The sequence below is a fragment of the Onychomys torridus genome, chromosome 2, assembly GCF_903995425.1.
Source record: "Onychomys torridus chromosome 2, mOncTor1.1, whole genome shotgun sequence".
NCBI classification, from domain to species: domain Eukaryota; kingdom Metazoa; phylum Chordata; class Mammalia; order Rodentia; family Cricetidae; genus Onychomys; species Onychomys torridus.
The window spans coordinates 99228329-99372507 of NC_050444.1; the positions used below are offsets into that span (position 1 = coordinate 99228329).

General features: G+C 38.8%; 1 long non-coding RNA gene across 1 annotated transcript; it reads left to right on the forward strand.

The window, feature by feature from the left end:
* Nucleotides 1–21043: 21043 nt before the first annotated feature.
* On the forward strand, nt 21044–96894 carry LOC118577262. The gene is made up of 3 exons (XR_004944185.1): nt 21044–21411; nt 23370–23440; nt 96401–96894. It is a non-coding gene; the product is annotated as an uncharacterized LOC118577262 (long non-coding RNA).
* The last annotated feature ends 47285 nt before the right edge of the window (nt 96895–144179 follow it).

The following is a 144179-nucleotide window of genomic DNA, read 5'->3' on the forward strand; positions in this document are numbered from 1 at the left end:
ACTGGAAAAAATAAAAGGCCATTCTTTAGTTCTCAAATTGGGATTAAAGAATGTTTAGTTAAAGAAGAACATCAGATTAGAAGAGAGTGGAAAATTGTAGATGCAGATTCTGGGAGGATGGTGTTCAGCATTGCAAAGCTATTGCTCATTACATCAGTCACTCAAGGTAAAACCAAAGGAAGGCAAAGGGAGGAAGTGGCAGAGCTATGTGGTGCTGTCATCAAACATTGGAACTCTGATCTACTTTCTTCTGTTGTTCAGTGAAATCTAAGTTTCCAGAGCCAAGAGAAGAATGGGATGGTTAATCTGGTGACCAAGCACACACTGCAAATATTTGCACCATCAAATGCAGAGCCTCACATTCAGCTATGATGCTGACACTCCTGTATGGCACTCTCAACAGTCTTTCACATTGAGTGGAGACCAAGGACAACATAGAAAAACATTTGAAGAAAACAGATATGACTGTAATGAGTTAAATGCTTCCCCACACCGACATCAAGTGACCTTTTAATTCACAGTATGAACATATCTGGGCAGCTAAGAATCCCACATTTCCGTGGAGAGGCACTTACTACTTGGGAGGTATAGTGGTACAGTGGAAAGAACATGATTTAACTCATAAGCCTGGGTTCCCATCCAGCTCATACACTTAATAGCTCATAAAGTTAGACCAGTTACTCTCTTTGTCACTGTTTCCTTGTTTTAAAAGTACCTACTTTGTGGTGCCTTGTGAGGACATGATTAAAGCAAACATTTGTAGAATGTGTGCTTTGGAAGCCAGAGTGACTACACTAACATGGATGCTTTGACTTCATTAAAGTTGGACAAATGGCTGGGCGGTGGTGGCACATGCCTGTAATCCCAGTACTCGTGAGGCAGAGCCAGGCGGATCTCTGTGAGTTCAAGGCCAGCCTGGGCTACCAAGTGAGTTCCAGGAAAGGCACAAAGCTACACAGAGAAACCCTGCCTCAATAAAACCAAAAAAAAAAAAAAAAGTTGGACAAATGATTTTACCTCATTGATCGAGCTGGCCTCATTTGGCAATGGTAGAAACACACAAGTACTTGTAAGTGACTGTCTCAGTGAACATTATTCAGCCGGTAGTAAAAACATGAGTCTTTTCATTAATAGTCCCTTAACAAATTTTTTTAGATTTATTGTTGTTGGTTATTTTTTGCTCTTTACTCTTTTTTTTTTGGGGGGGGGGGCGCCAGGGGGCTGCCATCCAGCTCCCACGTATATCACATACAGAGACTTATTCTTTTCTTTTCTTTTCTTTTTTCTTTTTTTTTTTTTTTTTTACCAGAGCTGAGGCCCAAACCCAGGGCCTTGAGCTTGTTAGGCAAGCACTCTACCACTGAGCTAAATCCCCAACCCCAAGACTTATTCTTAATTATAAATGTTTGGCTTAGCTTGGCTTATTTCTTGCCAGCTCTTCTTACCTTTTAATTATCCCATATACCTTTTGCTTTTGGGCTTTTCCCATTCTCTTAATTCTGTAAATTTTACTCTTAATCCATGGCTTGCTGTGTAGCTGGGTGGCTGGCCCCTGGAGTCCTCCTTCCCTGGCTACTTCTTTTTTTTCCAAGATTTCTCCTTCTATTTAATCTCTCTGCTTATCAGCCCTGCCTGTCCTTTCTCCTGCCTTGCTATTGCTATTCAGTTCTGTATTAGACCATTAGGTGTTTTAGACAGGCACAGTAGCACAGCTTCACAGAGTTAAACAAATGTAACATAAACAAAAGTAACACACCTTAAAATAATATTCCCCGAAATTTCCTCTTTTTTTCTAAACAAAAATGACAGGTTTTAACTTTAACATAGTAAGAGTAAGACTGTATACAATAAGAAAATTATTAAGTAAAGATTACATTCACAATGTACTGAATTCCAATTCATCTCTTTCTGGTACATTTAAAGAAAATACTCCATAATCTATCCTATATTAGGAAATCCAAAAATTTATACCTAATTTAGCTTCTATCATATCTAAGGAAAACTGCAAGTATAAATATCTAGTCTTCAACTTCATCAGAGGCCCCAGAAGGGTATAATATTATTTGAGTAAAAAAAAAAAAAGTATGTTACATACAACTTCCAAAAGCTCTAGAAATGACAGAGACATCTGACTGCCTGGACAGTCACCCAAAATGCCTCTGCAACTTTGTGGCATCCACCTTCAGCCTAATGGTCCATAGTATCTAGTAGACTTTTCAGTAAAGCATGAAATTTGATTTTGGCAAAGTTCGTCAGGCACTTTCCTCTGTGTCTTGAGGAGTATCTAGCAGTTTCTTCTGTGAATCAGGAACTTGAAGGACGATCCATCCTTGTTTTGGCAAAGTTAAGTGATCAATTTCCTGTGGGTTCTGCATGTCCAGTACATAAAACATACTGTCAAGCAGTCCAGGAAAGAGCAACTTCTTGTCCAAATGACTAGCTTTGCCACATTGAAAGCAAATGCCAAAAGGAATTTCTTTGATGCCCATCATCTCTGAAGTAAATTGGTGCTGCCAGGAGCAGGTGTGTTTCATTGTCAGGAAAAGCTCTAAGTTAACAAAACATTTTAAATGCCATATTCTATAGGTTTTTGCAAGGTTTGAAGACCATCTATCTATCTAAAATATATCTCTATATGATCTGGGAAGCATACCTAACATATCTACAATTTTGGATTGTTATACATGACTAACCACTAATCTATGTTTCCTGATTATCCTATATAGCTTATAATAATAGCTTTCAAAAACTAGAACTTCACCCCTAATTTCCAAATGAACTGCATAGGCACAATACCTCAAACAAAAATAGAAACATACTTACCTACTCAGGGTGATCAGATAGCTGAACACCCTAACTGTTGTGATAGAACTCTCATCTAATAACTGATGGAAGCAGATGCAGAGATCCATGGCCAGGCCCAAGGTGGAGCTCAAGGAGTCCAATCGGAGAGAGAGAGGAGGGATTATATGAGCAAGACATATTGAGATCATGTGTAGAAAAAGCACAGGGACAAATAGCCAAACTAGAGGAAACACATGAATTATGAACCAATAGCTGAGGAGCCCCCATGGAACTGGATCAGGCCCTCTGGATAAGTGAGACAGTTGATTAGCTTGAACTATTTAGGAGGTCCCCAGGCAGTAGAACCAGGACCAGTCCTTAGTGCATGAGCTGGCTTTTTGGAACCTAGGGCTTATGCTGGGACACTTTGCTCAGCCTAGGTGAAGGGAAGAGGGGACTGGACCATCCTCAACTGAATCTACCAAGCTGAGCTGAATCCTCAAGGGGAGACCTTGCCTTGGAGGAGGTGGGAATGTGGGGTGGATTAGGGGGGAGTGCAAGGAGGGCAGTGGGAGGAGGTAGGACAGGGGAATCCATGGCTGATATGTAAAATTAAATTAGTTAAAAAAAAGAAACATACATAAAATATGCTGTAATAAAATTAACCTTAAATTTTTATCAATATACAAAAATCCTTTAAATAAAAGTAGAAACATATATATATATATATATATATATATATATACATATATATGTGTGTATGTATGTATATATTCTAACAAAATAACTTTAAATTTGTATCAATACTCTGTATTTCCTTAAATGAGAACAAACATCCATAATCCACCAAATAACCAAAACCACCCACACCCCCAACTCTTGGGAATGTGGGTGTAGTTTTCTATAAACTGCTTCCTGCTGGCTGTGTGCAAAGGCAACTTTAGGGGTCCCTGAGAAAATTTTGAGATGATGACCAAGTCCTAGTAAGACCAGCAGTAACATTTGCTAATAGATATCACCTGTCAAGATTCAGGAGGTCTCCCCGATCAAACCTGATCCACATTATTCCTGAAGGAATCCACAACATCTTGTCTCCTGTGGGAAGAAAACTCTAAAATGTTTTTGACTTCCATTTGACAAACACATGTTTTACTTCTTTTTTAAAGTTAAAGCATTTCTAAGGTATCTGGAATGGTTTAATTTAGCAGTCCAGTTCACAATCCCATGTCTCCTAACAGTTGTCCTTTACTTCTCAACAATCAAAAAATTCAAAATCAACACAATAACATACAGGATGCAGACTCCCTGTGTATTTCCCATCTTATGTGGCTTTTTTATTTTACTTTCTCTTTAAAGACTTTGAAGACTTTATTTTTATAAAGTATTCATTTTTTTCCCATGACTATACCCTTTTTCTTTCTTTCTTAAGCCTATATTCATTGTACAACACACTGGAACCTCTTTAGAGGTTTTTTTGGTTTTGTTTTTGTTTTTTGTTTTTTGTTTTTTGGCATCTGAACCTCTTTTACTGCATATCTTTTAGCCTTTTTGATCATATGAACAAACCTTTAAATTGGTAACCTATACTTGGATCCTCCACAGGATTCTCTTGGCTGGCTCTGTCTGCTTCTCTGGTCATGAAAACCAGGCCTAAAGCTCATGGCCTAGATGGAGGTTCATGACTGATAACTGCATTCAACCTTTCTAGAGTTCTAGAATGCTGATGCTTATGCTGTGGCAGGTGTTTATTCTTAGTTTTTTGATCCTACTTAACATACTAGCTGCCTAAGGGCTCACTGTCTGGCAGAAACTATCCTGCAGAAACTCTTAAAGGATATATATATTTAAAGCTTTCTCAGGCACTATGGAAATTCAATCCCCATGTTGGGCACCAAAACATTATGGGTTATTTCTTGCTCTTTACTCTTTTAAGGGGACTTCCATCCAGCTCCCAAATATATCACACACAGAGACTTATTCTTAATTATAAATGTTCAGCCTTATTTTGGCTTGTTTCATGCCAGCTTTTTTATCTTTAAATTATCCCATCTACCTTTTGCTTTGGGGCTTTTCCCATTCTCTTACTTCTGTAAATTTTACTCTTTTTTTTTCTTTTTTCTTTTCTTTCCTTTTTTTTGGTTTTTTGTTTGTTTGTTTGTTTTTTTTGTTTTTTGTTTTTTTGAGACAGGGTTACTCTGTAGCTTTGGACCAGGCTGGCCTCGAACTCACAGAGATCCACCTACCTCTGCCTCCTGAGTGCTGGGATTACAGGCGTGCGCAACCACTGCCTGGCCAAATTTTACCCTTAATCCATGGCTTTCTGTGTAGCTGGGTGGCTGGCCCCTAGAGTCCTCCTACTTCTCTGGCTACTTCTTTTCTTCTCCAAAATTTCTCCTTCTATTTATTCTCTCTGCTGGCCAGCCCTGCTTATCTTTTCTCCTGCCTCATTATTGACCATTCAGCTCTTTATTAGATTATCAGATGTTTTAGACAGGCACAATTGTGGTGGTATTTTGTTCCCCAAAATATTGTGCACCCTAATAAATTTATCTGGGGTCAGAAAACAGAACAGCCACTAGATACAGAGGCTAGAAAATGGTGGCACTCACACCTTTAATCCTAGCATTCCAGAGGCAGAAATCCCTCTGGATCTCTGTGAGTTAAAGGCTACATTGAAAACAGCCAGGCATGGTGACACACACCTTTAATCCCAAGAAGTGAGCCTTTAGTACCAGGGAGTGATGACAGAAAACAGAAAGATATATACAGCATGAAAACCAGGAATCAGAGCTAGTTAAGCATTTGGCTGGTTAAGCCTTTAGGGCTTTGGAGCAACAGTTCAGTTGAGATTCATTCTGTATGAGGACTCAGAGGCTTCCAGTCTGAGGAAACAGGATCAGCTGAGGAACTGCCGAGGTGAGGGAGCTGTGGCTTGTTCTGCCTCTCTGATCTTCCAGCATTCACACCAATAACTGGCCTCAGGTTTGATTTTATTAATAAGACCTGTTAAGATTCCTGCTATACACAGTAACACAGCTTCACAGAGTTAAACAAATGTAACATAAACGAAAGTAACACACCTTAAAATAATATTCCCAAACAATTTATTTTTTATATTATTTTATGTGTGTGAGTGTTTTGCCTACACGTATGTATGTATACTAAGTGTGCATATATACCTGGTACTCAGATTTTTAAAGGTGGATAGAATTCCCTGGAGTTAATGATGGCTGTAAGTCACCATGTGGGTGGTGGGAATCAAGAGCAGCAAGTCTCTTAACCTATGTGTACACTCTCCTGCTCCTATTCAATAATGTCTTTAGTAGCTGTCTGTACTGCCTTAATTTGTTGTCCCACTCCACAGTGTTATCCTCTTACCTCAGCAGATAATTTGAAAAGCTAGTGATCACTGACTTTCCTTGATGATCTTTACAAAATCAGAAAATGTGGTGAAACAGTTTTGTCTAGAAATGGCTTCATAAAGAAGACTGAAATTATGGTGATTTCAATGGACTTGTAAATGTGGAAGATGAAGAATTTCATGGGGTTTCATCCCTAGATGAAGAACTATAGACAACTAATGACTATTGGGGGGAGGAAAAGTTAACCTCTCCCAGGGATGAGCCCCTTATTGGTCGTCTAACTCAGTGTTCAGCTCTGAAAGCATATACACAAAACAACAAAGGTACACTCATTAGGTTGTATGTATATATCTGTGCATATATATAAATGTATATATAATAATATCAATAATCAAAGAAAAAGAGTTTATCAACTTGAGATTTGTGGGGAAGGACCTGGGAAGGGTTGGAAGGAGGTACTTGGGAAAAGCTGGAGGGAGGAAATGGAAAGAGGTAGTCATATAAGTCTACTACAATTAATATATTTAAATAAATAAATAAAATAAATGTTATTATATTTAAGTATGAATAAAAGGAGGGGGATTTATATAAAGAGCCTCCAAGTGCCCATGCTCTCACTTCTTCCTACACAGGTAGTCCACTCACACTTGAAAACAAAACATGCAAAAATTCTGAGGTGGTGACGGTCACAGCGAAGGGTAAAAAGTCATACTTTTAAACTATGAGACACATAATAACCCAAATTAATTTGAGTATGACAGTTACAAACAAATCAGATTCAGATGTCAAGAATTTCAGTCAATATATGTTCCTTTTAAAACATTACAATGAAACAGTTAGAATTATCTAAGCTATAAATTGGGAGAATGACAAAAACTCATTGCTAGAAGAGAATAAGCCATTCTAAGATGCAGAGTAAGATGGGAAAAGTGGGCAATGGCTTTAAAGAAAGAGCCTGTGAGCAGTATAAGGACAATGACAGAAGTTTAAAGAATTAATGAAAAACAAGATTTCTTATATTTCAGAAGCATTGCTAATTATATAATGGAAATTAATTCACATCTATTATCCATATTTAAATTTTTCTAAACATAAATAACAAGATTCTAAATATGAGCAGAAAGATAATTTAAGGGAATAGAAATTACAAGAGAAAAACCAAAACAAACAAAAACAAAAATCCCAACAAAACAAAACAGATTTCTCAACTTTAACACTAGAAGTCAGATAACAATGGAATCTTTTGGGGAGTGGAGAAGGAAAGAGAGATGAATTGTCTACATGGGATGCCAACCTGAACCTGTAGCTTGAGAGAGAGAGAGAGAGAGAGAGAGAGAGAGAGAGAGAGAGAGAGAGAGAGATGTATTTCATGTAGTCTTGGAGAAATATCCTTCAATACTTTTTTGGGGAAAAAATCAGAATGAAGTTCAAACACAGAATGGGGTGTGTCCCAAGAAGCAATAGGAGAAACCCACATATGCAATGACATTATAAAGTAATTCTGATGACAAATTCTGGAATTTAATGTCAAAGTGAAACTAAAATTAGGACCAATAAACAAGAGACAGGAAGTGGGGAACTTGCTTTGATCAGTTAAACTGTGCTAAGAAGCAGTGCTAGGGAATCAATCTTTTGTTGGTCTCACTTGGTAAAATCTCTTCTTCCCTAGCCACCTTCTGTCCTAGAAGGCTGACCTGAGTGTAATAAATCATTATGATTCCCAGCTTCTTTTTGGAAACTGGGCTGGCTAGTTTTATGTCAGCTTCACACAAGCTACAGTCATCTGAGAAGAGAGAATATCAATTGAGAAAATGTTCACACCCAATTGATCCTCTAGCTAGAACATGGGACATTGTCTTAATTAGTAATTGATATGGGAGGACCCAGCCCATTGTGGGTATTGTCATCCCTGGACAGGTAGTCCTAAGGTACATAAAAAGACAGGCTGAGCAAGTCATAGGGAGCAGGCCAGTAAGCAGCACTCCTCCACTGCTTCTGCATGGGCTCCTGCCTCCAGATTCTGGCCCTGTTCGAATTCCTGCCTTGGCTTCCTTCAGTGAACTGTGACTCAGGTTATGTAAGCCAAATAAACCCTTTCTTCCACTAGTTGCTTTTGGTCATGGTGTTTTATTTCAGCAAGACAATCCATAATTAAGACAGAATCCCTGATTGATGAAAGGGAGGAAGGAAAGAAAGGTCAAGAGAATTTATTCTCCTCTCTGTATTCCCAGTGTTCACCTAAGACAGTCTATGCCTGTCAGTATGTGGTTACAGCTAAACCAGGCAAAGGGAATGAAAGAAAACAAGAGAGGCCTGGCTTTTCTAGATCTGTACCTTCTTTTCTTGGAAGCTAGAGTTGGTGACATTCCCAGTGGTGATTTACTCAGGGTCTTTCACATCTCTGTATGATTTGTCATCTTCAAAAATTAGCTTTGGGATAAATAAACTCTGTCCACATGATCTTCATTTGAAACAATCATTTCATTTTTGCCCTTGACTAAAACAAAAAGATAAATGTATTAAGTTTACACTTTTAAAGCTAAAAATGAAAAATTATGAGGGGTCACAAGGGGGAGTGTAAAGAAATGTATCCATTCACAAAGACAAAGGATAACAAAGAGTATTAACAATAAAATTCAATTCAATAAAACACAGCAAAGAAAAGACCTAGTAAATTCAAAGCTTAAAATATCACCATGGAAAGGAATGAAATGTATGTCCTGGTGCTGGTCATGGTAGAGCAGTTCTTATTGGACCCATCATTTGTTAACATTATAAAAGTTGGGCAAAAACAAAACAAAAACAATCCACAAAGCTCAAACAGGAAGAAACCACAACTGGAGAAAAATAAAACATTTTACCTTCTAAAGGCAAACAACAATATCTGATTCAGATACTGAATTAGATAGCACATTTTAAATTTCCTTACCACACACAACAAAAGGTAGTTACATGAAGTGACACATAGTCAGTTGATCTGGGAAATTACCCTACAATGAGTATCCATAACAAAATAATACTTTAAATACTTGTAATGAGGAAATACATATTCGGTCCTTGCTCCTGGATCCAGCCACCTAATTCCTAAAATTCTTAAACTCTTAAGTGATGTGTCATTGTCTACTAACAAGGTGACTACTATCATTTTCTGTCTGCATCCGTCTGTTGAGGCTTGGTTTTCCACCAAAGGAGCTGAGAGATAACCAGACTTTTAAGAGATAAGAGGACCATGTGGTGTTTCTGGGGAGGATGAATGTAGTTCTCATGAGAGTAGACTGTTATTAAACAAACCTTGTACTCTCTTCATTCTTTTACACACATGTTATCCATCTTCATATGCATACTGTCTTGTGTTGGTCTGTCTAGAGCAGTGTAGGAAACTATCCTTTCTTGCACTACCCACCCTTCAGAAATCAACATCAAAAACAACAACAACAAAATCCTTTTTATTTTCTATAAGTTAGCCAGGGTCAGGCAGCTTATTTTATAAACAGAAAATGAACTAAGATAATGAAGAATGAATAAAAGTTCTTTAACTTGAGTTCTTGGGGGCTAGTTCCCATGTCATCAAACTTTTGATCCTATCTCAATCTCCAGGAAAGGAAGGGGGGCTAAAAGTGGATTCAATGCCCACCAGATAATAATGTAATTAACCATAACTATGTTATCAAGACTTTTCTGTAAAAATTCTAAAAGGCCAGGTTTCAGGAAATTTCCAAATTGATGAGGTCCCTAGAGGGGAACCATTCCCAGACAGAGCAGGCTAGGCCTATGAAATTCTCCTTGTACTTTTCCACCTGGCTATTATCTACATGCATTGCAATAACTTTTGCTAAGTGAGGTATAAATATAAGTAAAAGAATGTCCCTGAATCCTATGAGCTATTCCAGAAAGTTAAATGAAACAGGAAGAATGGGGAACCTTTATAAATGAAACGAGGACATGACCTCTCCAAGGCATGGTAGAGGAGAATGGTTTTACTATAGATAGGAGGGAGAGAACAGCCAGAGGTGTCTGAAAGAGGGCCATGGGGAGGGGGGGGGGGCAAGAGAGGGAGAGGTGAGAGAGGGAGCAAAGGAGAGGGAGAGAGAGAGAGAGAGAGAGAGAGAGAGAGAGAGAGAGAGAGAGAGCGAGCTAAGAGAACCAAGAAAGTGTGCATGGTCCAAATGGCTGGGTTATATGGAGTCAGAAACTGGGGGAAGGGAAGCCTCTGGGCTGGAGAGGTTTGGGGGGCAATGAGAAGATCGAAGAGGAGCCACAAGTACAGAATGGGCCTGGCAGCCAGCATGTGCTTTGGGTATGCTATTAGGCACCACAGATAGCCATTTGTCCCGGTGTTTCTTTGGTACCTGAGACTATTTATAGCTGTTTGGGCAGAAACATAGCCCTTAACTACGTCTTACAACAGGCATCTAAACTGTGGGCGGCTACAAGAAGCTGGGCCATCCAACTATCCCCAGACAGATGATGTCAGAACTGAACTGACCAGCTGGTGTCTGAGCAAGAACTTGTGAGGAAGCAGCTGCCACACACCTCATGTCACAAGCGTTTGGGGGACTAGATATGAAGGCCGAGGAAGAAACATTTCCTCCCTTCAGAACACTTCAAATGCATCTAATTTTTATTTGCCAGTTGAACCCCAATGAAGCGGAGGGACTAATTAATACAAAATGACTTATGCCAATGATGGGCTTTTTTTTTTAAATCAAAAGAGATAAGCTATCATATTTCTCTTATGGCAACAGTAGCTGTAATTTATTCATTTAGCATTAGACTGTGTACTATCAAGTAGTCTGTTTTAAACATGTACAATTAAATTTATCTAAAATAAATTGTTTGTAATAAGCGTCACCAAATAGAAAAACAAAATAAAAATAAAACAGAGGCTATTTGGGATTTTTAATTTTCATTATTATTATTATCATTTAAAAATGTTTTATGCCACACATTTTGATTAGATTCTTTCCCTCCCAAACTTCTCCCAGTTCCTTTCCACCTCCCTACCTACCCAACTTCACGTTCTTTGTCCCTCACAAAATAAAAACTGACAAAAATCAACCAAATAAACAGAAAATAAAAACTAACCAAAAAAATAACCCTCTAAATACAAGTAACAATACCAAACTAAACCATACAAGCATATACTAAAATAAGAGTCTATTTCTTGTGGGCCAACTACTCCTGGGCATGGGGCCTGGCCTGGAGTGAGGTTGATATACCCAGCAACACTATATTGAGAGTATTGATTTTTCCCTTTCCCAGCAGGTATCACTTGCTAATAGCTTCTTATCTGGGAGTGGGATTTTGTGTTCACAACCCCTTCTCCATGCTGGGATTTTGTTTGGTTTGAATTTGTGCATGATGTCACAGTCTCTCTGAGTTCATATGTGCATCAGTCCTGTTGTCTGAGAGACACTATTTGCTTGGAGTCATCCACTACCTCCAGCTCTCAGAGTCTTTCTGGCTGCCCATGCACTTCTGAGCCTTGAGGGAAAGGGCTTGATAAAGAAATCTCATTTAAGGCTGAGCACTCCAAAGTCTCTCACTCTGAACATTGTCCAGTTATGGGTGTCTGTGTTGGTTTCCATCTATGGCATGAAGAAGCTTCTCTGATGAGGATTATAGATCTTTGATCTATAGGTATAGCAATATGTCATCAGGAGTCATTTATTGCTATGTTCATTTATCAGAATAATAGTATCAAGTATTCCCCAGGTGCTTGGCCATTTTAGCAGTGTCATGATATGGGTTCCATATCATGAGGTGAGTTTTAAGAATAACAAAACAAAAAGTTGTTGGTGACTCCCATAAAATTTGTGTCACTGTTGTGCCAGTATATCTTGCAGACAGGTTATAGTTGTAGTTCACAGGATTTGTAGATGGATGATACTCATGATAATTGTTCTCCTTGGATAGTGTCTTAGTTAGGGTTTCTATTGCTGTGAAGAGACACCATGGCTACAACAACTCTTACAAAGGAAAACATTTAATTGGGTGCCCTATAGCTCAGAGGTTTAGTCCATTATCATCATGGTGGTAGTGTGAAGGTAGATATGCTGGAGAAGGAGCTGAGAATTCCATATCTTCATCCAAAGGCAACAGGAAGTGAACTGAAACACTGGGTGGTCCCTTGAACATAGGAAACCTCAGAGCCACTCCTACAGTGACCTACTTCCTCCAATAAAGCCACACTCCCTAATAATGCCACTCCCTATGAACTTACAGAGGTCAGTTACATTCTAACTACCACAGGTATTGTGCATAGCACCTTCCAGCATCATGAAAGCTAGTCAGGAGTGGCGAACCTCTATCTAGGAACTAGCTCAGTTTCTCCATGTTCAATAGCATAATGTGTCTTCAGCAATAGGGCATTAGTGTCAGGATAACCAACAACCTTGTTTATCACCTGTGATATTTGGGGAAGCTATGAGACCTTTGTAGCCAATGATTCATCAAGATGTAGCCCTTTCCTGGCCCTGGAGGTTTTATTTGGTAGCATAATATGTCTAGCTGGGGGCATTGTCTCCTTAATTGCATAATGATTCAATTTTTTATATATGTCAATTTTTAATTTAAGCATATGTATGTATATAAACACACATACACACACACACACACACACACACACACACACACACACACGAGCTTCTATGATAGTAGGTTTCCACATAGCTTTTCAAAAGGCCTTTATTGTCAGTTGTCCCCCATATATATTCTCCTTTCCCTTTCTCACCCATGCTACTTACCATTTTCCTACTGCAGTATACACTTTATCATTTTTTTTTTTAATGTCACTATACAATATCTCCTCTTCCGTTGAAAATTCTGTCTTTTCCCCCTGGTCCTTTACTAGCTATCTAATCTCTGTTACTTATTCATACACACACACACACACACACACACACACATACATACACACACATACATACACACACACACACACACACACATACATACATACATACATACACACACACACACACACAAAATCCCCCTTCCCCACACATACACATCACCTCCATACTGATTTCTAAAATGGCTGTACCAGTTTGCATTCCTACCAGCAATGAATAAGTGCTCCCCATTTCCTGCATCTTTTATCATTTGTTTTATTAATCTTGACCATTCTGACTGAAGTAAGATGAAATCTCAAATAGTTTTAAGTTGCTTTTCTCTCATGGCTAAGAATGTTGAACATTTTTAAAAGTGTTTCTCATCCATTTGTGGTTTCATCTTTTTGAGAATTTTCTGTTTAGTTCTATACCCTCCTTTTAAATTAGGTCGTTTTCTTGATATTCAGCCTTTTGAATTATTTTTTTATATTCTAAATACTAACTCTCTGTCAGATATATAGTTGGAAATTATTGTTCCTGTTCTGTAGGCTGTGACCTTCTTGAATGATGGTGTTCTTTGTTGTACAGAGGATTTCAGCACCATTAGGTTTCATTTATTAATTGTTGGTCTTAATGTCTGTCTATCTGTGTCCTCCTGTTCAGAAAGCCTTTTCCTGTGCCTCATCTCTACTTGCTCTTCTATGAGATTCAGGGTATCTGGTCTTATTATGAGGTGTTTCATCCATTCTGAGTTGAGATTCATGCAGGGTGATAGACATGGATCTACTTTCTTTCTCCTACACACAGCTAGCCACAACATCTGCAATAGTTGTTGAAGGTATTCCTTTATTCAATGTGTAATCTTGGCTTTTGTTGTTGTTTGTTTTCTTTGAGACAGCATCTCTCCATGTATCCCAGGCTATTCTGAAACTCACTATGTAGATCCACTATATAGACTCTGTTTAGTTTTTGTCTAGTTGACCAGCCTATTTATGAGAGTGTGATATTGAAGTTACCCACTATCACTGTGTTAAGGTAAATATGTGATTTAGCTGTGGCAGTGTTTCTTTTATAAACTTGCATGCCTTTGTGTTGTGCATAAATGTTTAATTGTAATAGCAACTTTGTAGATGTTTTCCTTTAATAACTAAGTAGTCTTCTTCTTTTTCTCTTCTTATCAGTTTTGCTTTGAAGACTATTTTTGTTTTGAAGATCTATAATAGTTATGCCTGCTTGCTTTTTGGGTCTATTTGCTTGGAGTATCTTTTTCCATCCTTTTACCCTGGGTAATATCTATTCTTTATGTTAATGTTCATTTCTTGGATACAGAAGAATGATGGATCCTGTTTTCTAGTACAATTTGTTAGTCTGTGTCTTTTTACTGGGGAATTAAGACTATTTAGTATTGAGAGTTATTATTGAGCATGTTTATTAAATCCTGTGGGTTTGTTGTTGTTGTGGTGGTGGTGGTAGTGGTGTGTTTCCACCTTCTTTACATTAACTATTCTGGGATTCTTTTTTTTAATTCTTTTTGTCCTCTCAGGTGTAGTTAACCTGCTCTTCAGGATGACGTTTTTTCTTCTAGTGCCTTCTTAGGTCTGGATTGGTAGACAGAAATTTCTTAAATTAATTAATTAATTTTTATTTACTTATTTACTTATTTACTTACTTACTTGTTTGTTTGGTGTGTGTGTGTGTGTGTGTGTGTGTGTGTGTGTGTGTGTGTGTGAAATGTTTTTCTTCCTCCATCTATTGTGATTGATAGTTTTGCTGGTTATAGCAGTCTCCTCTATCATCTGGATTTCAGAGTCTCCAAATAGAAGTCAGGTGGGCCTGCCTTTATATGTGACTTGGTCTTTTTTCCTTGCATCTTTTAATATCCTCTCTTTGTTCTGTACATTCAGTGTTTTAATTATTATGTAGTATGAGGAGTTTATTTGCCAGTCCTGTCTGTTTGGTGTTCTGTATGCCCTTTGCACCTTGATAGACATCTCTTTTTTAGGTTAGGATAATTTTCTTCCCTGATTTTGTTAAAATGTTTTCTGTATCTTTGAACTGAGTTTCTTATTCTATAACTATTATTAATAGGTTTGGTTTTTCCATAGTGTACCAGATTTCCTGGATAATATCTTGTGTCTGGAATTTTAGTTAACCATTTTTTACCTTGTCTTCAAGACCATGTCTTTTAATATGATGGTAAAGCTTATCACAGAGCTGCATTTCCAGTTTTAATTCAATTTGGATTTTCTTTAGTGATTCTACTTTTTAATTATTAAATTATACTTTAATGTCTTGAGTTGTTTTTATTATTTAATGCTACTATTTGTATTTTCATGGTCTTCATTAAGGCATTTATTTATATTCTCTTTAAAGTCCTTGAACACATTGTTTTCTTTTCTTTTGGGAGGTGGAATTTGAGAAAGGGTTTCTCTGTTGTAGCCCTGGCCATCCTGGAACTCTCTCTGCAGACCAGGCTTGCCTTGATCTCAGAGATCCACTTGCCTCTGCCTCCTAAAGTCTATGATTAGAGACATGAGCCAATATCTCCCAGCCTTGAAAATATTTATAATTATTATTCCTAAGTCCTGTTCTTATGCTTTACCTTCATTGCTTATCTTGGGACCTATTACTGTAGGATTTTTGGCTTCTGGAAGAGGCATATTCTCTTGGTTATTCTTATTTATGCTTTTGTTCTAGGATCTAAGCACCTAGAGTTATAATGTTTGTGGTGTTTGTTGGTTTAGATATCTGGTCTCATCTTTTATTACTATTTCTCACTCTGGGTCCTAGCCATGTGTGGAGGCTGTGGGTTCCCTGGTAGAGAGTGGTTCTGTGGATCAACACAGAGTCACAAAGGAATGGAAGTAATAACTGAAGGGGTGTTGGGTAAGCACAAGGCCCTGTGTCCATACCATGAAGCCATGTACCAAAGGAGATGGGGTTGGCTGGGAGGAGGGCTTGTAATTTGTTTTAATTTATGTGTTAATTTGGAGTACCTGTAGAATCTAGGAACCTAGAAAGGGACCTGCTGTGGGATGTCTTTCTGTATGCTGTGAATAAATATTGCTCTCATTGGTTGATAAATAAAGCTGTTTGGCCAATGGTGAGGCAGAATAAGGTTAGGCAGGACATTGAAACTGAATACTGAGAAGAAGAAAGGCAGAGTCAGAGAGATGCTATGATCAGCTGCCAGGAGAAGCAGGATGTGAGAAAACAGAGCATGACATGAAGCCTTGTGGCAAAACATACATTAGTAGGAATGGGTTGATTTAACTTGTAAGAGCTAGCTAGCAAGAAGCCTGAGCCATAGGCCATACAGTTTGTAATTAATATAAGCCTCAGTGTGTATATTTGGGGCCAAGCGGCCACCTGACCTGGCAGGACACAGGAAAACTTCCAGAGAAAATACCTTAAGGGAAGGGGAATAGTAAAATACAGGTGACATAAAGAGGAATAATGGGGGCAGGTTTAAGTGGCGAGATGGATGGGAAGGTAAAGCAGAAGAGAAGGTAAGGAGAGAGATAACTAACACAAAGTATGTTTTGAAAATTTACATGGAAATCTGTTTTATACAGTTCTCTCTCTCTCTCCCTCTCTCCCTCTCTCCTCTCTCTCTCTCTCTCTCTCTCTCTCTCTCTCTCTCTCTCTCTCTCTCTCTCTCACACACACACACACACACACACACACACACACACATACACACACATAAAGCAGTATCCTTATCCTACACAGGGAACAAGCAAGCAAGCAAGCAAACAAACAAACAAACACAGAAACAAAAGACCTACCCACTTTTGAGTTGTTGATTAGGAGTCCTGAAGATTCCCCAAACCACACAGGCTATTGCCATGTCACTTGCTTGCCCATAAGACCACATTTAAAGCAGGTCTTAGATGAAAATATGTGGAGGTGGTTCAAGACAAAGCTCAAGATTCACCATTGTCCTGTCATATCACATGATTACCCAGTACAAAAATTATGGGGGCAATTACAGAGTAGTTTTGGGCACTCACCTTGGGACTGGAGACTTTATCTCTGGACCTCCATATTACCATCTAATAAATGAGCACACTGAATTAATTGCAGAGACGATGCCTCTGAAGTTAAATATTCTATGCTTTCAAGTGATGTTAGGCAGATAAACTAGTTTCTTTCCTGAAACTGCAGAAAGAGGCTTATAACCTTCAGAGAGGAATCAAAGTAATGGGAAGGAGAAAGGATGGAGCATAGGAGCATAGGCAGAACATAGTTACTATTTTTTATTTAATTTTGATTTTTTTTCATTTTTTTGTTATCAACCCATAATGATAGCTATGATTGTAACATGTGGACTCCCTTACTGCCACAATTTGTCTTTCTCAATCTTGATTGGAAACAGTTTAGAGAATTGCAGTTATTAGACTTCAGTTTTTTTCCTAACCACCACCCCCCACTCAGTGGGCAGGCTTTTTATTGCTCAAAATTGTTTCTCTTCCACCGTTAGAAACTCTTAAGTGTCTTTCAAATTTATTCTTGCTCAGATCATTGAAAACCACTCTGAAGGTGTTACATATAAACAAATAAGAAGTCAGACACATGACTAAGCATGCTGTTAGAATGGTGAAGAGAAAGATAAGTCTCTACAATTCTAAGCTCTTCACACTTTATACCAAGGCTCAATTTTCAAAGTGCCTTCTAAATCAATATTTGCCAGCCTCTAGGGAGCCTTCTGATATTTCATACAATTGCACTGTACATAATATTTCAGTCACTGATGGACCACATGTTCATCTGTGGTCTTCTAAGATTATAATGGAACTGAGAAAGCCTTGTATCTGTTGATGCCACAGCTGCTGTATTCACAACACAATGCATTGTTCACCTGTTTGTGGTGCTGCTGACGGAAGAAAACTCCTGTGCTGAAATTTGCATACAAGCATGATAACATATACAATTATGTGTGGTGTGTAATACTTGGCAATAACAGAAGTGACTTCTGTGCTTTATACATTTATCATACTGCATACTTTTTATTGATGTTTTCATGTGCATTCTTTACACACACACACACACACTTACTGTAAAGTAGTACACTATGCTATAGCAGAGCAGCTTCACCTTTCTGTATTAGTTACTTTTCTTTTGCTGGGATAAAATAGAAGGCTCATGGAAATCTATAGAAGAGTTTATTTGGTCTTATGGTGGTTACAGAGGAATAAGAGTCCATCATGGTAGGGAATCATGGCCACAAACAACAGTCATGGAGGTAGGAACCTCTTTCACTGACCCACAAACAAAAAAGCAGAGAGAACAAACTGGAAATAGAGCATGTTTTTGAAACCTCAATGCCTTTTCCCCAGTGACACACTTCCTCCAGTTAGCCACATCTTCTAAGCCTTGCCAAATGTGTCAACATGAGGTTGGTGGGAGGGAGAAGAGCAAGTATTCAAATGCAAGAGACTATTGAAGACATTTTCATCCAAATCACTATATTTTCTTATCTACTGCTACTTGATTGCATGGAGGCCATGAACAGTAGTTGTTCAAACCAACTGGGTTAGTGAGAGTACACTTTATGATGTTCTTACAGTGATGAATGTCTCAGAGCATATCCTCATTGGTGAAGAATGCTTGATGATACAACGTGGCATATTTACCTAAAGTCTATGTCTGAAAGCAAGGAAAATATTGTAGTAATGCTATTAACTAATCTCAGACCTGGTTTGACATTCACAAACTGTCTCCCTAATTTCTCCTTTTCTGGTCCAGGATCTAACTCACGGTCTTATGTTGCATTTACTTTTCATGTCTCCTTAATTTCCTCTAATCAAGAATATTTCTCATATTTTTTTCTCTCAACATTGACACTTTTGAAGAATACTGGCCAATTATTTTGTAAAATGTTCCTTAATTGGTATTTGTCTGATGTTTTCCCATGATTTGATTAAGGTTATGCAATTTTGGCAACAGTATCACATGAGTAATGTACTGTAGACAGTGCATCCTATCAGTAGGTATATGATGTCAACATGCCTTATTACCAGCAATGTTAACTTTGATCACTTGATTAAAGGCATGTCTGCCAGGTTTCTCCAGTGTAGATTTTATTTTTCCCTTCGTAATTAATGAGTATCATATGGGGGAATACTTTGAGACTATTCACATATCATGTTTCAGTTCATACTTTCACCTACAGATTTTAGCATCCATTGATGATTTTTTATCTGTAACAATTATTACTAGGCTGTTTGACTCACTCACTGGTGTCCTCTATTACTATTATTTCTTCTCATCCATGAATTGGAATTTTGCTAGCTAGAGCATGTATCTATCTCTCCATCTGTTTGTTGAATTGGTGATTTATATGTCACTATGAAGTCATGGATATGTGTTTTATTCCATAGCTAACATTTATCACTATCAACATTTTAGTTTCTCAAAATTTCCCATATTTGGCTAGATACTGATGTGGTTTTGGTATACTCCAATTTTTGAACATTTTCTTAATCTTTGCTATAAAAGATATTATAAATTTATGTGAATATAAGTAAATAAGTCACTCAGTTGAGAGACAATAACATTTAAAGGCAGAATCTGAAATAAATTTAAACTACTAACAAATGACTTAACAAATAACTCGGATCCCCAGGAGAAGAGGATTAAAAAATGGAGGGGGAAAAATCTGTAACTAAGTTAATAGAAATGTTGCAAAGTAGTCCAGGCTCAAACATAGTCTCAGAACATTCAAGGGGCCCTGAGCATGGAACTTAAAGTGAAAAAAATACTCTTATCAATACTATAAATATGCCTTACATATTAAATAAAAATAAAAAGCAACTAAAGAAAAAGATGCATCAGCATTAAACTAACAATGATGCTTATATAGGCCAGTGTTGTGAGAGGGACTAGAAAGGTCACCACTCAATAGAATGGGATTTTTAAGGCATTGAAAGGGAATATAAAGTTAACCGTTCTCCAACCCTGTACCTAGTTCCACTCCCTCCCCCAAAAACTCTTATGTGAAGAGCAAAACAGAAACACTGTCTTATAAACAACAGAAAGTATGGTAATAGACACAGTAAAGGAAATAGCAGTTTTGAACTAAAAGTAAATAGCCCAACATGAAAATAAAGTTTTATGAAGTAATAAAAACCAAAGTAGATGTCAAATGTGTGAGCAAATATAAAATAATATCACATGCTTAAAACAGAACTCAGAAATATTGAACAGGAATTGAAAGTAAGTAGAGATATTAGGTATATAAGAAAATGGTTTTGCAAGATTGAGTAGTTTGATAAATATTATATTTTAAATTTTAGACTACTGTAATCAGTCAAAGATACAAACTATAATTTCTGGAGTTATCTAAATGAATAATGTAGAGACACAATCAAAATACAATATAGGAGTTAAAAGGAGACAATAGAGTTTGTGGTTGTTTTCATATAAGACAGGGCATGGGGGAAAAGAAATAAAAGAAAGAAGACAAAACAAGTACAGTATTGTAGGCTACAATAGATTACATTAATCATAGTGAATGTTATACTAAGTGTTATACTTAAAATATGGAAACAAAATGATTAAGTTTTGTACTGGATAAGGAAACAATTTAAATATCAGAATACAAATATGTTAAAAGTAAAAAGATGGAAAAACATACAATATATAAACAATAACCAAAAGAGAAGTGATGCAATATTATTAAAATTTCATTATTCTGTTAAACAAGCTATCAGAGGAGAAAAGTAATCAGCAATGTTATCAAGCCAAATCTTTGTGAGCTGTACTAATGCAATAGTGGCACAAATATCATGGGAGTAACCAACCATATTTCTATTGCATTTAAGTCCCTTTCAATAAGATTAAACATATCTGGCAAATCGTAGGGTAAAGAATCCATATCTAGACAAGTCAAAGTCCCTAGGGGAGAATCTACTACTATTATACCATAATTGGGTAGAATATTAAGCTGACTCCTAATAATTTATCTTTATATCCACAGGTTAATTCATTCTTTGTACCAGAGAAGCTTTACTATTGTTGTTAATATTATTATTTTCATTGTTATTATTTTGAAATAGATGGTGATTTACAGAGACCCACAACTGGCCAAGATGCATAAGAGACCACAGAATACTCGACCTTAAATGGAACAAATACAATGTACTCTGCTTCCAAGTCTCAGGGATCATTGTAGAAGAAGGTTGGAAAGAGTATAAGAGCCTGGGTCAGAGAATGACTACAAGAAAACTGTGTCTTCTGGGCACAGCAGGGTCACCACATACGTGAACTCACAGTGTTGTGACACAGCAGCAGACGACCTGTGAAAGCTCAAGACACACTGAATTCTAGCATGATGAAGAAAAGTGAACATGGGATCACTCTCAGCGGAAAAGCTGATTGTTAGTTGCTGAGAGGGGGAGAATCAGTTGTCTCTAACAGTAAAGCCCCTGGTAAGTCAACTACACTCCAATGGAAGCACACATGTCCAAGGATATTTGGAAAGTACAAATTAGTCATGATAGGTTGGGGGAAAAAAGAACACAAAGGTTGATGAGTAGGGAAGGGGGAATGGATCTAGATGGGAAATGCTGGGGATGTGAATATTATCAAAACATGTTGCATGGTATTCTTAATGAACTAAGAAAGGTATAAAAAGAGAATCAACTATAGAGATGTAAAAGAACATATGCCTTAAAGTAATAAAGGCATATCTAAAACATTCTTGGAAATATGATGACAGCAAAATCTTAGAACCAATTTAATTATCTTCAGAATGAGAAAAAACAGTGGCAATTTCTAATTCAAAGCATCAGCTTCTAGCTATAAGATTCACTATTTGTATATGTGTGTATTTCCTAAGGCATCGCTTAGAAAGTCCTACAAACTTAGTAACTTAGAAAACACACATTTATTTTCTTATGGTTCTGGGTCTCAGAAACATGAAATGAATCTTCCCAGAGTAAAATCAAGACATTGGCAGGCATGGCTCTTTTGGAAAATGTCCTGGGGAGAGTGCACATCTGCATTCCACTTTCTAGAAGTAGTTGCATTTTTAGCATCTGACACATCTATTTGATCATGTCACTTTTCTCCCTCTGCTTCTATTGTGTCATCATCTTATTCTCTATCGTCTTGTTTTTCATTCCTTCCTTCCAGAGACAGTTGTGATTACATCAGAATACATGAACTAATCCAGGGTACTCTGTCTACCATAGGACATCTCAAGATATCATGCCTGCAAAATCTCTTTTGCTATAGAAGATAACATGGTTATCTGTGTGTGACATTATTTAGTCTACAACAGTATAATATTGTTTTACTTACTAAGTCTTTCTCCATATACATATTTTGAATATATATGAATTATATACACATATTAAGAAATTAAGTGTAATCATTTGAGAAGTTTCACAAGAAGAATGCAGACAGGATAGAAATGGTTAGTTTGGCATCTTGGAGGCCACTATGAGGTAAAATTGTGCTGTAGTAAGATGAATAGATAGCATAGTGGAATACTGGAATGATTATTTTCACATCTGGAACCATTTCAGGTGGTGCCTGTGTCCAGAATATGACCACAGAAGTAGAGGTATTTCCCATGTTGGGGTAAACTAATGCACATAAGAACACAAGGACTTGGAACTAACTAAGTCATCAGCATAGAAATGTACTTCATTCTAATGGTGTCTAGAGCATTTATGGAGAAGAGAAGTGTTGTCCAAGTATAGAAATACTCAATCGATGGTCGAATGACCAGGTGGCAACTTTAAGATGTCATTCACTGGTGTCAGGAATAGAAATCAAGCAGACAATACTGGATGGTAAAACTGCCAGTCTGTGTTTGACTTTGTGGGGTTTAAGTTGTCTGTGCAATGGCAAAGTGGTTCTGGATAGTAGGCAGATGGCCCATAAAGGTTGGAAAGTCAGGATAAAATAGAAATTAACCATTTGTAGATATTCCACTTCTATTAGAAAATGTACAGTGTAGGTTTCTCTTACTTTTGGTCCCTGAAGCTATTGCTCAATTTTTACATGAATATATGATGTTTGTTCTTCCCATTTTATATGCACTGGGGATTTAGCTTAGTGGTAGAGCACTTGCCTAGCAAGCACAAGGCCCTGGGTTCGATCCTCAGCTCAAAAAAAAAAATGGGATACATAAAAATATGCATACATACCTCATTTTCTCAACTTGATCATTAGATTTAATTTCAAGCCTTGACTGTATACCAAGCACAGTGACAGTGCATAATAGATAACATACAGAGAGCACTTGGTTTTATCTACTAGTTTTGTCAAAATTCAGTCTATGTTTTCAATTATGGCTGTTTTCTTAAATTGTTGATAACTGGTTATCACACATTTTTAATCACATTAAATCCTTTTTTCTTTGTTTACTTCATTTTAGGAGGAAGACTTCAATGTATTAATTATTTAATTCCCTTCTATACATGTCCTGTTTTCCAACCTTTAGTTAGGGTAAGTATATTCTGAAGGTGACAGACTATAACCTGGGGGAAGAATAGAGTTAAGAAGATACCACCACTGAACTAGCTATCAGGGGCTACTACTGTATGCCAACATCAATAACAACCCAGAAAAAAAAAAAAAAAAAAAAAAAACAGGTACATTCCTCAAAACATACATCCTACTAAGAGTCAGTGATGAAGATTGAAGAAACCTTGAAGGATAATGACAAAGAGCAAGAGTCAGCAACCAAACTTACCAATCAAGAAATGCCTGTCTTAAGACAGCTTCCTGATGACTGAAAGAAAAGTTACTGTTAACCCCCAAAATTTTGAAGAAAACAGAGCATTTCAGTACTGGTTTTAGAAGGCTAGCATTAACCTGATAGTGAATGAAGAAGGGGACCATGAGAAGCAAAGAAGAGATCTTAAGGGAGGAGAAAGAGAAGGTACTAGAATGTGTGATATGAAAACAGAGGGAGGATGATCTGAGAAGCAAAAACCCAGCCAGGGAGGGATGGAGCTAGGAGGAAGGCAGTGAAGGAGAGGAGTGAAACCTAAACTAATTAATTGAGTAAAAATTCATTTTAAAAAAATCAGAGAACTCTGTAAGAAAAGAACTCACCACCAAGGGCTGGAGAGATGGCTCAGAGGTTAAGAGCACTGACTGCTCTTCCAGAGGTCCTGAGTTCAATTCCCAGCAACCACATGGTGGCTCAGAACCATCTATAATGAGATTTGGTGCAGTGCCTTCTTCTGGCCTGAAGTGATACAAGCAAACAAAACACTGTATACATAATAAATAAATAAATCTTTTGCCAGGCTGTGGTGGTGCATGCCTTTAATCCCAGCACTCGGGAGGCAGAGCCAGGCGGATTTCTGTGAGTTCGAGGCCAGCCTGGTCTACCAAGTGAGTTCCCAGAAAGGCGCAAAGCTACACAGAGAAACCCTGTCTCAAAAAACCAAAAAAAAAAAAAAAAAAAAAAAAAAAAACTTACCACCGAAGATTCCTAGTGACCACAGGTCACAAATCCTCAACAAAACACTAGCAAAACAAATGAAACATTTCCTTCCAAGGGCCACACACAAGAGCCATTGAAGCAATAAATATGATGCATCTTATTAAGAGAATGAGGCTACAAGTTCTGTGTGCTTCCTAGTAGAATCACACACACACACACACACACACACACACACACACCCAAAAAAAAAAAAATCTGAGGCATTTCAACACCCTTTCATGATAAAAGACTCAACAAATTAGATACTAACAAACTTTCCCACAGCAAAATAAAGGGCACATGTGATGCCCACTGTCAACACCACACTCCATTAGAGGAAGATGGAAGTTTTCCCTCCAGATCAGGAGCGCCTACAATTGCTAATTCTGATCATTATAGCACTGAGCATTCTGGACAGATCAATTCTGTAAACAAGTGGATAATGACTTCAGACTTGAAAAGGTCTGCAGGTGCCATATACCTCTTAGAAACACTAAACATACTAAAAAAAAAAAAATTTAAACTAATAAATGCTTTCAGTAAAATTGAGGGATACAAAATCAACATATAAAATCATTGTGACTGGAAACACTACAAAATAACAACCTTCACAAAGGGATCAGGAAAATATTCCCATCTATAAAAGCTTTAAAAAAAATCAAAGAACCACTAGCCCTAGTGATAAACTAAAGAGCTGATAGATCTTTAAGTTGTAAAACATGTATGAAATTTAAAAAGAAGCAAATACAGCAAGTAATGTACAATATTTGTGGATTGTAATAATTAATATTGTTAAAGTGTAAATGCTACCTAAAGTGATTCACAGATCCCATGGAAACAAATTCTAGTGAGATTTTACACAAAAAAAAGCAGAAATCATCACATTTGTAGGGACCTAAAATAATTCAAAACCGCCAAAACCATTTTCAGCAAAAATACAAGAACTGAAGCCAACCTGGTCTACAAAGGGAGTTCCAGGACAGTTAGAGCTATACACAGAGAAATCCTGTCTTAAAAAAAAAAAAAACAAATAACAACAACAACAAAAAAAAAAAAAAAAGAAAAAAATACAAGGGCTGAAAACATATTCCCCAAGTACCAAATATAGTATAAAGCTTTAGTAACTAAAACAACATAGTGCAAGTATAAAAATACACATAGGCCTGTGGAAAAGAACAATGATCATGGAAAGAAATAAATGCAATTAAAGTCAATAGAGTTTCAGAAACTTCAAGAGCACACAATGAAGAAAGAATAGTCTTCAAAAAGTGGTATTGAGAAAACTGGATGTCCACACAGAACAATGAGACTGGAACCTTATTTTACATGTTATAAAAGCTGAATTCAAAATGGACTTCAACATAAAACCCAAGAAAATACAGTACTGGAGGAGAACACAAGGGGATAAGCTTCCCTCTGTGAGAGTGGGCAATGATTGCTGGAATATGACACCACAGAGGCAGACATCAAATGCAATGGAAACAAAGGAAGAGGAGACACCATATAATGCAAGGAAATACTATGCATCTTATGTGGTTGATATATTGTGCACCCTAATAAACTTATCTGGTGGTCAGAGAACAGAACAGCCACTAGATTAGACATAGAGACCAGACAGCGGTGGCACACACTATCACTCAGGAGGCAGAGATCCATCCGATCTCTGTGAGTTCAAGGCCACAATGGGAACAGAGCCAGGTGTGGTGGCATACACTTTTAATCCCAACACTTGAAATCCCATGTCTTTGCTTCGGAAGGACACATGCCTTTAGTCCCAGGAAGGGATGGCAGGAAGCAGAAATGTATATAAGGCAAGAGGACTAGGAACTACTGGCTTTTTTAGCAACAGTTCAGCTGAGATCCATTCCAATGAGGACTCAGAGGCTTTCAGTCTGAGCAAACAAGATCAGCTGAGGTGAAATTGGCTGTGGCTTGTTCTGTCTCTCTGTTCAGTATTTACCCCAATACCTGGATCTGAGATTTTTAAATTATTGTTAATAAGACAGTTTAGCAATTCATGTTACAATGTTATGTATCTGATTAGAGAAATTCATATTAAAAACAAGACTCAGTTGTAAGAATACAAATAACCTGGTCTAGTAATGGGCAGATGCATGAAGAGATATCTGTCAAAAGGAAACACAAGTAATAAATAAGAAGAGACAGACAGAGCAGAAAGAGAGACACAATACACATACACACACACACACACACACACACACACACACACACACACACAGAGAGAGAGAGAGAGAGAGAGAGAGAGAGAGAGAGAGAGAGAGAGATCCTGTCTGTTTTAATATCTAATCTAAAAAAGACGAAACAGCAAGTGTGGAGAATTTTATATAATTAGTAAAGCCATTATGAAAAATAAAATAGAAATTTCTGAAAAAAAAATTGCAAATGGGATTCCCATCTAATCCAGCTACTTTGTTTCTCTGTGTGCAAAGGTACTGGAATCAGTGCATGGAAAAACTATCTCTGCTTCCATAGCAGCCTGTTTCTCAGTAAGCATGACAAGGAATCAACCTAACTGTTTATCAACAGATAAGTAGCTGATAAGGGGTGTGGTAATACTACTTAGTGATAGAAGAAAGAAATCTTTTAGCTGCTAAAAGAGGAGGTCATTACGAAATGTGAAAGAAGCCAGACACTGGAAGATAAATGCTGCCCAATCCCACCTAAATGAAGACTCTAAAAGAATTGCATTTTAGCAATAGAATAAAGTGGTGCACAAATAGAGAGAGTGAATGGGAAATGGGCATATGGAGTTTAGGGATACAGAGTTTCAAACCACATGAATACATTTTGGAAACCAACCACAAAGCATGGTGAACATAATTAATATATTTTCTTGAATATTTCAGAAATAAAAAAAGGGTATGAGGGAACTAGAGAGATGGATCAGTGGTTAAGAGCACGGGTTGCTCTTCTATAGGATCAGGCTTCAAGTCCCAGTACCTACATGGTTACTCACAACTGTACATTGCTGTACGTGGCTACCTGAACTCATGTTCATGTATACATACTCATATATTTAAAAATTAATAAATCTTAAATAAATACTGAGGGCTTCGTAAATGTTATCACATACACACAAAGAAAACTAACGTGGTTAATTTTAACATCACAACAGACATTTAGCAACACATCACATTGTGCACCAGAAATACAAGCAATTTTTATTTGTCCATTATACCCTTATAATGTTGGGGGCTGGGAGTAAATGAAAAAAAGATGGAGGAAGCAGTCAGGAAGTCAGGCAATGTCAATAATATAGGGAATCAAATTGATTATGTTTCTCTTTAGGAACCTATTCTCAAAACTAATTGCTTCTTTATGTAGGATTCTAAGTCTTGACCAGAAACTGAGTAAATAAGGACAAGTTGCAATCTTTAATAAGCATGATAGGATTAAAATAATCAATTTTCACACCATATCCTAAAAGCTACAAATGTAGAAAGAGTAATGAACTTGAAATATGAAAAACCTGTGTTTAAGGTCTACTAGGTTTATGCATGTTGGCAAATCAATTTCTCTAGCCTTTTGTTGTATCATCTGAAAACTGGAAGTAATAATGTGAAAGATGTAAAAGCATCAATTCTCATTTGTTTGGTTGGATTTGTGTTTTTGAGACAGGGTTTTGCTACGTAGCTGGGTCTAGAACTCACTGTGTAGCCCTGCCTCTACCTCCCAAGCGTTGACATAATAAGCATGTGGTACCATGTTTCACTTCAGGTTATGGTGATTAGAGTCTCTCACAATAATAAAATTGCTGGTTAAACCAAAAGAAATAGAATATAATTCAGGATAACCATGGTTGCATGACAAGCTCTACCTAGTCTCTACACTTTAAAGAATGTTCTTGTTCAAGGTTATACTAGGTTAATTCTCATTAAGAATTTTCCTTTTGTTTTAAGACAAACCATTGTAAATGTAAATTAAAGTTGGACAACTCAGGTTTCCAAATGAAGTGCAATTCGGAGCTGACTTCGCAGTGTTAGTTCTTAGCTTCCATTGCTGTTTAGTTGCCAAATTCTGTGATGGTCTCATTCTCACGAGTCTTCATGAAAAACCCTAAATGTTTTACTAAGAAAGTTGAAGTGCAAGAGAAGTTTGAGCTTACTCAAGATGCCAGAGTGCGCTGAGATGGCACTGTGAACCGGTCTCTTGAACAACATCCACAACAAGCTTCACAAGACAGGTTCTCAACTGTTACGGAGAGAGGGCATTGTTGGTTGGACAGTCTTACAAGCCTGTCTCTTCCATCTATGCTAAACTCTGGCCCTCAGTTTATTTATCCACTATTTGATTAGCAATAGGTCTGTTCTTAATTTGTGGTCAGCTTCATGGGTGAGTTCAGCATTGCTAATTTGGGAATGAATTGTTTGATATGGAATCTTTGACAGGAACCGAGTATCAAAAGCTGAATTCCTAGCTAAGTTATCTGGAACGTGCTATAATAGGATTTTTTTTTCCAAATCAAGATGTTGTTATAGGTGTGTCAGAGTCCTAGGATCTGCATCAGATGAGCAAATGCTGAAATAAGGCTCTACCACACACGATTTTGCCAGTAGTGGGGACATACAAAGTCATGATGTTCATGACTACATCAATGGTGAAGGATGACTAAAACTGAACTTCATGGGATTCAGGTTTTAGACTGTGAATTTGCAATAACAATCCATGGGTTGGAATGAAGTGTTTTAGCTGATTTCCACTAGAAAATTTCAGCTTATTAGTATTTCTGTAGGAGACAGGGGTTTTCAGCTTCCTGTTTGGACACTGGGTAGCTTGTCTGGTTTTCCTCTGGTTGATCTACTGCAGAAATGGTAAGTGTTCCAGACACAGTTGTGTGTTACAGAGATAAAAAGCGGCAAGCCTAGGGAGCCCAGCCTCTTCACAGCATGGATTAATTAGGCAGCACACTGAGCAGTTTAGAGTGGCCCAAAAGTTTATTCTTTACTTTTAATTCCAGGATGTTGCAACCAAGGAGGGAGAAGGTACCCCATTTCTCTTTAAAAGGGCATGTTATTCCTTCAATCAGTGAGTGGGTGGGGAAATAGGGTGTAGACTCCTATTGATAAGTCACCAAATAAAGGTTTACTAATTTGAAGCATGGATCTGATTTAATTTAAGAAGTTATAATTGATGTTTGTTTCTCTATTACAACATGCTCTCCTCTGGGATGTGACTCGGTGGTGGAGTGCCTGTCTAGCATGTGTGAGCACAGAGAAGAATTTCAAAGGGCCAGGGTCCTAGATTGGGGCTATATGTGGAACACAGGCCAGCCATGTGACCTTGTGAGCTCTGTGAACTTTCATTTCTCCTTTCTAGCTTCAGTAGCAGGAAGGGTATGCTACTGGCCAATCAGCTGACTTATAGTTTATATTCACTACTATAAAGAAATAGTCATAATGCCCAATTTTGGAATCATATAAAGATGAAATAATCCAATATACAAAAAGGCCATCTTGGAAGAATCTGAAACTGATTCTACCACCGTGGGGGTTAGTAGCCATAAGAAAAATAATATAGTTTGAGTTTTATTCTTAAAAGGTACATGTGTTTATAGTTACTTCTGATTTATATTATAGTATTCATGGGTCACATCACAAAAATATTTACTTCAAAATGTTACTACACAACTTAAAAAATGCCATATCAAACTTCTCCTTTTCATATTAAATTATTTGAACAGAATGCAGCATTTATATCAAATGATTATGGCATCTATACCATTATTCTTTCTTGTCAGCTCATCTTTTTTGTTTATAACAAAACTAAAGACTTGCTTATTTATGCTTTTAAAGATCTATTTTGTTTTTAATTTTGTATGCATGCACAGACATGCCTGTGGGTATCCACAGAGGCTAGGAGCTCCCCTAGAGCTGTAGTTACAGAGGGCTGTGAGCTTGGTGGGCACCGAACTCTGGTCCTCTACAAGAGCAAGTGCCCTTGGCTGCTGAGCCACCTCTCTACTCCTAGAAATAAAGAAAAATTTGTAAGAAGGATTAGTTAAGTAGCTTATGGAACATCTATAGGCAGTCTTTACTTTTCTGCTTTGTATGGTAAGAGAAAATCCAGTATTAAGAGAAGATATTCACAGGGAACAGGCAGAAAATGAAGATTTCCTTGTGTTTATGTTCAATTCAGTTGACATCTCTTCCCACTCCTCAGTGGGATACATAATATTAGACCCCACCCCTGCCCACTGGCCACATATATATGCATGCATACATATGTACATACATACATACATACATACATACATACATACATACATACCACAACACTCTCATATCATATTATATGCTTTAGGGAAAGAAAGGGAAACAGACAAAATAAACATTTAATTTTACAAGTTATGTAAAATTTGTACAGAAGAATTCAATTTGTAATTGCATCTTTCAGTTATGAGTTTGAGACTCTTCCAATGTGGATTTTCCAAGTTGATACCCTGGAGTATGCAGTGAGCAGTAACTAGCTCAAAAAAGAGAGAGATTTCTTATTTTGGTTATTGAATAGCCTCTTCATATGTCTTGTCTGTAAAACAAAGCCTGCATATTGTAGAAAGGACAAATTCTGCACAGTGTGAAAAGAAACCATCTAGCACACATAGACACATATTTTTACATATTTATTTCTAAATGTACAAACAGGATCTGCTCTACAAAATGCTCCAGGATAGTATTTGTTTCAAATTTATGTAATCAGCCATGTTGCAAGATGGTATTTAAAGCAAACTTAAAGATGTGTTGTCCTTGTTCTGTACTAACAACCTCTCTTTCCCCGTAGACCAATAAATAGTAGAGCCAAAATATAACTAATGTCAAAAAATAGAGTATGAAATACCTTGATGCTTGGAGCACAACCATGACTAAGATACTAGTTCCAGCAGGAGAGAACATTTGTGTGAAGAAAGCTCAGTTACAGATTGGAGTTCTGACTATTCTGTTACTTCTTCAAGTTTCTAGGCAAATTTCCATTGTTACATTATCAGGCTATAACTGAAGTTCAGTTCATTAAAATTTAGTTGCTGATGGGAGCTCTCAAAAGAATGTTCTTCCTCTCCCTCTTCTCTCCTCCCTTCCCTCTCCTCTTCTCCTTCTCCTTTTACTTCTTCCTCTCCATTCCCCTCTCCTTGCTTAATGGTCTTTTGGCAGGCTGGGTCTTGTATGTGTAGTGTTAATGACAGGCATCACCCTTCAACACATGGTTATCTGAGTCCTGATTCAGTGCGTTCAAAGCAAGATGTGTGTTTCAGGAAGACTTGGCTTTGCCAAGAGTTGCTGGCAAAGCATCTAAGTTGAGTGCAGTCAAACCCTAGGATCTTTTAATGGAGAATCTGAAGTTTAACAAAAGAAAGGAAAGAAAAGAATATAAATACCTCAAACAACCAGATTCATACTGGACTCCAGCCCATTGGTTCATGGTGCGGGGGTTCCAGTAATGCTTACTCTAGACTTTAACTAGAGTTTTCCAAAGATAGAGATTATTCCAAAATAATAAAACTTCATGGCCTGGCAAAGGAAGACTGACTCATCTTTTATGAGGAAACTAATACTTTTCTGAGTTACTAAAGTTGTTGCATAAGGTCACAATTAGCACATTTGCTGGCTCTAATCTCAGAGAGATAAGATCAAACATCCCACAGAGCAAGATAGATGGTATGTGTTGATAGGACAACTGGTGGATTTTGAGCTAGGGTGGGAGTATAGTGCCTGCTACCTGTGCTATGATTTTTGGCAGACACAAGCATGGTTTTAATACTCTGCATGCTCAAGCTCTGAAAGCACTTCTTGTAGTTTTACTACGGGAAGGATCTGGAAAACCAAAGGCCAAGGCAATGAAGAAGAAACTGGAAAAAATCTACCAAATAAAGTTTAAGGCAATGAGAAGGATTTTTCAAGAAGACTAGTCGATAAAATAAGATGAGGAAGGACAGGTTAACAGAGTACAGTCAAATACCTTGGTCCTTTTAAAATAAATCACCACGCTATATTTGATTTTACATCTAGGTGGTGGAGAGATGCCTCAGTGATTGAGAGTACTCTTGTTCTTATAGAGGATCTGGGTTAGATTCCTAGCACCCACACAGTGACTCACAATTATCTTTAACTCCAATTACAGGACATCCATCTATCACCCTCTTATGGCTCCCTGTGGACAACAGGCATATAGGTGGTACACAGTACATGCAGGCAAAACATCTAAATATTTAAAAGTAAGTTTACATCCAACTTTGTATGCTTCTATTAGAAATAGTATAATTTTTCATATTTGGGGCTGTGTTTGCATATAAAGTATTTATAAATTAAGTTTGTGAAGGAGGAATATCAACTGTATTCTTTGTACATTTGCATGTGAGAAGTGAATAAAGAAAATTTTAATTGAATTCAAGGAGAAAAAGGTAACAATTCTGTGGGAACTGTGTAAATAAGAAGCATCATAAACCACAAGTTAATGAGCTACTAGCTCAGCCTGTTGTATTTAGTTCTTAAACTGAGCATAGTACTTACATTTTCAAATGATTGTGGCACAAAAAAAAGAAAGACTGAAAGATGAAGAGAAGCATGTGGACTAGAAAGACCTGCTGACCCAGAACACCAAAGATAGTGACTATCTATTCCTCCACAGACAATTTCAGCTCTGGTTATAAACATCGTTCATTGGCTTTTCCCTACACACACACACACACCTTTTCTTAAATTGAGAATCCACAAATCAGAGGCTGAGGATATCAACCAGTTGGTACAAGTGCTTGCCTAGCATGTATAAGGCCCTGGGTTTGATCTCCAGGACCATTTAAAATCTGTTAGGATAGTAGACTCCTTATCCCAGCACTTGGGAAGGGGAAGCAGGAGGATCAGAACTTCAAGGTCATCTCTCTGCTACAAGTAGAATCTGAAGCTATAGGACCCACCTCAAATAAACAAACTTAAATAAAACAAAGCAAGCAAGCAAACAAACAAACAAAACAAAAACACAAGTCACTACTGAATATGAAGACCCAGAAAAGGGCTAGGATGACTGGAGTTTGATAACCCGAGTTCAATGCCTGTAAAAAAGATGTCCTCTAACCTCAGTATGTGTGGCATGACATGTATGTAGCTACCCCCATCATACATTTATAAAACAGGGACCAGAAAAATTTATTTTAAAATGTTTCAGTCATATTAGTTTTGTGCATAGTATATAATCCCATTAATGCAAAGTTAAAAATCAGGTGAAATCAGATTATGGGAGACCTCTGTATTGCATGGACAAGTAGGCCAGGAGCAAATACCCTAGGGTTATGGAAAATTAGGACTATAGCTTTACTGGGGTAGTGGATAGAGGGAGGATACACAGGCATAAGACCTGATTGACCTAGCCAGTTGAAATGCACAATTTACTGACTATAGCTATATAACTAAAAGCAATAGAAATAATAAAAAGCAATCATTACTGAAGTATCTATGCACTTGCACATTATAGCATAATGTAAAGCAAGCAAGAGGAAGTATTGTTTAGAATCACCCAGAAAAAGAAACGTGAACTACTTACAAAAGGTACTCTATTTACACTGTGAAAAGGTTCCTCCTTCACAATGAACCTTTTGCATAGCGGACATTACAGCTCTTGAGCAGAGTGGGAAAGGGAGGTTAAAGTTAGGCCATTCAAAGACCTCAGAATGCCCTCCTATTTCGGTTTCATACATAATTCTTATCCTAACTTCAGGTCCTTTCCAATAGCTATCTTCTAAGGACTCAGCTAAGAGTTAGCATCCTGCCTTCAGCACAGGTTCTTGAAGCTGGCACACTGCTCAGTAGTATGTCTAATTCTCATCATCTCTAGCAGGTCAGAGAACGCAATGTGAATGAAGGTATAAATCGAAAGGCTGAAAAAGCATGAATGATTTCTGGTGAAAGTTCCCTTGTTGTTAAGAAGTTAGGAAAAACATTTTCTAAGTGTTGTTCAAAGAAATATATCTATCTGTCTGTACTGTGTATAAGAGAGAAAAACTGCCTGTCCCTGGGCATTTTTTTCCAGTTGGGAGAGTTTTAATGACTGCTTCTATTTCCTTAGGGGTTATAGATCTATTTAAATTGTTTACCTAGTCTTGATTTGACTTTGGTATGTGGTATCTCTTGAGAAAACTGTCTATTTCTTTTAGATTTTCCACGTTTGTGGAGTACAGGTTTTGACGTATGACCTAATGATTCTTCCAATTCCCTCAGTGTCTATTGTTACATCCCTGTCTGTTTCTGCTCTTGTTAATTTGGATATTCTCTCTCTGTCTTTCAGTTAGTTTGGTTTGTCTCTCTTGTTGATTTTCTCAAAGAATCAACTTTTTGTTTCATTGATTCTTTGTATGTTCTCTTTGTTTCTATTTTTATTGCTCTCAGCCCTGTTAGATTATTTCCTGCCATCTACTCCTCTTGGGTAATCTTGCCCTTTTTTTGTTCTAGAGCTTTCACGTGTGCAGTTAAATTACTAGTCTGAGATCTCTCCAATTTCTTTATACAGGCACTTAGTGCTATGAACTTTCATCTTTGCACCACTTTTATTGTGTCCCATCAGTCTGGATATGTTGTATATTCATTTTAATTGCATTCTAAGAAGTCTTTAATTTCTCTATTTCTACCTGACCAAGCAGTCATTCAGTAAAGATTTGTGCAGTTTCCATGAGTTTGTAGTCTTTTTGGTGTTTCAGTTGTTGTTGAAGACTGGGTCCTGAACCTTGCCTAGGCAGCAGAGTAGAGCTGACCTTATTACTGCGGATGTGGATGAACTGACCCTGAGAACCTAACTGTGGGAGATCTAGCCCCACCCCTCATTTGTCATATGGTGGCATGGATGGGAGAGAGATGCCCCTCCAGAACCTTATCACCTATGGCTTGTGGGAGAGCTGGCCCTGGGGTCATAGGAGCAGAAGAGCTATCCCTGACCCTCACCGCATGCAGCATTTGGGAGAATGGCCCCTGCACTTCATCTGGGCAACATAGAGTTGGCCCTGCTGGTGGAGTTATGGGAGAACCGACACTAAGGACATGAAAGCAGGAGAACCACCCGCCCCTTGCTCACTGCTACAAGGGGTGAACTAGCCAGAGCAATGCTGGAGAATGCTGTTGTTGACGACTGGGGAGAGCTGGCGGGCAGACTAACGCTACAACTGCCCAAACTAAGAACCAGGGTTATGAGTCGGCCCACTCCAAAATCCACCCCATCTGTGATCTGCTGGAGCAAGTGAAGGGACCAGGCTTGCAGATTCAAAGCCACAGGATCTCCGTGACACAGGACAACAATAGGTTATCCAAGAGGAGACCCAGTGAGGGCCTAGCATCAGTGGTGTAGCAGAAACCTAAGGCCTCAAACCAGACTAGTGACTCTTTAATGAACACGTATAAGTAAAGATGTATGGACAAAAGGGTTTACTGTGCAACTCAACGTGTCACACTATAGCTTCCATGATGAGATTGATTTTCCTATTTTCTTTTAAACTTGACTTTATTGGAGTTGGAGATTGCAAGGGCAGAGGGTAGATATGAAGGGACAGAGACATCATGTGAAAGACACAAAGAATAAATAAAAAGAAAGTTTAAAAATATTTTCTGGGTCTTTGAACTGAGATTCTTCTTCTTCTTCTTTTATGCCTATTATTTTTAGGTGGTTATTTTCCCCTACAGTTTCCCAGATCCTGGATGCTTTGAGTCTGAAAAATTTTATACTTATCATTTTCACTGACTGATGTATCAATTTCTTCTATTGTACCTTCAACCCTGAGAGTCTCTGTTCCTTCTCTTGTGGTCTGTTGGTGATGCTTACGTCTGCAGTTCCCATTTGCTTACCTACATTTTCCATCTTCAGGATTCCCTCAGTTTGTGTTTTCTTGATTGCTTATATTTCCATTTTCAGGCCTTGAACAGTTTCATTCATTTCCTTCACCTGTTTGTTGGTTTTCTTTTGGCTTTCTCTAAGGGATTTCTTCATTTTCTTTAAATTGTTTCTTTGTGTTTTCCTAGATTTCTTTAAAGGACTTATTCATTTCCTCTTTAAGAACCTCTATTATCTTCATAAAATTAGTTTTAAGGTCATTTTCTTGTGCTTCAGCTGTGTTGGAATATTCAGAGTTTACTTTAGTAGGTTAGCTGGGCTCTGGTGGTAACACATTGACCTGGCTGTTGTTGATTGTGTTCTTAGGCTGGCCTCTAGGCATCTGGGTTTGGGGTAATTATAGGTTTAGGTGCTGATTTCTGAGGTCTCTTTGTTGGATGGGTGTCATTTTCCTTGGTTTCTGTTTCCTCTCTGGTCACCTGGCCTGAGTGGCCTGTGCTTCTGGTGGCCAGTGAGCCCTCTTGTCCAGTACAGTGCCCCCACTGTGTTTCTGGTACCCTGTGTGACCTCTGGGGTTCTGGGTGTCAGTGTGGGTTCTTGGGTTGTTCTGGTGTTCTGGGAACTGAGGTGTCCTCTGTTAGAGCAGGGGCTTCTGCCAGAGTTGTGAGCACAGATGTGGGATGTGGTGATGAGGAGAATGGAAGCTGTTGGGGCTGTGCAGGCTCTGAGGAAGTGTTAGCTGTCTGCCAGTGGGGGCTTGTATGGGGTTCTAGGTACAGTGGTGTACTCTGGTAGAGCAGGGGCTTCTGCCAGAGTTGGGGCCCCAGATATGGGATATGGTGATGAGGACAGGGAGGGGCCTCTTGGGAAAAGGTTCGGCAAGCTCTGAGGAAGTGTTGGCAGTCTGTGTGCAGGGTCTTACATGGGGTTCTGGGTACTGGGGTGACCTCTGATAAAGCAGGGAGCTTACCCTGAAGTTATAGGCTGGGATAGGGTCTAGAATTAATTTCCTGACTGCCATCATTATTCTATATTCATATAGAATTCTCTAATTAAAAAATAGCAGAAATAATTGGAGGAAGTGTAAACTGCCAACTCTCAGAGACAGCATGGGAAGTTGATCCTTGCAGATACATATAACCTAATTGGAATTTCAACCTGTCCATTTATGCATCTACATAATCAAGTCTAGTACTGGATTTGGTGAATTAAAGCATTGTATGGTCCACAGAAAATGATGAAAGCTAGCAAAGCATTTGAGAAGTTATTACCATGATTTGAATGTGTTTTACAAGATTGATGTGTTAGAAACCTAGCAAAGCAGGGTTTAGAAGTTACACTATAGGAGGTGTTGAGGTCATTACATCCCACTGTCATAAAAGGACTAATGCCAGTCCTTATTAAAGGCTTTGAGGGACAAGTTTGATCTCTTCCTCTCTTTTTGCTGTGGGATGTTTCAAGATGACCCTCACAAGATGCCAGCCCTAGATCTTGGACTGCCTCCATGCCCAAGTCTCAAGAGGCATGAGCCACTAACTTCCTGCTCACTTTGAGTTTCCCAGGCTCAGGTATTCTTTCAGGGTGGAAAAAAACTGACGAAGATGAATGTCTACTAAAGACATTATTTTCTGGGTGTGTCCAGTAGGATTTTTTTTTTATTTTAGGTACAGTGATTTTTTTTCAGCAGGAATTCTGTCTGCTGAGAACATATCAGAATACTTTCGAACATTTTGATCATCAAGATTGATCTTGTAGCTAACATTGAGTTTGTAGAAGCCAGACATACTGATAAATATTATACAATACATAAGACAGCATTCTACAATAAAGAATTGTTTAGCTCAGGATATTGACAGTGTCAAGATTGGAAAAGCTTGGGTTCAAATACCAGTTGAATTCTTACTGAAAATGGTAACCAGGCTGGTTTGGATATGTGTGTGAAGCTAATAAGAGTAACTTGGAAGAAAGAGTCAACAATGAAAGAGCTGATCATTTTTAAAGTTTAACCCAGAAAGAGAAGGCTCTTAGAAATGAATTGTTTCAAGCTCACATTGAACTTTAGAGGACACAAGAATGCAAGAACACCGATTCAAACAGTAGAGAGCCTCTGATCTTTGGGACTTATGGGGATTGAAAGGTTAATTTTAGTAAAGAGGGAGAGAGAGAGAGAGAGAGAGAGAGAGAGAGAGAGAGAGAGAGAGAGTTAGTTGGGAGGGGGAGATGAAAGGCTCTATCAATTCATTAATTTATATTACCCATCAGAGAGCATTAAGGTTAAGATTGTCTGCAGCTGCCTGAGAAAGTAGCCTTCCTCTAAAAGAGGAAACCAGTGAGCAAGCTCACAACAGTACCAAGTCAAAGACACATTTTAACAGGGGGACCATAAGTAGGAGCCAGGAAATCAAATTTTTGAGGAAGTTGTGGGCAGGGGCTCTAAGATAACCAGCTGAGGCAACAAAATAGAAGCAAAACAAGAATAAGTAGAAAGTTACATGGAGAAACAGGAGCTGGGTCATGGGTTTGGCAGCCTTTGGGGATCTGTAGGAATGCTATGGCACAGCGCTCTCTGGATGTGTATGAAGGACCCTCAATCCCACTTTACTGGCTCAGCAAACCCAGCCTAATTTTGTCCTAGTGAAAACTCAAAATCTCATTTGGCATTTCCTTGGAAGTCCGTGTGTAATGGGTAAAGAACCCAGATAAGACTAAAAGTCCTTAAAGTTCAGTTCTTGACAGAGACAGCTACATCCTATATTCACTCTGGACCCTAGAAACTTGACATAAAAATTGAGTGGGTCCTTGAAATGTACGTAGTTTTCTATAACATTGACAGAGCTATTTTATTAGTACAGTTATTAAGACAGTGTGCAAATTAATTGAATATGACTAAACTATAGTATTTCATACTTTAATAATTTTGCTCTCAGAATCATTTGGATGCCATTGCCACAACAGAAGTAAAGACTGCAAGAAAATTTAGCAAAAATAACTTACCCAATAGAAGACAAGAAAAAAAAAAAAAGAAACAGGGTTGTTAAAACCGTGAATGTAAAAGACCTTGTCATAAAATGATTATATTTAATAAAACTAGTGAAATGGGAATTATGTTAGACACATTATAGACACTTGCCATTTTATTCAGTCTCCCATCTTTGCAAGGTCAGGATTATTTTATGCAAAATGGTGTAGCGCTGAGTCATACAGGTGAACATCAGAGGAGCAAAGCGTGGTGAGTAGCAAAGAAGGGACACATGGTGACTGTGTCCATGGTTGTGGTTTTTGTTTGGTGAGGCCAGTAAAAGACTAGATGGGTTGCATGCTTCAGAAAGCCTAAGCACATTGCATCACTGTCATGGATAGTACTGGGTAGTGGCAAGAGGCTCCCACTTTAGCACAGAAAGACCCAGACATGAACCAGACACTCGCTCACTACTAGTAGCACATCCATTCCTGATCTCAACGGAGAGTGGGTCCTGCCAATCCATGCATCCTTGCTTTTGAACAAACAAACAAACAAAAATGTTAACAACATACACTTCCCAGATATACACGGCATTCATTACATTAAAGAACAAGAAAACAACAACAAAACAAAACAAAACAAAAAAAAAAAAAACAAAAAAACAAAAAAACCAGAAACTAAAACTAGAAGATACTTAGTTCCCATATGGAGTAGAGATGTTGGAGGACAGATCTGTTAAGTGCTAGAGTTAGAAAATGGAAAAATGTGATTTAACAGACTGCATGAAATGGAGTCTATGAGGCAGCAAACTACTCTCTAATATTAGTAGGCTGCAAATGGATGAGTTCCTGCCTCTTCTCCTGCTCTGACACAGGTCAGCCTGGAGGCTCCTCTTACCTTTGTCTCTGGGATCCCAGGCTGACTGGATTTCCTTCTCTCCTGTTTCCATGACGACCAAGTGAGGAAAAGGGACATGGAAAAGAAAAAAGACTCCTTCAGTTGCATCCCAGACCTGACTTGTTTGCAAGTTTTTCACATGTGGGCCCTGTAGGCCTGATAGGTAGAGAACAAACCACCTGTACCCAAAGTGAGAAAATAAGAATTCATGAACTTCCCTTAGCATAATCTATTCTGGGATTACTAAGATATTGTTGACATGCCTGTGTACTAGTTAATTATAGTTCTCCATTCTCAAGTTCTTCCTTACTACTACACAGACTTTAAATTCTTTTTGTGACTTCCTTTGGTCTGCTAACCTCAAAATGACAGGTCTTTAAAAAAGACCAGTTATCCAAATAAACATTCAAATTAAGAAGGGCAATTTTCTGGCTCACTATCAGTCTGAAACCCCATCATAAATTTAGTGCAGTGTCATCTGCACTGGGGGATGCTCTTGAGTGCTGATCCAATGTTTTTTGGATAAGTCCCCATGTCCTCATCTTTTTCACCCTACCTTTTTGTCCTTTATTTTGCATTATCCTCCTTGATCCACCTAGACGTTGGTGGAATCTCCAGCTTTGTTCTAAGCCTTTTTCCTGGGTAAGAAATAGTGGAGGCCCTAAGAGCTCATCTATAAAGACTATATACACAAAATTAAATGGAGGGTGATTGAGCAAGAACTAAGCAGGTATGCTCTATGACAGATTATGAGCATATTGTATATTCACAGATCCTGAGACACATGTCCCTAGAGTGATAAATGGATAATTTAAGGTTTTCTAGAGACAGACACAGATAAGTATATTTCCACCTTAAGTTTGTACTTTAATTCCTTTATTAAGTATTATAAATATATCAGTTCTCTTCGTAATCTCCTATAATAAACTATAAAAATACTATGGATTTATTATGGAATCTAAATGAAGGCACAGTTATAAGGTTGTGTGTGGAATCATAAAAATCATTGCAGCAATAAGTAATACTCAGATATTTTCTTTGTTTGCTTTCCTTTGTTGTGATAATGTAGCAGGAATCTTAAAATGTCTTATTAAAAATAACAAACCTGGGTCAGGTATTGGGGTGAATGCTGAAAGATCAGAAAAGCAGAACAAGCCACAGCTTCCTCACCTCTCCAGTTCCTCAGCTGATCATGGTTCCTCAGGCTGGAAGCCTCTGAGTCCTCATCCGAATGAGTCTCAGATGAACTGCTGCTCAAAAGCCTGAAAGTTTAACCAGTCAAATGCCTCTAGTTTCTGTCTTCATGCCTTATATATCTTTCTGTTTTTGCCATCACTCCCTGGGATTAAAGGCTCACTTCTTGGGATTAAAGGTGAGTATCACCATACCTGGCTGTTTCCAGTGTGGCCTTGAACTCACAGAGATCCAGAGGGATTTCTGTCTCTGAAATGCTAGGATTAAAGGCATGAGTGCCACCATTTTCTAGCCTCTGTATCTAGTGGCTGTGTGTTCTCTGACCCCAGATAAATTTATTAGGATGCATAATATTTCAGGGAACACAATACCACCACAGTGATAATATGCTATAACCAAATGCATCTTGTGGAGGAAAGGATTTATTTGGCTTACACTTCCACATCGCAGTCCATCATTGAATGAAGTCAAGACAGGAACTCAAGACAGGAACCTGGAGTCAGGAAATGAAGCAAAAGCCAATGAAAAATGCTGATTAGTGGCTTACATATTCCTACTGGTTTGCTCAGCCTGCTTTCTTATAGCACCACAGGGGCTGGGCTCTCCTACATCAATCTTTAATCAATAAAATGCTAAACAGACTTGCCTAGAGGACAATCTTATGGAGGCATTTTCTCAATTGATAGTCCCTCTTTTCATATGACTCTCATTAAAAAAATCAATATAAGAAAGCACTGCATACTGTTGCCCTAGGAATCAGTAATTTAAGTCATAAATAACCCAAAAGAAGAGCACATACAATAAGTTCTTGTATGAGCATTTATATTTAATTAAATGATAAATCCTTTGCATTATCTACCTATTAAGAAACAATAAAAAAGAACTGGAAAAGAAACCTTCATATTCTTGTTGCACATCATGTACAAAAGTATCATCTGATATATCAAAGAGACAAAATAAATGAAAGTCATGAAACTACTAAGAGAAAATAAAAGTAACTATTTTTAATGTAAACATTGTAGACCTTCCAAAGAATGTTCAAAATTGGAAAAATATAAGAACAAATATTAAAAGGTTTTATTTCAATAAAATTATGAACTTCTACATGGAAAAGACTTTTAACTAGTTTTTAGAATAGCCCAAACAGAACCCACTATGATGATACATTGAATAAAGACTGATATTGAGTGAAAGATGTCTCCACTTAACAAGAAAGCAGTTATGCAATGCAATAGGAAACTGTGAAAAGGTAAAGAGATAGTAGACAACCAGGAAACCTAAGTAGGAAGTTAACCAAAAAATTGATTATCAGGTAAAGAAAAGCAGAAAATACCACTAAAACCATTTTTATCCCATACACTGGCAGAAACAACTTTTTCCAAAACAAGTAATACAAGCATGAGAATTTGGGTGCACTGTTGAATTGAGGATAGACATTTACATTTCTAAACACTGCAATTTTAATAAACAAGAGAAAGCAACTAAACAAACCAGAGAAGTAACTATTCAGTATTTTATGCCCTTTTCATTATATGTTAATTCATTTTTCCTTTCTCTATGTATTATAGGGTTTTTGTTTTGTGCTGTGTTGTGGTGTGTGTGTGTGTGTGTGTGTGTGTGTGTGTGTGTGTGTGTGTGTTGTACTTTAGTTCTCCACTACTGTAACAGGATACCACAGACTGCTTGATTTATAAAACAAAAGTTTATCTGGTCCACAATTCTGTTTTCTATGACATTCAAGGGCATGGGGCCAGCATCTGGCAAGGGCCTCTGTGCTGCCTCATAACATGGCAGAAGAACAGCCAGCTCTGGAGCCATGGAGATGACAATGGTCACAGCAAAGCACTCATTTAAAAATGAATCTACTTGCAGAAAGCATCATCACTGTGTTGACAGAAGTGGAGTCCTTATGACCAAAATGCCTTTTAAATTTGTCAGTTTCCAATAGCATAGCAGCAGCAATTAAATATTAATAAGAATCTTAGAGAAGACATTAGAATCATTGCAGGTCATAATAGAAAACATTATAATCAGTTAATCCTCCAATAAGCAAACTCACAAAAAACACAACTTAAGATACACTCGAAACTTATGCCACATATTGGAGAATAAAAATAGAAAGTTACATTGCTTTTACTTAGAATATTTGGCATGTGTATATATATATAAAAGATTCCAAATTTCTAGCAGAAGATAATGTGGGGAGAGTAAGAAGTGGCAGAGAGTAAAGGAATTCTTTATAATTTACCTCATTCTACTATAATTCAATGTTTTACAGTCAAGTTTAAAATGAATTGATGAGACTTACTTCTATCTATAATAAAACCTCAGAATATGAATTTATATTCTAACATGAAATAAACAAAAAACTCAACAAAGTGTAGGAAATAAATATTCTAACATTAAAAAACCAAAAAAAGCAAGGAAGTGTTGGAAACAATAGTTCCGTGGTCACAAAGCAATGTTGATTTGTTCCTTGGGAGGCAGGACACTGTGAGACAAACAGCACCATCTTCTCATAGCACTGAAGTGAATTTCCAGGCCATAGAGAAAAGAGGCAGTGAGCATCTAGCAGATCCTGTGACTTGAGGAGACATTGGTGAGTCCAGGAAGACGAAGTGGATAGTCTAAATGGCAGGTTGGAGTACCAGAACCAGAGCAGCACAGGTGTGGAGTGAGGGTTTTCTCCAGGCCTTGACTGAACAGAGGTAGATAAAGTACTGAAATGTGCTCAGTGAGGAAGAACCACGGATTCAGAGCACTGGAATCTAGTAGTCAAAGAGGACTGAGCTGCCATGTGTTCTACCCAACCAGAATGGCAAGTCTCGGCCCTCCAGGAGCCCTGGTGACTCTGCTCCTCAGCATTTGTTGTCAGAGGTGGGAATAATTAACCCACTCTCAATATTATTCTGGATCCTAACAAATTTTAAGCAAAAGAAATAATAGTATAGAACAATTTCAAGGAACCTGACACCTTAGATTAAAACTCAAGAATATTTATGAGAACTCAAAATTATCCTGTATACCAAAGGAAAAACCTGTAAGATCTGGCATTTAATCAAAATTTACAAGGCATGCAAATAATCAAAAAAATATAAAACACAATGAGGAAAGATAGCAATTAATCAAATTCATCACAGACTTGAAGCAGATGTTAAAACTAACAAAGACATTAAAACACTAATTATAACTGCCTTCCATATGTTTTAGACCTTAAGAAATAACATAAAACTATAACAAGATACCCAAAGAGAAATTTTTAGAGATTAGAAACTACAATTTGTGACAATAAAAAGATACTGAAAACGACCAGCGAATTTGGAGACATGCAGCAGAAACTGAAGAAAGAGCCATAGATAATAAGTGAAATATTTTTCTCAGTGAGTGAAACATCAGTGCGCTGTGTGAACTCCTCACACTGTCTCCTGTGGATGGAATAGCATTCCCAGAGGAGTGGGGCTGCCAAATATTTTTAAGGTAGAATGTAAAGAAAAAGGAACAGAAGGAAGATGAGACAAATCCCGGTAACTAGATAATGAGCTAACTGCACACACACCCATAATCACAGCAAAGGTCAATGGGCTAAACATTCTGGTTAAACTACAGACGTCCTTAGACTGAAGAAGAAGCAAAATAATTAAGTGCAGCTTTTAATAAGTAGACTATAAAATAGTGAGAAAATAGGTTGACCATAAAGTGATGGGAAAAAAATACAGTATGTTGACACTAACGAAAACATCGGAGTATCTGTATTAGAATTGGAAAACATGAATTTTAAAACAAAGAATATTACCAAGAATAAGGAAGAGAAATTCATGTTGATAAAGGGCTTAGCTAATCTAAAAGAAGTAATAAAAGTTATTCATTTGATAACAGCCTTAAAATACATGGGACAAAGTATGATAGAACTTCATGAATGAACAGGAAAAATCTAGAATTAACCTCAAAGATTTAGACTAAAGATGTCTCTCTATAGTAGAACTCTAGTTCAGCCTACTCAATGGCCAGGACTTGATTCACATTATTACAAAATCTAAACTAAAATAAATAAAAAGAAAAAATGACAAAAGATTTTAATATCCCTTCAATAATCCAGAGACATATGTAAACTGAATAAAATATTGGAGTTATGAGTATTAATATTAATCAAAATTGACTGTTGACAATTATAGAATGATAAAAATCAACAATAGTGGAACACATATTATTTTAAAGTTCACACAAAATCTTTACCAGTGTGAACAATATTTTGCTATAAAATAAAATATCGATGAATTTATAATGATCCAATTTATGTAAAATATTTCACACAACATAATGGAATTAAATTAGAAATTTAAGAAAAAGATAAAATTATGAAATATATGGAACTAAAATAAATTTGTATTCTGCACCCATAAATTCAAAAAAATCAAAATTTAAAAGAAAAACACTGAAGTATCATTTAACATTGCTCATAGAAAAAGTACAGATTGGAAAGAAAATCACAGAAAATCTGTTGACAAAGAGAAATGGACTTCTGGTTTTTTTGGGGAGGTGTTGTTTTTAAAGATTTCATTTAATTTTTGGTTATGTGCATGTGAGTATGTCTGAGTGTGGGCATATGAACATGTGTGCAAGTGCCCACAGGGTCCAGGGTTTTGGATAACCCTGAAGCTGGAGTTATAGGCCATTGTGAGCTGATTGATACAGGCTCTGGGAACTGAACTCCAGTTCTCTTTAAGAGCAGTGTCTGCCATAACCCACTGAGTCGTCTTCCTGTTTTAAATGAATGCGGAGAAAGGAGGAAACAAACCTTACTAATGATAGACAGTGTAATATGAGAATAGCACGGCCTGCATTCAAACTTGCGAAGAACAAATATTTCTGGAAAAATGAACATAAAAGCCGTATAAATCTAGATGTATGCTTTAGTGTTAAAAGAAAGAGGAAAAGCTGAAGTTGGGACTTAAGATCCTTGTACAGTGTTATGCTTTCTTTTTTATTTTTAATAACAGGATCTGAAATAAGACAAAATAAAATATTAACATCTGTTACATCTGGGTGGTCAGTGTTTTAGATCTCTGTTATCATAAGTTATGACCTTTCAGAATATGTAAGATGTTTCATCACTCAAAATAGAGATGAAAAAGTTTAAATAGCTCTTGTTATAGAATTTTGGCAAATGTCTTTTGAACAGCAAGATAAATTAAATTTGTGATTTTTCTCAGGCTTATTTTCCCAGTCAAATAATCCAAATGGATTAATCAGTGATGATTTCTATTTTTAAAAGTGTATTTCTAGTTTCACTCTGGTAAGTCATAGGAGTAGGCTAAACATTTTCTGGTATTACTAATATACAATAAATGTCACATTTCTGAATTCTGAATCCCACTCAAAATAGTTGAGGCATATAAATCTGATAATTGAACAACCCAAAGTCAAGGCATGAACCGAGCTCTTAGTGTAGAGTAGCAGTTCCCATTGGTACCTGGACTCCTCAAGTAGCTGATGTTTCTGCCAAGCCTGCCCCCAACATTATGAAAGCATGATACACATGCAAGCACATTTGTCTGGGTTCCATTGGCTAGCCCCAGGTCTAACCAATGAAATGTTTTCCCCATTTTTCAGTACATGTCCCATGGCCATTTCCCTCTCCTCTTCCCATGCAAAGTCCATTCTGTTATATGTAGCGAATACCTGGATGCTCTCCATCCTAGTCTTTAGGAATTTCCATCTAGCTTAGTCAGACCATAGGTAACCTATTCTTTTCTACTACTGGTAGGTCTTCTCCCTGCTTGGTGACTTCTAAGTTTAAGCCACTACAAATTAGCCCAGACATTAGCTTGGGTCAAGGTCATGATTTGAGGTCAAGTTCTGTTTTTAGGAGCTGAAAATGTGTTGATTGCCTAGCATAGATAAGACTCCAGGGTCAGTTGTCAGCATCATTTTTTTTTAAACTCAGTTTTTGTTTGTAGTTCTGATTTCTTAATAATTTCCTGAAGAATAAAGCTAAGAGCACCAAATTTGGCTGCCTTCTTAGGGAACCTGAAAGAAAGAAACAGGACCCCACATATTAGCCATCTGTACAGCAGCTCATCTACAAAGGCTTCTCTTGTATTTTTGTACAAATATTTCATGATCCCACTACTTCATGAAATTTCTGCTGATTATCTGCATGCAAAGTCAAAAATATTTAAAGGTTTCTTCTGACAGAGCTGCACATTGGCTGGGGAGAGCCCTCTTTACCCTTCATTTTCTTCTAGATGCCTGGCCAGGGGCCAGGATGCCAGTGTACAATCTATCTACTCCCGCTTGCCAATTCATTTGAGCACACCTTGTGCTTTTAGTGATATTTGTTCCCTTACCTCTGACCTGTCTCTGTCAAAAGGCAATTTTAGAGTGGGAGAACTCCCTAAAGTCTTCTTCAGGAATGACTGAAGCCAAGAATTAATTGAGTCTCTCTGCTATCTTTTTTCATTTTCTTGATGGACCTTTTGCACTGTATCCATCTCACTATTCCTTGGCTGGTATTTTCCCCCTCATTTATTTAAAGAACTGCACATTATAGGCTCTCTTGGTTTTTTTGCAAAGAGCTCTTAAAATTCTTTCTGGGTCTGTTTACTTTTGAGTTTATGTCTGTCCACCCTTGTTTCCTCTGTTGCCCTACTGCTCAACTTGGACATCTTTAGTTTTTTTTAGAAAGGTGCTTTCTTCCAGAATAAGCCCTTGGATGTTGCCAGCAAATAGTTGATTATCCGATGGTTTTCTGCATGGCAGCTACCTTTTCTGACCTTCTAATAAGCAAAAGACACTTGTAGACCCATCTAGACTTTCTAAAGATATTCTGTAGGTGTACAAAGTATTTACATTTGCATATGTTTATATTCCCTTCCTCCAAATGTTATACTTAAAATCTTACAATAGTTCTAATTTTTTTTTGAAGCTGAGAGATTGGGCTCTTCTTTCTCTATAAAACATTGAATTCAATTCTTGTATGCCTATTCTTTGAAACATTCTATCACACCTCTCTATATAGTCTCTATTTATATGTGGTGGTATTGTGTTTCCCAAAATATTGTGCCCCCTAATAAACTTATCTGGGGTCAGAGAACAGAACAGCCACTAGATACAAAGGCTAGAAAATGGTGGCACTCACACCTTTAATTCTAGCATTCCATAGGCAGAAATCCCTCTGGATCTCTGTGAGTTCAAGGCCACATTGGAAACAGCCAGGCATGGTGACACATGCCTTTAATCCCAAAAAGTGAGCCTTTAATCCCAGGAAGTGATGGCAGAAAGCAGAAAGGTATATAAAATGTGAATACCAGGAACTAGGCTGGTTAAGCATTCAGGCTTTTGAGAAGCAGTTCAGCTGAGATCCGTTTGGATGAGGACTCAGAGGCTTCCAGTCTGAGGAAACAGGATCAGCTGAGGAACTGGTGAGGGGAGGTAGCTGTAGCTTGTTTTGCTTCTCTGATCTTTCAGCATTCACCCCAATAACTGGCCTCAGGTTTGATTTTATTAATAAGACCATTTAGGATTCCTGTTACATTTCTACTTAGAACCCCACCTAGTTAGTTTGCTACTTTAGGTTGAGTAGACAACTCTAGCTTGGGCTTTGTAACTTGTAACCTGGTCTAGCATGACCTATGCTAAGACAACTAGAATTTTCAATATGTAATGTCTTATACTACATCAGGCTCATCATAGCTGATTTAAATGGCAGAGTTAATTTCATGGTAGGCATAAAGGACTTTTGAATTCTAGATTCTGAATTGGAATATCACTGTTTAAGCCAGATTCTATCATTCACATACATTGCCAGGTAGGTTTGTGAATAGCTCCAAAGTTGTTTTATAAGAGCTAAAGGTGTGAGGGGGTGAATAATTGGGGTCACATTCATTCTCAATCTGCCTGCCAAAATTTCATCCCCCCCAAATTTTCTTAATCCTACTATAATCAAAATAATTATTGATCAGTAATAGGCTTCTAGTCTTTGAACTTTATATCTAAGGTGAAACTCTCACATTGTTTGTAGCCTTCATTTATTAGCTAGCTGGTTAAAAACTTCATGTTTCTGAGTTGAACATTTATAATCTGGAAAGCATTTTTCCCATAGGAGTGAAAATGGTAATTTGGGATAAAGACAAAGCCACTCCAAGACGTAATTTATAGTATATGAAATAATGCTAAATCATACCATAAATACTATAGGAAATAATTACCTTTATAAGTGGTTTGTGTAAACATTTGCTATTTAATTAGTGTGAATGAGTCTGTAGTAAGTCTCTCACCAGCATCCTTCCCACTCCCTAATTTGGGGATGAAGTCAAATAATGACTCACTCAGAAGGAAGGAAAGATGCATTGTGGACCTTTATGTGGTAAGTCCTGCTAGATGTATTATGTAACTTTTACAATAGCCCACTGAAGGTAGTAACAGCACACCCTTCTATGTATATTTGAAAAAAATTCAGAACAAGTGATGCATAACTTGCCTGTGTTGTAATTCAGGAAGCTGTCTTGAGTACCAACTCTTCTATTCTGCCCTGTTGCTGCATGCGTTGGGACCAAACAGCAATGCAGCAGTGTAAAGGAAGAAATGTAAATGTAAGGTGTTGAAACCACCTTGCCATGTGTAAACAGCAGTGTTTCAGATTTGGCTTGGGAAAATGTCACTCATGTGGCTATTCTGTCTCCCATGACTCCATAAGAGGATTCTGTGCTCCTCCTCCACAGGGAGCTGATGAACCAAAACTGTCTTTCAGTATAATCCACCTGAACAGCATTTAAATGCAGCCACATACATCATCAAGACCACATGAACTTCTGATGGCACTGCATGAAGAATGTTGTTGGAACAAGGCAATAACATAAGGTAAAAAGAAATATGTTGAAGAATAGCAGTCTTCACTGGGTGGCCAGGGTGAAAGCCACTGAGGCCCCAAAAGGTCAGTGTTCTGCTCCACCTTTTGCTGCAGAATGGGAACAACTGGCAAAACTATGTATAGAAAAAGAAGCACCACCCCCTCCACACACACTTTATAACTCTCTGTTGTGTCATTAAACATTTTTCTCCAGCCCCAAGAAATCTTAAGGAACTTATTTTGATTTCCCACATAGTTCTGCCTAGCGAGTACTCCAAATCATGAAAACAGATCCAGTTTCCTCTCTGTTTTATTGGCACACTTTAAACGTCTCTGGCTAACTAATTTATACACTGCAAAAGTTCTAAAGGTCATCATTTTGAACTTGTAACTGATTTGTTTTTGTTGCAATAATGTTCTATGTCAAGAGCCACAAATCTAGAATCTGCAAAGAGCATGAGAGATTTACATAAGTAAGTGAGGCAAGGCTGGGTGTGAGATAATTGGAATTAACAGGGACAGAGTGAAGAGGATAGTTCACCACTGCAGGCATGCTAATCCAGAGTAACAAGGGAAACACTGCTAGCCAAATAAAACAGGCCTGTACACTAAGGCTGTTGCTAGCATACCAGTTTGATTATTAATGCACTGTGACTTGCAGACTAGCCCCCCAAAGCTTCCCACATTTAGTCATTGTAAAAATAGAATGAACCTTTACCCTTGAAAAAATGGCATTTATTTTAGCCACACATAAAATCATGAAAATTATTTAAACTGTGGGGCAGCATATGCTAGATCAATCCATGTGTACTTTGATTTAACATACCTATCTTTTGAACATCATTTCTTTGTGGATAAAACATTCACAATCTTTCTTTTAGCTTTGTGAAATACGTAATACATAACAGCTATCTGTAGTTACTCTATTGTGCAATAGAAAACAACAATTATAAACTTTTAATTACAAGTTGTAGTTTTGTGAAGATGAGCTTCATACTCAAAACTATGAAGTTCTCAGCAGTTAATGCCTCCAAAGAATTCATGCCTTGAGCAGCCTGGCAGCCTTGCCTCTTAGCTGCATCTTAGTAATGGGAGAAATATGTCCTTATATTCACTCACTTAAATGGTTATTCATTCATTCGTTTTTCAACTTTAACTATCTTCTCCACAGTAAAAAAGAACTGTAACTTCAGTGGCTTTGCTGATCTGTGGAGGAGCATTCTTTTCCTCCAAAGGCACATGAGGAGAGGTTGGGGGTGGGGCGGGGAGTTCCTAAGCAACCCAAACAGTTTTATGACAGAATCCCCACTGAAGGGTGGAATTTCAAGCAATGCTGGGAAGTTCAAGTCAAGGACTAGAAGAACAATGCTGAAATCACAATAGGAGAGAGTTCACCTTAATTTCTGATTAACTATCTAACAGTTGGTACAGAAAATATGCTAAATATTTCAAAGTGGGAGAAGAGAAAACAGTTCATCCAAGAATGGTTCAGGTTTGCTATGCAAACATGAACTGGGTAAGAACAGCCAAGAAGCTGGGAGGGAGGAAAACTATTGCAGGTAAGTAAGGATGATTGTATTTTGGTCTTTACTTATGGAGAGCCGTAGTTTCCACACAAGACTTTGCTGCCGCCACCTAAGCTAGTATTTTTATTTCTTGGTTGGCATTATCTTGCCCCAGTGGTATATATTATACAGATCAATGTTGTATTTGTGCTATCACACATTTCTTAATAAGTTTCAAATGCCCACCCCAAGGAAAATCTTATTCAAAGAGAACAGGCATACTATTATGAAACTGCTCATCTTGTTTCTGGAGTGCACTTCCTAGAGAACCAGAACTTCACAATTCTCCTTCATTCTTATTTTTACATGGCTAAGATTTAGAACACTTTTTGTTTCTTTTGCACTCATATAATCTATACATTACAGGATAATCTTACCAGCCTTGGCAGAGCAGATTGTGCCATCCAAAAGATCATGCCATCCATATGCCTCTGATGGGTGCAGAGAGCTTTTCTATGTTCTACTTACTAAGACAAAGATCATACCCAGTGTCTGCCTATCCACCGGCCTTGTACCATTATTGTGAAAGGAGCTTTCTCTCCCCTGCTCTACTCTACTCGGGTCCCAACACTAAGGCTCTTCCTTGTGACTTCCCAACCATTCTCTGACCTATCTATCATTAATATAACCTTAAAAGCTCATCTAATGCTTCCTACCTTACAGTCCTCCCCACACACCCATATCCAACCCCACACGTAACACATTACATGAGAAATATGTATAAGGCAATCTTCCAACCAAACTCACATTGCCTCCTCACACCACACTGCTGTCTTTTTATTCTATTGAAATTATTCTTTTAAAAATATTTCTATTCAATTTTGACAATTTCATACATATGTGCAATGTACTGTAAACATACTCACCCTATTGTCTTCTCTTATCTCCCTTTTTTTCTTCCAGAACTCCTTCTTCTTCCAAGCTATTCTTTCTTACCTTCTCATTTCTTATTTTCTTTGCTGGTGGCATAGTTGCTGCATATTCATGATATCAGCCTTGTTGTGCCCAGAAGACATCATCCCATGGGACTCCGTTCCAACCCTGACCACTTATACTCTTTCTGCCTCCAATTCTATGATTCCAGGACTTTGGAGGAAGTGATGTATAAATTCATATTAGGGATGAATATTCAGAAGTTGGTTATCTATTCTCAGCATCTGACCTCTTATGAGTTGTTATATGAATTATGGGTATAATGCAAAAAGAACATTTCTGAACAAGACAAATTATAGCACACAACTAGGCCTATAAAAATGAATATTTAGAAGGCAATTGGATTACATATATACATTTAGCTTGATATCAGTACTAAGCTCCATTCTCAGGCCTGTGATATCACCAAGCACAGGGTTTTGTTGAGGTTTGCAGTTCCAGGTGTTTCTTTCCATGGAGCAGGCCTAAATCCAACCAGAATATAACTGGTTATCCCCAAATAATAACGCCACTATTGCATCAATGAGGTTACGCTTTTTAAGTTTGTGAGTGATTTTCATGTTTCTAAGTTTCTTCAGACTCTGATTTTTATTTTAACTTTTTATTAATTTTCAATACTATTGACCAAACTCTTCTTCTAGGAACCTTATTTCTAGATTTCTATCATATAACACTCTCATAATTTTCTTTTTTCTCCCTGATCGTCTTGTCTTTTTTTTATCCATTTATTTTACACACTGACTACAATTTCCCCTTCCTCCCCCCCCATACCCTCCCTTCTACCTCCCTTCTATGCCCTACCCCCATCCACGCCTCTGTCTCCAGTCAAAAAGGGACAGGCCTCCCATGGGAGTCAACAAAGCATGCCCCATCTAGTTGAGGCAGGACCAAGCTCCTGCGTCAAGGTTAGGTGAGGCAACCCAGTATGGAGAATGGGTTTCCAAAAGCCAGCTCAAGCACCAGGGGCAGGTACTGATCCCACTGTCCAATTGTCTTTAAGTCAGTCTCCATTTTGTTTCTTCTCTCTTCACATCACACTGTCCAGGTGACTGCAGCAAGCTCTGCTTCCCCTGTCCTCCTTTGTGTAATATTTTTCCCAAGGTCAACACAGCTAGTTGAATGGCATTATGATCATCTATATGCAAATCTCCAAACATGACTCTCCCCTGGCATCCATTCCAGCTGCCTACACCTTCATTTGGATGTCTCATAGTTTTCATAAAATCAGAAGCAGAACTCTTGGGCTAACCCAAGACCAACAATCATTTGTTTCCCTGGTTATTTTCTATAATGAAGCCATAGGCTGTCTTTATTCCTTCTCTTTTGTTAATGACTCCACAGTTGCCACACACACACACACACACACACACACACACACTGGTGCTGGTGCTGGGGATAGGAGAGAGAATTTAGTTTCTTGCCTTTACAACAAAATGTGCTTAAATCAATTTCTTTCTATCTTAAAGAACACCTATGAGAAATCAGATTGAAGTGTTGAAAAACAGGAGACCCCAAAAATTTAACGATTCAATATATTAGACATTTGTTTCTGCCACTTGTCACAGAACAGAACTGTGAGTGCAGCTGGGGCATTCTGGGTAGGGACTATGTCACATAAGAATAGTATTTCCTAAATCTTCTCACTCAGCCTTTCCTTAAGAGTATCTTAGATTTACCTCTTTCTGTATATAAATGCCTCTTCTTAGGTATCATTTCCTCAGATAGATGTCTTATGCTTTCCCCAGAAAAGATTACATATAGCATTATTATTAAAAATACTATATTAATCTCTTTGAAGTATTTGCCAGTGTCTGAAATTATTCTGTAAATTTATTGCTTAAAAAAATTCAAGAGAACATTGGCTCCCTTGGAGAAAACAATTATTTTAATTATGTTCATTTCCCTAACACTAGTATCCATAACAGAGCTTGATAACAGATAAGTGCTCTGGAAAAAAAAATGCTGTGTTAACAATTAAAGAAAGGAGGTCATGACTCTGAGAGAGAACAAGGCAGGTACACAAAAGAGGTTAGAGAGAGGAAATGGAAGGAGGAAAAAGAATAAAATTACACTTTAGTTCCAAAAATATTGAAAAGAAAAGACGACAGTCACAAGGGGAATACTGCATTGGTCAGTTTTCCATCACTGTAAAAATACCCAAATAAACAACTTTCAAGAGGATAATTTTGTTTTGGCTCATGGTTTCCGAGATGTCTGGTGTGTGATTGGGTGTCTTGGTAGACCTTGGCCCTGTGGCAATGCAGAACATGACCGCAAGGTCACCATCTCACCACATGCTCCTCATCTCCTGAGAGCCAGGAAGCCAGGGGAGAGAGAGGAAGGGCCCAAGGCTCCCCAAACCCCCTTCAAGAGCATCCTCTATGAGGATATAAGGCTCCCCTACCCCCAGTTTCATTTCCTGACCCCTCCCAGCAATTTCAGCAGCTGAGGACTAAGCCTTCATTCTGTGAGGAGATTTTTGGGAATCTAAGCAGGACAGTTGTAAATGGATACCCCCACTCTCCTTCTCTCCCGTCACTTCTCTTCCTTGTTTTGATCTTTATTATGTAACATTTCATTTACATGCAGTTTTCTGTGTTTGATTGTTTTCCCCTCGTTTTATTATATGAATCATTCTAGCCTCTCAGCAATACTACTTTTGAAATTTCATTTGAAAATAATTATAGATTTACATGTATCTGTAAAATAAAATACAGCTAATCTTTACCACATCTCCCAACTGCTACTGTCCTGTAAAACCCCCATGAAACCTAACATTCAGCAGAATATTGACACTCCTGTTTATGTGCTACAGCCAAGCCTTCCCTCACATCTCAAGCTTTCCATAACATTTTGCAATCAGTATTCTCCTATCTATTATTTTGTCAGTTTAAGAATATTACATAAATGGAATCATATCATATATAGGCTTCCAAGGTTGTGGTTTTATTGAGCAATCAGTACTTTAGCTCACACAAGATCATGTGCACAGAACAGTGTACTTTTATGTATAACTAGCCCAAACTTGGGGGGAAAATGAACAGATTTTCTTCAATGGGTGCATGATAAAGTTCAGGTACAACCATACATGCAACATACAGTTTTGATATAACAAATATCATAAAACACAATTTTATCTGATATTAATTTTGCATTTGCTATTGCTTAATATTTGCATATTGTCTTATTCTGTCTTTTAGTTTTAATTTTCCAAGTAATTGTTACAGTTTGAGTTTGCTGTTAGACAGAATAGAGTTGAGTCATCCATTCTTACAATTTCTTTCTGTTTTTAAATCAAGGCATTTACACCATATGAAATGACTATAATTTTCAGCAATTTAGAGATTAAATACATATTTTTCTTCTCTGTTTTGTACTTATTTCTTCTATTTTTGTTTCTCTGTTTCTCTATCATGTCTTTTAATAATTGCATGGACATATTTTATATATTATCTTCATTATATTTAATTATTTTTTATTTAAAAAACTGGCATATAAAGGAATGGGTTTCCTCATGATTATACATTGATTAATTCAGTCCTTCTCTTTTCCCTTAACCTACTCTTAACTGTACTCTTTATTCTCCCTAAGTGTTCTCTACAGCTTTCATATCATACATGTCCCAGTATGCTCCCCTCTTCCCATTTACTCTCTCTTAACATTTCTTCCTCTCTTTCACTGTCCTTCAATCTGTTGTTAGTTCCTTGTCTGGGGTGAGTAGTCATTTGTTCATGTTTCCCAAGGAATAATGTCATAGAATAAAAGCATTTTCTACATGTATTGAGATGATCATGTGATTTTTTTTTTCCCTTGAGCCAGCTGGCACATGTTGAGGCATCCTTGCATGGTTGAGATGAAGCACCTTAGTGATAGTATATGATGTTCTTAATTTGACCTTAGGTTTGGCTTGCAAGATTTTTATTGAAAATGTTCGCATCTACCATTCTCATATTCATTTTCATTGTGTTCTCATCTAGTTCTAGTATCAGGTAATACTGGCTTTATAGAAGGTGCATGTGTACTTTTCATTTCTATTTTATGGACAGTTTTAAAGAATACTCATATTAGTGGTTCCTTAAAGATTCGTAGAATTCAGCAGATTCCATCTGGTATAAAATTTTCTTTGTAGGGTGGCTTTGTTACTACTCCCCTTGCTTAGTATAGGTCCACTAAAGCTAGGTATATTCTCTTGACTTAATTTTCATAGGTTGGGTCAGATGTATCTAGGAATTTATTCATTTTCCCCAGATTTTCCAAGTGTTGGGTGATGTTTGATCACATGTGAACCCTGAGGTTGCATTTGCATTAGTTAAATAAAATTAATCTTGTGTCAGGAAACTGAGTTGACAGAAAGTAATCATAGAGCATCAGAGGGCATCTTGAAGAGATAGAGAGTTGCACCAGAAGTAGTTGGGGGTGCGGATTTTGAGTGGCATGGCTTTTATTTTTTGTTTGTTTTGGCAGAGTGGAAGGATGTGCTTTTTGGGAGATGTCAGTAAGGAGAGAAGGTTAGCTAGTTGCTTCTCTAAGCCAGCAGGTTTTCACCCCAGCCTTTGAATCTCAAGTCTTATTTATAAATAGAATGATAGTGATTCAGTTAAAGCTGCTTTAGGGGAAGTGACAGAGCCAGTGCCTGTGGGAACAGAATTTCTGCCAGGCTGCGGCTTGAGCCACTAGGCTGTTGCCAGAAAAGCAGGCCGGTAAGTGTGGAGTTGCAATTGCTGAGTGAAATAGCAGTAGATTAAGGTGAAGCCACTGTGCCAGAAATAAAACAACACCCAAGGTTCTCTTTTTAAAAAATATGTATTTTCAAAGCATTACTTAGAGATCAGCTGGATTTCACTGAAATGTGTTATAACATTCCTTGTCACCTTTAATTTTGTTATTTTAGTTCTCCTCTGTCATTTTCTTTCATAGCTAGTTTGGATAGCACTTTTTCAATTTTATTGTTGTTAAGAATCAGTCCTAGGCTTGATTGTTTCTCTTTACTATTTTTTAATTTCCATTTCATTGATTTTTGCCCTGATTCTTATGATTTCTTGCTCTTGACTGCTTTTATAGTTTGAGTTGACTTGGCTTGAAGGCTTTGAGATGTAGCATTAGGTTTTATATCAATATTCATATTTATATTTATTTTATATTTATACTTCAGAGAGCTCTGATTTTTTAGTGTAAGCACTTAGAACTATAAACTTTTAGATAGTCGTACCCCAAAAGTTCTTTTAAATTGTCTTTACATTTTCATTTTATTCTTAGGAATGTTTTATGTTCCCTACCTGATTTGTTCAATGACTCACTGATCCTCCAAGACTATATTGTTCAGTTTCCAAGTATTTGTGTAATTTCTATATTTTTCCTGATAATGATTTCTAGCTTTACTCTACTATGATCTGGTAAGATGTGAAAAATTATTTCAAGTCTTAAGTATTTGTTAGCATTTGCTTTGTGGCCTAAAATATGAACTGTTTTAGAAAAGACTCTGTGGGCTCCTCAGAAGAATATACATTTGGGGATAAAGTATTCTATAGGTAACTCAAGTCCACTTGTCTTTCGGTGCACTTTAATGCTGACATTTCTTTGTTGAACTTTAGTAGGGATGACCTATCTAAGGATGAGAATGGGGCATTGAGACCCATTACTTTGTGTCATCTCCTGTTAGATGTTCCCATTAATGTGTCTGTTAGTCTTTGTTTTACAGAATTTAAAGCCTCAACATTTAGTGCATTTAAATTTAAACTGGTTACATCATCTTACTACGGCTGAGAGATGTTTACTAAATGCTGTAATTGTCTTGTTTTCTGGTTTGGTTGAAATGATTATTGTTTGTTCTTTTATTTATCCCCTATCTGTATCAGAGTTTGATGACTTAGTGGGTTATCCATGATGAATTCTCTCCTAGCTCTCTTTTCCTTATCCAGTTTCCCCATCAACTTACTCCTTTCTAAGCTTCCATTATTGAGGTTTTCTTCCTCCCTTCTATATTGATTTCCTTTGAGCATCTTTTGTGGTATTGTCCTGGTTGTCATGACCTGCCTTAATTGTGCTTATCTTGAAACACACTTATTTCTCCATCATTTTAAAAAGAAGCTGAATTTATATGGATATGGTAGTATATGCCTTTATTCATATCACTCTGGAGACAGAGGCAGGGCAGATCTCTATGAGTTGGTCATCCTGATCTACCATAGTCAACTCCAGGTCAGCCAAGGATATATATTAACTGAGACTCTATCAGAAGTCTAATAGAAGAACAAGCATAAATATAAACATAAACATATATGTGATGATGATGATGATGATGATGATGATGATAGGAGGAGGAGACAGTGGCAATTTAGCTAGATATGTCAATATAGGTTGCTAGTCACATACTTTCACAGCTTAAATGGTTTCCTTCCGTGCTTTCTCGTCTTTAGGTTGCTGATGAGAAACACAATGCTATTTTGATATGTTAACCTTTGAAGCTAGAGTTGGTTTTGCCCTTATAACTCTTAATATTGTTTCTTTGAATTCTGTTCATAGTTGTGCGGGTTAATGTCAGGGTCTTCAATTTGATTCTATTGGTCCACATGTCAGTTTTTATGCCAGTACCAAGCTGTTTTTATTACAGTAGCTCTATAGTAGAGCTTGAGGTCGGGGATCGTGATGCCTCCAGAGGTTGTTTTATTGTACAGGATTCTTTTGGCTATCCTGGGTTTTTTGGTTTTTCCATATGAAGTTGAGTATTATTCTTTTCAGGTTTGTGAATAATTGTGTTGGTAATTTGATGGGGATTGCGTTGAATCTGTATATTGCTTTTGAAAAGATCGCCATTTTTCCTATGTTAATCCTGCCTATCCATGAGCATGGGAGATCTTTCCATTTTTTGACATCTTCTTCAATTTCTTTTTTCAGGGACTTAAACTTCTTGTCATATAGGTCCTTCACATGCTTAGTTAGAGTAACCCCAAGGTATTTTATATCATTTGTGGCTATTGTAAAGGGTGAATTCTGTTTTTGAGGCCATGACTATGATATCCCTATGCTGTGAAAAACTTCCTCCCTGGCCATGTTTATGGAGGGTTCTTAATGCACTTTGTGTGTGGGGATCTATTTCATTCTCTACAGTTGGCAAGACTTTTTTTGGCAGGGGGCAGGGGACTGTAATTTCATTGAGTAGCCAGGTTTATTATGAGGTATGTTCTTTTGATTGTATCCCAGTGTTTTGGACACATGCTCATACTTGTTCTTACTGAAGTTTGAATTAGTCTCATCCTCCACCCCTAGTATTCTTTCTCTTGCTTGACAGAGTCTATTAGTGGTTAATTCCACTGTGTTTTTTTTTAATTTTTATTTATTATATTTGTGTTTTAATTTTACACATCAGCCATGGGTTCCCCTGTTCTCCCCCCTCCCGCCCCCACCCCAACCTTCCCCTCAGCCCCTCCCCTCCATTCCCATCTCCTCCAGGGCCAAGACTCCCCTGGGGATTCATTTCAACTTGGTGGATTCAGTACAGGCAGGTCCAGTCCCCTCCTTCCAGGCTAAGCAAAATGTCCCTGTGTAAGCCCAAGGTTCCAAACAGCCAGCTCATGCACTAAGGACAGGTCCAGGTCCCACTACCTGGTGCCTCCCAAACAGTTCAAGCTATTCAATTGTCTCACGTATCCAGAGGGCCTGATCCAGTTGGGGGCTCCACAGCTTTTGGTTCATAATTCATGTGTTTCCATTAGTTTGGCTATTTGTCCCTGTGCTTTTCCAATCTTGGTCTCAACATTTCATCCACTGTGTTTTTGTATTTGATTCACTGAAATTTTCATTTATGACCCATCAATTTGGTTTTCAAAATGTCAATTTGCTGCAACATTTTTGGTCCATGTTTCTTTTTCATGCATACTAATGATGTGCTCACTCAAATTTCTGACTTTCCCCTCAGTCTTGTTCACGTTCCTCTCCAAATCCTAGATTAAATTCATTTATTGGCTTATACAGTATTCATTATTGCTGCTAAACTTTTGAAATCTCCATCTAGAAATCTACATGTTTGGGTAATTTTTGAACATGATAGCTGAGGAGTGATGATTTTAGAAGAGTCTTGTCATTTTTGTTATGTTTCCATATTGTAGTTTGCACATCTGCTGATTTGGATATCTCTTCCCATTTTACTTTTGGATCTTCTTACCATATAGACTTTTCTTGAGGGGTCTATTAGGAAAAGATGTGTTACATGTGTTTATGCTAAGTAATATTACTTTAATTATGTGAAAGTGTATTACAGTTGTTTCTGCTGCCTTTGTTAATGATGTAAAGATGTGTTACACTTGTTTATGTTGCATTTGTTTAATTATGTAAAAATGTGTTGCATTTGTTTCACCTTGCCTGCCTAAGGCACCTGATTGGTTTAATAAAAACCTGAACTAGCTAGGCAATATCTAGGCAGGAGAGGGATAGGGAGAGGGTGGTGCTGGCAGGCAGAGAGAATAATTTAGAGGAGAAATCTAGGCCTGAGAGGAAGAGGAGGAGGAGGAGGAGGAGGAGGAGGAGGAGGAGGAGGAGGAGGAGAAGAAGAACAAGAAGGAGAAGAGAACAAGGGTAAAAGTACAAGGCCAGAAGCCAGGTAGCCACCAGCCAGACGTGAAGATAGCAGGAAAGTAAGATATATAGAAGGAAGAAAGATAGAAATCTCTAAAGCAAAATGTAGATGAAGAGAAACAGGGAAAGTTATAAAAGCTATCAAGAAATGATTCTAAGTTAAGGCTGAACATTCATAACTAATACGAAGTATCTGTGTCATGATTTTGGAGTTCGTTCATGGCCCAAAACAGAGCCTCTTACAGTCTATCCTTGATACTACCCAGAAAAGAGAAACCAAGCAGTTGTCCTACCATAGCCAAATCATAAATAAATATGGAAGTACAAATAATTCATTAAAATCCGTTAACACATATATCACTAGTGACCATAAAATAGAACATGGCCAAACTAATGTGATGGTAAAAATTATTTAGAGTAGGTATAGAATAGTAAGTGAATGAAAAAAGTAATGAAGTTAGAGAATGGAAAAGTAGAAGGGAATCAAGATTAAATAAATAAAGGGAAAAAGAAAACTCACTTAGGAAAAATTCTATGGAAGAGAATAATGTAAGAGTTTAGAGGAAATAAAAAACAAACATTATTTTCCTATAATGATAACATTAAAAAATAAAAGTAGATAAGTGTAAGAAGAGTAATCTAAAAACCATAGACATGAAAAAATGCAATAAAATAAAAACACTATTCAAAGGATAGTAAGGCCAACCATAATGGTGCACACATTTAACTTCAGTGGTTGAGAGGCAGAGGCAGGATTTCTAAGTTCCAGGCCAGTCTGGTCGACACGGAAAGACCCAGGACAGCCAGAGCTACATAGAGAGACCCTGTGTCAAAAATAATAATGATAAGTAAAATTAAATTAAATTAAAACATAGTAGGATAAAAAGGAAGGAACAGGAACCAAAAGGAAAAGAAAAAATAAAGGAAGAAAGGAAATGAGACTTTTCAGTTACAAAAATGTGCATGAAAAAGCAGGTGTATATATATATATATGGAATTTAAAAAGTCATAGTCTTAAAAATATGATATGGTGAGTATACTGCTAAAAAGAAGGGAAGCACAGATAATAAAGAAAAGCAAATGGAAGGGCAGGAGCACTGGCTATGCAACTGTGAATACCTGCTGAGACACACACACACACACACACACACACACACACACACACACACACACAATAAATGAATAAATAAATGAATAAATAAATAAATAAATAAATAAATAAATCTTCAAAGAGAAAGATAAAAAATTTGTTGGAAAGCAGCTTCATTCTGGGACCCTGAAACTTAGGGACAGTTAGAGGGGGATTCAGCTGAGCTTAAGAGCTTGTTTTTTCTATGTTTTTTTTTTGTTGTTGTTGTTTGTTTGTTTTAAAGCAACGGAGCCTATTAGAGCATGTTTGTATTAGACAGATGTACAGTGTCTGAACAGCTGCCTTCACTTCGATTCCCTGCTGACCCCACTTAGCTTTTCAGTCTGCGCTAATAAGGTTCTCTCATCCTCCTATGACTTCTCAGATCATACTTCAAGCTGATATTCTGGTTGGGGGTGTCTCCCAAGTGTGCATGGGAGTTAGAGAGGCAATTCCAGCTCTGATACCTGTACAGGTTGAGAACCTGTCTTTGCTATTTCAGAATCTTCCCAGGATAATCACCCTGCTAGAAAGACATGGTTAGGGTGGTCAAGTAGAGCTCAGGCTTCTTGGGTTGTGCAAAAATGACAGTCAGATAGGTGGTTCCAGAGATTCAGCCACCTGCTGACTTCAGACTCATTGCTATCAAACTCCAGTTATCATCAGTTGACAGAATCTCAGATCTGCTTCCAGCTACCAAGGGTGAAACTATTTTTCCTTGTGAGCCATTGCAGTTTTTGGCATGTCAGCATCAGGCCGACAAGCTTTCCATAACTGCCTCTCAGAGTTGTGTCTCATGTAGGGGCTGTGGCAAGTTAAATTCTGCCTCCCTGAATGAAAGGTTGTCCTGTTTTCAGGCCCTCTCAGGATAGCACTTGGTCCCTGCCCTCCATTTGATTATAACAAGAGTAATCTTTTTGTACACTGTGAGGATTTCTCACTTGGGTTGGTTTAATTAAAAAAGCCAAATTGCCAATAGCTAGGCAGGATTTGGGGGACAGAGAGGATGATAGGAAGAGAAAGGATGGAGACATGGAGAGTAGCCAGCCAGATGTAGTGGAAGCAGCATGAACATCACAGAGTAAAAATAATAAAGCCAGGAGACAAAAAATATATTGAAAGCCAGGCGGCGGTGGTGCACGCCTATAATCCCAGCACTTGGGAGGCAGAGGCAGGTGAATCTCTATGAGTTCAAGGCCAGCCTGGTCTACAGAGTGAGTTCCACGAAAGGTGCAAAGCTACACAGGGAAACCCTGTCTCGAAAAACCAAAAAACAAACATATATAGGTTAAGTTTTAAGAGCTAGTTAGAAACAAGCCTATGCTATTGGCTGAGCTTTCATAATTAATAATAAGTCTCTGTGTCATGATTTGGGAGCTGGCTGGTGTAGCAGTAGTTTTTTGTCCTATTATTATTATTAATTATAAAAGCTCAGCCAATAGCCTAGGCTTGCTACTAACTAGCTCTTACATCTTAAATTAACCCATACTTCTTATCTACACTCTACCATGTGGCAGTACCTTTTTTCAGCATGGCATGTTCATCACTTGCTTCCTTTGAAACTGACTGGCAACTCCTGAGCTTTGCCCTTCTTCCCAGTGTCCTTTCAGTTTGGGTTTCCTCTCTTAACCTCTTCCTGCCCAGCTATTGGACAGTCAGCTCTTCATTAAATACATATTCACAGTGTAAAAGAAAAAAAAAGATTATTCCACAGCAGGCTGGCAGGACAGAAAAAGTGTGAGTATACATGGGGCAGTGGGGTGGGCAGTGTCCCATATTTTTGATATATTATTTATCTTTCTTTTAGCTCTTCCCTGGTATCCTATCAGTCCCTTTGAAAATTCCAAAGCTCCTATATGCTGCCATGGAACATGGAACACAGGCTAGCTTTCTCTTCCTTCAACACTTCTTGACTGGATCACTAGAAGTCAATCCCAACTCCATCATCTAACCTAGAAGTCATATATAAACATTCTCAAGGCTCACTTTTTATTTTGCATTGGGATCTGTACCAGGATTTTTTTTTTCTTTTAGGCCACCAACCAGCTCCCAAATCACAACACAGAAACATATTACTTTTGAATGCTCAGTCTAGCTTAAGCATGTTTCTTATTAGCTCATTTATCTTAAATTAATGTTTCTCTTTATCTACCTTTTGCCTCAGGTTTATTACTTTTCTCACTTCTGTATATCTTACTTTCCCTGCTTCTCTATGTCTGGTTGGTGGCAGCTGCCTGACTTCTTGAGTAAGGTGTCTCTCTCATTTTCTCCTCTTCTCCCTTTTTCTCATCCCTCCTGTTCTTTCTGAGCCTAGATTTCTCCTCCTATTTATTCTCTCTTCCTGGCAGCCCCATCTGTCCTTTTTCTGCTTAGATATTGGCCATTCAGCTTTTTATTAGACCAATCAGGTACCTTAGGCAGGCAGGATGGAACAGATGCAACTTATCTTTACATAATTAAATACATTTGACATAAATAAAAGCAATACACCTTTATGCAGTTAAAGTAATATTCTGCAGCATAAACAAATACTTCTTTGCCCAGTGTAGGCAGAGTTTCTTTTTATCCTGGGAGCTGCTCACAAATAACCACACAGAGACTTAATATTAATTAAAATACTCAGCCAATAGCTTCAACTTGTTACTAACAAGCTCTTACAACTTAAATTAATCCATATCTGGTATTTAAGTTCTACCACATGACTCATGGCTTATTTCCTCATTTTCTACATGTCCTGCCTGCTCTGTGTCTCCTCAGACTCTACCCTTCTTCTTCCCAGCCTCCTCCTAGTCTAGCTTTCCTTCCCAACCTCTTCTTGCCTAACAATAGGCCAGTCAGCTGTTTATTAAACAATGAAAAGAATACATATTGACAGTGTACAAAGACTGTTCCACAGAAGCCCAGTTAAGATAATATTCCACAGCAGGCATCTGTGCTTTTGTATATTATTCTTAGTTGTTGCCCAATATGTTATATAATATACAACATCAAAGTCTACAGGTTTTGTCATTTTACCAACTGTATTGAAGTATGGAAATCTGAACTCTTTTTAAACCCTTTACCTTCTAATTTTTTTATTATAATTACTTTAAATATTTACTTTGTATAGATTTTTAATCACTACAGACAATGTGAGGTTTTTGTTTTGACTGCCAAACATAATTGAAAAGCTTAATATGAGGGTTTTATATTTATCCAAACTTTCTTTACTATGTAATTTCTGACCAGAAATTTTTTTTTTTCTGGTGAAAAGTCCTTTCACCTTTACTTTATCTCAGAATAGTAATCATCTTGTTACACAGTCTTTTCTGGCACCCATAGTGTAGGTCTAGGGGCAAGAGTTGGGAAATCTGTTTTCAGACTGGCAATGGTAAAGATTTTGGAGTGTGCTACTTTGTGTGGATGAAGTTATGGGATTTGTTTTCCCTCCTGTGTAAAAAGACTGGCTCTGATAAGCATCTCTTGCTGTCCTTACTTCATTTTGTATAGACAAACTTTCAGCTAAAGCTGTTTGATTTTGTTTATTGGCATCTGTTGACATTTTTGTGTTCTGAGCCTGTTTAGGTGACTGAAACTTATAAGGACAAAGAAAATACAAGAACACTTCTTTCCATTGTTCTAGGGTGACATTGCTAGCTGATCTGGCTTTCTTTGCCTTGTACAGAACTTTTTATTTGGCTTTATAATATAATATACATAGTTTTTAATTGTATCTGACAGTAGCAATTGGGAGAGTGAGTCTACTTCATTTCCTGGGCTGGAAGTTCCTTCACATGTTCTTTAGTCATCATCTCTGTCTATGGCCTTGGACACAGATTTTCTCATTGTAATAACTTGAAATTGCTCTTAGTGTTTACTCTGATCTCTGTGAATCCATTATTTATATTTTCTGTTGATTTGTAATGTATTTTTAAGCTACTGTAAGAGCCATTATGTTCTTTCTATGAAAGACTATTTCCCTGAAATGCTGAGTTCTGAAAATTTTATAGTCATAAATCCTTTTCTTCTATCTTGTGACTGTTCTGCCTTCACACTATAAATTTTTATTGATTGCTGCACTTATGCATAACTTTTAAGTAATATTACACAAATTATAATTGGTTGTAATTACCATAAACCAAAACGAACACTTTGGGAGTGAGAAGAGGCAAAGACACGTATCTCACAGGCACTATAACTGCTTTGAATGATAAAAACACTCAATAAAAAATAAGTTATAATAGTAATAAAAAGAAAGCATGGGGAAAGTAAAATCAAGGAAATACAGAAATACAAAGATGTGGAAACTTCTTTCTCCCACAGGAACAATTCAATACTACCTGGATAATTTCTTTCTGTGAGAAGTTCAGAAACAAGCTAAGTGGTGCTTGTACTCCTGGAACAACACTAATCCAATCAAAGACACTTTGAAACATTTATACAGCATGGACCCTTCTTCCCTCATAGAGATACATACAGTAGGAAGTCTCTCAGCGCTGGACTATTGAGGATGGCAGTAGCGAACTTTGTCCAATGTTCTCGCTTTTCAGGGGACAGCACAAGAATATGACATTTGTCATGTCTGTTGTATCGTGAGACTTGGGCCCAATAAACCCAGATGCCAGAATTCCACTAAGAAGAAGATGAGACAATATAATAGTGCTCCAGAGGGCTGTACTGCAGATGACCAGAGGAATGAAGACATTAGGTACAGTGAATAAAGAAAACAAATCTCTTGAATTTGGAATTCACAAACCCAGATCAGAGAAGACACAAGAAACAAACAACAACAACAACAACAAATAATCCTGTAAAAGCTTCTACTTAGGTTGATTGTGGGTGGGCAGTTTAAAGATCCAATCTGATAAAACTAGAAAAGACTTCTTTTGGTTTTGCAGCTCTCAATACATAATAACAAGAACATAAAGAAACAGGGAATCATGGCCCAAACAAAAGAACAGAGTAAATTCCTAGAAATCAATGCTAAAGAGGCAAAAATATACACATTATCTGACAATGAATTTAAAATGATACTTTTGAGAATTCTGGATAAACTCAGGCAAATGATGTCTAAACATGGGAATCTCAACAAAGCTGTAAAAGGACACAGAGTTGAAATCTCAACAGTGGTGAAGAAGAGTAGACTCAATCAATCAGAAGATGTGAACACTGAACTAAAAACTGATCATTTAAAATTATACAATCAGAGGAGGAAAATCAAAAGAGAATAAAATAATGAAAGCATTACAATATTACAAGGTCCACTAATCAGGAATATATGGCAATTGTAAATATATGTTCAACAATACACCTAAATAGATAACGCAAATGAAGGGAAACATAAACAAATAGCAACATAGTAATAGTAATACAAAATGTAGCCATGGGTCACATGATAAGTCAAAATGACCCAATGATAATATCCCACATAACACTGTCTTAGGGTTTCTATTGCTGTGAAGACTCACCATGGCAACTCTTACAAAGAAAAACATTTAATTGGGATGACTTACACTTTCAGAGATTTAGTCCATTATCATTATGGCAGAACATGGTGGCATGCAGGCAGAAATGATGCTGGAGAAGGAATTGAGAGTCTTACATCTTGATCCACAGGCAATAGGAAGCAAAGTGAGACATTGCACATATCTTGAGCATAGGAGACCACAAAGCCCATTCCATAGTGACACATTACCTCCAACAAAGCCACTCTATTACAACAAAACCATACCTCCATTATGGGGGCCATTTTCTTTCAAACACCACATTCCAATCCCTGACTCCAAATACCCAAAGGCTTGTAGCCATATTAAAATGCAAAAATGCATTCAGTACAACTTTCAAAGTTCCCATAGTCTATAACAGTCTTAAACTTACTCAAAAATCTAAAATTCAAAGTCTCTTTTGAAATTCATGCAATCTCTTAACTATAATCCCCCATAAAACTGAAATAAAAAAGATCAGATACTTCCAACATATAATGGCACAGGATATACATTACCATTCCAAAACATAGGGGACATAGTGAGGAAATACCTTACTAAAGCAAGACCAAAAACCATCTGGGCAAACTTCAAGCTCTTCATCTCTGTGACTGATGTTTATAGATCTCCACCTCCTCTCAGTTTTGATGACTGTACCACACTTCTTTCCCTTGGACTGGTTCCACTCCCTGTTATCTGGTTTTCTTGGTGCGTATCTCATCACTCTGGCATCTCCAACATTTTGGGATCTCCAAGGCAATTCAGGCTCTACCTTCATAGCTCCACACAATGGCATCTTTAGGCCTCCATTCAGAAACCCCTATGGCACATGCCTAGCTTCAGCATCTTCCCTTATTCATTAAGGGAGATACTATAACCCTTTTCTTTAATTAGTTTGTTTTGTTTTGTTTTGTTTTTGGAGCTGAAGATGTTCACAGGGCCTTGCACTTGCAAGGCAAGTGCTCTACCACTGAGCTAAATCCCCAACCCCCTTTTTTAAAATTATTAACTGTTATGAAATAATCATTTTGTATTCTGTAAGGATGTGTTGCTCTAATTGGTTTAATGAAGAGCTAAGTTGCCAATAGCTAGGCAGGAAGAGGTTAGGTGTAACTACAGACAGGGAGAAAGCTCTGTGGGATGAAGAAATACACAGTCATAAGCCAGATGCAGAGGAAGCAGGACATGCACAAGATGAGGTAACAAGCCACAATGCAGCAAGTAAATTAATAAAAATGGCTTAATTTAAGTTATAAGAGCTAGTTAGAAACAAACCTAAACTATTAACTAAACATTTATAATTAATAATAAGTCTCTGTGTGGTTATTTGGGAGCTGGCTGGCAGAACAGAATATTCTGCCTGCACATGATTCTAAAATCAGAACCACATGGCAGAAGCTGCCAAGTTCTGCTGCTTGCTGGGGCTGGAACACATCCCCCCTTTTCACCAGCTTTCTGTTATTATGGTTTCCTTCACTGCCTAAAATTAGCTGTTCTGAAACTTGATCTGTAGACCATGCTGGCCTCAAACTCAGAGATCTGCCTGCCTCTGCCTCTGGAGTGCTGGGATTAAAGACAGGCATCTACCACCACACCTGGATCTTAGCTTTTATTGAATTCCTTTTCACAAATTGGAAGCTTAGCTGGGTGGGGTCTTATCCTGAGATCATCACTCTCTTTATTCCACTTAACATCAAGATTTTCTTTAATCTGTGTATCTCCTTGAACACAGGACATAGCTCCATTCCACTTCTTTGTGCCTTTTTTCTACTCAAATTGTACATTTTATAACTTTTCTATTTTTCAGTATAGATCTACATAAGCATGAGCACTAATAATCACACAGTATAGTCTACACTAGACTATTTTTGAAATCTCCTCTGCAAATTCAATTAATTCGAAACTTAATTTAGCCTCAGGCAGATTTTTTGGACAATGGCAGAAAGCAGCCATATTCTTCACCAAAATATCACAAGAATAGTCTCTAGTCCACATATTAAATTTCTTCTTCTCTGAAAGCCCTTGAGCTAGGGCCCCATAGATCAAATGACCCACAGAACTTCCATCTTCCTACTAGGATGGCCCATTAAGCCCCACTTAATGTGTTCAACTGTTTTTCTAATCCAAAATAAAGTCCCAAAGTTCACATTCCTCCAAACAAAAGACTGGTCAGGCCTATCACAGCAATACCCCAGTACTGTTCCCAACTTCTGACTTAGGTAAGGTTTCTATCAATGTGAAGTGATGTCATGATCACAGCAACTCTTATAAAAGAAAATGGTGTACTACACTAAACATTGCTTGAGCAAATGAAACCTCAAAGCCAACGCCCAGAGTGACACACTACCTCCAGCAAAGCCACACCTACTCAAAAAGCCTATCTCCTGATAGTACCACTCCCTTTGGTGGCCATTTTCTTTCAAATCACCAGGGTGCATTCTCCTGAAGTACCCAGGAGAGCCCTCCCGAGCAGAGTCCATGTTAGACTGTAAGATAAAAGGACTGAATCATTCCAAGTATTCATTGTGATTATAATATAATGAAACAAGTAACCAACAGCTGAAAATTCAGCTGTGAATTTTACAAATATATAGAAATCAAAAGACACAATGTGAACAAGCATAGAAGAATCCAAAATGGAAATGAGAAAATAGCCCAAGACTAACACAGTGAAGAGGAGCAATGCTAATATGGAAGTTTAGAATGTCTCAAATAAACCAATTCTATTCCTCAAGGAATTAGAAAAAAGATGAATTATAGTAAAAAATTATCAACAGGAAAGAAATAATAAGGACCAGAGCAAATACAAATGAAATAGAATATTGAAAAAATGACACACACACAAAATCAAATGAGAATTTTTTTTCCTTTAGGAAAGCCAATTTGGCATTTTGTATTAAAGAAAGAAAGAAAAAGAAGCTACTGTGCAGAACATATGTCAACAAATTGGATAACGTAGAACAAATGAGCAAATTCCTAGACTTTCCAGTTTCAATCAAGAAAAAAAATCAAGGGAAACCTGAATAGCCTATAACCAATAAAGAGATTGAATTAGCAATCAAAATGCTTCCAAAAAGGAAAAGCCCAGGGCCACATGGCTTTAATGGTTAATTATAGCAAACATTTAAAATATTAATGTCAATCCTTTTCAAACTCTTCCAAAAACTAGAAAGAAGAGATCACTTCCAAATTGACTTTATGAAGCTAGTATTACTCTCACATCAAAGACAGAAATGGATAGTACAAGAAAAACTCCAGCCAATCTCCCAGATGAAAACAGACACAGAATTTCCAGCATACCCAATCAACAGCACTTTAAAGTGACCATGCAGTATAAGTGGGGTTCATCTCTGGGGTAGGAAGATGGTTAGACTAACTATAATCAATCAATGTGATGCACCACATAAGAGAGTAAGACTACTAACTGCACAAGCATCTGATTCAATGTATCTAACAAAATTCAATACATTTTTATCATTAAAACAGTCCACAACTCAGAATAGAATGAGATTGCTTCAATATTATAAAGGCCAAATATGAAAATCCCACAACTAAAATCATAGGCCATGCCTAGAGAAAACAAAATCTTTCTAATTTAAAAATAGAAAATTTAAAAGTCACCAAAACTGAAAAAGGAGTAAAAATTAAATCATTTTATAGACTATTATCTATAAATAGGAAATTCTAAAGCTCACCCACACATCTCTCTCTCTCTCTCTCTCTCTCTCTCTCTCTCTCTCTCTCTCTCTCTCTCTCTCTCTCTCTCACACACACACACACACACACACACACACACACACACGCTACCCACCCCACCCCCACACACAAACCCTACCTATGTGCTGGAAATTATAAATGAATTCAGTTCCATTTCAGGTCACAAAATCAACATACAAACAAACAAACTTAAAAATGAGCAGCTGCATTTCCATAGACTAGTAAGAACAAAATAGATATTAAGAAAACAACCTCATTTATAATATTAAAATGAATTATATCTCAGTTAACTTAAATGAGAAGAAAATAAGGTGTACACTTAAAACCTGGACACAGCTTATCAGGCAAGTCCACTGGCCATCCAGTGGGACAATCAGAGTTTGATCCCTCGGGCCCATATGACAGAAGGGGAGAATGGACTCTCACAAGTTGTCCTCTGACTTCCACCTGTATGCTATGGCATAAACATGAATAAATAAAGAATTTAAGAAAAAAGAAAGAGGAAGAAGAAAGAAAAAAAAAACCTTTAAAAAAAAAAACCTCACAAAGCTTTGCTAAAAAAAAAACAAACAAAAAAAACAAAAAAAAAACACATGACCAGGAAGACTATGAATCATGAATTATATTTATTATTAAAATATTCTACCAAAGCATTTCTCTAGATTCAATGCAATCCCTACCAGAATTTTAATGACATGTTTAAAAGCAGAAAAAGCAATTCTAAAATGCTTATTGTTCCAGATCTTAAGGGCAAGGGCAGAGCTGGAAGGATCCTGCTTTCTGAGAGGTACAGTAATCAAAACACTATGAAACTGCTTCAAGTGAGGCAAAGAGACTCAGAGTACAAGAGTGAACGCCCATAACTAAGCCATGACCAGTCAACTGATCTTTGAAAAGCATGCCAGAAGTAAACAATAGCCAGAGAACAGTCTCTTCAATAATGAGCACTGGGAAAATTGAATATGGAACTGGATTCTTGTCTTATAACATTGGATTCTTGTCTTATAACATGCACAAAAATCAACTGCAAAGGATTATCTGTAAATGTAAGGCCTTGCAATAATAACAGTGCCAGAAGAAAACATCTGGGACAAACTTTACAACACTTGCTCTCAATAATAATTCTTGGAGATGGGACCAAAGCACACAGCAAGAGTGAAAATAGACAAATGATGCTGCATCAATTTGAAAATCACAGCCCAGCACAGGAACAGGCAGGGGAAGAGAAAACATCTTTGAGGGAATTCTGGGCAGATCCACAAAGGCAGAAACTTGAGATAGGAACTGAACAGAGACGTGAATGAGTGCTTCTCCCTGCATGGCTCCTCATGACTTTCATGGCACGACCCACAATGGGCTGCGGCCTTCCATACCAATCACTAATTGTGAAAATGTAACACAGGCTTACCAACTTGTTTGTCATTTTCTTAATTGAGGCTCCCACTTCCCAAATGACTCTTTTGTTAAGCTGACATAAAGCTATCCAGCAAAGCCCTAAACACATCTGCATGTAAACACTAAATGAGTTCAATGAGTTTGGTTTGTTTTTTTTTTGTCTGTTGGTGTGTGTGTGTGTGTGTGTGTGTGTGTGTGTGTGTGTGTGTGTGTGTGTGAGAGAGAGAGAGAGAGAGAGAGAGAGAGAGAGAGAGAGAGAGAGAGAACAATGATTAAAGAATAAAAGTCTATGAATTTGAGAGGGAGCTGGGGAGATACATGTAGGAGTTGGCAGTTCAAAGGAAAGGAGGAAATAATGTAAATATGACAGTCATGGATATGAAATTCTCAATATTATCTTTTAAAAAAAGTTTTGCTAAAGATGATACCCATGTTAATAGAAAAGGAACTGCATTAAGAAAGCCTGATTCAATGTCAAAGTAAATTTTGTTTCCCTCATATCTGGAGAGATAGATCAGTGATTAAGAGTGCTTATTGCTCTATCAGAGCCAGAGTTCAGATCCCAGCACTCACAATCCATCCAGTGGCTCATAAATGTCTGTAACTATATGCAAGGACTCCATTGCCATACTTCTGACCTCCAGGGGCACACTGTCCCCAAGATATGAACTAAGCTATACACACATGTACATTCAACTCCACAAGAATTCTATTATTAAAAATTTCTGTAGGAAAAAAAAAACATTATTTTTATCAGTATGACATTACTGATTTCTGTTTATCCATGGAAACACTTCTTCAAAAATAAATATTTTGAATGTACACATGTCTGGGATAACTGAGAGCCTTACATTTCATAAACTTCAAATTGTTTAATCCAGTAGAAGTTTCTTAGTTTGTCTAAACTTCATTTCCCTCTTGAGTAAGTAGAGTTAATTATGCATATTTTATGGGATATTGTAGGCAAATTATTGGGTATAATACACATAAAACATTAGAAAAATGTATGTGTTTCCTGAACAACACTCAGTAAATGACAGGTGATTTGTACTTTCCCAGAGAAGACTGTGATTATCTGCTAGCTTTGTCAGATTGCACAGTGTTGCCAGTGGGCAGTCTACACCAAGCTAGCCTGGGGACAGAACACAGACCATGTTCTTCCTAGAGGACATTTCACCTTGGTTCACCTTCTGATCAATACATGGTTTGGTGAATAGAATCTCAATGAATAAGGTGTCATTTATTTAGGAGGAATTTATTTGCAAAATTATCCTTTAAAGCATCAAGAAATTTCTCACCACATACAAAGGTATTTTTAAAAAATTGCTACATAAACCTGAGTTAACAATTCACTGATGTCCATGAGGACATATGTCTTCCTTTCTTTGCTTGACATATTTTGTTGTCTTCACCCTACTACTTTGGTCTTGACTTGCATTACCCTAAGAAGGAAATAAAGCAAGAAACTTGATAGATACCTATGTGAGAGAAACTTGTCTCCTAGCATGCAAATCCATCTTGACCCTCAACCTGAATGAGCCACTTCAAGTAATGAGACTGTTCTTGGAATACAGCAACATACAAACTGACTTAATTACTACAATAAAGATCCACACAAAGTGGAAAAATGATCACTAGTTGAACTAAATTGAAAAGAATTAGTAAGAGGAAAAGGGGATGAATGTTGTTTGGTGGTTGACCAACAATTTTCTTAAATTCACTGTCCCTAAAAATATGCATGGCTCATTTTAAAGTGATCTATGTACACAGTACCCACTGCAGACTTGCTTCTTAGAAGGGTCAATGAGCCAGGTAAGTATTTGAGGGTAATGAACTTCAGGAAATGCAAAGTATATCTCCTCAAAAGTTTATGGTAAGTTATATGAATTTATCACCAAAGTAATTTGATTTCTTTTTATATATTTATTCCTTTATTTCTTTTTAATTTTAAAGAATATTTATTTATTTCTACTTATTTATTGCATGTGGGAAGGTGGGGTTGAGAGAGATGAGTACTGAAGTTGGAGAACAATTTGCAGGAGTCTGATGAACTATCTCATTATCTTCCCCTCTCTTTTTTTCTTAAAAATCATTTTATTAAACTTAATAGATAACTAAAATCTAGTACTTAGAGAGAAGCAGTATTATAAATTGAGTTTTCAGATAGTGTCTAAAAACTTAATAATTAACAGATTTGAAATTGCACTGGCAATTTAAGTTTTACAAACAATTTTCTGTATTTTACAAAATATTAAAAGTATATGCCAGGCTGTGGTAATGCATGCCTTTAATCCCAGCACTCAGGAGGCAGAGGCAGGTGGATCTTTGTGAGTTCAAGGCCAGCCTGGTCTACAAAGTGAGTTCCAGGAAAGGCACCAAGCTACACAGAGAAACCCTGTCTCGAAAAACAAAAAAAAAAACAACAACAAAAAAGTATATTTAGCACTAGCTACATAGCCAGTTGGAAGAAAGTGTGAAGGAACAGGAGCGGGGGTGGGGAGCAAATGTCTTTTAGTACATGATTGGGCTCCAAGTGTATTTTAATATGCTGTGGGTGTGCCAGTTAAAAGACTAATTGTTGACAGGAAGAAAGAAATGGAGACAAAATGATAAAAGTCATTCTTTGTAGTATGAAATGCAACTTAGTTGAAATCTGGAAGTTCCTCATACTTACCAACAGTTCTCAGTAGATATTATTTCCCATATTTTTAGTATATAAACAGTCATTATTCTTAGGATAAGTATTCCATTCTGCTCCATATAATTTCATTTTTTCTTGGTGTGAACAGTGATAAACTAATTATTCTTGCCCTGATTTTCAAGGATTATCATCACAGCTGAAGTAATTTTAGCATCTATTGTTGAGAATACAAACTCTAGCACAGAGCTATAAGAAAGGTGGAGATTAAGGAGCACCCTAAAGTCTGTAAGATGAAAACGGTAGTCAAGGCAGCCACTAGCTCTTGAATTTTGCAGGCTCATGTGACTCCAGGATCATGAGTTCCCTCTGAGGTGCTGTGTTAGCTTCTCTGAGCTGCCATGACAAAACACCCCAAGCTAAGTAGCTTAGAACTTCAGACATTTGTTTCAAAATCAAGGTATCAGCAAGGCCATGTTTTGAAGGCCCGAGGAAGGGCTGTTCTGTGGCTTTCTCCTAGACCTTGGAAGCACAAGGCAGTCTTTGCTTTCTTCTCCTTGTGTCTCTTCAGTTTTTCCATACCACCTATTTATGAATATCACACCAGTAATATTCAGTTGAAGATTAACCCAAAGATTTCCGTTAACTTGATTACCATTATGAAGGCTCTACTACTAAACAAGGTCATGTTCAGAGATAATGAAAGCTAGACTTTCAACATGTGCTATTGTGCAACCAACATACAGCTTGTGTCTTCTACCCTTAATATCGGTAGGAATTCTCAGAGTATGAATTATAAGCTACCTGGGGGCTACTCCCTACACATTCTGAGAAATGGGGTTCCTACATACTGCTCAGGAAAAACTCTGTCTGGACAATGCTACTTCGGTGACTTCAGTGTCCTCCTAAGGACATACTAGAAGAGAAACCTGAGATGATTGCCCATCAATGAACAAACAGTTGGGTAATCAGACATGATGCTACATGTCTAGGAAGAAAACAAGAATAAGGGAGATTGCCTGCTAAGCAAGTAAGCAATAGCTACTCTGAGTTAAAGACCTTTAACCTACACTAGAAGGATGAGGAAAAGCTCAAGAGAAAGTGAAAAATAGGTAATTTCATATTCCAAGCAGAAGCAACAGTATGTGCAATTGCTCAGAAGCAGGATGGACCTTGGTCTATTTTAAGTTTTGGAATAAAGATGATTCTACTTTGCTATACCTGTATTCCAAAGTGATAGAAAAATACCTAATTTACATATCAGAAGACAGAGTAGATTGGACTCTCTTTTCAATCCCCAGTGTGTGTTCTCCTAATTTTGATTATTGACTAACCCTTGCTAGTCACATCTTCTATCCTCTCCATTCCAAAACTTGCTTTCCTTATTCAGACCCTTGACCTTGCTAAAGGATTCCTCACAATTGTCTCACCTCTATGCCTGTTCTTTTCAATGTACTTTCACATCCCAGCTAGACAGTGCTAGCAGTTGAGTCATTGTTGGGCTGCCAAATCCACACCCTGTACAGCATGACTCTAGAAGCCTTCTATTATGATCTCTTAAGGATTCCCATGCTTTGGTTCCAGTTCCCAGTTCCGGCCAATAATCTCTCAATCCCTGCCATCAACTGCCTGGAACATTCTGCAGTCTGTCCTTTGTTGTCATGATCACAGCTGGAGATCAAGGTCATGCAGATGCTTTGGTCTAGGCAGGCTTTGGTAAAGTCTAGTAAATTCTTTGACAACCAGATTATGGGCTTTTTTCTCAGTGATTCCTTCCTAGAGCATCCTAAATTACCCAGCCCTCCATGAGGAGGCTTCCATGAGCAAGTCCTGATCCTTTCTCTCAGCACACTGCTTTTGATGTTCTATTTGTCAGTTAGTCTCATTGAGAAAAACTTCAGGTGGGCAGTACATATGCATATCCAAGCCAATACCTAGAACACAGAGGATGTCCAGAAATCTTCTACTGAGTGCGTGACATGTATAATTCAGCCAACACACTAAAAGTTCTGAGGCACAGTGCCTTAGTCCTGTCACCAGACTCAACCCAAACTCAAGCACAAGATTCCATGAAGAAATCATATCCTTTCGGCCACTTGGAGATGTTTCCTCAAGATGTCTGAGTACATCTTCCTGAATGACTACATATTCCTCCAGGTGTCTTTCATTAGAATGTTCCAGAATTATGTAACACTCCATCACCAACATTTAGAACAGGTGTCATCCATACATTGTGCACCTCTGCATCTTTCTCTTTAGTTTCTCTTTAGAGCAGGCATTGGCATGGGGAAGGTATTAATAGAGTCAAGAGGGCAAAGCACAGAGATCTACTAATGGTCCTCAAGTTTGCTCAAGAATATTTCTTCCTAGCACAACATATGTACAAGATGATGTGCTAGGAGAGGGAAGGGAGTTCCTTGGACAGAAGTGAAAGGACCTGCAGCCTGCTCTTTTTTGAGACAGCACCCTGCAAAATGTGCCTATGTTGTGCTACATCCTGTGCATATTTTAGGGACAAGTGTCAAGACATGCTTCACGAGCACAGGTGTATTCTATTTGCACCAGCATTTGAAGAATAAAGGAGGGTATCAAAGCAAAGTAAGTAGTAGATTTTCTCCTGATCTCAATGAGGCTGCCATCCAAGAAGCCCTTTTGACAGTTCCCTGAACATAACCCAGCTACACACTTAGGTGGAGTACACAGACAACCAGTGGCTCCAGACCCAGAATAATCATATTCCTATTCAAGCCCTGTTTTCTTTGGAGTGAAATGTAGCGATGACTAGATCCCATGGCTATTTGTTGGAACCTTGCCTACCAACACCACAGCTGTTTGGACTCAGGGGTAAGAGAAGGTCATGGTAGCATCCAAGGCTATGAGAAAAAGCAACCATCATAATTACAACAGTCTTTGTTGGCTGAGTTTTTAACCATAGAATCATAGGATTGCCATTTTGCCAGGAGGTGTAATGTGCTGCTTTCTGCTCAACTGTACCCTCCCCTGCCCAGGGCACCTCTATCTGCAGGGTGCAGGAACTGGTAAGACAATGAATCCCAACAGTGTTTGCTGCATTGTTGACATGCAAAGCTTCTCAGGTTGGTTAAGATGCTCTAACTGAGCTGTCAGCTGTGCTTTGGGTGAAATGGGGAAATGCAATATTCCAGCAAAAGTTACAAATAATACTTCTTGGATTACAAAAAAAGAGATGTGTAAGAGAGCATTGAATTGTTGAAACAAAACAACCAGGAGCACGCTGGGCTGTATTCAGGGATTTCCTTTCCAAAAAGGGAAAGACAACATTTATTTTGGCTCATGATTTCAGAGGTTTCAATACATTGTCTCACGGTCCCTAGCAGCACATTACAGCAGAAGAGCATAACAGGAAAAGCTGATCATTTGAGTTTGACCTGGAAGCAAAGAGTGAAAGGGTTGTGGTCATGATCACAATTCCCCCTTCAAGATGATGATCCCACTCAGCTATGCTCTCCAACTAAGCTCCACCTCTGTCATCACCTATCACCTCCCAGAAGCACCATTGCACCATCGACCAAGCATTGAACATAGGAAGTCTCCAGGGACATTTAGCTTCTAAATTTTACAGAGTTTTTGTACCACTTTGATTATCTCATTTAATTGAGTCCTTTCCCCAAAGGGGGTGAAAACATATTGTTCAAAGACTACATGAAAAGACAATTATCACAAAGGGCCATAGGCACAGATATTCTCCTAGTCCACAGCTGACCCATGTTCATGGGATAGAGCTATATGTGTTTTTCTTTGTGTTTCTCAATATGCTGTCTCTATAGCTTGGATAAATTGGGAGAAATGAGTTTTCTGGTTTTTAAAATAGTGTTCATCATCTACCCCTAAATATTTCTCTAAAATTTCTCCTACAATGTTTGTTGTGCTTTTAATTTACAATATAAATACACACAGTTAAAAAAATTCATTGTTGCTAAAAAAGCAAATCACTTTTAGCTTTAAAAATATCAGAAAATGTTTTAATTTTAGGACTCATTACAACATTAAAAGTGGTACCAAAGAAGGAGGGGAGAAAAAAGTATAAAAGTCTCTTATATTAGGCTGCATCCACCTTGTATAAGAATTATTAATGATCAGGCCTGAATTTAAGAGAATCAAGGAGCAGAATTTCTTAATGTTTTTTCCCCCACACTGAAAACTATGAGTTATCAATGTACTTGTTTTCTATTCACTTAAATCCAGGCTTCTCACAAAACCTTACAGGTACACCAGAGACAGGGAGGAGGAGGGGTAGGTAGGCAGGGGTAGGGCAGGGCACGTAGAGAATACTGGATTGGCAGGGAGCTAACAAGGGCAGCCAGTCCTTAGCTCCATAGCTCCCTAACTTGCTGATCTAATTATTTTTCCCCCCAAGGAAAATACACAATTCCTCTTAAAAAGACCAAGCTGTATTTCATCAAAACTAAAACATGAATTCCATCCTCTTGTTTTCTTTCAGGAAGCTTCCTATGAAGGACATGCCTTTGTTCTAAGTCTCTGACAACAACAGCTGTGTCTCTAGAGAAAGAACCGCTAAGACCTTTGAACAAGAAATAGAACTGATCTTTTTGTACAAGATCAAGACCTCCAGGTGTTCTAGTTTGCTCCTCTGCTGTTGTGATAGACACCCAGAGAGCTTACAATCTATCATAAGGCAGGAACTCAAAGCAGGAACCTAAAGGAAGGAACCAAAACAGAGAACATGGGGGAATGCTGTTTACTGGCTTGCTCCTCTGCTTATTCTCACAGTGGGCTGGGCCTTCCCACATACATTATAAACCAAGAAAATGTACCATAGACAATCCAACAGGGCAATCTGATAGAGGTCAGTCTTTAACTGATGGTCCCTCTCCCCAGATGTCTTTAGTTTGTGTCAAGTTGCCAAAAACCTAACCAGAAAAGCAGGATTAACTACTCAATAATGCTTTTCTTATAATTCACCATCCATAGGGAGAAGAAAGTCCATCTTAAGAAAAACTAAGTTAGTGAAAATAAACTACTATATTTGTTAAGCATGTGGTCAGTTTCAGGGAGGAAAAGTAAAATATAAAACCAGAGAAAATTCTGTTTCAAAGTGAAAACAACCCAAATGGATAATTGCACAACCCTTTAATTTACAACTGTGAATGCTGCAGCTTCTAGAAATTTTCTGACATCCAGGTGGAGCAAGCTGCAGGCTCATGACAACACTTCTCTGTCATCATGCACTGTTCTTTCACTTCCATGGTTCTCTCTTATAGTGGCCTACTTTGCACTTGAAAGGCTTCCCCAACCTCTTGTCAGTCAGTCAGTTTTGCTCAGGGACAAGCTTCTTCACCAGATGGCCCAGGGAGTGCAGACCAAAATAGATGAAAATCATTCTTGAAAATCTGTATTGTTTGTTTCCATCATTGTTAATAACATGCACTTGTCTGGTTTTTTTGGTTTTTTTTTTTTTGGTTTTTTTTTCACATGCTGTACAAACATTCATTCCAAAATAAATCCTCAATCAAGACTATTCTCCTCTTGGTGACCAGCAATAACAATCTTCAGGCACAAAGAGAGAAAGAACTTCTGGCCGCATTTCCAGATTTTTCTTTGCCAATCCATTTAAGTAAGAGAAGAATGAGTTGGTGGGGCCCAAGCTAACAAGTGAACCCTTTCCTGGATGCTCATGTTTTTACCTCTGTAGAGAGTCATCCTCCTGGCCACACTGCCCAACAGGCTTTGAGTGAAGGTGTGAAACTGTGACTAACCCTATTATCTCTAGCTGGCAGATGCTCGGAGTGTTCCTGTCTTCTAGTGTACTTAGAAGGAAGGCATAAAAAGAGTTGGTAAAGCTATTCATAAACAAACAAACAAATAAATAAATAAACAAACAACAAACAAATGCCCTTTGTGAGCTTAGAATTTCCCATTTTGATTTCCAGAATTAGGCGAACAACAATGATCTCTTGAAGTGAGACAGTGACAGATACTAAACCCTGTTTCAGTCAATGGGCTCTACGCTCATGGCACTAGACCCTGTGCTGGAGTCATGAGGTCTGTGGACAAGCAGAGCAGCCAGTCTTAAATCTTTTCCTCAAGGCTACACTGATGTTAGGGCTGAGTGCCAGGCCTTAAATGCTTTCCTTACAAGGAATGTGTTCCACTCTTCAATTAACTGTCACTTTTTCATTACCGACTGTACCTTGGAAACCATCTTATGCTTTGTGTGGGATACAAATACTGTCTTATCTCAAACAATATTCAGAACAACTGGGAAGCCAAGATACATAGACATAAAAAGATAGATTAGTAATCAAAGGAAGTGATGCCTTCTGGTATTTCTGGAATATTCTATATTGTGATCTAGGTGGGAGTTATGTGGGTATAAGTATATGTAAAAAAAAAAAAACACCAAGCTATATACTAAAAATTTGCATACTATTTAAAGATAAAAATAATGTAAAGAATTACTTGCTTGCCATATGTATGCATGCATGATGTCCTCATCAAATTCCAAAAATGATTGAATGTTTTTACAAAGTTATGCACAATTCCCAGAGTGCAAAATAAATAAGAGAGAAAATTGTAGGAAAGAAAAATAAAGACAGGAAATAAGAATAAGAAGCCCCAGTTAACACTATTACCCCCAAGTGCATGCCATTAAGCCTGGCTTGTTACTCTTGGTAGGCTACAATTCTGGCTCTGGGCCTATGAAAAGAAGGAGCCATGACTCACAATGACCATAAGATCAAAACAAAGCATCAGCTCAGGAGAAGACCAGCTATGAAGCGTTTTGAAGTCTAAGAGACTTTTCTCCCTTGGGTCTGCATGGAAAGAACACTAGGAATTGTACCAGCCAGTGTCCCCAACAGCATCCAAGGCAGTGTGACAGAGATATTTTTTATTAGATTTTAAAAATACAATCCACTGGTATACAAATAGCACAGCTCAGAAAAATAAAACAAAATAATTGCACAGGTCCAACATGACATAGAACATATTCTAAAGTATCATTCAAGCATAACAGGTATTCTCATAGTCGCAAAACAGAAAGGTGGTGATGTTGTCTAGAGAAACCTATAAAGCCTTCATTAAAAAGAAAATACTCAGCCAGGCTTTGAACGATGACCATAAAGTATGAGGTGATTTGACAGGAATAAAGCCAGTCCTAGTAGTAAAAGACAAGAATAAGCCAGGATATGGAACAAAGTGTGAAAAGAAACAAGCAATAAGACTGAATAAGCAATAAAGTTGGAAAGGAAAATTGAGGCCAGGCCTCAGAGATTCTGCAGGCCATGCTAAGAGATCCATTCTTCATTTTGGGATGAAGGTTGGAGAAACACAAAGATACCTCAGGATCATGCCTCTAATAACTTTCATAAAAGATAATATTTAGGGTGATTAATCTTGCTGTCTTTAACTGAATGGATTAGAAAAGCAAGAAGGAAAACATCTCAGAAGGCTCTTCCCAAAGGCTTCCTGACAATGCCCCTGTGCTCAGACAAATCCACAGCTTATCTGCACTTGATTGGCTGAAGGTAATTATCCCCAAGGCAACAATGAAGACCCGTCCCCAACCACTGGCCAGCTTGGTTGGCGGGGCTAGGGTTTAAATTTAGGATGTGGTTTGAAACAAAAACAAGAAAACAGTTCAGGAAACCAGGAAGGGTGTTTTAGAGCCTTCTCAACACAACATGGAGAAGAAACAAGAGAAGGAAAGCAAAGTGTTTTGGAAGGGATGGAAAAGACGGCCTACTACATGGACATGGAGTAAAGAAATCTTTGTACTGAAACCAGACAGTCAGGTTGCTTCCGTGGCTTCCTCGCTTTAAAAATGTCATAAGCAGAGAATATCCAAATGACGCAGGTTTTGCTCCCTTGCCAGGCTGGAGTGGTGTTTACTGGAGAAATAGCCAGGAGATTCCAAATGTCCCCTTCTTAAAGAGAAAGGTAGTACCCAAGGGCAGTTAGCTCCTTCAAGGTGAACAGCCTGCCCTGCCAGAGCAGTTCTTAGTTCCATTGTTTGGGAAGCCAATAGTTGCTTCCCAATCAGCACCTGGAGAAAGTTTAAACAACTGCAAAGACTTAAGGGCCTTGCTCTCCCCTGCCCTAGGGGACTAATAATGTGTATATTGTTTCTATTTTCATGCTGGCATATGGGGTGGGTGGGGGTCAAGGGAAGAATCTGCCTGAGTCTTTGGAAGTAAACATGAGAGGACGCTCCATCTGCTGGTCTAGAAAAAACTAGAAACAGCATCCACTTCTAGTTTTCTTAGACTCACGTTCCCTCTTGGGTACCTTTGAAAGGAAACACCTATCCATGGCACCCGTGGATGTGGCTTGGCTTTTCTAGGTCTCCATCTATGGTAATCTGCAGGTCTAACATCTCCAGTGTCAGAAAAAAGCACTTAACTGAGAGAGCAAACACCTGACTTTACCTTCCAACTCTCCCACTTCTTCCTTTCACGGCACTCGGCCAGTGTACTCTGCTCAGGCGTCAGTCTTCTTAGCTGTAGAGTGGGAATCACAGTCTTTTCCTCTTCTTCCGTCTGGTTGGTGTTGAGACTCAAACTAGGAACGTGAAGAACATGAGCGAGGTTGCAGCCATGAATCCCACAGTAAAGAAGGGAGACTTGTCACGTTCACCCAGTGCAGTTCCAAATCCCCTTTGGAAGGGAACCTTTCATGGTGTGGTCATTTCTACAGAGCCTTCAATACTGCTGGTGAAAAGTTTCACTTCAAGCTGAAGCCTTGGTGTGGTACTGCTGTGACTGTTCCACAGTTCCAGGTGTGAGGCTGGTGGACAGGGGAAGCCAGAAACTGGGCTCAGAGACCCACCAAGAGTGATTCTCCCTCTGACCTTCAGATCTTAAGTAAGGAAAATGAAGAAAAGGGTCCTTTTCTTGTATGCTTATGTCTTGGCCTCTTTCCATCCTCTGGCACTCATCTATGAGGACCTGAAAAGGAGCCTGAGAACTATATAAGGTAAGCCACCCTTGCATCTGGGAGATGAGCAAAGAGCAGCTTTGAGGTTGAGCTTTCACCCGAGTTACAGAGTAACCAATTAGGCCAACATAGTGCTAGAGCTCACAGAAGTCTAAATTTAAACTTAGCTGAACTTGAGAGACTTGAGGTAGCTCCCAAATAGTCAGTCACCTTGCCACGACTTTGTTTACTCATTTGAAAATAGATATGAAAAGTGAGCCTACCACAAACGTTCTAAGATAGTGATAGCAAGAGGGAAAAGTGACTTTCCAATTTAAATCTCATTGCAAATTATTTTAATTATTATTATCTAGTTATAATTATGAAGTCTGAAAACCAAAGTTTTAGGATAGTTATACATGAATTAATAAATATGTGACTATTTGTGACTATTTGATACATGTAAATAAAGTAATATCCAGTACAGTAATAAAATTTTATAACACTATGTTATTGATTACATACTTATAAGTACAATAATATATTAGTATATTGGTGTTATTATAAATATCATATAATAAAATATATGCAATAGCTAGTCACATACACACATATGTATAATGCATTATATAATTTTGAACTATCTATAATTTACAACATTCTTGGAGACATTATCACTGTTAATATTTTAGTAAGAGGCTTAAAACAGGATAAGTCTAAATTATCAAAATTCTGTTTAAGTTATAGTTTTTAATGCCATTTTAAACCCACAGCAAAATCATATGCCAAGTAGAATTGCTATAGAGACCTATCTCCACACACACAACACCTCAACAATGCACATTTTAATTGATGAATCAACATTGACACACCATCACCCAAAGTCTAGAGTTCATAGTCAGGCTTACTCTTGGTATTGTACGTTCTTTGGGTTTTAACAGCCATGTAATGACAAACACCCACCACTTTAACATTGCATAGTATATTTTGACTGCTGCAAAGTCTTCTGTCCCCTACCTGGTAATCTGCCTTTCTTCTCACGTATGGCATTCTCTGATCTTTTATCCTCTCCATAATTTTATGTTTGTCAGAATTGAAATCATATAATATATAGCCTTTTCAGGCTTATTTCTCTCACCTAATGTGCATTTTTAAAGTTGCATTTTACTTCTTTTACCTGTAGTGCTGAGCACTGAACCTAGGGTCTCATGTATATATGTGTATATATGCAAGTGCCTTACCTCTGACCTGAATCTCCAGCTCGGTAACATACATTTTGGTTTCCTCCGTGTCTTTTCCTGCTTTGATAATTATCTTTCTTACCACTGAATGTTTCATTGTCTAGATGTGACACCATTCATTTGTCCACTCAAGGACATCTTGATGTCTCCCAGCTCTCGGCAACTACAAAGGGATCTGTTACAAACATCTGAGCACAGTTTTGTGTAGATATACACTGCTAACCCATTTGAGAAATATCACAGAACACAAATGCTCCATCATCTGCTAAGTGTCTGTTGAGTTTTATAAATGAACGATTGACTTTCCAAGTCACTGTAGTGTCAGCATTTTGGATTTTGACCTTTCTAGTAGATGTGTAATGCTGATGCACTGTTGTTTTAATCTGCAATTCCCTAATAGGAAAGGTTATTATCTCTACTTATTGCCTGTGAATGAGTTTTGGTAAGGTGGCTACACAATACATTGCTCACTTTTATCCAGATTTCTTATTTTGTTATTATTGGGTCTTAACGATTTTGTGTATATATGGGTAATAATCTTCTACCAGATATACCCCCCCCTAGTACCACAAAATGTATTTACTGATAGAATTTATATACATATATATAAATGTACACACACACACACACACACACACACACACACACTTTATTAGAGTGGTTTACTGGCTGTGGCTCAGCTTGTCCAACAATGAAAAGTTGCTTCCCAATGGAAAGACCAAGAATCCTTCCATTCAGTCCACAAGGCCAGGTGGATAGCTCAGTTTGTCATCAGTGTTTGTCAGAATCCCGAAGAAGTGAGCTTTAATGCTTATGAAGCAAGAGTGAAGGTCAGCAAGCAAAGGGCAAAGAACAACTTTCTTCCTTGTCCTTTATAAAGACTAGCACGAAAAGGTTTGGCCCAAATTTAGGCTGTGTCTTCTAACACCAAATGATCCAGATAGGCTGGTCTTCCTACCACAAATGGTCCAATTTACTAAAAATCACTCAGTGGTGTGCCCCATGACTTGGGTTTTCAGTTAATTTCAAATGTAGTCAAGTTGACAACCAAGAATAGCCATCATACTAGATGTACTCTTGGCTAATATTTTTTCCCAGGGATTATCTTCCCATTTTCTCCCTTATAATTGGCTTTCATTGGTCAGAGTTTTTACTGAAATGGAGTTTATCAAGTGTTTCTTTCAAGCCAGGTGGTGGTGGCACACACCTTTAATCCCAGTACTCAGGAGGCAAAGCCAGGCAGATCTCTGTGAGTTTGAGGCCAGCCTGGGCTATAGAGTGAGTTCCTGGAAAAGGTGCAAAGCTACACAGAGAAACCCTGTGTCAAAACAACAAAATGTAAAAAAAAAAAAAAGTGTCAAAGTGTCTCTTTCACGCATGATGTCTATGGTATTGTCATGACTGGACGCTCTAGTTTTTCTACTTTATTTTCTTCTAGGTATTTTGAATTTTACATTCTTGTCTATGATAAGATTTTGTATGTACATATACATGGTCACATGCACACATGTAGCTGCATTTAAAGGGTGGAGGTTGACATAGAACATCTTCCTTAATTAATTTATACTTTATTTTTTGAAACAGGGCCTCCCACTCCATCTGGAGAATGCTGATTTGATGAGGTTAGCTAGCCAGAGTTCCTTCAGTCTCCAGCTCTCCTGCCCTGAGATTGCAGGCATGCAATGAATTAGTACAGGCACATAACATCGCTGGTGGACTTCCTGTGAGAGTTGGGAATCTAAACTCAGGTCGTTATGCTTGTACAGCAAGCTCCTTACTGATTGAGCCATAGCCCTGGCCCCTAAACTATTAGTGATTTTAAATTAAACTGGTGTAAAAGGTACGAGGTCTATACAGTCATTCTCCCTCTCTCTCCCCCTGTCTCGTGTGTGTGTGTGTGTGTGTGTGTGTGTGTGTGTGTGTGTCTGTGTGTGTCTGTGTGTGTCTGTGTGTGTCTGTAGGGGTACAGAGGTTAATATTGTGTCTCCTTCCAATGCTCTTCCCCTTTATTCTATTAGCATAGAGCTTACCTATATGGTCACTAGCCAGCATACCCTGGGTATTCCCATTCCTCTGCCTTTCAAGGCTAGAATTACAAGCAGGCTACTACATCCACCTGACACTTCTGTGAGTCCTGGAGATCCAAACTCTTGTCCTCATGCTTTCACGGCAAGCTCTTCCATCCCTAACTGTGGAGCTATCTCCTTGGCCCCATCTGCCTGTTCCTGTACTGGTGTCACCTGGCTAGTACTGGTTGATTACTGCAGCTTTGTACTAAATTTAGAGGTCACTATGCCAGTTTCATGACTTGATTTGTCTTCCATGTTGTGTTGCACATCCGAGGTCTTTTGTCTCTCCAAATAAAATTTATAATTTTTTTCTCACAATGCATAGGGTAACTTGTTCACGTTTTAGTAGGAATTGCAGTGACTTGGAAAGAACTGACATTTTATTAATAATGATCCTTCATATCCATGAACATGAAATCACTCTGAACTTATCAGACAACTTCTAATAGTATTTTGTTTTGCTTGTATTTCAACATACAGATCTTGTTTATATTTTGTTAGATTTAAGCTAATATTCTTAATTTTTGAAGTAGATTATGAGTAATTTCATTTTTAATTTCAATTTCCATTTGTCCATTAGCAGTATGTCAGGAAGTGGTAGACTTTTGTATAACAATTCTTATGTGTTTGCTTCTGATGACTATGGATTTAACGTGATTTCTTTTACAAGTTTCCTAAGGTAAAAACTTAGGTACTTGACTTTAGATTTTTTTCTCTAATGTATTTATTACAACCAATCCGAGTCCCCTTTCAAAGATTTATATGCTCTTTACAGCAGTATAGACACTGGAATTTTAGTACACCTTTACTTCTTCTCATTTGTATTTTATTTCTCATTTGTATTTCATCTTACTCCTAAAATAATTCAAATGGTTTATTGTATTTGGAAGTTACAAGAAATGAACAAAAATTATATTTTAATGACTTACAAAATGTAAGCACTCCCAGTGTCCAACACAGCAAACCCATACTAATATATCCCATAATATAGATGGTTTTCCCACACTGAGGGTCCTATAATGCAACCTGTCATCCAGATGCTATCATCTGTCTTTGAGCCTCATAGATTTGTAGTTCTTTTCTAATTAGTTCTTTGAAGTTCATCGTCCTTTAGCGAAGGTTGAAATAAGGTGATTTCTTGCCTCCCATAGTCCTGCTCTCTCTCTCTCTCTCTCTCTCTCTCTCTCTCTCTCTCTCTCTCTCCTCTCTCTCTCTCTTCTCAGTATTAATCCCCACCTGAAGTTTTGCTTTGGATACTGTAGCCGAAAGCAAGGCTATTTTATTCTTACACATGTTGTGTTATTAACTTATCCTTGCTAATTAAAATATGTAATATAATATTGATCAAAAACAGTGTACAGTTTCAGTTCAAAAAGTTTTGATGAGTAGCAAGTCACCAAGATTTCCAATCAGCCAGTTTTCTCATCCACAATGTGAGATCAATGACAAGACATCATAAGGTTGTTATTATAATGAAATTATCAAATTAGTCAAACTAATACTTATTACTTAGCTCTGCCATGTCCAGTTTCCTCTCACACAGAATGAAGATAACACCCATGTCACAGTAGTGTCACCTAAAGAAGCAATCTATAACACTTCACTCAGCGCTAACCCTGAAAGAAATGTTGTCTTCTAGCTCCTTTCTTGAGTCACGGTTTGAAATGTCTCTCATAGACTCATACTCTGAATGATTATTCCCTAGCTGGTGACAATGATTCAGAAACTGACAGAAATATATGTTTAATGTATTAATATATAATATAATAAATAAGCAGGTGCTGGCTAGCTGGAGTAATTCACGTGGTGAAGGTTATACCTGCTCTTCAGTTCCCTCTCTTCTCTCTGCTTCTTGTCTGCTATGTGGATGCCTCTGCCATGTGCTCCAGCTTCCATGAGGTTCTGTCTCACCATGCACTCACAATCAAGTCAATCAGTGACCATGGACTACTTTGAACCGTAAGCCAAAATTAACTTTCCTCCATTAAATTCACTTGTGTCAGGTATTCATTCCCAGTTATTACATAAAGAAGCTACTATCTAATACTATAGTTATTTACTATTAAGGGTGTGAGCCTACTACAAATATGAACCTTTTAAAGTTTAATTCCAATAGACTACGACTTAACCTTGAGTCTCACAGGAATCAGTTGGATGGGCCAAAGGGCAGGCAATGAAGACTTATTGGGGGGAGGTGTTAGACAGCTCTACCCTCATAATAAACCCACAAATTAATATTTTCCCAATTCCAAAGTTTTTCTCAGCTTTACATGTATTTCTACAAAAGTCATAAATTTGTTTCCAAATCCAAAATATCTACAACTTGACATGTCTAGAAATAGATTTACAAACCTTCCTGTAGCATGGACTACTAGTTCCTTAACAAATATTGACAGTGGTGGTCTCTCTTCCAACTTGACCACTTATAATTCACATCAAAGATGTCAATTGTGTATTATTATTAGGATTTGATGTCTCTGTTGCCATCTACTCTGACGTTTATGCCAATCTGTCTATCCTTCTGTCTCCAGCACTAGCTGTTGCTCCTGGCCAAAAGGGAAAAATGTGCTCTATTAATATTTATTAAGTGAATAAAATATCCAAAATGAACTTTAAATGTGAGTGATGAACAAAACTTGATTAGTTCCTGATATAAGTATTACAAAATGAATATCATTACCATTCCTAATCAAAGACCACAGCTCTGGCTTGTGCCTATGTCCCAAGTGGCAATGCTAGGCTTTTTTAAAAGTTAAGTTTGTTTGGTTCAGTGATATTCTAACGAGGGGTTAGCAACAAGCTCTTCAAGAAACAAAAGCCCTGATTTATGACATGTGTCCCTATCTACGGTATAAATACTGCTGCTATGGCCAATTTTGAGCCACCAAGGTAACATTAATGGTTTTCACAACTCCAGAAAATGTTCTATTTGGTTCTCACAGACAGTTTCAACTAGCTTTGGGATACTACTTATTTGACTACAAATTTAGAGTGCTTGCCCCTAAGCCAAGGCCTGTTGTCATGTTTCTGTCTTAATGGCTGAAGATCTCACCAACTAGCTCCAAGACAATTAGCTATTGTAGACACAGCCTGTTGGCAACCTCTGTCTTCCACACTACTTTGCAGCTGGTCATATTACCAACAAATCTACAAAGCAGGGACATTCTTTTCTTCCTACTACTTGCTTCTGCTTTTAGGCATGAATCTGTCAAACTACAGAATGTAGAAGTCAATTGCAGTCTTCTGACTTTCCCCCTTTCATGGGAAGGTATGAAAAACAACACTTTTTGATAGTTTGTCAGGAATGACTTCTTTGGACCATTGTGGTTTTGAGGTGGAATGGCAGTTAATGACTTGCGTTCCTGACCAAATGACTGTCGTTTTGGGAGTTAGGGGAAGCTGTTTATCTTCAGTGTTTTCAGGCCGAAAGAAAATGTTTAGAAAACCTCACTGGGTCCCCAAAGCCTTCTTGGAATTGTTTGGGATGCCTTTGGAATGCTAGTGAAATCCACACAGGATGATTTCGGGGCGGCTTTCGGCACTGTTAAAAACGCTCATGTTATATCCCCAGGGACATGGCTGTGGAACATGCTGTAACAGGAGCGCCAGGCCTCTGGGTCAACCAAATTGTCTCTCTGTGACTTGGGGATTTCTTAGAGCCAGAAACGTTATCCAAGATTCATCCCTGTGACTGAGGAAAATTGCATCAGCTGCTTACAGGACACCAGATCTTAATGCAACATCTCTTTAAGCAGTGACCTGGATGGCAGATGTTGGAGCACAGTTACCGGATGCACTTGTGACTAGGTGTGATGAAATCTTGTTTTTCTCTCTGGTTTCCAAACAAATTAAAAAGAAAATGTATGGGAAGACATCATGTCGGTGTAACATAATGGTCAGGGTCAGTTATTCTGGGTGTTTTTCTGTATATAATATGTGGAGGCTTGTGCTCCTATTGATCAAAGAATATGGTCAGGGTCTGAAGAGGAAGTTTATGACTGAAGGTCAGAAGTCTTCCTCCTTGTCTCAGAGATATTAACTACCTAGTTCTCAGTCCTGAAATCTGATATCACTGAGCTTTCCTTATAGTCATTTCCTTGTCCTCTGTGAAATTTCTAGATATCAGGAATAATGTTAAAGTTAAATAACCTTTGTCTTTTCAAAAGTGGCTTGAATAAGAACGATTTCGAAGGGAATAAAAAATATTCACGCACCTTTCTAAAATTTGGATAACATACAATTTTAGAAAACTCTGATTATCTTTTTTCCTCTGGCCAAGGCTACATAGATAAAGATAGATATAAGTGAAAGGAATATGCATGCTAGTCACCCCGATGGCTCCAAAAGTGTTTAATGTCTGTCAGCACAGAGGCCAAACACCTGGATGGCAGCATTCATTTTCATTCTCTAGACAGGTGTCTTGAAATCTTGGAAACCTTGAAACCTTGGGAAAATGCTACAATTTGATGCAGTAAATGGAGTGCAGTGGAAGGTGGAATGGGAGGAAATGACCAACTCTTAGGCATCTACTCCCTCCCAACCACTTTCTCTCATATTTTTATATTTAACTCTCATTAAATTTCCATAAGGTATTGTATTTTGTCTTTTTTTGTTTGTTTGTTTTGGTTTTTGAGACAAGGTTTCTCTGTGGTTTTTTATTGTTGTTGTTTTGTTTTTTTTGTTTTTGGTTTTTTTTTTTTTTTTTTTTTTTTTTTTTGCGCCTGTCCTGGATCTTGCTCTGTAGACCAGGCTGGCCTGGAACTCAAAGAGATCCACCTCCTGAGTGCTTGGATTAAAGGCACCACCACCCAGCTATTTGTCTTATAGATAAGAAAACTGTGCTTTAAGAAGTTGAATTAGCCAGAAGGTGGTGGTGCATGCCTTTAATCTCAGCAATCAGGAGGCAGAGCCAGGCGGATCGAGGCCAACCCAAAATGAGTTCCAGGAAAGGCGCAAAGCTACACAAAGAAACCCTGTCTTGAAAAAAAAGAAGAAAGAAAGAAAGAAAGAAAGAAAGAAAGAAAGAAAGAAAAAAGTTGAATTATTTGTGAATATTACATATTTTAACAATGATAATGCTGGGATCTAAAGTACTTCATTAGGAGATAATTATAAGAAAAAGCAATCACATTATAAGAATTAAAACATATGCTTCCATTCGTTTGGCTATTTGTCCCTGTGCTTTTTGCAATCTTGGATTCAACAATTCACGCTCTTGCAGACCCTCCTCTTTCTCGAAAGTTGGACAGAGCTCCACCTGGGGCCTGGCTGAGGATCTCTGCGTCCACTTCCATCAGTTATTGGATGAGAGTTCCAAGACAACTGTTAGGGTGTTTGCACATGAATTATAAACCAAAGGCTGTGGAGCCCCCAGCTGGATCAGGCCCTCTGGATAAGTGAGAACACTGAAAAGCTTGATCTGTTTGGGAGGCATCCAGTCTGTGGGACCAGGATCTGTCCTAAGTGCATGAGCTGGCTGTTTGAAACCTTGGGCTTACACATGGACACTTTGCTCAGTCTGGAAGGAGGTGACAGGACCTGCTTGTACGGAATCTACCAGATTTAAATGAATCCCCAGGGGTGCCTTGATCCTGGAGGACTTGGGAATGGAGGGGAGGGGCTGGAGGGAAAGGTGGGGGTGGGGGCGGGAGGGGGGAGGACAGGGGAACCCATGGCTGATGTATAAAATTTAAAACACATAAAAATAAAGAAAAAAATTATTTATTTAAAAAAAGAATTAAAACATAAAGCTGAGAAAAGCAGAGTTCCTGAATAAGTATGATAATACAAAGATACATGTAATAATGAAATGGATACAAACAATATTCTTGTTCACTGTAAGGAATTTTCAATCTAAGTGTATTATGAGAGTCTATGGATGAGGCAAGAAAACCAGCCCAGGATAAATGGTTGCTGTTGACAGGTCTCTGGGTTGTGCCACGCTTTTCTTTGGCCCTGATCACATTAGGAAAACAAATACCATTGCCTCATTAATTATTTGGCTTCCCTGGAGTTAGAAATTTTGAAGAAGTTTTAGAAATAACCCAGTTTGCCTTAAAATATATGCAGAATAGCATGCAAATATATGAATATTGATTTAATAGGGGTATGAGTTAAAAGTTTGGGTTTTATAATTTCTTATAAGTATCAAGTCAGTTAAACTTCCCTCTGAATACAGCCGAAGGCAAATTGGATCATTTCAAGGTTCTCAACAATGGATTCATCTTTGAGTAAATAATGAATCATATTATTTCCCATTTATATGCCAAGGAACATACATTCCTGAGCCCACATGGAAAGGAAATCCAAAACTCCTCCTATGAAACTTTTATTCATTAAGGTAGAGTTGCTGATTCACAGCCAGTGACTGCATGTTCAAATCAGAAAGACCCCATAAGCAGACATTAGGACACTTCTATGTAATTGTCAAGGGCAAAAATACCCAACTTTCCCCCATAAAGTAACCATAGGAGAAGAGCTATCTCTTAGGACGCTATTCTTTATGGCTCACACAGTGCAGAAAAGATCATTTCTTGGATCTTGAAGATGCCTGCAAGTCCGTGGAGGGAAGCCTAATCATGAGTTTATATAACTCAGTGGCTGATGTGTATGTTAGAGCTAAAGGAAAAGCATTTGTTTCCAAAATAAATAAAAGGATGAGAAGTCACAGGGTAAATAAATGAGTGGGAAGAAGAGCAGATAGCTATATGACTGTTGGTACCAGTAAAGGAGTACCAGGTTGGAGATTATGCATCCTCTGGAAAAAGGAAGGGCTGTTGAAGGTTTTCAAGAAGGAAATAAATTATAAAAGAATCTAAAATCCTTTTTATAGATTGAAATAGAAGGAAATTGAACATATGTAATAAGATTCTGAAAAGAAATTTTATGTAACTGCTTTAGTTAAATGTTAGGGGAAATGATGAAATCAGCTAAAATTCCAAAGGCAATAATCTCTTTGGAAAACTTAACATATGCATATCTATAAATATGTAGGGAATAGTGAAAGACTATGTTGACAGATTATGTGACCACACAATATAGTCAGACCTTTCGGGTTTAGCCACACACAAAAGCAGATGCTAGAAGAGTTCTTCCTTGCCCTACAGAAAACTTGAGCATTGAGTTAGAGGTTCCATCCTCCCTACTCACTGGAATTTGAAATTGTTCTTGCTGCCCTAAAATTATGATCTTATACACCAGCATAGACAGATCCTCAGATAATATTAGCTAAAACATATTGATTGAGTGCTGAATTTGTGCCAGGAATTTTGGCAGATATCTTCTACACATTACCTTATATAAATTCTACAACAGCTTCTAAGATATATGTAATACTGGCTCTCGTATAGATTAGTAAAGGGAATATTTGCAAGAAGCTGAGTGATTTGTGCCAAGAGAAGAAAAAGACCCCCTAACAAAAGTTTGTACTAATTGTCATTATACAGGATGGCCTGTATTTTAATGTGTTCTTTAACACTTACACTTCGATGACAATATGCCTGGCATAAATAACTACAAGAAGGACTTATCTGGGCTGTGGTTTCAGAGACTCAGGTCCATGGACAACTGTCTCCATCACGTTGGGGATGAACTATCACAATGGTAGAGCTGTGTGAAGGAAAAGGCTGCTTACCTTATGGTGGATGGGAAGTAGTGAGAAAGAAAAACTGAAGACAGACACAGACCCACCCCTTCTAAGATCCCCACCCCAGTGACCTACTTCCTTCAGATAGACTCAGCCTCCTAAAATTTCTAGAAATTCCCCAAATAGCATGCCCATCTGGAGTCCAAACAATTAATATATGAATCTGTGGGGAAAATTCCATATTCAAACCATTGTACTCACTGAATATACATTCTAATATCCTACTTGTAACCTCTGCTCTCCTTGCCACCAAGTGGAAAAATCTAACCTGGATCTCCTCCAAACAGGGTCCATAGACTTGTGATTGTACCTTCTAAAACTGATAAAGGTTCACTATTCAGCTAAAGCCATGCTCCTGGCATCTACTTTACCTATCTAGTTTTAGTCTCCAACATGATCTCATTAGATTGAGAATCAGGAGGGTCTTTAGTAGTTCTCTTGTAATAGTATAATTTGGATTTGGCCATCTCATGCAGAGTCTAAGCATAAAAGCATTTATCTTGCCTTGGATAGATAGGTCTTGTCAATTGATAATCAGTTCTTCATTTCCTAATGGACACAATGACTAGCCAAGAAGGCTTAGGACTGAAACAAAGATTTTTGTAACATTCATGATCCATTCTTCATATAATAGAGCAAACTACCTATTTCATTGCTTGTTTCTTGACAGCACAACCATAGATGCAATAGGAATTATTCAGGAACCTGAGTGCTTTTTTTTTCTACACTAAGACCATCAAGTTTCAAGTCATTCTTTTCCTAAAATTTTCAGGTTGCACACACACACACACACACACACACACACACACACACACACACACACTAATGAAGCTGTGTCACTAATGCTGAGATTATCTAACCCAATGCAAGGCTTTGGAAACCGTTCCAGTTGTTAATCGGGGAAGCCCCGAATTCCAAGAGCCTCCCCTGATAGCAATACATGCTATTGATGTTACCCTTGTTTGTCTTCCAGATATTGAAGGAAAGACTCTATGATTGAAGACACCACATATTTTGGACAGAGAACTTTGAGGAATCAAGCTGTATGTGATCTAGAAACTTCCTCCCAGAAAAATAGCTCTCAGAGCACCAAAAGGAGCAATGAAAGCTGCCAATATAGAGAAATAATCAGCAGTTCTGTGAAGCCTATTAACTGCAATGACCAGCATGTCAAAATACCCCCAATGGTAAAATAGTGTCACTTATATCACAGGGTAACCAACAACAATCTAGTTGGACTTAAGACCGACTCAGTTGGAGAGACTAATGCCTGGGTATGTATTCACCTGTGCTTGATGAGTCCATGGGTCCTGATGAGTGCAAGAGAACCTTCTACTTCTACTTCACTAAACCAGCATAATTTCTAACTACATTCTGAATAAACATTTAAGTGTATCTCCCTTCTTTCCATAAAGAAGCTTTCTTACATCAGGCAGAGAACATCATAGAAAGCCATAACTGGTCAAAATGAAAAAAAAAAAAAAAATTGACCATGGTGTACACCTACAATGATTCCCCTACACCTAAAGCTAACATCATGAAGAGGGATTGGAAAGACTGTAAGAGAAGATGACCAAGAAGTTTTTTCCAAAATGATATCCTCTCTATATAACAGAGAATCTATATTAATTAAACCTCAAAAATATGGTTGTATAAACAAGACCAAAAACAAAAAAAGGGCATCACCAATTGACCTGCCATTGTGGATGGGGGAAATCTCACAAGGGCCCACTCCTAGATGAAGAGCTACAGGCAATTAATAAACTGCTGAGAGACAGAATCAATTATCTCATGGACAAACAACCTAGTAGGTTACTATTTTCTAAGAGATCATCCCTAAACATATATACATACATATGAGCAATACCAAATGAACACACACACACACACACACACACACACACACACAGAGAGAGAGAGAGAGAGAGAGAGAGAGAGAGAGAGAGAGAGAGAGACAATATTACGTATATGTATGATGTTACAGTAATAGGCAATACAAAGCCATGAATTTGAGAAGGAGTGGGGGAGACTTGGGAGGAGTTGGTGGAAAAAAAGGGAGGGGGAAATGATATAGAAACAATACTCATATATGAATTTATCAAAAGATAAATTTTCTAAATATGGTAAAATATTTTGAAAGCTAACAATGCAAACATCAACAGCTTAAGCCTTACATCATAAAACTCTAAGGTGAAAACATGTTATCCCACTGGTATTTGATGCTAAGGACGAGCAGAATGAACCAAAAATCCTCAGAGAGCTGTGTGCAAATGTGATCAAATTCCTCTAACCCCTCATGAACTGTACCCTATCCATCAGTATCTATATCTGTGCATCTAAATGGGTAAGTTCATTCTTAAAAATAAATCTTTATTAAGTGTAACATTGTGGTGATCAGTGTTAACTGCCAACTTGACCAAACCTAAAATCATCTGAATACTGGGTCTCCGGGCATGCCTGTGGATGATTACATTTTTTAGGTTATTTTTATTACATTTATTTATTATTTATTTATTGTATGGGGAGAGAGAAAGCATGTGTGCTTTGGTATACGTGTGGAAATGAGAGGACAACTTTGCAGAATCAATTCTTTCTATCTTGTGATCAAACTCATCCAGAGATTAAACTCAGATTATTAGACTTGGCAGCAAGCACAGTCGCTCACTGAGCTATATCATCTATCCTGAGTGGAGGACTATTTTGGCTGAGTTTCAGTTGAGGCAGGAAGACCCTCCCATTATGGGTAGGACCATTTCCTGGGCAGGGGGATCCAGGACTGTGTAAATGGAGGAAGTGAACTGAGCGCTAGGGTGCAGGTATTCATTGTTCTTTTGACTTACAAGCCTTTCACAGTGACCCACATTCTCTGCAGCGATGGTTTGCAGCTTCGAATTATGAACTACAATAAATGTTTCCCCCTCAAGCTAAGGTAGCATTAAACAGAAAAGTTGATAAGTCAGGATTTCCATCAAGTAACCGCTCCTGTGTACCTAGCTCTCAAGTCAAGGAACAGACACTCTTAGTGCTGCCAAAGTCACACATCCTCATGCACATTTCCAGTGCCTTATGCACCTCACATCCTCCCCAAATATGACTAGTTTCTAGCGATGTCTTTCACAGAAATTCTGTTTGCCTGTCCTAAAACATTGCATATGGAATTATGCATTATACACTATTTTATAAGTAACATTTTCTCACTCAACTTCCCCTTCTGATATGAAGCTTGTTGTCATGGGTTATTGTAGTTCTATTTCTGTATAGTATTCTGTATGAATGTGTCATGATTTATTTACACATGCCATGGTTTCTAAATATTCTAATGGATTTATCATTACCAGGATTATATTCATGTCCAATTAAGGGACTAATTTTTGAGTGAACATGTTTACCACATTGTTCTGTTTGTGTGAGTAAAATATGTTCCCATTAGTAACCATCAAATTTCTTCCAATTTGGTTTGTATTGCACATGAATATGATAAGAGGATTTGGATTTGAGTCCTCATTCTAAACTTCAGATCACTGGTAATTTTTCTCAGTTTCCATTATCTGCAAACTTTAAAATAAATTTCTTAATTTGTCTGTCAAATCACTTGAGAACATTAAGTATTTTTAAGTCAAGTATAAAATATTACATTAGCCTATTCACCTCTTGCCCTGGGAAGAATGTGGGAAATACTAAAATTTGTTTTTGCCAAGTGGCTAGAGAAGTAAAAACTAAAATGTTCCCAATATTTTGTTATCTTCTCTCCTTTGCTCTTTTCATGTTATCTGGACAATGTTTTTAAACTAATTCAGAATTTTTAGGACAAAAGAAGTAATCTCGTATTATAGCAAATTAATTTTATTCAATGCCTCTCCTGGGGAAATTTGGTAAACAATCACAGAGTGTGCTGCGAGGAATTCTCCAAGGGGGTAAATCAGCACAGGTGGAGAAATGGTACCTTGGCAGGAGTTAACTAGATCCTAGGATGCCTGGAAAGCCCCTAGACATCATGAGTCTGAGCCGTCAGCATTTATAAATATAGTACGAGACTGGTCCCCTGATGAATTACTTCTTCATCCTGGTAAATAATTTAACATATAAAGTGTTCCCACTAATACTAACCAAGGGCTGGATGAGACCAACGGCCAGTGGAGGGAGTGGCCCTCATCACTAATCCCGGTTCCCCTTACATTTTGAAGGTTGGCTACTTGCCCTGAGCACAGGATGCTCTCTCCATGTGTTCTCACTCTGAACTTTGACTTGAAGGGGAAAGTGCAACACAAAACTAAAACTTCTATCTCAGAGGGAAGGCCTCCTGTCTTCATCAATTTTCCTTTGCAACCATAATTCAGTCAAGTTTCCCACATACATACCTGTGGTACCAGGCTAAACAATGGGAAATGATGGTTTAATTTTGCATGAGATTGATAAACTGATAGCACAAAAGAAAAGGCAGATGTTTAATATGTCATCAAAATCCTATATTAACTAATAATTTGCTTAATAAAGTGATATGAGCACACAGGTTTCATGCAGAGGTCCCTTTTCACAATTCCTCCTCTCTCAGTCCCATCACACATCTCTCACAATTCTTCCCTACATCCCTGTGCAAATTCCCCTAAACCCTTTGCAATAAAGCTTCCTTCTGGCTCCTAGTAAATAGTGGATGTAGTACATGAAATGAAAACGCTTCATAATTCTCAGCCTAGATATCTTAAATTTGAGAAACGAAATAGCCTTGGCACAGCAAGTGACTCAGCATAGATGCAAGTGAGTACTTGTGATTATTTTCATTGATGTCTTCATACATATCCAGAAATGATAGATTAAGAAAAACGGCAGCGTCAGACTGGGAACTACTGAAAAGAGGGTAGGGTAGGGTAGCAGGGAGGAGGGTGGAGGGAGGAGCATCTGGCAATCTTTGAGAGGTTAGTGCCTCTGCATTCTAAACAGCAGCTGAGCACACACTGAAACAGATAAGATCAGATCCCTTGGAAATGCCTGAGGACAGTCAGAGTTGAGATAGAAATATGTGTGCCAGCATTTGGAAAAACACGAAATTAAAAATTAAATCGAGTTAGTTAATTGAACGTAATTTTTTTTCATCTTTCAATGCCTATCATATTTGTAATTGCTGTATTTTAAAAATTTAAGTGAAAAAATCTAATTAGGTATAATTTTAAAATCAAAAATTACATTTTCAAGAAATGGCTAGACTAGCCCAGTGAATTACAATGAGAAAATAGAACACTGAAAAAAATAAGATGTGTTTCTGGGGAATGTATCTTAAAACAACAGCATTCCAAGTAAGTTCTATGTATTCTCCAATCCCAAGGAAGTAGAGCCTGTCTGCTCATGGAAGGATTTGTACTCAGTCCCTTGCTTCCTATAGAGCAATATAGGAAAAGGAGGAGGGGTTACTTACAGTGGAGAGTCTAGAATGCACGGCCTTGTACAGGTAACCAAAAGCAACATCTACAGAGTGTTGACTGACAGTACACACATGCATGCAAAGTCATGATGTGGGCAGTCCACCTGTACTCTTTTTCTTCAGGTCCTGTAGCTGTACTCTAATTATATGTAATATACATGTATATATTATATAAATCACATATATGTAATAATTAGATATATTTTTATATATAATATGATATTCCATCTGAGGAACATTCTAGGAGACATTTGTTAGTGCTCCTTAAAACTGTTAAGTCAAGCCGGGCAGTGGTGGCACACGCCTGCAATCCCAACACTCGGGAGGCAGAGGCAGGTGGATCTCTGTGAGTTCAAGGCCAGCCTGGTCTACAAAGCTAGTCCAGGACAGGCTCCAAAGCTACAGAGAAACTCTGTCTCAAAAAAACAAAAACAAAACAAACAAAAAACAAACAAACAAACAAACAAAACCACACACACACAAAACAAAACAAAAACAAAAGACTGTCAAGTCAAGGTTATCAAGAACAAGGAAAATAGGAGAAGCTGTTACCAGAGGACGTGAAACTATCCCAAAAAGAACCATTTTCTAAACACAATACAGTATTCTGGTTGGGATCCTAGGTCAGGTAAAAGGACCATGAGTGGAAACTAAATGGACTTCAGTTTGAACTATATGTGTTAGTAGTGGTGTATTGGCTGTGGAAATGTCCCACACTACTGAGAGGCATTAATATTGGAAATTGAGGATAGTTTGTATGAACTCCCCATACAACTTTAGTAGGAGTCTATGTAAATCCAATTCTGTTGTAAAACTGAAGCTAAGAAGAGAATACATAGCATGTCCCTTTATTGGGATGTAAACACCAGCAAAGCCATAGTTACAGATTTCGGTCTTCAAGGTGTGAGTCACAGGAACATTTTTAACATGGGATCGTGCTGGTTTCCTTCTTGGAAAGTCCTTAAAGATAAGCTTCTGTGCCTCTGGGGGGTGTTCAGTACTGTCTTTAGCAGGTGGAATGAACACCTTCACGTTTTTAAAGTTTGTTTAACAGTGTTAGCTCTTAATTACCTCTGAGGCAATGTAATTTCCACTCTCATTAGCATTCTCATCGAAGTCTAATATCTGTGAGAATGATTGTTCACCCAATCACAGCATTAAGGCTTTAGTCCTATTTAGTGTACAGGTGGCTTATCTTATCCAGCAATACAAGGGAGGAGGGCATGATTAACACCAGCAGTTTTCTAGGTTGCTCACCATACACCGACTGCTCTGTAGTCCTTGGTTACCTTTGGTGTGTTGGCAAATGAATGTTTACACCTACACTGAGTTTTCCTGACCCCTATTCTCTCCAAAGAATGAAAGAAGCCATGTCTCCCAGTATAAATCTTTTGCCCAGTAATTATTGGAGCCAGGGGCTTCTCTTTTTTGGTGATGATGGAACATTATTGTCTTGAGTTTCTACATAAAATTAAAAACTGGAAAGGAAATTACAGATCTCTCAGAGCCACCAGTTGAAAAATTAGAAATAAGTTATCAGAATATTAAGGGGAACTTTTTGTCTGTTTGCTTTGTTTTTGTGTTTTATTCCTGGGACTTACTACACTTTCTCCTCTATTGCAAATTCTATACTCAGTCCTCTCCCATAGTGTAGCTAGAGACCTTCTCTCCAGCCCCCGCCAAGCCCTGTTATTCCAACAAGCCACTTGTAAAATAAACACATAGACATTTATATTATTAAAACTGCTTGGCCATTAGCTCAGGCCTACCATTGTCTAGCTCTTACTCTTATATTTAGCCCATGTCTATTAATCTATACTTTGCCACGTGGCTCATGGCTTATCAGTACCTTACATCTTTCTTGTCATGGCAGCGGCTCACAGTGTCTCTCTACCCAGCCTTCCACTTCCCACAATTCTCTTCTCTCTTGTCCCGCCTATACTTCCTGCATGGCCACTGGCCAAACAACATTTTATGTATACAGAGTGATATCCACAGCACTTCCCCTTTTCTTTTTTTTTTTTTTAAAGGAAGGTTTTAACTTTTACATAGTAAAATTACATATAACAAAACAATTATCTAGCAAGAATTATAGTTACAATATCTAGTCTATTTGTTTTGGCAAAATTAAACAAAATATTCTATCTATCTTATATTTATGAGTCTAAGGTTTTATATCTAACTTATCTTTTATCATAATTGAGGAAATTATATCTAGTCTTCAACTACATGAAAGACCTCAGAAGGATATAATATTACCTGAGAACCAGGAGAAGGATGTAAGCAAGTTTTGGGAGTCTTGTAGAGTAGACAGAGACAGCTGGCAGCCTGGACAGTCACCTAATGTTCCTCTGTAAAGTTGGGGCACTTGTCTTCAGCCCACAGGGCTAGAGTCTCTCAGTCACTTTTTTCAGTGTCCTGTAGAATGTCTGGCATTTTCCTCTGGGAAGCAGGAACCTGAAGGACCTATTGCCAAGCAAAGTTCAGTGGTCACCTTTCTATGGGTCTTGTATGTCCAGTTGATCAAGCAGTCCAGGCAAGAACAGTTTCTTGCCCAAATGGCTATTTTTGCCAAGGTGAAGATAAACTCCATATGAAGTGTCTTTAATGCCCATCCTCCTCTCTGAAGTAAATTAGTGCTGCCAGGAGCAGACATGTCTCACTGCCCAGAAAGTCTAAATTTTAAAAATATTTTAAATGCCATATTCTGTAGACCTTTGAAGGGTTTGAAGATTGCTTGTCTATGTGAAATATATCCATGTATACCTAGAAAACTTAATATGACTGTAAGTTTAACTATCATAGGAGACTAATTGATCTGTATTTCTTAATTATCCATTATAATCTAAATGAGTTGCATAAACATAATACCTCAAATGAGAGTAGAAATATATACACAGTATAACAAAATTAACTTTAAGTTTTTGTATCAATAGATTAAAATCTATACCAATGTAAAACATTTTAAACAAGTTGTTGTTCTTTAAAAGTAAGTTCATTAATCTACCCTTTCATATCTATATCATATCCCCTTTTTTTCTTTAGAAAGAGATTATATTTATAATCAACCTGATTTAAATAGAAATATTTTTTTTTCTGTCCCACACCAGAGGGCTCTTCTGATTTGGGACACAAGAATCTGTTAACCTTTTCTTTTAGCAATATGCCTGGGTTTAGAGAAGGAGTGAGCCAATTCCATCTCCAAAGCCAGCTTGATATATTTGGGAATTTGGACGTAGTTTCTCTTACTACTTCCTGCTGGAGGGGGGGTGCTGTATCTTATGGGGACACAAAGAAAATTTTAGGATTATGGAGTAGTCCGTGAGGGTAAACCTCTGAGCCAGTTGCCTTGAAACCATTCTGGATGTTGGATCATCTGGGCCTTGGTGTCATTGGAAACCTTTCAGGTGGTCTTGGCTGATCAAACCTGATGTATCTTAATCTGGAACAAATCCACAGCCTCTTTCTTTCTTACATCTTTCTTGTCATGGCGGTGGCTGGCAGTGTCTCTCTACCCAGCCTTCCACTTTCCACAATTCTCCTCCTCCTTTTTCTACCTACCCTATCTTTCCTGCCTGGCTACTGGCCAATTAGCACTTTATTTATTTTAACCAATCAGAGCAACAGATTTGACATACAGAACATCCCACGGCACCATAGGCCATTATTAACAAGTACACATTTGTATACATGTGTTTTAAAATGAAATCATAGTTAGCTTATAGTATTTATGTATGAGGCATGCAAAAGCCCTCAAAGTCCCTTAAGATCAGGTGTCCCAGAGAGCATCAAGGAGGCCACATTTCCTATATTTTTTAGAGTGTTTGACACACTTCAATGCTTAATAAATTTCAAATAACAAAATCAATACAATTCCTATAACAATTGGATGAATGGGCCATGCAAGGATTTGGCTAACTGAAGTGAATTGGGAGCCCCTATAGCCCCCATATTTTCTCTGGCTGCTGTTAAATTAACCTCCTTTAGAGGACTGGCCAGGCTGTTTCAGAAGGCTGCAAGTGAATCCTTTTCTTGTCCTTGAACTTGTTAAGCTCTCCAACTTCTACTGCTCTGTCTGGCAGACGGCTCCACATCCTAATGACTTTTTGCAAGAAACAGAACCTCCTGGATCCAGCATGCAGCCCTGTCACATCTGTGACTAGACAAGCTTACTTCTGCAGCTAACGACTTGAGGCTTCTCTCTCTCTCTCTTTCTCTTTTAATGAATTTTCCTGCCAGTAGCAATAGAGAAGAAGATGGTACAAGGAGGAGAGATGGTGGAGATAGTGAGAAAAGGAGAGAGAGGGGGAGATGGAGTAGGGATGGGAAGAGAGAAGAAGAGATGGGGGAAGGAGGGAGGGAGGGAAGGAGGGAGAAAGAGAGAGAGGGAGGTGCTATATATATGGGCCAGTACCTAATTATAATTCAAGACATCCACAATTTAATGAAAACAACTCCTCCAGAATGCAGCCATAAGGAAAGAGTTTCCACAATCTGTTCATCTGCATAATTAGTGATTGAGGACCTAGAAACAGTTGGAACATTGCTGAGGAAGGCCCAGGTCACATTATTGATAACATAAATAACAAAGATACAGATTTCCCCAAACTACAAACATCAGAATGTAACTAACAACAACCTAATAGGAGCAGAGAAAACAAACAGGAAGCAGATCAACTCTGGAGCTGGGCGGGCACACACTGGAGTCAAGCACATCACTCATCAGCCTAAACACCCTCAGGTTTCTTAGTCACCTCAAAATACAAGAACGGGAAGTCCTCATTAGCAGTGCTTTCTGCAAGGGTGTGTGACTACAGCTGTGAGTACACACGTTCCATGAGGCAGACACACAGACTTCACGCTTTACACATGGGAATAGAATTCATTTCGGAGGTGGGGGTGTGCAGTCTTGTGTTGCTAAGGAAGACACTGTTATTTAATATGGTACAGAAGAGGATTGGCCTGACATTCGAACTCAGCAGACTTCTATATAAAGGACTATCACACACCTTGAATACCTTTAGGATGAGTCAACTACTCATCTCCACTATAAAGCTATGAACTTTCTCTTACAAACTTGGAAAGGGCTCTAAGAAAGGAGAGCAGAGTGGAGTTTCTCTCTCTATCCATCATCTCCTTTTCCACTTCTCACCACAGAACTGAGACTGTAGTGGTGTTGGCACTATTTGAGATGAGCCGACTAGAGTCAAAGCAAATTGAAAGGAAGAGGAAGTCAAGTTTAGGCTCTATGGCTTAAATACATAGAGCCTAGCAGAGAAGTAGATGGAGATATAACTTATGAATATTTCCAAAACAAGTGTCAGCTACTGAGAGGTCACATGTCACAGATGCACCGAGCATGCATGACCTCAAAGAACCAGATAACTCAGGTTAAGGTGTATATGTACACATAAGTCATGGCCTGCAAATTTCATTGCCTTATGCCTTCAGACAGAGTGAGCCTTTTGCTGTGTGAACAAAGAACTGTGCATGGTGAGCTCAAGGGGTACCAGCATAAGAGACAAGGAAAGAATGTGCAGTTCTCATACCTCAGTCATGCACGACTGTCCTGAGGGGAAATATGTGAATAGCTTCTACTTTTAACAATAGAAATGAAAATACTCATACATTTTAAAAGTGCATGTGGCTTTATGCTTCTAGGCTCCAAAAACCACACGCATACCTGCGGTTTTGAAATATCCTTAGGACAGCAGTGGGGACGATCTTGTCTAACTGGATGAATGAGATGAAAGAAAAGCTTGTCCTTTCACTGGGAAATTAAGCCATTCATGTAGAACTGTAATAATTGTATGTTTCTTTATAGGGTGGGAGGCCTTGAAAGCCTACACTCGCTGTTATTCCAAAAGGGAAAGCAACCAGGAGGCTTTGCACTTGGAATTAAGTAGTGCTTGGTTAACCTATCAAATATGTCTGTTCCATAGTTCTCGGCAAGCTTGCACTCTGGTTGTTCCTATGAGCCATACATTCTTCTAAGCTCTGGAGTTAACAGGTGAAGATAGCAGATAAGGTGTCCCAAACCCTACAAGAAAACTCAAAGGCTGGTGCTTCCCCAGACTTAACTTTCTGAGGCAAACCTGAAAAACCATGACTCTGAGGTGGTGAAATCCTGCTGGCTCAGAGCAGGTGCTCTTACCTGCTGTTGGCCAGTTGGTTCAGCATGACTGGCAGAGGCCATCAAAGGAATACCAGTGGTGAGAGGTGATACCCAAGAAGAGGCTGAGTCCTTGTATAACTCTGGTGGGATAAGGTTAAATGCCACCAATACCCACTAATTGTGTATGGGAGTACCAAAGAAATTGAATCTAACTGATGGAGCATAATCCACTTTAGAAAACCATGGCTGGACCGTACTATTTTCACTAGGTGATGGAGCTGGAATGTAGCAGTCTAGACTTATGGATTTCAAGGATGGGTATAGTTAAAGTACAACTGTATCATGGAAGAGACTGCCCTCCAGATGCCGACTTTTAACTTCAAGCAAATACATCTAATATTCTTTTTTTAAAAATTCATTTTACATACCAACCACAGATCCCCTTCTCTTCCCTCCTTATGATTTTCTCCCCCTGACTCCACCCCCTCACCTCTCCCCTCCTCCAACAGAATAAGCTCTTCCATAGCGGGACAGCTAAGTCTGGTACATTCAGTTGAGGCGGGACCAAGCCTCTCCCCACTTTATCAGGGGTCAGTAAGGTGTCCAACCATATGTAATGGGATCCAGAAAGCCAGCTCATGCACCAGGGACAGATCCTGATCACATTACCAGGGGCCCCTCAAACAAACCCAGCTACACAACTGTCTCCCACATGCAGAGGATTCAGTCCCGTCCCATTCAGGTTCCACAGCTGTTGGTCTAAAGTTCCTGAGTTCCTTTGAGCTTGGTTCAGTTATCTCTGTAGATTTCCCCATTGTGATCTTGACACCCCCTCCCCGCCCTTGCTCATATAATCTCTGTTCCCTTGGACATCTAATATTCTTAAAGTGGCAAGAACATCAGAATCAGCAATAGTTGTTTGTAATGAACTAATGGCATTTATAAGCAACACATGTTAACTGTTGTACAAGGATAGGCTAAATTATGCTGCAGTTGACAATTCCCCCATGCTCCTCCAATCTCAGCTGCTTCAAGTAGCATGCTACATGCTTCCATTTGGTAAATGTGGTGGTGCTCTCTTAGAGCTGTGGGTAACCAGGGTAGCCCACTGTTGGACAAAACTGTGAGGCCCCTGCATCTTTCTTGAAGCTGAGTAAATGCCCAGCTCAGGTGTCACAGAAATCCCTCTAAAGTTCAATGGCCAGGACTACTCATGTGATCCTTTCCAGACATAACAAGGCCTGATAGGGTCAACCTACTGAGTGCCAGAGGAGCTGGGGAGATGTGACAAACAGTAGCCATGTGACAAGCAGCATTGATGGGTGCACAGCCATAAGTGACATTGCTGTTTATTTCAGTATGGATGATGGGAAACTGGCTTAAATCTTTACACACAAGATGTAAGTCAATATGTGAGGGGAGGGAGAGAGGTAACCCTCATAATCAAGATAAAATGCTGCCTGGAAACTGAAGTTTCTTGTGGGTATATGCAAATCATCACTGGATGGCCAATGATAAAGTGATCACTAGTCATTGTGACCTGTGAGGCTAAGAGGGAACAGCCTTAAGGACTCGTGTAAACATACTGAAACTCAAAGCCTGTCCTGGTAGCGGTCTTCTGCACTTGAGCTGAAAGACAATTTGCTTTAGCTGTCAGCAACCCACTCCTAATCCACCCCCTCAAGAATAAGCAGTTCACTCCTAACTCCTCACAGAAGCATCTGAAAGGTCTGAGTCATCCCGGCAAAGCCCAACAATGTTCTGTTGAGCCTAAAGGTTGCATAAGAAGTAAAGAGAAGCTGAGCTTCCTCTGCTGTGTACTCAGTTGGTCATGGTTGTTTTGCTCTGTGTGCTGCTTTTATCATTGCTAATACATATGGCAAAACCAACCTCCAAATTAAGTTCAATCTCTTTTCTCGGCTATTCTACTGAGCTATGAAGCAGGCAAGTATTACGCTGCTTTATGGAAATTTCGATTTTCAAAGTAATAAACAAATCTCAAAGGAACCAGAAAAGAACTGTTGGACCCATGCCACACATTCTGTGTGGGCTCCCGAAACCATATTTGATGATGGCAAATTTCCTTTTCAAAAACACCCCAAACAAAGCTTAAGTTCCAGAATGCTTCTTGGGCCAAACTTTCAGTAAATTGTGCTTCTAGAAGGTTGACATTCAGTGAAGGAGAAATAGAGCTGGATGAATTTAGCACCCATGTGATGGAATGAGAGAGTTCAAATGAACACACAAACAAAGCTAAGCTCTGATGCTATAGTTCAAATAAATAAATAAATTATAGAAGGACAGAGAATGGACCTTACTATCATGTAATATACTAAGTAAGATGAACTAAGCTTTAAAATTCATGCTTCATGAATTTGAGAAGGAGTTGGGGGGACTCAAGATGGATAGGAGGGGTAAGAGAGAGGGATGGAAATCACGGAAATACACTCATGTATAAAATTGGCAAAAAACTTAGAACAAATTCATGATAAAACTCAATCAGAATGATATAAAATGGAATATAAATTTCTTTTCCAAGGACTCCTCAATACTTCTTGCTAAACATAAAATTACTGATTTTTAAAGTAACATTCAGATAAATAATGCTTGTATTTGTTTATACAATTACAAATTATTTTCAATTTCTCTGACATGAGCTATTATATGTAGTATAATTTTTATTTTAATTGCTCCAAGAGTATCTTCTTCCCATACAGTTTAGATAGATTTTTTTTTTGTTTCTAACTAAAACCAAAAATATCTGTCTCCTTTCCCTTTTAATTCATTCAGAAACTGCTCATATAGCCACTCAGGCACTCTTAAAAAGAACTTGTTGCATAGGAATAGCTCCAAGTAAATATTAGCTCTGAGTGAATGAAGCAATTACCTGCCTATGAGATAAGTGAACAAAGCTCTAGATGGAGGTCTTTACACCATCAACTCTGCTCTGAGCCTGGGCCAAAGGGCTTCCTGTCAGATAATACACTTTTAAAGAGCAGAAAAGTCTCCAGACCCATGTCTTCATTATCTGAAGCTTCCTTGGAAACCTTCAGGGGTCGCAAGTAAATTGAAAACTAAGAGCTTGGAGACTGTCCATCCACCAGATTTTTCTGAGCTTTGCTCAGAATCAGAAGGACTGACATCAGTGAGGCACATCTGCACAGCTGTCACTTTGCAGACTTCCCAATATCCTAAGGGCTCAAGGTTGATCTGAGAATCCAGGAGCATTGCCGAGGGAGGACTGTTAGCTTCAGTGTTAAGGGCATATTTCTTTTTCATTTCTGTGATTAAATGGGAAGATCAAGGCAACTTACACAAGGAGTTGATTTGGGTTTATGGTTCCAGAAAGATAAGAGTCCATCATGGCAGAGACCATAATGGTAAACAGCAGGCTTGAGCAGTAAGCTGAGAGCTCACATCTGCAAACACAATCAAGAAGTAGAGAGAGAAAACTATAGAAAGTGTGAAGTTATACAATCTCAAAGCCCACTCCCAATGATGTGCCTCCTCCAGCAAAGCTGGACCACCTAAACCTCCCAAAACAGCACCATCAACTCAGAGCCAAGTACTGAAATGCCTGAGCCTATGGGAAACATTTCTCATCCAAACCAAAGCATCAAGAGAGTGTGGTAATTGCTAAGGTGGACTGTGGGGATGAACGTTCCCACAGAAGAATGGCTATGGTGGCAATGACAGAAGACAAGCAAATAACTGTTCATTTGGTTCTTGCTTTGTGTCCCACAGTACCCAGCTCCTTCCTTTAGTATTTTATAAATGTCCCCGAGAAATACTCTTTCCTCTGAAGCAGGAAGGTGCACAGATCACCATCTTACCTTGAGAAAAGCAAGTCATCCATCCATCACACAGTGAGCAGTGGGTTGGGCAGAGATTCAAATATAATTTTCTAACCACAAAGATGTCTTCTTCCCGTTCTACCACAAACATTCTTCAAAGATTATCTATTCTCTAAAATATGTGCCAGGCCCAGATGGTTTCACAGCTGAATTATATCTAACTTGCAGTGAACAGATAATCCTTATGTTATTCAAAACATTTCTGACCATAGCAAAAGATGGAAAGCTTCCCAATGCAATTTGCAAGGCTACCATAACCTTCTTTCCTAGTCCCAACCAAGACAGAATAGGACAAAAACTGTAAAATCTCACTAATGAATATGGATGCAGTACAGTGTCTAAGTTGTACATAAAACCCAGCAAATTAAAAACAAGTGTCAATTTTTTAAAAGTTGAATTCCAAGACTAAGCATAACATATTGCAGGAATGCAGGGATAGTTCAATATTAGAAAACATTAAAACCTAACTTACTTAACTTAAGTTAAATTAAAAGCCATTAAACATTAGTACATTATTTAATTGTTAAGATACATCACACTTCTGTAAACATTTTCAATTTTAATTTACTAACCAAAACTCTAGGTTAGAAAACTATAATGAAACTCTAAAGGCTGTTTGTCTAATGGCAAATATATTAAAAATAAAAAACAAAGACGATTAACCTTGAAAAGCAGAAGAAAGAGAAACAATAACAATTTAAATAACATTGGTTTTGGTCAGCCTAAGTAGTCAAATAACCAAGTAATATAAGCAGTGGTAACAATGACAAGAAACAGAAGAAAACATGGATGACAGGATTTCACACCGGGGAAGTCCAAGACTAAAGTGCTAATAACATCAGAGTTTTGTGAAGGGCATACCATGTCCAGAATCCAAAGTTATACTTTGTGAAAGAGTTATTGCTGGTTTTATTGATCTAGAATTGTAATATTCCAATAAAAAGTCTAATCAGGTTATTGTTAAAAATTAGACAAAATAACTTAAGCCTTCATTGTGAAGTAAATGTTCAGTATTTATCCAGAAGTTTACTGGAAGGGTGGTGGAGTGGTGGCTTCTCTATACTAGACACTAACATTCTTTAGAATGTAAAATTACCAAGAGGAAGTTTTTTGTTTGTACTATTTCCCAGGACCCCTGCAATCCTAGGAGCATGAAACATTCAACTATTGTCATTTTAATGTACAGATGAATTAAGCTACTATGACCAAGAGAACACGGTTTGGCCCAGGAATAAACACACAGATTAGTAAGAAGGAATAATAGATCTTGGTACCTGACAAAAGAGGCATTCCAGTTTGGGATGAGAAGATAAAGTGTTTAGCCCATGGAATCGAGCCTATTGAATTATTTTAGAAGAAAACAAAATCCTATCTCTTCTTCACTCCAAAGTGAGGGTTTAAAATGTAAGTATAAATGTGTCAGACAAGCATCACTTACAAGTGGACTAACAGCGGACATCCCAGCACACATCTGCTGGTTCTTCCTGTCCCTGATTCTCACGGCCTAGTAGGACCTCCTTACTTCAATTAAGCTTGACTTGCTCTTACTGTCTCTTTACCACCCAACACCTGCTGTTCTTTTTCTGTGACTCTCTCCAGATCCCCACTCCAATGGGATGAAATGTTCTTAGGAGGAATTTGCTTTCCAGATGTATCTTCACAGATGTATTATTTGTACCCTAATTCAGCAAGTTAAATTTGTCAGAATAATAAATATGAACAAACCAGTGGATTGTAATTTAAGCTTCTATTGTGTACTTGTGCTCTAAAATATTCAGTGATGGACAAATATTTTTCATTTGTAGAAGACAAAACATTACACTTTTCGCTTACAAGAGATGATGAATTATATAGCAAGGTGACCTTGAAAGTGAACAGGGAGGTGAGGGAGAAGAAAATAGAGATATACAGAAGTGCTACCCATTATTAAAAACGAAATTTAGTGTCAAAGTTCCCAGGGCCTTGTAGGGATCTCTCATGACTTTAAATATAGCAAAGTCTTGGATTTCTAAGTGGAGACCTGACCTAAAGACATGAAGATTGATTTTCTGTTCACTCCTGTGTCCTGGAACAAAGAGAGTCTCCAACACCTTCACCATAAAACCAAGAAATCACTTGACCATTGTCCACATGCCCTGCAATGAAGAGGACCATACTTTAGGATGAGCATGTTATCATCACATCAACAGAATTAGGAGATGAGAAATCAGAGTAACAAGTGAAACAGGAGCTGCACCCACTTTCTCTAGGTATCATCTAGTGTGATAAAGCTAGTGTGCATTCAGACAAGATAGTCCACAAGGGGGAAAATACTTTCAGGTCATAATCCATGGGTGAAATATAATCTACACATAATCATGGGTGAAAAAACCCCTACACATAATCTATGTGTGAAATATAATCAGTGTAGTGTAATCCACAGGTGAAATACTTGTTTTGCCTACTGGGAAAATTATTGAATTTCTTAGAACCTTATTTGTCAATCTAGAAAACAGTTACTCAATATTTATCTCCAGTAAAGAAAACGCCTAGGGGGAGATAGTTTGTTCTCCCTCCCTACAAAAGATTTGAGGGAGGACAACATTTTCAAAAGCTCCATCTCTAACAGAGAGAAAATGCATATCCAATTTGCTATTAGATAAGGCTCATTCACAGGAAGTGTCCAAGGCATTCTTGAACACCAGCTTTATCCAAAGACATGTATTCCAACAATAGCATATTGGTTTTATTCTACAGAGGCTCTTCGCAGATTCAACATTTGTTGTAGTGTGGGACAAGATTTCTGGCATGGGTTTTGTGAAACGCAGGGCTCTTCATTTGCATAAGTGTTGCACTGCACTGTAAGGAGGAGATACAAAGCCCTAGCTCATTTTGCTGCCCTTGCTCAGTTCAGAACACCAGCCTGCTCCTCTCCCATCTGCAGTCTCGGAAATCTATGTTGCAAGCTGCTAAAGCGTCCACAATAAAGAATTCACCCAAACCTCTCTGTACTTCAGCATGGTGAGGCATTCAACAGTACTCCATGTTACTTTCAGAAGATCTTTGTTGCTTCAGTTGCTGTTGGTCTTCTGAATGTCTTTTGGACAGTCTATGAAATGCCATCTGTGCTAGTCATGGTGACTTCACAACTCCTTTTCTTTTTCAAACTAGTATTTACTTGTTTAGTACAACAAAATAGAAAAAAAAAAAAAGACGTACTCATTTCCTAAGGCCCTAGAATGACGAGATGATGCTTAGGCTTTAAGTTATAAGGGATAAATATTATTTTCTTCTTTAAGAGAATCAGGAAGAGTCAGTGGGGTTAGATGGCACAGCCATTATTATCACATGTTTCAGTAGTGCCCAAGGAATATAACACATTCCCAGTAACTTTATGTTTTCATACACATCAGCTCGTGTATTTGAGTTTGTTCTCCCCAAAGGTATTTAATTCTTAGACTCTATATTTCAGACACTGCAGTGGGTGTTGAGGATAAAAGACAACATGCTCTTTACCCTCAAAAGAATGACAAATGAATATCTAGTTCTTTTCCTTCAGAGGGTGGTAGGTCCAGTAACACTCAGAGCCAGGGAATGAGGGAAGTCCCTAGAATGGGCACTTAACCCATCCATGATAGTAATACTCTGAATGAAATAATTTCCTCCTTGAAAAAAAAAGAATTCAGGTTGAAGTCTAAAGAATAAGAAATAGTTTAGACAGAAGATATTATTTCCTTAGTTTTAGACTTGAGTAGCGCTAGAAACCAATAGGAACACTTGAGCTTTGGATGTTTGCCATAGGACAGTATTGTGTTAAGCACAGGGTGCTACTTACATTTCTTTTGCTGTGATAAAATAACCTGACAAAAAAGTAACAGGGTTACTGTTATCTCTTATGTTCCAGATTCTAGTCCGTCACAGTGGAGAGGTCAAGGCAGGAATTTCTCACAGCTAGTCACATCACATCCACAATCAAGAAGAGAGATAAATGAAAGCATGCAGGCTCACCTGCTTGTTTGCCTGTTTGTGCTCAGTGCTGTTTCTCTCTTTATACAGTTCAAGAGCCCTGCCTAGGGAATGGTGCAGCCCACAGTGGACTGAGACTTCCTGCATCAACTTAAGACAGTCTTCCACAAACAAGCCCACAGGTCAACCCAAAGTAGACAATCCCTCATTGAAACTCTTTCCCAGATCATTGTGTCAAATTGAAGACTAAAGCCAACTATGGAGTACAAATGTGTGAATTAGTCCATATATTTTTATAGAATAACTGTCAGTTCTACTGCCTAGATTTACATACAAAAAAACAGGACTTCATTTATGACCTATGTAATGGCTCCTATTGATTGTCACTTAACAGGATCTAGAACAATGGTTCCCAACCTTCCTAATGCTAATGTGACCCTTTAACACAGTTCCTCATGTTGTGGTGACCCCCAGCCATAAAATTATTTCTTTGTTGCTTCATAACTGTAAATGTGTTACTGTTAGGAATTATAATGTAAATATATTTGTATATAATGTAAATTAAAAATAGGAAATATAATGTAAACATATCTCTCTGATATGTGAGATGTCTGCTATGTGACCGCCAAAGTGGTGGTGACCCACAGGTTCAGACCCACTGATCTAAAATCACTTAGGAGACAAATCTTTGGGTGTGCCTTTGAGGGAGCTTCCAAACTGGTTAACCTAGGTGGGAAGATTCACCTTACATGGGAAGGATCTCATTCTATCATCCCATACTTAATAAAAAAGAGGGAGAGAGTGTCTAGCACCAACATTCATCTCTTTCCCCTTCCTGACTGTAGATGGAATGAGACCAGCTGCCTCAGTCTCCTGTTCCAATGACTGTCTACCATGATGGGCTGAGTCTTTCAACTGCCAGTCAAAAGAAACTCTTCCTTTCTTGAGTTAATTTTGTCCTGTATTTTCACAGCAAGGAGAAAAGTCATTTGTAATTTGCTAACCTACATGCACACTGCCAGAAGTATTCTAGAATTTCATCTTTGCCTACCCTTTGATTCGGTGAGCTCTCTGAAAGTATCATTTCTGAATATCTCTTAGTTTGAGGACCTTTTGGTTTTAGAGATTCAATCTCCAAGTTTCCTATTCTTCCTTCATGTTTTAACATTGTTTCTGAATTTCATCTTCATCAATTTCAAAACAATCAGATGTCATTCTATAAAGAGAAGTGACAGAATACATATGATATTATATATGTGTATATATTGCTTGAACTAAAATGAATATTTTTCACAATTGCCAAGGCAAAAGAACTGTTTTGTTGTAGCTTAGGGTTGTGGGATTTCTGAAGATTGTGCCCAGGTTTTATTCCTTGTCTATCTTCTTCCCTTCCTGCCACCAGAAGTCAGGGTACAGACTTAGAATGCTACACATCTGGTTTAATTCTGCAGGAGACTCTGGCCAGAGACTCCATTAATTATGAAGTTTGAAGCACCAGAGATCCTGTGAGTGGAAGTATGAAGCCAAAGGAAACAAATGGCAGAGAAATGCAGTAGTAGCCTGGCACTCAGTTACCCCACCAACAGCAGACACACACAGTACTTTTTCTACAGCCCCAATGTTCACTGTGTTATACAGAGCTTTGACCGCAACTGTTCACAGATTTGTGTATAAGATTCTGGGGTCTGGAGTAAGGTAAAAGACGTGTCAAATCTTAGCTGTGTTACTTGTTTACTATATGTTTATGGGCAGTTGATAAAAGTTGCCTGGTTTCATTTTTGTCTTGACTGTAGATGATGTAGAAAACTTACCTGTAAATTCTCAAGGTCATCATGTGCAAATAATTGCATGAAGCGCCAAGTCTGCTAACTGGCCTGTGGCAAGTATTGGAAAAAATAAAATTTTTCTTAATGATTTGGTTCATAATTCTAAACTTCTGGGGAACAGAAACAGTCCTCTGTGTTTTCCAGCTTTAATTTTTAAGCTAGCAGTCTAATAATATCTTTATGCCTTTCCTTTAAGATTCTTGTTTGCATAGATTTTTGTTTGTTTGCTTTTTTTGTTTTGGGCTTTTAAAACAGGGTTTTGCTATGTATCCCATGCTGTGCTGGAAGTCAGGGTCCTTTTGCCTCAGCCTCCAGAGAGCTAGGATTACTTATACTTACCCCCAAAACTAATGAGAACGAGTCAAGTCCCTTCTTATCTTCATTATTTGAATTGAGCCAACATCCATACTATATTTTCAAAGGAATGGCACTTATTACTTGACATTGATATTAAAATCTAAAATCAGAGTCTTCCAGAATTTGGGACTTAGTGAGCAAAGGGCTCTGCAAAGTTCCAACTGGTTCATGCAGCAAAGAGCAGGCAGCCCTCCTTCTCCTTCACCTCATGCAGGGGAAGAATTGATCCTTCTCTTCCTCTTCATCCCCCACATCCTAAACAGATTTCCTGAAAGACCTTCTGGTTACATTCTCATCCCCTTGGCAAGGCAACTTGTATGCTGAGCCAGTCAGCTGTCTCATTGAGATTCACTGCCAGGTGGACAGCTTTGATGGCAAGGAGGTGGCGTTCCGCCCAGTTAAGCAGCTTTCAAGCCTCAAGCCATAAAGATGAGCTCCTGGCCCTTCTTCCTCCAGGAGGATGCTGCAGACATATTGCCTGCCCTTGGAAGTATGGCTTTCCTGTGGTGCAAATTATTGAGCTGTGCAGAACACCTTACTTATTGCTCTCTCCTCAGAGCACTGGAGACACAGACCTTGTCCAGTTTCTTGTGTCAGCTTTTCTCTGCTAGTGCTGTTCAAGTAATTAGCTTGAGTTGGAAGCAAGAAGTAAGTTGTAGGAATAGTGTTTTAAAGTCAGTTGAAGCTGCTCTTTCTATCCACCAGGGGAAAAAAGGTACTATATAACATGAAGTAAAAGAACGACCCTATGTTTCTGAGTATTTCTCTTTAAAATGGGCCTGTCATTTTCAACCAAACACACCAGTGACTGTCACACAGGGAGCAATGATGCTGCGTACGTACTCTTGCCCATTTTATAGACAAGAATACTAAGAATAGCAGATAAAAATTTAAACAAGACATTTTAAAACAAATGGAATCATATATTTTATCACATATGTAACATATACTTTTTATAAAATGTAAATAGTTAAGAGAAACTAAAATGGCCCACTAAATTAAGAATCAGAAAGAAGCACTCTGGAGGAGACCTATGTGGATAGCGCTCACTTACAAGGAACAGGCAGGTGGGAATTTCTCACAGAGAACTTGTATGGAAGAGGTTTCTCTGTGTTTGTAGTAACTTATTGCTTCTCCCAATGGGAGATGGGGAGGAACAGCCTCAAAGTCTATACAAGGCAGGGAGGCATGCAAGAAGCCTCAGGCCTCAGGAGCATGTACAAGAGTTTTCTGCCAATCAGCATCCACCAGGAAAATTCAAAGGCAGAAATGAGCCATCCATTCTTTCTCCAGCAAGAGAAGCAGGGATGACTTCTTGCTGAATGGGGGTCATCTGTCAGCTTTGTGATGCCCAGCTGAGGCATGCAAGAATATTTCCTGTAGGACACAGGGGGAGGGGAGTTGAGACTGAGGCCATTTGATTCCTACCTAACAGGACATTCTATATGGGACTGTGGGGCCACTGGACAATCTATGTGCAGGACCATTTGAAAACCAAAGAGAGAGCAGCTGGGGCAAAGAGGACTGCATCAGGCAGCCTATTGTGTTTGGGCCCTGGTGACTAAACACCAGAGTGATACTGCAGGCCATGGGGCTTGGAGAATATGCTCCAAGTACATTATATGCACTTGTATGAAATGTCCTTGTGTATTTCGATACTGCATGCAATGAAAACACCCCAGTGAGAGTTTTCCAAATGAACAGATAAAAAGTAAATAAATGTATGCTAAATGTGAGTGAGCTTGAGAAGGCCCCTTGTGACTGCATCAGTCAAGTAAGGACACACTGTCAGTCTCCATCCTGCTTGTCCTTGGTGCCCTTCTCTCCATCCCCATAGTTGACAAAACAAAGAAAGAGAGGAGGGCAACACCATGGAGAAGGAAAAGCCCTGCCTTTCCCCGGATGGCTCAGCTGTTGTAGCTGTCTGGGTGAATGATCTATAAGAAACCCTTACGCTTCACTTAAAATCCAAGTATTGCTTGATATATTATATAAGCCCTTTTAAATAAGCGCTCATATTGCAGCCTGAGAAACCATGGCAGTGAACCAAAATGCCACAATGTTCCAGAAGAAGTGACAAGACCCTAACTAATAGTAAAGGGATACTAGGAAAAAAGAAAAGAAAAAAAAAAAAAGAAATCCAATCAGATAATCCTGTCACTTCTGCTGTTGTGTTTGAAAAGCAGCCACGGACAGTGGACCGTGTGGCAACAAGTGGCCCTGGCCACGCTCCTGTTAGTCACCTCAAATAAAGTCAGCAGACTAACTTGGCCCAGGCGCTGGAGAGTTACAACTCCTGCCTTGTTTTATTGTTCTCAGTGGCTGCATAGAGCTATATTCTGAGTTCCAACCAACTCAGAATCATCTCACTATTGTCCTACATTTGAGTTGTTTCTGAGTTCTGTTAGGCAAAGCAGCGTTCACTGCACACATCTCATACACAGATATGCATTCCCGGCTTGGTTATTTAAGGTATGTGTCTGAAGTGCAGTCCATGCATAAGGGCCTCAGGAGGATGCTGTCCAAAAAAAGTTCCACCTGCTTCCACACTTTGCTGTTGGATTGCAGGCTGTGCCTTTCCTTTAGCAGAGATTGTAACAGGAACCCTTTAAATTCATGCTAAAATTTTTAAATAAAGGAAATGGAGGGCAAGGCAGAGACTTGCAAGAACCGTTTAATAGTGGTGATCATTGTTCCAGAAGACAGTGAGGCTCATGTCTCCTGCAAAAAGCTGCCTACCTCTAGAGGAACATGTTACCACCTGCCTCAGAATTCTCTGGCTACTGTCTGGCACCACACTCCCTTGATTCTGTCTCCAAAGGCCTCCACGATGAGCCAGTGAACCAAACAGAGAACAGGCACACTCCACTGATGCCAGCCCTACTCTAACCTTGTTGCACAGTGTGACCCTGGGCAAGGACCTGCACCTCAGCAGTGCGGCAGCTTCTCTGCAGAAAAATGTGACAGCACCCTCTGGGAAGGATGCAGAAACTAAATGACTACACTCCTCCTACAAATGTCAGTGTTGCTGAAGAGCTTTGTGACTGCATGACAAGGGACAAGGGGCAGAACTCTTCCTTTAGAGAGAGATATCTGCTGCTAATCCTAAATCATAAGGAGCAGCTCTCATAGCCTCTCCTTGTGTTTATATGGTTAGAAGAGTTGAAGAGGCTCCTTAGTCTGGTTCTAAAATAAAAATCTTCTCCCATCTTGCTAGCCAGTCTACATCATGATGCCACCATTTTGACCACATGGATCACAGCCTGGGAGGATGTCTAACTGCTATCACAAGACTGATATCCTGCTCTCAGAATTATGCAAACATCCCTTGCCTCATTTTCTTTCTACTTGAAGTTCTTGCTCTGATGGCCATTTGGCTCCACACTCAAGCTTCTAGGGGCCCTCTCTGACACTCCTATTCTATGGAGCACTTCAATGCTGCTTTATGAAATGATTTATCTTCCTAAGTGGGATATTCTGACTGCAATACTGCCCACTGCAACCTTGGATTCATCCTAAGGATACTAGGGTAAGGTTAGTTCTTCCTCCTTGTGAAAATATAGTGATCAACCAATTAGCTCAAAGTTGAACACACAGGTCAGGGAAGAGTCACCCTCTAAAATATCTTTGAAAATTGTTATGTCTGAAATGAGCCTAAAGCATGTTGACTATGAATCAGCTGAATATGGTCCCTATGCCACACCCTCTCCATTCAGTTATTTCTCTGTTTTCTTGGTGAGACATTCATAGTCATACTAATAGCTGAACTGACACCATCCACATTTCCAAAAACCAGTTCATTTTATATTTTAAAATATTTTACCTAAAGCATGTCCCGCGTTGTTCTTTTTGCCTAAAATCTTTAGTGACTACCATCATTGCTTACCTAATGAATTTCATCCTCCAAAACATAGTGTTTCATAATACCAGACTATATCCTCCCAAATGACTCTTAACATTCATGTCCAGTCACAATAGTCATCAGGGAAATGCAAACCCAGACCACAAGGAGATACTATATGACAATAAGTAAGATGGATAAAATGCAAGACTGATAAACACAGCCTCAGACTGTCACCTCTGTCACAGACATTTCTTTATGTAAATTCTAAGCTTCAGCCATGCAGATGACTCCTTTACCAGGAGCCCTTATCCTACAGCTCCTTCACTATAGGTTCACACTCATCTGAAATGCATTGGTGGGTCAAATCATAGTCCCCCTTCAACCCCCCCCCCTCCTCATGTTTCTAGATCATTTGGATAGGATGGTCTTCAATAAAGAAGAATTGAGGTAGAAAAGAGAATTAAAGTTATTAATCAGCTAGCTTAAATAATAAGAGAGTATTCCAGATTATCTGAATGGACATAGAATAATGACAGGGATTTCCTAAATATAAAGGAGGAAGGGCTAAAGGAGGCCAGAGTAACATAATATGAGAAAATAGCCATCCATCCACTATGGTTGCTTGAATATGGAGGAAGACACCTGTAAGTCAAGGAAAGTGATAAAAGCCAGAAAAGGCAAGGAAGTGGGTTTTTAACCTATATACCCTAAGAGAGACACATGGATTCATCACATTTTGCAATGAGATATGTATAGACCTTCTCAATGCAGAACTGAAGAAGCTAAAGTCTTGTTCTTTAAACTCTTAAGCCTGTAGTAGTAACTCATTACATGGTGACACTAACAACAAAAAGCTAATACAGGTACCTCCTAGACTGTTACCATTGATAACTTAGGTAGATAATGCAGCTACATCTGATATATCTTCTCTTTGAACTTCCATGGTGATTCCCATTCTCTCTCTCTCTCTCTCTCTCTCTCTCTCTCTCTCTCTCTCCACATACACACACACACACACACACACACACACACACACACACACACACACATATTTTCTATTATGTTACCTTCTCCTCCAATTTAATCACATTGATTTATACTATGCATTTTTATAGACACAATTATATCTTCCCTCCCACTCTCTCCTATGTTAAAGCACTTCCTGGAACTCTGAGGCCCGCAGCCATTCAGACCCAAATAAATACACAGAGGCTTATATCAATTAAAACTGTATGACCTAATGGCTAAGGCTTCTTGCTAGCTAAACCTTATATCTTAAATTAACCCATTTCTATAAATCTATACCTTGCCACGTGGCTCATGGCTTACTGGTATCTTTAGATCTTGCTTCCTCCATGTCTGGCTGGAAACTCCTGACTCAGCCTTCCTGTTGCCAGATTTTTCTTCTCTGCTTGTCCTGCCTATACTTCCTGCCTGGCTACTAGCCAATCAGCACTTTATTCATTAACCAATCAGAGCAACACATTCACAGCATACAGAAAGACTGAGTCATCTGATTACTTCCCCTTTTCTAATCAGATAGAGGTAAATGGACTGGGGATGAAGGCACTTCTGAGAAAGGATGGCCATGCCATGGGTTATCTGGGACTGGCCTGGTTTGAAAGGGTGTGAGCCACTCAGATAAACTTCACTTTGGGGATAGGACATGGTGGTCACTTGGACAGACATGTCTCCAGAGTAAGGGATAGGACAGCTATTTTGCATAACAAAAACTCTGGCTATGAGAAAGTGAATAAAATAAAATGAAAGAGGCAGTGTATATGTACATACAGATCCTTTAGAGAGAAACATCAGAGTCAGCAGAAGACAGACTCTACCTCGGGAAAACACAACCCCTTTCCAAAGGGAGAGTCATTGCCACATTCCCTTTAGATTGGTTCCCAAGACTTCTGCTGCATAATGAGGACCATAACAGAACTTGATCAGCACTCATCACCCATGTTCATGACAAATGTGCAGGATCAAACTTCCTGCACAAAGGCTAGGAGACAAGAGGGTCCCTGGAGACCAGGCAGGAAACACAGGATTCTCTTTTAAGTGCCAAGATAGAAGATTTACTATCACAAGGAACAAGTTCAAAAAGTTTGCTAGAGATCCCAGCAGGCCCACAAAATACTATTCAAGTCAACAAATGCTTATCAAACACTTCTATTTAACCCCAAGTTCATCTCTGGACTAGTTCCCTTTGTACTGTTCCCCACAAACTTACTAGAATGAAATAGAGACACAGTCCTCAGGCACCCACAGCATTTCCTAGCAGCATTTTGGTTGGTGTATTTCTTGAAAAGAAAAAACAAAAACAAAAACAATTAGCATAAAAAATTTCAAATAAAGAGAAAGCAAATAAAATATAAAGTCCTGGTTTTATAGACATAGCCTCCCTCACCCAGCTGTTCTGTAGTCAAGATTGATAATTGCTGCCCACAATCCAGGGTGGGAGGCACATAAGTCCCCTGTGTCTTCTTCACCTGGTTTATATTCTGTAGTTATTTAAGGTTGTGTCCTGTGAGATTTTGTGTAAATCCAACTATAAAGCACAAAATACCTGGTGATTGTTCAATTCCATCAGAGAGTTTAAGGAGGGAATCTGCTGTCCTGTATGGTCAGATGCTGAAGCAGCTGCTGATAAAAGAATTGTAGATCTTCAACAGTACATGAGCAGTTTACACAACCACAATAGATATGCATTTGTCCCTGGATCATTTCATGAGGGACACAGCTTAATATTGTAGAGAAAGAAAGGCTTTAGGGCTGGCCAAAGCAAATTTGCTTGCTGGCCCTTCTTGTTTGCAGTATAACTAACTCCCTCAGAAAGGTTTCTGTTTGGGGGAGGGTTTTTTGCTTGATTTTTATAATGTACATGATTAAATCACTCTCATTGTGACACTGTGAGGTTCAAATTAAAGCTTTGGGGTTTTTGCTCATACTGTGAATTCAGCCAGGAAAATTTGGAACACTCTTCCCTTTTGTCATCCTGAGAAGCTTCTGCTAAGGATCAAGACTCAGAGGGAAAGTACATGTATTTTCCACCATCTTGCAACACTCTGGGATGTGTTGGAAGCCAATATCCCCATAAGCTCTGGCATTTGAATAGTTAGTCTCTAATTATTGACACTGTTTGGGTAGGTTTCTGAGGTGTGGTCATAGTATGTCGCTGTTGATGGGCTCTGAGGTTTCAAAAACTGTACATCATTTCCAATGTGTTTGCTCTGTTTCCTGTCTCCAGTTCAAGATGTGATCTCTCGGTTGTTCCTGTCTGCTGCTTCTTGCAATGCTTTACAGATGTGATGGACTCTTATTATATCCTTGGACCTCAAGTCCAAAATTAACCCTTCCTTCCATAAGTTTCCTTGATCACGGTGTTTTAACACAGTAACAGAAAAGTAACTCAGACAGAAGTTGTCACCAGGTCTGCTGTGACAGACTTGACCACACTGGGGTTTGTTTTGTTTTGTTGGAATATAGAACATGTTGAGATTTGGGATGAGAAAAGCAGTTGAAGGCTGTAAGTGGGGCTTACATTCTAGCAGGGGCTTAAAAGACAGTAGTGCTGAGGGCAATGTAGACTCTAGAGGCCTATTTCAAGAGGTTTCTAGGGGGGAAATCATAGCAACTAGGCTAGAGATCATTCCCATGATATTTTGGGGTGGGGGAAACATGGCTGCTTTCTACCCATGTCCTGAGAATTTACCCTGGGCTAAATTGAAAAGTAATGGACTGATTTTTTTGTTTCTTTTTGTGGAGGAGACTTCAAGGCAGCTTACTATTGACTGTATTGTATGGTTCTTAGTAATCACTCTTATGCAGATCTACAAATGAAAAGTGGGACAAAAAGAAATACAAAATATACAGCTTGTAGAGGAAAAGGATACGGCAAGCTTCATAGGAAAGGGAGGCTTTGCTTTTGCTAGAAGAGGGGCTGCAATTGTTAGGAAGATTTGTACTGTTGCCAAGGGGTCAAATCTGCACTGGAATAAAGGGAAGTGTGCCCTCAAGGGAAGACCCCCACCATCTTCTCACTAGTGAAGAAAAAAGTCCTAAGGACTTTTCTGCTCCCAGACAGGAACAAAAGCTGCTGCAAATGTTATTCTGAAGAGACAGGGGTCAACCTTAGTGGGCTATTGGTGAAATTATTAAGGCCACTCCACGAAGTTAAAAGGGAGGTTTATTTTGTGGAGTAACTTACAAATGAAGGGATAGGTTGCAGGGTCTGGAAAAGGCATGGTGCAGTCCAGCGGTATTCTCTGGAGAATTCTGCATGGTCTACCTCCAGCGTCCAGAGTCCTGGAACCAAGCAAGGCCTCTCCTTTTGATCCTGGGTCTTCAACATCCTCTCTCAGCCCTGCCTTGTAGGTGTGACCATTACCGAAGCCTCAATGGTGGTTGGAACTTCCAGGCCAAGGCTGGAATGGCTACCCCTTTTGTCTAAATAAGAAGGTTCTAACCTAAAACAAGACTATATACAAAGAAATGGTAATCAAATATTGTCCAGGAGTAATGAGGGATAATTATTGGTGAAATTATTAAGGCTACTCCACGTAGTTAAAAGGGAGGTTTATTTTGTGGGGTAACTTACAAATGAAGGGGTAGGTTGCAGGGTCTGGCAAAGGTATAGGGCAGTCCGGTGGTGTTCTCTGGAGAACTCTGCTCGGTCTACCTCCAGCGTCCAGCGTCCTGGAACCAAGAGAGCCACCTCCTCTTGTTCCTCGGTCTTCCGCTCCCTCCTCTGCCCTGCCTTGTGGGCGTGATCATTACTGAAGCCTCAATGGGGGTTGGAACTTCCAGGCCAACGCTGGGATGGCTATCCACTACATATAATGACCTAGATAAGCTGGAACTACAATCAATGCAAATAATATCAAGCAAAAAGCACATACTAAAATCCAGGGAAGTCTAGAGCATGGGTAGGTGGCATGTTACAAAGATCATTCCAAAGGTTTCCTATCCTAAAGAACCTGAGTCTAATACTTAATATATTCTATCATTCATATATATATATATATATATATATATATATATATATATATATATATATATATATCATATACCTCATGGGTGTGACCATTACTGAAGCCTCAATGGGGGTTGGAACTTCCAGGCCAAGGCTGGAACGGCTACTCACTACAGTGCGCAGTCAAACTTGGCATGGTCATCCACACGGTTCTGGTGAGAGTGTCATAAATAAACAGGAGTTAAAGGGTGATGGACTCTTTCTCCATGGCTTCAGAGAACCACTGAGGAAATGTGCAGGGAATGTGCCACACCTCTGAGTGAGTGTAGCAGGGAAGTCCCTGCAGGGAGGCCCTGAGAAGCCAGTGTGTGAATCTGTGGAAATGAAGTTGCAATGGAGACCCCAGGATTTTGGAGATACTGTGAGCTATCTTCCCAGGTGTTGCACACAGATAGGGGAATCATCCCAAGATAAGCAAAAAGGAGAGCTTGTAGGGCAGAGCCATCAAAACTCTTTTATTATCACACATAGAGCTATATGCTTTTGAGTTTACCCTGCTAGGTTTCAGTCTTGCTTTGGTGCAGTATTTCCACACTATGCCCCATTCCTCCCTTTTAGACTAAAGTATATTTTGTGTCATTGTATGTTGAAAGTATGTAATTTGCTTTTTAAATATTATTATATATATATATATATATATATATATATATATATATATATATATATAAATTGTATGTACCAACAATGATATGGTTTGTTGGGGAAGGAATTCACACCATTACTAAAAAAGAGGCTGCCTTTCCCCCAAACACCTGTATATCTTATGCTTAAAACCTGTATCATTTTGGAAAGAGAGTGGCGGGGGGCATTTCCTGGATTCTCCTAAGAGACATCAAACTGTTAAACAGTGCTGATATTAAGAGACTATGGGAACTTTTGAAGTTGAACTGAATGTGGTTTGCGTTATAGCCCATAAGACGATGGGCACCAGAGAGTAGAATGTGGTGGTGTGAATGAGAATATCCCCCAGGCTCTGACATCTGAATAGTTGGTTCCCAGTTGGTGCCCTTGTTTGTGTAGATTCAGGAGTAGTGCCTTGTTGGAGAAAGTATGTCAGTGGGGGAGGATTTTGAGGTTTCAAGAGCCATGTGCCATCTCATTACGCACTCTCTGCTTCCAGTTTGTGGTTTGAAAGATAAACTTTCAGCAGCTGTTCCATCCAACTGTCTCCTGCCACCTCTTCTCCATAGTCATGTACTATTCTCCCTCTGGAGCCATAAGCTAAATAAGCAACTTTCTTCTATCAGTTCCCTTGAACATGTTTTTTTTTCTTCATCACAGCAATAGAAAAGTAAATGAGACAACCCACTGATCCCATATACTCCACAACTCTACCTCTGAGGGAAAAGAGCTCCTCCATTTCTAGATTTCTGTGCAGCAGCATATTTTATAAGATAAGTCTTTTATGAACAGCTTCCAGAACAACAAACCATTCATTTTATCTACCTAGAATCTACTAGAGTTTGTCTTCTATATCTGTTTAGGTATAGGTATTACTGTTCTGAATTAGCCCAGTAAAAAGTAGATAAATGACCATATTTTTCTTACTACTTAGACAACACTGGGTCTTAATAAAAACAGCAAATTTTGTGGACTCAATTATCTGGGGTACATGTGTACACTTGTCTGGAACTTCCTAAAAATAACTAAAATGACTTTATGTAGAAAGAATTTTTTGACTCAATAGCTTTTATAATGAGATAGAAAAACATTTTAGTAATAAATGCCACAGATATGTGTGACCTCAACATCCCTCAAAATAATATAGACAAGATTCATGTAGTCTTGATGCCAAGTATTTTAAGAGTTCATGTTTTTATCAAATTCAAGTTTGTAAATACCCTGAGGGGAAATTCTTAATCTGTTTTGTGTATTAATTTATATCAAACCTTGGAGCAAAGTTCAGCATATGAGAAATGTTCAATAACATAAGAATGTATCCAAGATGCACAGGATATCAACCCCCTCAGTAGAAAGTAAAATCATACAACATGTCAGTCACTGTGTGGGTCACTACCTACTAATGTTGTTTCATTATTTTCACAGTGCTGGAGATGTTAGTATCTTTATTGTGCATTTTAGAGGCAAGTAGCTTTGTTTTTAACTCATAACTCTTTGTTCGATCTATACTACCACTGACATTTATTCTTGAGGTCCATGTCTAATAAGAAAGAGCAGAAATGCTGTGGGTGTGGTCCCAAGATAGAAGAGATAAAGGAGGTACATGAATATTTTTATTCTTCCTATTTTTCTTCCCTCAATTCGTGAAAAGAAGATTCCAATTCCAAGAGAAGGTATGTGGTGGTTAGAATGTGAATGTTCTCCATAGCTTAGGTATTTGAACACCTGGTCCCCACTTGGTGGCTCTGTCTGGGGGAAGTTTAGGAGCTGCAGCATCACAGGAGGAAATGTGCCTCACTTCTATTTCACTGCCTCTGCTTCATTCTTGCACTTGGAAATTCGAGCTCTCATCTTTCTGATTCTGCTACAATATCTACCAATTGTTGCTATGTCTCATACTATTACAGACTCTTGTTTTTCTGGAAATGCAAGCCCAAATAAACTCTTCCCTCTATAAGTTGTTTCTGGTCATGGTGTTTTATCACAGCACCAAAAATAACTAATTCAAGGTACTACTATCAAAGATCCTGGTTATTGTGATGACAGACATATTTTCTTCTAGTCCTGATGTCACTCCAGGTTAAGATGAAACCAATTATGCTCTATCATATGAAATCTTCAACACTGTACCATGCTTGTGTATTTCCATAATTGGTCCTACTATAAGTACATAAATTTCTTTTATTTGAATGTCACAGTGTCTCTCCTAAATTTTATTTGTTTGTTGTTTGTTTGTTTTGTCATTTTTACACAACCTACAGTTATATTGGAAAAGGAACCTCAGTTGATAGAATGTCTCCATTAGATTGCCTGCAGATGAGTCTGTAGCACACTTTTTAAAATTAATTATTGATGTGGGAGTATCCAGCCCACTGGACAGTACTACCCCTGTGCAGGTGGTCCTGGGGGCTATGAAAAGAGTAGGCTATACAAGTAATGGGAAGTAAATACAGAACTAGCCTGCCCCAACCCCTATCGCTTTTTTCAGCTCCTGTCTCCAGGTTCCTGCCTTGAATTCCTGCCCTGAATTCCTTCAATCAAAGACTGTGATGTTCAAGTGTAAGTCAAATAAATTGCTTTAGATCATGGTCTTTATCATGGAAATATAATTTTAAAAAAGACCAAAGTAGCATAGAAATTGATATCAAGAGAGAGTATTGCTGTCTCAGACCTGGCCATATGATTATGGAAGAATTGTAGAAATATTGAGAACTATGGGATGGAAAAGCCATTGAGTACTCTGCTGGGGAATGCTGTGAATGTGTTGCTCTGATTGATTGATAAATAAAATGCTGATTGGCCAATATCCAGGCAGGAAGTGTAGTATAGGTGGGAAAAGCAGAAAAGAGAATTCTTGGATTTGGAAGGCTGAGTCAGCAGACACTGCCAGGCACCACCATGAGAAGTAAGATGTAAATTACTGGTAAGCTATAGGCCACAAGCCACGTGGCAAGGTATAGATTTATAGAAATGGGTTAATTTAAGATATAAGAACTAGATAGCAAGAAGCCTGCCATGGCCATACATTATATAAGTAATATAAGTATCTGTGTGTTTTTTCTTGGGTCTGAGTGTCTGCAGGCCCCAGTGGGACTGGAGAAATATCCAACTACAGTACTCAGAGCTGAATAAGCTGATACTATGGAAGGTTGGAAGGTAAGAATTCTGAGAGCAATGTGGATGATGGAAGCCTGGCTTACAAAGTCTCAGAGGGAAGCAATAACTCTCTCAGGACTCTTTGTTATATGTTGAATTGTGAACAGTGGTTTTGGTAAGTAGGAGCTTGAAGAACAAAAGATCAGTATACTGAAGTCACATTTGTGCTTTAATGAGACATTTGAGACTAGATAACTGGAGCTAAGAAATTAGTGGTGATTTAGAAAAAATGAGCAACAATGAGGTGAAATATTTCTGGAACATATTTCTTCCAGGTCAGTACACAGAGATGCGCTCTGGAGGGAGCCAGGACTGCACTTCACACTGGCAGCTAAACGTGGTAAAGTATGAAAGTCACCAAAGTTATACTGGTTTTGAAGGCATGAAGGGGTCATGGAGGGAAGCAAAGGTTTGAATCTGTGTAGTAGGACTGAAGAGAGACCAGGAGGAAACATTAGTGAAGGTTCATCTCTAATTGCATGGGAGACTCCATTGTAATGAAGATGCTAGTATCCACAGGATGAGCACCCAAACCAGCAGCAGCTGCAGAGTGGAGCTAGCCTGAGCCTACAGGAAAGCTATGTGTGCTGTGGATGAGAGCTAGAGAGGTGAAGCTGCCTTGGGTCTTTAGAACTCAGAATATGGTAAGTCACAGGCTTCAGACTTGAAGCTATTTGCACAGTTGGAGTTTGATTTGGGTTTGATTTGATTGTGGCTATGCCCTGGTTCTTCCCTCTTAGCAAAAGAAATATTTAACTCATTTTTTTTTTCAGGAACCCCAAGTTAAAAGAATTGAATATTTAAAAAGGGGTTTTGTACTTTTAATTGTTGAGAGTGTTTAAAGAAGATAGACCTTTTTAAGCTAGCTGTGTTTTATATTGTGGTCTTGACATTAACATGAGGATGATTGGGGGATAAATCAGAAAAGAAGTTATGGTTTAATAGTAATGTATTAGTGTGTCTAGTTGACAAGTTTTAATTGGCATGATTTTTGTTTTGTTTTGTGTTTTGTTTGTGTGTGTGTGTGTGTGTGTGTGTGTGTGTGTGTGTGTGTGTGTGTGTGTGTGTATGAACTTGACCTATGCTAGAGAAATCTGGGAAGAAAATCTCCATGGATAGAGGACCTCCATCCATCCTAGTGCCTGAAGATAAAAGTCTGTATGCCTTTTATTATTATTATTATTATTATTATTATTATTATTATTATTATTATTTTAATGATTGATCTGGGAGGACTCAGATCATTGGGGACAGTGCCTTCTATGGAAAGGTGGCCCTGGGGAATATAAGAAAGCAAATTTGGCAGCATCTTCCATGGTTTCTGCTTTAGTTTGTGTATCCAGGTTACTGCTTTGCATTTCTACCCTGACTTCCCTTCATGATGGAACATAAGCTGTAAACGGAAACAAACCCTCTCCTTCATAAGTTGCTTTTGGTCATTGTCTTTATTACAGTAATAGAAATAAACTAGGTCAGAGTCTTTGCCAAGAATATTTCTGTTTTTATTTCTCACCATGGTGTGGTTATTAAAATGGTTTATTTTCACTTCATTTGTAGACATCTTAATTAACAGATTGATGACCAGTGATGGAACAGTGATTGTAGGCCATTATTTGTAGCTACAAAGAAAGCAGTCAATAGGACATGAAACAGAAATATTACTATGTTACCCTTCCTTACCCCACCCTCCACATCACTGTCCTAGAACTGGATCTGTTATATCAGCTGGAAAATGGATCATCATTTAGCCACATTAATGGCTTACTAGACCAGAACAATAATTTTTTTTGCCCAAACTATAGATTCATTATTTATAAAAATAATACTAATGGCCCTTTCTTGCAAATTGCAAATTTGAGGTTTTCAAGCTCTGTTCAAGAAACAAATGACTTGAAAAAAGAATTTTCTTTCTATTCTATCTAGCCTCCTAGCCCTTTGGATAGTGCTTCCTGCATTGAGGTTAAATCTTCTCTGCCCAGTTAGTCCTCTAGACACATTTAGAAGTCAACTTTGATCTCCTCAGGGATTCCAAATCCAGTGAAGTTGATAGTGATGATTAACTGTCGTTCTCAAAGTGACTTGTAACAATGCCATCTCTGATGAATATTGTGAACTTGATAAGATCCCAAATCACCTAGAAGTCTCACCAGTAGGTATGCCAGTAAGGGTTATCTATCTAGATAACTTTAAATGAGATGGAAAGACTCTCCTTATCTCTGGGTAGCATCATCCATGGGCTGGGGTCCTGCACTGAATAAACAGAGAAAATGAGCAGTAAATGAGTATTTACTGCTCTCTGCTTACTGACTGTGAACATGTTGTGAAAGTTTGCCTCAAGCATCTTCTACCATGACTTCCTTACTATGATGGACTGTGCCTTTGAACTGTGGACCACAACAAACCCTTCCTTCCTACTTTAAGTTGTTTTTGTAAGGTGTTTTATTACGCATTTGAGGACCCAACTAGTGCAGTCCCCCAGAAAGCACACCTTAGATTTTAACTCACAAATCTTAAAGGACTATTGTCTAGTCTAGACACTGAAACTTCAGAAAAATATTTGCTGAGCTATATATGTCTATCATTTCATCTCATCCTCCAAAGATACATTTTAAAATTGAGTATGTGGTCAAGGAGGGCTATAGAATAAAACTTGAATCTCCTCCATTATCCAAGGAAACTCAGAAGAGATGGACATCTGAGAGTGTAGACATCTGTAGCCTGGGTACCTAGTAGTTCCTCTGAAAAGTGCCAAGTCATTCTTAGTGTTCAGATCTAGGATGTCATGGAGCCGCAGAGGTGCTGGAAGAATTGTGGGGTACACAGAGGCTGACATTCGCTTCTGGTTCATTATAGCATCAAAAGAATAGCTAGTAAATTCCTGGACTGTCCAGTGGCTGTGAATGATGCGAATGCCTCTGTAGGTGTCTGGAAGTGAGTAGATGTGATACCAAGTGTCCCAGAGCTGTAATGGACAGTTGCTATGATAAGAAGTCACCACGTGAAGAGAAATTTGCCTCTTCCATCCCAGAGACCATTAAAGGACAGATTTGTCCTAGACGGTGTCTTCACTTTGGCAACACAATGCTTCAAGACCATGTGCAGTTGTGCTTCACCTCATAGCAGAGCTGAGCAGACCAGAGGAAGCCTAACACCACCACCATGACTTCCAAGACTCTCATATAATCTAGGAGAAAACTGGCCTAGATTGCAGAAGAAACAGAGTTGCCAAAAGAGTTTCTGGGTAGCTTGGTTTCACTCTGAAAATCACTAACTTTGCCCAAATTGACCTGTGACAATGTTGCAAATGCATCAAAATAGCATACAGACCTAAAGTAGGGATTTAGTGACTGCAAAGGTAAAATTTAAATTCCATTTAAAGACTCACATATTAACACCTGTTTTCCATACATAGATTAATATATTAACACATGTTATAGATCTCACTGTGAGCAATCTTGATGTAAAAAATATGTACAAGCAAGCAACAAAGTTATACCACTTCAGTTAGTCTTGGTGTACTGTTATATCCAGCCACGGGTGTTTTAAAATATATTAAAGAAAAATTTAACTTTGTGTCTTAAATATTTATGCAGGCTGTAAAGTCATATATGAGAAAATGACAACACACAAGGGTGTGAATGTAAACTATGTATAATGGTTGGTTTTAGACAAGAGAGGATCTTTCTACATATGCGATACACAAGCCCTGAAACATTTTTCTCTAGGGAAAAAAGACAAAGCTCAAATGGTGACTATAGAAAATATTTGTAAATACTGCCACAAAATATTTTATCAGAATTTAAAACCCATTTCAGATAAAAAGGAAAAATATGAACACCATCAAACATACCAACATGGAAAACAGAAGACACCAACAAGTCACAGAAAAGTAAGTGTAAATAGTTTGAAAGTGCAAAAAATACACACACTTTTATTTGGAAAAGAGAAATTAACAAATCTTCTCATAAATATAAAATTAAGGTGAGGTGAGATACTTTTCGTCTTTCAGATTAGTGAACCTCAACATGCTTGCTAGCACATTACATTAAAGGAGATAGAATTGTGCTCTTATGCAACACAGTGGGAGTGTGGCTTAGTATAAACTCTATGGGGAAAATATACAACACTTATCAAAGTTAAAATCAGTATGCCTTTAGGTATGCTATGAATATTTAATATCTCATGAGTGATTACTATATCATATACATAAGACAGACATTGTGATTTTGTTTGAAAGAGCATATAGCTATGAATAACCTACACATGAATTAGTAAAGGCTGGTCAAAAGCATTGAGGGTATCTAGATAACACAATTACTAAAGAGAGCAGGGCAGCCCAGAGGAACAGGAAAAGAATATCTCAGTCACATAAATTAAAAGTGAGGTGGGGCACTTGACTAGTGGTTAATCACAGCAGAACATGCACGACATACACCTGTATGTTAACGCAGCATCTCTTGGGGACACACTGGGAACTAGTAGCTGTGTGGTTTCTTCCAGGAGAGGCAAGGTGCTGAGATGTTGATTGGCGGCATAGAAACTGCTTTTTCATCTGATCATTTTTGTACCTTCTCAATTTTATAACAATAACTTATATTCCCTCTTAAAAGTAGGAAAGAGAAAGAGAAAGAAAAAACAAAATGAAAAGAGAGGCACAATATGAGCAAAAAGGGACAAGTCTTTGCATAATACAGAGAGATGACCTAGGGGCCATGTTAAGCTCATCCAGGTCTCCCTGGGTTCTTTGCAGGAATCCCTAGGGGGCTTAAAGAGATGACCAACCTCTGTTTTCCAGCCCAAGGCCAGATTTAACTTTCCCGTTGTCATTGTTTGGAGAAAAATGAATTGTAGCCCCGTGGGAGGTAAAAATGTGCTGTTTTTTAAGTCTCAACCCCCAGACTGGCTGCCTCAGACTGTGACCTTATGTGGAAACCATGTCCCCACAGAGGCAAGTGAGTGACATAGAAGTCATTAGAGTTTATCTTCATCCAGTATGACTGTGCCCTTATCAGAGAAGAATCTGAGGGAGGACTGATGTGTGAAAGAACATGGAGAAGTCACCCTTCTAGAAGTCAGTGAACACCCCCCCCACCCCTGCCCCAGCAAAGCCAAGAGTCTGGGACAGCTCCACCCCAACCTCCTCAGAGTCTGGCTAAACCTTGACCTTGGGCTTAATCCTGCAAAAGAGGGAACAAGTAAAGTTGCGCTGCTCGGTGACTCACTCTGTGCTTCGTTTCAGGGGTCCCAGGACGCTGCTCCCCTGCTCTTGCCAACTCTTGCCCTTCTCCAGTTTTCCAGATTCATTGCCTTCCCAGATCTATTTCCTTCCTCCAGGGGTAGCATCCCCATGCTCATAAAATGTAAATCCAATTAGCCTTTTCTTGACCCTATGTAATTCCATACTTTTTGCCATTCAGCAAAATTAAAGCTTAAGTCTGATAGTTTCCCTAGAAACAAAGGATACATCTAAGAGAGAGAAAGAGAAACAGACAGACAGGCAGGCAGGCAGAGACAGACAGACAGAGACAGATAGAGAGAGACTGATAGTGGACATAGACTAAAAGTGTATCTAGTCATCCTTTTCACTGACTGCAAGCATTTCATTGTTTATCTATACTGTAGTTTATTTAACTGTTCATTACATTGTTGAATACTGTGCTGTTTCCTGCTTTTTGACACAGGAAATTCCTTTGAGGTGGACTTTACGATTCAAAGGGCAAATGCCTTGTCTTATTTGGTGCCTCTTCTAGATGATGCACCTACTGCTATGAATACATTCTATTTCCAGCTCCTAATAGGCACACGTGTCCTGTGCACAAGAGCACTGATAAAAGCTTAGGAACGATGCTCCTCTTCCAATTACTGTGAGCCAACTTGGCTTCCAAATGCTCTCAGTACAGAGCACACATTAGACCTAAATGCACAAGGACAAGAAAGCTTGACCAGAGTGGTTCTGAGACTCAGCAGTTCGAGAACAGATGAGCAGATCTGAGTCTGTCCTCAGTGTCCGTAATCAGAATGTTGTGATCTGTCACATGCTCTGCTGTTCACAGGATTGACTGGTGATAGTGGGAGCAAACTTTTTCTGCCAAGGGCTAGATCATAAATATGGTGAGCTTGGGTGCTACTTTGCATGTCATTCAGAACCAGTGTGGGCAGTGTGGAACTGAGTGAGCCTGGATGGGTGTTGGTGAAGCCTTGTTGCTGAATGCTGGCATTGAATGTCAAAGAATTGTTAAATGTCACAAAATATTCCTCTTGAGTTTTGCTTCAGTAATTTAAAAATATGGCAAAGCCACACAGTTCACAACCTACCATAGAAGGAGGCAGAGAGGCAGGGTTTGACCCAGAGGCTATGGTCTGACAATTCCTGGTGTAGAAGTTACTAGATTTTGTGTTAGTTTTTGTTTTGTTTTGTTTCAATATTTTTAACTTTTGCTGATTCTCTGTGGATTTCACATCATGCAGCCCATTCTCATTTGTCTCCCTGTGCCCTCACTCCCACCCTCTGCCCTTGTAACCTCCTCCCAAAACAAAACAAAATTTAAAAGAAAAACCAAAAACCAATAGTGTGGCCCATGGAGTTTCACAGTGTTCTCTTTAGTCCATTCATCTTTACTTGTCAGTATTCATTGCTATGCATCATTGGTCTGGTTTGAGGCCTCTGGCTTTTGCTACACTGTGGATACTGGCTCTCTTAGACATTCTGTTGCTGTCCTGTGTCATGGAGATCCTACAGTTTTGGGTCTGTAGGTTCATCCCTTTCACATGCTCCACCAGTTCATAGATGCAATGTATGTTGGGGTGGGCCAACTCATAGCCCTCTTTCTGGGCCTGGGTGGTAGCTGGGTTGGCCATCCTGCCAGCTTTCCCTCATTGTCACTACCCAGGCAAGCTTTCCAGCACTGCCTAGGCTAGCTTGCACAATACAGCCTGTAGCAAGGCCGTTCTCCTGTTCTTAGATCCCCATATCTGGCTCACCCACATTCACACCAGCAGGGCCAGCTCTACTGTTTTGCCCAGGCAGGATCTTTTCTCCTGAATGCTGTAGGGGTCATAGGTGGTGGGAGGTTCAGTTCTTCTGCTCTCCCACCCTCAGGGCTGGCTCACCTATGCCCCCCAACAACAAGGTCAGCTCCAGAGTGATGCCCAGACAGCATAGAGAGCCTGCTCAATTGTGCCCTGCAGCCAGTGAGGGTCGGGGTAGTTCTCCCACTCTCATTACCCCCACCCTGGGGTTAGCTCTCTCACCTGCCACAGGTGGCAATAGGTGAGCTGGGGAAGGCATCTGTCATGGCAGATGATGAGGGTCAACTCTCCAGCTCTCATGCTACCTTCAGAGTGGGCTCATCTGCATCCCCAACAATAGGTTCAGCTCTAGTGTGCTGCCCTGGTGAGCTGCATACCTGTGGTGAGGGGTATGTGTGGTGGGGTGAGGGTGACTCTCCTCTAAAGGACAGAGCCAACCCTCCTGCTACAGTATTAGTGAGGGGCAGGAGCAGCTATTCCAGGGCCAGTGAAGAGCAGGGCTGGCTAAGCATGGCCCTCAGATTTCCACAGGTGTGGTTCTTATGAATCCCTGTGTTAACACTGGCCATGGACACCATCACAGACCCCAGCTGCAGCAGGGCCATGGACCCAGACATGGCATTCTGCAGCAGCTTGAGCCTGGAGGTCACCAAGGCCCTAGAGATAGAGCAGCAGACCACCCAAATCAGTATAGCTCTGGTGGCAACATGGTCCCTGGACCCAACACAGTCTCAGGTAGCTGACAAGACCCTGGGCATCTGCAGAGCCCCCAGTGGTAACAGAAGTCATGGACATCAACTCAGACACTGGCTGCCCTAGGTTCATGGATCCAGGCATGACCCTTGGTAGCAGTCCTGGCACAGATGACACCATGGCCACACCAATCAGCATGGCTTCCACAGTGGCATGGCCCTTGGACACTCACCTGGCCACAGGTTATGGCCCAGACCAGGAGCATGGACGTGGTCTTTGGTGGTGACATGGGCCATAGACATCAATACATACCTTGGTATGGTAGGACCATGGGCCCTGACATGATCCTAGGCAGTAGACCAAGCTTGAATATGACATGGTCCCAGATGGTGACACAGGTCACCCAGATCTACATGGTTCACATGGCTTACATGGCAATGTGGCCCTCACACAACAACATGGACCCAGGTGGCAGCACAGACCCCTGGCATCACATTGCCTTCAATGGTATCAGAAGCTACAGACATCAACACTGACCCTGGATGCCGTAGGGGCACAGACCCAGACATGGCCCCCAGCAACAGCCCTGGCCGAGATGACACCATGGTGACAGTGCTGGCCATTTAAATCAGCATAACCCCTACAGCAGGGTGCCCTGTGGACACCATCATGGCCCCAGGTGGTGGCCCAGACCACAGGCCTCTGGAAGGCCCTCAGTGGGACAGCAGCCACAGACTCTAACTCAACTGCTTCACGGCCTCAGAACAAGACTTGCCCCTCAGCTATAGCCCAGCCCTGGATATCACCTTGGACTCAGGCAGCAAGCAGGCCATTCACCTCAGCCAATTCTTCGCCTCCCTCACCTCTTCAGATCCACCTCTGTCCCAAGCCCATGACCATTCTGCCTCTCTCTCTTCCAATTCTCCACCCTGTACTTGCTTGCTATAATGGTCCCCTGATACCTAGTGGGCTCCTGGTTGAGTTACAGGTAACATTTGGTTGAGTCCTGCCCATACCAGTTGCAAGGCAAGGGGTAGAGATGTTGCTTTTCATCTCTTGAGTGCCTAGGCCTAGAAACCACATGCTTGGTATGGTGATGACCAACTGCCTGGCACCAAAGGCCTGTTATCGTGCATATCAGCTCAGGGGTGTTTGTACCCCTCCCAGGCCAGGGCTTCTTGGGGGAGCCAGCTGAAGTCAATCAACTCCAGTTTTGCAGTAAGTTAGAAAACTCCTTGGGAAGACACTAATACTTCCTAAAGGTTTTTGCTGGCTTTTTAAAATTCACAAGGTATGAAGCCTACTCTGAGCACTACTGAATGCTAAAGCAGTCAGTGGGTAAATTAATGTCGCTGCACATTAACCGCTGTCAGTATTGATTCAAATCAAGTTGGGCATATTGTTTGAAGGAACCAAACAGCATTCACCCCTATGGTTTTATTGAAAGATGTTCCTGGATCAAGACAAACCATAATAGCACTTTAGGGAGGCAAACTACACTGACTCTTTCTCTTCTCCTCTTTGTAGTCCAGAATTGTCTATCTCTATACACTTACATTACAGAAATCTTGCACGCTACAGTAAGCCTATATAGTGAGCTACAGAGAAATGTCTCTGATCTATCAATCTGTTAATGAAGGGCTATTGCTGGGAACATTGTTGGTCACCTCAGTGTGTCATTTGTACATAGCTGACTCTTGATCAGCTACAGAAACGGTTGCTTTTATTTTCTTGTTTTCCAGCAGACTTTGTGCTGTGTGAGTTCAGAGTCCCTTTTACCCAATGACTAACTGGCTGTATGTATAATTCTATTTTGTTTTTAGTTCTGTGTGTGTGCACATGAAGGCAGGTACCCAAGGAGGCCATGAGAGGGTGTCAGATCCCTGGAGCTGGGGTTACAGGTGGATGTGAGTCACCCTATGTCACCCTCTACAATGAGTCATTAACTGCTGAGCCATCAATTTAGTCCTCTACATGAGTAGATTTTATATGTTGTATTTTATGTAACTTTATAAGCTGCGATTTCTTTTCCCCCTTCCTTCATCACCTAAGGGAGAGACACTGCTTTTAGAAAGAAAAGCACAAACTATTGATGGTGTTTAGGGTGTGAGAAGTCCAGGTTTGGTGGGAGTAAAGAAGTTTCCAAGGCTTCACATTTGTTAGCAACTGTCCCTTATAGTTAATTGTCTTGGGGTGTCTTTTCTCAGTATTTTCCAACACTTCCATTTTAAATCCCCAGTTTATCTGGCTTTTTAAATATTTGGTCCAGTGGTTCCAGTTGCAAACCTGAGAGTCCAGACATGGCTACCCCAATTTGGAGATTTTCAGGCTAGAAGGGTTGTATTCCAAGGTCAGGGCCAGTGAAGGCACTGGGGCAGCAGCCTGCCCTGGGAATTATCTGCTAGGTTTTAGGAGTGACAGCCAGGAGCTTGCTCTGTTGCCTGATGAACCCAAGGAACAGAAAAAAATCTGTCCAAACACGGAATGCTCATCGCAAGGACGGAGGAAACATTGCCTATTTGTTTGGAGCACATTTAATTATTTTTAGACATATGCAGCCCGTAGTTCAGTGAACATGTCAGGGATAACAGAAGAAGAAAAGCAAATGAGGAGAGGTGGCCCTGGTCATGGATGGACTCTTCTCCACAGCTGGCTGCTGGGTGAAACAGTTCCTTCCACAGTGTGGCTCCCTGTCTGTCACCTAATGAAATGAAGTAGCGGGATTAATGTCATTAAGCTAAGGCCAACATGCTGTGTAGTAAACAGACACCTCCCCCCCATTTGGGGCAAATGTTTCTCAGCTCCTGCCTACTGGCCTCAAAGGTCACTCCCTAGCCTTCTATTAGTTAAATGAGAAGAAATTAACTGGGCTGGAGAATTTTGTCGTCTGTCTGAGAGAGAGCAGCCTCTGGGGAATTTAGCACCCAAGTTTGCCCTTCCTTCCTTTCTCTAGCCCTAACAGGAGCTTAAATTTCTTCTTTGGGGGAAACTTGAGGTAACCAGAGATAATAAAAGCCCTACAAGCAAATGCCTTATGGAAGGAAAATATAACTTTTTTTATTTTGATAAGCAAATTAGCTACAGAGTGTGGAAAATGGGGGTTGATCTTGGATTGTCTTGTTCATCTCTCTTCACTGTTGAACCATGAGTGTGTCTCACGTATCAGCAAAGATGAATACCCAGAAATGAGTGTCTCACTCTTCACAAACTCCAAGGAACTTAGAGAGCAAACAGCAGCAAGGTAAAAAATTTTATATTCTCAGAAAACACCCAAATCTTGGTTCTAATGAATTTTAACTATAAGAAGAAGGGTGGAGGAAAGAATGCCAAGAAGAAAGTTGTGCACTTCCAGAGATCAATGATACTCACAGCTGCAAGCAGAAAACCTGAGTTAAATGCAATAATCCCCCAATAGAACTACCGAGAAGCAAAATAAAATGAAGAAACAACAACCAAGGAAAAGAAAAGGAATGTTTGAGGGCCAGATGACAGGAGCCACTCAGGGTTGACTCAGCATCACTCACTGCCACTTTGTGAGAACTCCTCTTAGCCCTTCCTTAAGGAAGAAATGCACTCACTTCACGCCGAAAGCTTTTAACTGCACTCAGATGTCTGCAGTGCGGGCGTTTGTGTTGGGATAGACATAAGTAGCAAACATTATTATGAATGAAGGAAAGAGGAAAAAGACATTCTGAGTAATTTGTCTTTTTGTGTGTTGCAAACTTGGTTCTGCTCCCTTCATGTCCCCCAGTTTTCCTGGGAGTTATGGGAATCTTGTTTTTAAAGGGCATCATGGCAGACTTTCTATTCTCTCCATAGTAGCAAGTCAGTAAGAGGAAGGTGGACAGGCAGAAAATCCTACAAAAAAAAAAAAAAAATCCAGGAAGAAATACATTTAGCCATTCAAGGTTAACAGAGTCCCTAGGCCCTAGCAGCATTGGGAGAGGAATGATGTCTCAGTCCCCCATATTATTATACAGATTGTTCTCATTGGTTATCTAGTGGCTTTCCTGGGTCCTATGCCATAAGCATTCAAGAAGGAGCCTTCCTTCATGATTCTGTCTATATCAGATAATTAGGTGCCAGAGATAATCTTCTGCCTTTTGTAAATTCTACTGTGCCCCAAATAACATGGTAACCCCAATAGGGAAAGATTGCTGCCCTATCCACCCAGCTACTTTCTGATCTTTCCCTAGTCATTGAGCCCCTACACTCCTAACCAGGCTAGAGTCACCTTTCCCCATTAGTGTGGGCACCTTATGCTCTTGGTGTTTATATTTAACCCCTAGTCAACTGAGACAGGCCAGTCCTCATAGAGCCCCTTCCTAGCTAGTCCTATTGAACCTTGGTACAGTGCATATGTCTTATTTCTCCTGGACTGCTTTCTGCTTCAGCAAGGCACTCTAGCCCACAGCTGTTCAGGGTAGAGGGAGGATAAAGAAGAGGTGGAGGTAGAGAAGATTCATCTATTGTCTGAGATCTGTACACAATCTGCCTCTCAAAATGACCTCTAGGAATATTTATAATGCATGCATTTAATGCATTGAAGTAGAAGTTGGACTTTTGAATCAGAGAAGAAACATATGAAACTAGAGCCCCACCTCCTTTCTCTGAAACATATCCTAGGAGTTTCCCTATTGCCTGGCCAAAGCTAGCAGTTCTCATGTGTGATAAACTAAACTCTCCCAGCTGGAGAATGCTGGGGTTATATTTTTATCTCTGGTGTCTGGTGACTGCATAAACTAGAAGAACACGACTAGAATGATTTGTATGTGTCATTAGAAACTTAAGATTTCTAAGGGTTCGTAAACACTTAAGGTATGGGACACATTAGATATACCATTTGATATACAAAACACTCATGACAACCCTGAATAGTTACAAATTTGATGCAGAAAGAAAGTGAGGTATTTGGTATTCTTTCATTCTTTTTCTTGCCTAACCAGATTGTCATATGACCTACCATATGAAGAAAGAGGAGAGAGATTTGAGGATCCTGGCTTGGTTTCAGCCAATGGGGTCATCTAAAATTTAGGTATACGACAGTCACCTGTGCAATTTGTCACAGATCTGCCTCCCAGATTCTGGTTTAGTGATCAATGTTAAAGTCTGAGCATCTTCATTTCGTGAGTGCCTCTGCCAACCCAAAGCTGATACAATGCACGGGTCAAGTTTTTATAACTCTGGTTGATCTCACAGTCGCGACTCCCTAACGTGGTATTCAGAAGGAGAAGTTTACTAGGGAAGTATGACGAGCAACACATACCAAGCCTTATTTGCTAAACGCACAAGCTTGTTTAGAGTGGCTTCTATCATTTTAGTGTCGCTGCTTCCTACATGCTGCAGACAGAGTCTCTGGTCCCGGCTGTCTAGCAGTCTGTACAGCTGGAAACACTGCAAAAGATGTGGACATTCTTTTACTGAGCTCCTCATATTAGGGCCCAGAACTAGAGAAAAAATGTGAGGGGCTCACGTGGCCATGTGTGTGTGATTAACATGAGCTACTTATAAACTGGGGCCTGTGCAAGAAAGGCCACCATTTTCTTAGAAAGTGACTTACTTTGTGGGTGGTGCCCTGTAAGTAGCTTAACACAAAACACACCAGAGAATCATATATCTCTGTATCTATCCATGTGTGTGTGTGTGTGCGTGTGCATGTGCATGTGCGTGTGCGTGTGTGTGTGTGTGTGTGTGTGTGTGTGTGTGTGTGTGTGTATCGATCTGGATAGAAAGATAGATAACTAGGTAGATATATGGATAGACATACAGGGAGAGAGAGACAACAACACTATTACAGTTTAGCACTTAATGGTTTGGACTCATACCAAAGGCAATCCACTTGAAAAAAAGAAAAAGCTTGCCACTTCAAGGACTGCATAAGGTGACAGAATCCCCTCTATGAAAGTAAATCTCACTCTCACTGCCCAGCTGGCCAATTGTTCCAAGCCAGTAAGTCGCAGATTCAACAAACGCATTCAGGAAAGAGAAGCAGATGAGTAATACCAAGCTGTGCCGATAAGAAGGCCAGGCGAAGTCTTTGAATTTGTGCACAATGGAATAAATACCTTTCATCCATTCGCCCTGCTATGCAAGCAACACCAGGAAACTCATTTTCCAATTAGTCAGCAGGTTTCGGCGTCATTACCTTAGAGATCAGATTTGCTACCATTCAAAAATGCATCACAGACAGTGTAGGAAGAGTTAAGCGTCGTGCCTGGCATGTGGGGTCTGGGAGGAGGTGAAATGAGATTAGCTCCAGGAAAATGGGACGGTTTACATTACCGGAGGGGCTCTACCTGGCTCCAGGCTTAACAGTGAACAACGCTCTCAGCATATGGCATTACAATGGATTAGTGATCAAGTACGATTAATCCTAATAGATCGTCTTTTGAACCTCAGTGGCTTGTTAGGTGAGAAAAAAATTGTCCCCGAAGTGTCAGGTGAAACTCTCATTTGAGGTAAGACTACCATGTGGAGATGGGTCTCCATCTGGTGGCTTCCTTTTGTGAAACTCCACCAGAAGGTGTTTTAATGAGGCTTTTATAGCAGGCACCACCTGCCACTAATCTGCCCCTCTAAAAAGGTGTAATTGAGGGTTGGTTTTACAGTATGGCTCATAGCCTAACCTTGGGAATTCATCAAGAAATGCAAATCTGGGTGGGATGGTGTAATCATGAAATGCCATTTGGCTTTTGGTTTAGACTGAAGTGGTTATAGAAATTTGTGGTTGGTTAATTATAACCAGCTATATAGTAGCTTCCCCTTTCAGTTAGATTAATACGTGTGTCATCTCGGAATTAAATAACCAAGTTGATGGTGGCCATATGTCTTCATTCAATTCTTTGCACATGTAAAGAGTTGCAA